The 144,179-nt window shown below is 40.8% G+C and overlaps 1 protein-coding gene and 1 non-coding gene across 2 annotated transcripts; both read left to right on the top strand.

Moving 5' to 3' along the window:
* The first annotated feature begins 47,349 nt into the window (after positions 1 to 47,349).
* RAB8B (RAB8B, member RAS oncogene family) lies at positions 47,350 to 134,753 on the top strand. Its single transcript, XM_049773046.1, has 8 exons — positions 47,350 to 47,611; positions 107,942 to 108,002; positions 117,531 to 117,591; positions 125,766 to 125,843; positions 126,878 to 126,967; positions 129,043 to 129,108; positions 133,361 to 133,411; positions 134,507 to 134,753. Exons 1-8 carry the CDS (start codon positions 47,488 to 47,490, stop codon positions 134,597 to 134,599), a joined length of 624 nt encoding a protein of 207 aa, XP_049629003.1. The 5' UTR covers positions 47,350 to 47,487; the 3' UTR covers positions 134,600 to 134,753.
* LOC126010248 (small nucleolar RNA SNORA11) lies at positions 96,791 to 96,913 on the top strand. The gene has a single exon (XR_007496350.1). It is a non-coding gene; the product is annotated as a small nucleolar RNA SNORA11 (small nucleolar RNA).
* Positions 134,754 to 144,179: the final 9,426 nt, after the last annotated feature.

Genomic DNA, 144,179 nt, shown 5'->3' with positions numbered 1-144,179 from the left:
TTTGATCTGGTGATTATTAATGTAATTCCTTGTTTCTCAGTTCTATTAATGAAGTCTATTTAAGACCATGAAACTGAACTCAACACTTAAATACTGTATGCTGATTTCACTGAACTCAGAAATGGTCAGACCAAACAAATTGCAGTTATTGCAACCCACTTGTACCTCTTCCAGTAAGAATACATGGAATTCACAATTCCCCGAAGATTAGAAGCAAATTGCAAATCTTAATGAAAGGCCTACGAATATGGCTCAGAGAGAGAGAGCACATACCTCATATTTCACACATGTGGATTTGATCCTTAATTGCAAACAAGCAAACAACAAAGAAATCTCAAAACTCAACCAATATTATGGACTTCCAAGTCTGTAAATACTACTATAGAAAACTATATAAGCAATTATATTTTTATTAGTAGGCAAAAGTGAAAGTAAAATTAGTTGGCTGTGATTTTTGTAGTCACACCCGGAAGTACTCAGAACTGACTCCTGGCTCTGCATTCTAAGTAATGTATACCTCAGTGCTTTGGGGACCAGGGATTGAACCAGGAACAGTTAGGCAAATAAGGCATGTGCTTTACCCCTAGTACTATCTCTTCAGGTCCCTAAAACTATATTTTTATACTAACATTTGTTTTACATTAAATATATATTAATCATTAAGTATAGTTAATGATGAGTAAGGCTACTCTGCTAGATCATCCCCCGTATAAACAGACTCTGAGACCTAGGAAGGCATTTAGTTTGTAAAGGCCCTAACAACCGAGTGAGTATCTTTTCAAAGCTGCCTGTACTCACAGAGAGCATTTGAAAAAGCAGCACCTGTAAGAAAGGAAGCTTGGAGAATAACCTGTACTCAAAGGCATTAGGGCTCTAAAAACCTTGGTTGCCGTCCATGAGGCATTCAGGACAAAAGAGGATGTAGCACAAAAATTGAGACATAACTTCAGCTGACATTTTAAAGATTACCCAGATTTAATATTTACATGGATTCATATATTCTTTAATAATTATTATTCACTTTTCTTAGAGCCTCTCAAAGATTACTCAGATATATAAACACACCTTATGAGGAACATTTGTGTAGATTCAAGTATTTTTTATTTAGTCTTACAGAGTAATTATTCACTCTCAAACCTAGCTCTGCTGTTAGCTTAACATGCATTTGTATTAAGGGTTAACATTTCAGTCCCAGTTCAGAATGTATAAACTAGAATAAGACCAAAATAATATTAGTCACTGGGACACTAGCTAGCCAGGAACCTCAGATGAACAAAAAGCAGTTTCAAAAAAAAAAAAAAAACAACTGTTGGGGCAGGAGATAGCACAGTGGTAGGGCGTTTACCTTGCACACGGCTGACCCAGAACAGACCTGGGTTCAATTCCCGGCGTCCCATACAGTCCCCCACGAGCCTGTCACGCAGAGCCAGGAGTAACTCCTGAGTGCCGCCAGGAGTTTGGTTTTTGGCCCCAAAACAAAACAAAATTGAAACTGCTCTGTGTCAGAAATAGTCCTTGAACAATTTGACCCTGCGCCTTTTTTGGTATATTAGCTTTGTCTGAAAAATATGACTGTCAAGAAATTGAATATAAATATTCCACCTTTTGTTTTTAATAAATGGAACAGAGCTTGAACCACCTTGTGTCTATCTATGGCTTCTGTCTCCCACAGCCACTCTGTGTACCCACCTTTTAAGGAACCCCAGAAAATACCTTAGTGTCAGGACTAATCAGTCCATGATACTACTCTGCATCCTCTGAGATTTGAATTTATAAACTACTATGTGTTCTTTAGCTAGCAATGATAAAAACTTATGTATCAGATATGAATAAAAAAGAAATTGTGGCATATTTTACCAAAAGAGCATCTAATTTTACTAAGTGTAAATTCGAGGTAATTTTTACAAACTGTCATGGCTGGAAGTCATGTCATATAAGGAAGACTCAGGTGATGAAGTACCTTCTGTAAGTCTGGCCTTCCCTCCTGTGGGCTGGCACAACACTGTGGAACAGCCCACACACAGGACCACTGTCTGAGCATGGCTGAAAACAGTGGTAATCTTGTAGCAACCTGTGGAAAGAGCATATAGAAGTAAGAAGCGGGGGGGAAAAAAAAACTCCCCATTAAACATATGCCTAGTGAAGACCCTGTAAAAGATAAAGGACCTCGGTTCTGCTCCATCCAAGTCACACCTGTAACTCACTTTCCTTGCAGCCACATGTAAAACAGGTTAGAGAAGACATTCATTCTATTTCATAAAACTTGATATCCCCAGAACATCATTTCACCATGAAATCCATCCATCTCTTGTCATACTGCATCTTGTTTAGTGTGTGCTTTGCACGTGAAGGGGCATCTGAATATTTCAGGGGGGCAGGGGCCGTGCCTGTGTAACCCTGCCAGCACATCTGCCTGTGTCAACAACTTCCCAAATGTGCCCAAGCTGCGGCTCCTGGATCTCAATGCTCCCCCGCCCCCTTTGGAATCAAGATCTGTGAGTTTACCTGGACATTTGACATCCATAAAATAGGAGTTTGGACTCTGAACCAGGCGCTTCTTCTTATGTTTCTTCTTCTCCTCCTCTAGGGAGGGATGCAGGAGATCTCGGGCTAGCTGGACAAAAAAAGCAGTGTGGATCAGACCAGGAATAAGAAAACCAAATCAAACGAGGGTGCTGCAGGGGAGCCATGTGGTGCTCCCCAAGTGTCCGCTTCGCACCCGGAGCCCAGGTGGGAAGGGCAGCAAAAAAAACGGATTCTGTCCCAGTTAACATCTGCCAGGAAGCCAAAACTGCACATATTATAGAAGCAGCGACCTGGGACAAGGCTGGGGTAGGCGAGGAGGAACTGGCCTTGGGGTCACTTCTGCCACCCCCATCCCGCACGGGGTCCACCCTTGCTCCTAGAGGCGTGGTGCACTTGTTTACTTTGCCACCAGGCGTCCAGAGAGTGGACACAGACAGGAAGACTGACGCCGTCCCAGGCTAAGCCACGTCAGAGTCACAGAAGCAAAAGTGGGAGAGCAGGGGCCAGAGAAATAGAATGGAGGTAGGGCGTTTGCTTTGCATGCAGGTCATTGGTTCTAATCCAGGCATCCCATATGGTCCCCCAAGCCTGCCAGGAGCGATTTCTGAGCCAGAAAGTAACCCCTGGAGCCAGAAGTAACCCCTGAGCGCTGCTGGGTGTGACCCCAAAACAAAACAAAAACAAAAGTGGGAGAGCAACTTGAGCAGAGGAGACTCAGTCCCACCCTACCCCACACCCGCTCCAACGGTCTGTTCCAACTGGCCAGCCATGTCTACAAGCAGAGGAAACAAGCAGGGCGGCAAGAGAGAGATATAGCACAGCAGTAGGGCGTTTGCCTTGCATGCAACCAACCCAGGACGGGCGGTGGTTTGAATCCCGGCATCCCATATGGTTCCCCCGTGCATACCAGGTGTGATTTCTGAGCGCAGAGCCAGGAGGAACCCCTGAGCACTGCCGGGTGTGACCCAAATAAATAAACAAATTAGTAAACTGGTACTGTAGTGTACTAAGGAATAGAAAAGGGGCCGGAGAGATAGCACAGCAAGAGGGCATTTGCCTTGCATGCTGCTGACCCAGGAAGGACGGTGGTTCGAATCCCATATGGCATTCCATATGGTCCCCCAGGCCTGCCAGGAGTAACTTCTGAGCGCTGCCGGGTGTGACCCCCCAAAAAAGAAAGAAACTGGAGGTGAGGAGCTTTTGGGGCTGGAGAGATAGCATGGAGGTAAGGCGTTTGCCTTGCGTGCAGAAGGACGGTGGTTGGAATCCCGGCATTCCATATGGTCCCCTGAGCCTGCCAGGAGCGATTTCTGAGCATGGAGCCAGGGGCAACCCCTGAGCGCTGCCAGGTGTGACCCAAAAATCAAAAAATAATAAAAATAAAAGAATAATAAAATAGGGGGCCGGAGAGAAAGCATGGAGGTAAGGCGCCTGCCTTTCATGCAGAAGGTTATTGGTTGGAATCCCCGCATCCCATAGGGTCCCCCGAGCCTGCCGGGGGCGATTTCTGAGCCTGGAGCCAGGAGCAACCCCTGAGCGCCGCAGGGTGTGACCCCCAAAACCAACAAATGAAAATGAGAAAAAGGAGGAGCGCAGCAGGACACGCACACGGAAGGCCGAGGAGAGTGAGCCCTGAAGCACGAGCGCTCTCGGGGCCAGGCGGACCAACGCCGGCCCAGTCGGCGCCAGCGAGCGGGGTCGGCGCCCCCCAGGCGGCCGACGGAGCCCCAAGGCCGGGCCGGACACGCCGCGCGGACAAGTCCCGACAAGTCCGCGGTCCGCGCCCTCCGCGCACGGAGCTCTGCGGTCCACGCAAACCCTCCTCTGGCCCCCCATGGACGGAGACGCGACAGGCCGGAAGCCCCCAAAGCAAACGCTCACAGGCATGTCGGTGCTTCGGCGAGCCGACAGTCCGCGGACCTTCGCGACGCCACCGCCACGCGCGCCAGCGCCACTCGCGACACCACTTCCGGGATGGGGCGGCGCGGCGGGGCGGGGCTTCGAGGGGCGGGGCTTGACGGTGCCCCGCCGCTCTAGGCGCTCCTCTCGGTGGTCGGAGGCCGCTCGGGCTTCCAGCTGAAGTTGGAGGGAGGGCCGGAGCGGTGGCGGCACAAGCGGTACCTAGGACGGACCGCGAGCGGTTCGATTCCCCACCCCGCCCCCACCCCGGCGGCCCATAGGAGCCATAGGAGCGATTTCTGAGCGCATAGCCAGGAGTAACCCCGTGTGGCCCCAAAACCAAAAAATGAGAAGGAAGGAAGGAAGGAAGGAAGGAAGGAAGGAAGGAAGGAAGGAAGGAAGGAAGGAAGGAAGGAAGGAAGGAAGGAAGGAAGGAAGGAAGGAAGGAAGGAAAAAGAAAGTAAAAGAAAAGAAGACATAAAGTGAAAGAAAAAGAGAAAGTAAAAGAGAAAAAGAAAGGAAGAGAAAGTAAAAGAAAGAGAAAGGAAAAAGAAAGAGAAAGTAAAAGAAAGGAAGAGAGAAAGTAAAAGAAGGAAAGAGAAAGAAAGGAAGAAACAAGGAAAAGAAAGAAGGAAGGAAAGATGAAAGGAAGAAAAAGAAAGAAGAAAGAAAGAGAAAGAAAGAAGAAAAAGGAAGAAAGAAAGAAAGAAAGAAAGAAAGAAGAAAGAAGAAAGAAAGAAAGAAAGAAAGAAAGAAAGAAAGAAAGAAAGAAAGAAAGAAAGAAAGAAAGAAAGAAAGAAAGAAAGAAAGAAAGAAAAGAAAGAAAGAAAGGACGGACGGAAGGAGGAAGGAGGGAGGGAGGGAGGGAGGGAGGGAGGAGGAAGAAAGAAAGAAAGAAAGAAAGAAAGAAAGAAAGAAAGAAAGAAAGAAAGAAAGAAAGAAAGAAAGAAAGAAAGAAAGAAAGAAAGAAAGAAAGAAAGAAAGAAAGAAAGAAAGAAGAAAGTAACTTGCGTATTCTTGTACACTCAGCTCCCAAAATTCTTAGTCCTCACTGCGGGGGGGTGGGGGGATGATGTATCACCCCGAAAAACGTTTCCAGCAGCACACTGCCCAGTCCTGGCCCACGCCTGTGTCCAGACTTGACACTGTAGGGAGTGGCTGTGCTGAGTCGCCTTGGGGGGGGGAATAGAGTGAAGAGGGCTCAGTAAGCAGTGCTCACAAGAGATAAACACATTCATTGGCTTTGGTTCTGCAGAAAGATGTGTTCTCACCTTTCACTCTGCAAAGAAGTCGTGTAGAGTACACTGTCAGGAAAGATCAGAAACTAGCAGAGAAAAACGTGTAATTTGGTTAATGCCTTCCCATTATGTATTTCCTTGCTTGCAGTTCTGGGTTTGGGTTTGATATCATTCATACCATTTGTACACATGGTACAAAAAGTGCTCAGAAATTATTCCTGGCTCTGCACTCAAAGATTACTTCTGGGGGCTGGAGAGATCGCACAACCTTAGGGTGTTTCGCCTTGCATGCATCCGATTCAGGACAGAAGGTGGTTTGAATTCCGGCATCCCATCCCATATGGTCTCCTGAGCCAGCCAGGAGCTATTGCTGAGAGCAGAGCCAGGAGTAACCCCTGAGCGCTGCTGGCTGTGACCCAAAAACAAACAAACAAACAAAATCACTTCTGGTGGGGGTGTCACAGCGAATGTACAGAAGGTAGGGCTCTTGTCTTGCACACAGGTCAACCTGGCTTCAATTCCCGATACTCCATGAGGTCATCAAAGCCCCCCAGTAGTGATTCCTGAGCAGAGAATAAGGTCTGAGCAATGCCGCTGTGGCGTAAAAACAAAAACCAGAAAAAGAAAAAAGAGTGACTCCGTCCTGGGTTGTCCATGTACAAGGCAAAAGCCCTAACGTTGTGCTATCTCTACGGCCCCCAATTAGGTTGGTTTTTAAGTTGTTGTTTTTTTGTTTTTTTGTTTTTTTGTTTTTTTGTTTTTGTGGTTTTTGGGTCACACCCGGCAGTGCTCAGGGGTTACTCCTGACTCCATGCTCAGAAATTGCTCCTGGCAGGCACGGGGGACCATATGGGACGCCGGGATTCAAAACGATGACCTTCTGCATGAAAGGCAAACGCTTTACCTCCATGCTATCTCTCCAGCCCCTGGTTTTTAAGTTTTATATTTAATATTTATTTTCTAATACATTAATTTGTAGAATACTTTTGAAGGAAGGAGAAAAGCCTTTAAAGACTCCCATGCTGTAATCCCAGGTGCTATTGTTACATGACAAGTGGAATTAAGTGCCTAACAAATGGCTTTAAACTAGGAAAATTATCCTGGATTCTCTAGTTAAGACCATTGCTAAATTAAGTTATGCTTATTTTAAGATTTATAATATAAAATACCAATTATCCTTCAGCAGAAAAGTCAAACCCATTTCATTCCTGATGTAAACATTTGATGAATTTGGGGCTGGAGTAATAGTACAACAGGTAGGTTGTTTACTCTGCACACAACTGACTGAGATCCCATTTGGTTCCCTGAGAACAAGGAGAAATTCTTTGAGCATAGTCAGGAGTAACCCCTGAGCATTGCCAGGTATGGCCCAAAATAAAACAACTACAAATCATTGTAATCACTAACAGAAGAGTCAGTACAAGAGGACAAAGCACCTGCCTTGCACACTTGCAAAACCCAGCTCCAACCCAGGCATTACATATGGCCTCCTAAGCACCACCAGGAGTGTTCCCTGAGCACCCCCCACCTCAACCCCCATCTTTATAGTCATAACAATCCTTAATAGTGCAGGAGTGAAAAAAGAAAAAGATGTGGCCGGAAGAAGGGTCTGAGACATTTTGAACTGCTGGCATTTAAGTGGAAGGAGTCATTCATGCACTAAAGGCCTTCAATAGATAGGGAAAAGGGATCTGCATTAGAGACTCCAGAGGGAACATAAGCTCAGAATATGCTCAGAATACACTGCACTTTTAGCCAAGTGAGTCCGAGGTCAGTCTCCAAACCACAAAAGTGTACAATTGTAATTTTTTTCTAATGTCTTTTTTTTTAAAGATAACTTCTTCCTTCCCCGCCTCCTCCCTTTCCATTCCCTTTGTTGTTGCCATGCCTGAGGTCACATACTTTAGCTGTGGTGCTCATAACCTCACTTGGTTGCATCTCCACCTGAGATGACACTCCTTGTTGTAGGCAAAATGGGCGTGGGCATGTGGGCAGTGCTGAGGCCTGACTATTTGAAGGCTAGCGCTTCACCACTAATCCATATCCCCAGGTCCCTAAGATAGTACATTTGTTCTAATTTAAGCTATTGATTTTATGATAACTTGTGACAGTAGTAGAAATAAGCACAGTAGGGGCCCTGGAGCAATGGTGCAGAGGTAGGGCATTTGTGGCTGAACCAGGACGGACCTCGGTTTGATCCCCATTGTCCCATATGGTCTCCAAAGCAGACGCGATTTCTGAGCGCATAGCCAGGAGTAACCCCTGAGCATCACCAGGTGTGGCTCCCCCCCGAAAAAAAAAGAAATAAGCACAGTGAAGAATCCTGTGTGTATCATTCTATTTTGTCGTTTCATGATACTCAACACTCTCCCCCTCCCCCAATTTTTAACATTAAAACAAATATTCGTGTAAATAAATCTTTGTATATGTTCTTGACTATAAGTTAAATTTCTAAGATGGAATTGCTAAATTAAGTTATGCTTATTTTAAGATTTATAATATAAAATACCAATTATCCTTCAGCAGAAAAGTCAAACTAATTTCATTCCTGATGTAAACATTTGATAAAGCTCCTTTCTTTGCACACATGATGGTCAGACTATAATATTTTCTCCTATCTCAGTATACAAGACCTATCTTGTCATAATAACTTATTTTCCTAATAATATCACTACATTTTCACCATATTTCATTTTATTTTCACTGCACAATCATTGCATATTTTATGTCAATTTTTTGAATATAAAGTGGGGTATACAATCCCAAATCTTAATTACCCATATGTCTAATAGTTTCAAGGACAGAAATGTAGGTTAACAGCAGGTTTCAATAATTTGGTATTTTTGCTTAATTGCTTTAATTTTTTATTGAAACAATTGTGACCTACAGAGTTCTTCATAGTTGATTTTCAGATATACAATTAGTCAGGGCCCTTCCCATTAGTGTCAACCTCCCTCCACTGATGGACCCAGAGTGCATCCTATCCCTGCACTTTCCCTACCTGCCAGTGTAACAGGCCCTTTTGAGGTTAGATTGTTAAAGTTTAAGTCATTTGATTCTATTATTGTTGACTTTGGCTTGGATATTTAGTTCTGTCCTTATTTATTTCCCTGCCAATGCATCTGATACCACTTGGCCACTGGCCCCAGCCTTTTTTATGCCTTTCCTGATAGTTTTATAGAAAAATGTGGAAATATATAGTAAAATAAAGTAAGCTGTTGTCCCAAGGTTCTATGAAAAAGGTGGGAACCCAATTTAAAAGATAAAATAAATAATAATAATAAAAAAAAGGATGTGCATGGCAGGTTATTTTTTTTTGTTTTGTTTTTTTTTTAGTTTTCATAGGCACAGCAAAATATGGAGAAAATAGAAAGGAAGAACTTTGGCCTAAAAACAGGGAAACCTTACCCTGAAGCATCCTGGCATAAGACCAACTAACTACAAGCTCCAGGCATACTAAATTGTCTAACCCCAAAGTCTTTATGGTCTCAGTAAAAGCTCTTCACAATCACAATTGTTGTAATCAGGTTTCTGTAGTTAGAGATCCTGGTTTTTGTTAAGATCCTATGTCAAAGTCAGGGTGACATGGAGAATCTTCTGGTTTCATCTCACTGTTAGGTGGCAATGCAGAGAACCCTGCCCTGAAAGCATGTTGTTGCTGTTACCAAGTCATCAGGGTGTCATATGAACCCACTATGGAGCAAGCTACATCAGGATATCCAGAGGGCCTTCCCTGGTAAAAGACTGATTACAGAGCACTGGGGACACCCTCATCTCTCACCTCAAAAAAGACCAGCTTTTTTTTTATTAACTATGCATTTTTTGGTAATTTCTCAATTATACATAAATTTTAATTTTTATTATACAAATACAATGTAGATCTAATATAGATTCAAGTCTATTGTGGGGTTTTTTTTGTTTTGTTTTTGATTTTGCTTTTTGGGCCACACACCCTGTGACACTCAGGGTTTACTCCTGGCTATGTGCTCAGAAATTATGCCTGGCTTGGGGGACCATGAGATGCCAGGAGGTCCAAAGGCGGTCTGTCCTGGATCAGCCGTGTACAAGGCAAACCCCTACCACTGTGCTATCACTCCGGCCCCATAAAGTATTGGGTTTTATTTCTGTATCATTCTATTTGGATAGGCCTGATTCACCTTAAACCAACTGAAAATTTGCTTCTGCTGTCTTCTGACTTTTGTTGTGATATTTATTCTTCATCTTCAACCTCAAATTTATCTTGGCACTTGATAGAAAGCAGGTCTCAGAACAATTTCTAACAACGTTACCTACAAATTACTTACATTTCTTAACCAATGCTCAGTCTTATAATGTAAGCCCAATAGTTATGGGCACATGTGGTTGTGGGAAAACTAAAATTCGCCAACTAAAGAAGTCTTGTATGCACTTCTCTGCCTCCTCCAAAGTTCAGTTTCTCTGAAATTGTCCTTGCATCTGTTGCAGTTGAACGGTGTAGAATTGTAAGAAGAGAAGTCTCAAAAAGGAGTAAAAGGGAGAAGCCTCAAAAAAAAAAAAAAAAAAAAAAAAAAAAGCTTACTGCTTTTCTCACTATCCAGGTTTGGTCCCTTGAGGACTGAGAATCAGGTCTGATGAAGTCTACCAGGAGCACCAGGGAGTTGCAGACACATGTGTTCACCAGCTCCATTTAGGTCAGAATGAATGAATGAACCTGAGTCCCATTTGATTTACTGTCTGAGGATTAACCCCAACAATCAATTTCACAGGCTGCAGTGAGAAATCACTTTTCTCAGGAAAAAGGAAAATCATCCCTTACTTCTTCTCTTGCAGCAGAGAACTTTTTTTTTGAATCATCTTTATTTAAACACCATGATTACAAATATGATTGTAGTTGTATGATAACAGTCATATAAAGAACACCCCCCTTCACCAGTGCAAGATTCCCACCACCAATTTCCCAGATCTCCCTCCTCCCCACCCACACACCTGTACTCAAGACAGGCTTTCTATTTCCCTCATTTATTCACATTGTTATGATAGTTTTCAGTGTAGTTATTTCTCTAACTGCACTCATATTTCTATGTGTTGAGCTTCATGTCATGAACTGCACCTACATGGGAAGATGGGGGGAAATAAGGGTTGGGACTGAGGCAGTAAAAGATTAGATATGAGCTTTGTAGGCAGTATCAAGGTCACAGTACAAGTTGGATATTATGCATATATAAAGCAGAGAACTTAAGGAGGAGATGACTGAATCCTGAAGTTAAGAAGAGCTATATGGGGCCGCGATGGCACAGCGGTAGGGCATTTACCTTGCATGCGACTGACCTAGCACGGACCTTGGTTTTATTCCTGCTGTCCCACATGGTCCTCAGAGCCAGGAGCGATTTCTGAGTGCATAGCCAGGAGTAACCCCTGAGCGTCACCGGGACCAAAAACAAACAAAAGAGCTGTATGAAGAGAAAGAGACGGATGGTGGTTCGAATTCCGGCATTCCATATGGTCCCCGAGCCTGCCAGGAGCGATTTCTGAGCATAGAGCCAGGAGTGACCTCTGAGCGCTGCCGGGTGTGACTTAAAAAACAAACCAAACCCAAACAAGCAAACAAAAAAACTGAGGATATTTAGACTCTGATTCCAGCACTGGACTAGATAACTTTGGAATCCCTTTCAGAAAGGTGGAGCTCCATAAGAAAAAAGTTGTGCTAGGACATAAAAGTGGACTCTAATATCCAAGAATTATCAAGGGGAAAATCTTGGATATTGGCAGGCGCATGGAACGATATGGGATGCTGGGATGCAAACCACCGTCCTTCTGCATGCGAGGCAAATGCCCTACCTTCATGCTATCTTTCTGGCCCCTACATCCTCAATGTTTATATTTACAAAATAGGTCTGACTTTGAGGCTTTTTTGTTTGTTTTTGCTAATTTAAAGTTAGGCACAGATTGACACACTTTAAATCGCATCTTTGTTTTATTACTTGTACTTTATATGAACTCCTACCTTTTCTGTTGGTCTGCCTCAGATCTCCCTTTCAGTCAGCCTGTTTCAGGTCCTTACACTGATGATAGATAAAGGCTCAAGAAGGTAAATGAGGGGCCAAAAGATAGCATGGAGGTAAGGTGTTTGCCTTGATGCAGGAGGACAGTGGTTCGAATCCCTGCATCCCGTATGGTCCCCAAGCCTGCCAGGAGTGATTTCTGAGAGTAAAGCAAGGAGTAACCCTTAGCGCTGCTGGGTGTGACCCCCACCCCAAAAGAAGGTAAATGCTGGGAGCACTGTGCTACCTGCCTCAGGGATCTTGCATAGAACTAGGAGGAATCAGTCCCATTTTTAGCCTGAGGCTCTTAAACTGTTCTTTTGGGCCAGGTCTGAGAAGGCACAGAAGTAAAATCTCCCTCGGTGTACACTGCTTTCTCCACTTCAGGGGCCTTCAGTCATTTCCACTCCCTTTCTCATTTATCCACAAAAGACCCTGGGACTTATGCTAAAGGTGTTTCCATTAAGCCAAGAACTTAATTCCCAGCTATACATAACCTGGTCTAAATAGGTCAGATCTCTGCTGTCTCTTCCTTGAAATTCTTGAGGTTTGTGCCTCTTTTCCTGTAAGCTCAGAGACCAATGGAATCTTTCTTTTCCTTGTCTCTCCCTTTCCCTCCTCCTCCACCCCCACCCCCTTGCCACACTTGGTGGTGCTCAGGGCTTACTCCTGCATCTGCATTCAGGGCTCACTACTGGAGGGGCTCAAGACCATATATGATGCTGGAGACTGAATCTGGGCTGGCAGAATGTGAAGCATGTGGCAGCAAGTGAAGCAATTCGGCTGGGGAGACAGTATAGCAGGTAAGGCACTTTGTTTGTAAACTTCAGAAGAAGGTTCAATCCCTAGCATCTCATTTGGTCCCCCAAGCACCTTCAGGTGTGATTCCTGAAGGCAGAGCCAGAGTAATCCCTGAGCATTGTCAGGTATGGTCTTTCCAAAACAAAACATAAACATAGTAAGTGAAACATTCTTTCTGCTGTTCTATTTTTCTTTTTTTTTTTTGTTTTTGTTTTTGTTTTTTGGGCCCCACCCAGTGACGCTCAGGGGTTACTCCTGGCTATGCGCTCAGATTTTTCTGACCCCTGTCCTGTGCTTTGATTTCTTGGGCTGGCCTTCTTCTAACCTGTCAGAATCCTATCATGAAGACCTCCCTACCAGTTTTAACCTAGATGGCTTTGTGCATGGGTTCATCTAGTTTATACATAGAACAAATTTATGTTTCTTGGCCATAAATTCAGGTTCTTCCAAGGATGACCATCTCCTGCCTGTGAGACCTTTTAGGTTTGTGGGTTAGAAGTAAGCACAAAATGTTAAAAGAAACAGCCTAGGGTCCTGAGAGATGCACAAGTGGTAGGGCATATGCCTTGCACACGGTGAACCTAGGACTGACCACAGTTCAATCCCCTGGCGTCCCATATGGTCCCCCAAGCCAAGGGCGATTTCTGAATGCATAGCCAGGAATAATCCCTGAGTATCACTGGTGTGGCCCCAAAGCAAAAACAAACAAACAAACAAACAAAAGAAACAGCCTAGAGTTCTTGCCAAGCAGATTTTACAGTTGGTAGACCAATACTATTGGGAATACCTAGGGACTCTAAGAGAATGCAGATTCCCAAATCCCACTTAGAGATAATAAATAAGAATCTACATTTTAACAAGATGCTTGTTGATTTGCATTCATATCCCAGCAGAAGCAGCACTGATCTAAACACACTGTTTGATGATCTCTTTGGAGTCTTCCTACTACCCTGCTTGGCTGCCTGGAAGCCAGATCTTGGATTACTATTGTTCCTGGGTATCAAACCAAGGTCTCTATTTGAGCCGGGGGACTCCAGCTTCCCTGTTACTCCAGGCTAAGTGCCGGAGAGTGCATTATTGACGGTTTGACTGTATGTTGTTTCACCACAATGGCCAGCATCAGAAATCAAACTCATGCCTTATGTTACAAGTACATGCTTTTAGTCACTGAGTGATTCTCTGAATTCCCTGCTAAATACTTCTTTATGCCTTTGGTCTTTTGTTTGCTTCAATTTATAATCAAAAGACCACAACCTTAGGACTGAAGAAATATTATAATGCTTAGGGTACTTGTATGCAACCGACCTAGGTTCAATCACCACCCTGAGCCCTGCGAGGGATAATCCCTGAGCATAGAATGTGTACTGGCAAAATAAATGAAAATAATTCTGTTTCCATTTTCAAGGTTAATTATGGATCAAAGGTCCAAAATAGGAAGATACATAGTTTCCTATTTATTTACATTTAGAAATTTAGTGAACTGTCTGCTATGCACAAAATAGTAAAAAATGTAAACCTTATTTCCTATGCACACAGAAACGTTAATAGCCATTAGATCCTTTGTTTTCCAAATTGAAAATAAAATTTTTTATGTATTTAATAAGATAATATGAAAGTAGAGGGGGTGGGGCAGGAAAAAAAGAAAGTAGAAATTATATAATGCTTTAAAAAAAAGAAATTATATAATGCTTACAAACTTTGAGTTCTAAAAATTATATACTGCAATGTTCATTAAAAGCTGACAGTAGGGGCCGGGCGGTGGCGCTGGAGGTAAGGTGCCTGCCTTGCCTGTGCTAGCCTAGGACGGACCTCGGTTCGATCCCCCGGCGTCCCATATGGTCCCCCAAGAAGCCAGGAGCAACTTCTGAGCGCATAGCCAGGAGTAACCCCTGAGTGTCACAGGGTGTGGCCCAAAAACCAAAAAAAAAAAAAAAAAAAAGCTGACAGTAATTTGTAGAATTTATTGATAATAAAGGGATTTGTTGATTCTGGAAATCTTGGACTAATTGAGATTTTCTCATAATTTACAAAATATAAAGCTTGTAAAATACAGTCTTTATGATAATTCTGCCTCAAGGCAGATTACGTTTATGTTCCACCTGAAGAAACCACTGAAGTCCTCTTTCAGACTTAAGCTGAGGGGTTATTCTTTCCAGAACCAATAGGTGGCACATGGAACCAAGCACGACTAGCCTATACTTAGCTTTATTTTCCTAATTCCAGAGAGCCTTACCTAGGAGATGTCCTCCTTAATCTGCTCCTTGGTCACTCCTTGAGAAGCAGCATATTATCAAGTCTGTAAATACTAGGTATGGTTGTCAGGGGCTTTCCCTCAGGAATAGAGATGGGGCTAGATAGGTCATCCAGAGTGAGCTAGTCTTTCCCAAGTTTTCTCCCCTAAAATTGTTTACTCGCCTGAAACTAGTTAGTAATATTTAAATACATTTACTCCAAATTAATAGCACTGTCTCAAAATACATTTTGTATAGAGACATATAATCCAGAAATTTAGCAGAGGGTCTGCCCTCATTACTGTAACATAGATCTTCCTTGGAAACTGGGAAATGAACTGGGAGGAGAGCTTTATGATAACTCTACCTATGATTGTTTCTGCTAATTTTGGCCAATTTTGAGTCCTAGAAAGTACTAAGTACTATAAAGAAATCATTGGACACAGAATGTGGAAGATCACCGTCTCCTGCCTAGGCAATGCCAATGTCTTCTTTTTGGACTAGTGTAATTATTATGGGAACTGCTTCATGAGATACTCATAATGACACTTTTGGGCTCCCATTCTCTTGTAAACAGGAAGACAGTGAAAAAGATACGGATTAAACTACTAGCTCAATTTGCAAACTGGATGATTGCCCTTGAGTAGGCAAGAGTCATTTTCCCAACCTTTGCACCCTCCTGAGCATGGCCAAGAGTAAACATTATGTAGCATTTTTCTGTCACCCTTGCTAATGAGGTGATGATCTATTAAATCTAGAATTTCAGGTTCCACAAAGACAATCCACTCCAGGTTAGCATCTGCACTGTTCCTCATGCCATGTCAAAATGCTTGGGGCTGGAGTGATAGCACAGCAGATAGGCCGTTTGCCTGGCTGACCAAGGTTCAATTTTCCGACATCCCACATGGTCCCCTGAGCCTGCCAGAATCAATTTCTGAGCGAAGAGCCAGGAGTAACTCCTGAGCACCAACAGGTGTGGCCCCAAAACAAAATAAAACAAAAAAAGTTGAAAGAACCAAAACTGCCTTCATGGACTGAAAGGCAGTGATAGAAGGTATAAGAAGGTGGGGTCAAAAAGATTTATAATGCCTGATGGGGGGGGGAAATGCTTACTTATAACTTTGAGTTAGCTCTTTCTTGTTTGTTTGTTTTGTTTTTGGGCCACACCTGGCAGCACTCAGGGGTTACTCCTGGCTCTCTGCTCAGAAATCGCTCCTGGCAGGCACAGGGGACCATATGGGATGTTGGATTTCGAACCACCGTTGGTCCTGAGTTGGCTGCTTGCAAAGCAAACGCCCTACCACTATGCTATCTCTCCGGCTCCCTTGAGTTAGCCCTTGAATAAAAAACAGTATGTTAATAATGCCCAAAGACAATAGACATGAGGGCCGGAAGGACCAGCACATGATATGAAACTTAACACAAAAAGTGGTAAGCGCAGTTAAAGAAATAACTACACTAACAACTACCATGACAATGATAGAGAAATACAGTACCTGCTCAGAGACAGACAGGGAATGGGGAAGGAGGAAAATGGGAGACATTGGTGGTGGGAAAGTTGTACTGATGAAGGGGGTGTGTGCATTTATGGCTGAAATCCAATTACAAATATGTTTGTAATCATGATGCTTAAATAAAGAAATTATTTTTTTTTAAAAAACAGTTACCTTTTGAAATTCTGGCTTAGGCAGAAACATAGGAGATGCACTTCCAGCATATTCTGAATGGCAGCCCAGCACTAGTGATGAAGGCCTTTATTAGAAAGCCTCTTAGTGCCACTTCTCCAGAATGAATCCCACAGATTTGAATGGCAATGCAATGAAATCACACTATTTCCATAACTATATATCTGCCTAAAATCCTGGAGGGATTTTTGGGGGGCAGAACAATAGTACAGTGGATAAGGCACTTTCCTTGCACATACTGATTTGGGCTCGATCCCCAGTATACCATATAGTCCTCCAAGCATGGCCAGAATAACCCTTGAGTATAGAGCCAGGAATAAGCTCCTCAGAACTTCTGGGTATGGTCCCAAAACCAAATCCACTCACCAAAATAAGTAAAATCCTGTTTAGTTTTTTTTTTTTTTTTTTTTTTTTTAATTTTGTATTCTATGGCTCTGGGGTGCCAGGTATCAAACATGGGTGGCCTGCATTCAGTGTAGTGCCATCTTCTCAGTATTCTTTTCCTGGCCCTAAAATACTAAACTGTTAAGCATATTCCTAATGAGCTGTTAAAATAGAGGTAGTGTAAGTATATATACAGAAAATAGTAAATATGTGTAGGAAAGATATGTTTTATTATATACTAAACTTTTTTTGGGGGCCACACCCAGTGATGCTCAGGAGTTACTCCTGGCTATGCACTCAGAAATCGCTCCAGGCTTGGGGGACCATATGGGACACAGGGGGATCGAACCGCAGTCTGTCCTAGGTTGTTGTGTGTAAGGCAAGTGCCTTACCGCTTGCACCACCATTCCAGCCCCTATATACTAAACTTTTTGTTTTATTCAATAACTACTTAATACTGCCAGATACAGCTCATATAATTCTTATTTGTATGGTTTGTTTGGGCCCATACTCAGTGGTGCTCAGAGTACACATGCTTGGCAAACACCTTACTCCAGTCTTATATAATTCTTTAAGAGGAATAGGAACATTCTTTTAAATTCTAAAGAAATTAAGAAAATTTGTGCAGCTAGAGAAGCAAGGGTTGGGTCCTCTAGGATTGCCCATACTTATGTCAGGCTCATTCTACCCCACCACTGACCTCTCTGTCACCTCTCTGTGTGATAGACATTGCAATGACAGCTCAGGTGAAGTGAAATGGGGGAGGTTTAAGGCCGGAGAGATAGCACAGGAGTTAAGGTAGTGGTCTTGTACAAAGTCTATGCAGGTTCAGCCCTTGGCACCAGCACTGCAGATGGTTGGTTTATGACACCCAACACTGCTAGGAGTGACCCTGGAAAATTGACCCAAGTGTAACCTCCAATACAGCCCCGAGTACTATGAGGGTTGTTCCCAAAACAAAACTAAACAAAAGGGAGGAGGCCTACAGACAAACTTGACTCCAGAATCACATAAACTCTCAGAGTGGCAATCAGAATGTAGGAAATGTGACACAGTGATGGAGAGATGTTACAGTGAGTGTGTGAGATTGACAGTATAATGCTCAGGAAGGTCTGCATTTCTGGTACCCACCTGGGAAGAATTGATGAAAACAAAAGAGATTGCTAGTTTGAGGAGCCTGGAACACACTCGCAGCAGTACTCAGCCAACTGAGTACTGTTCACTGCTTGGGCCCAGTGATGCTGTGCTTCTCATGCCTAGAAGTATGGAGGGTCACCCCAGTGCTGACTCAAATGCTCAGGGTCCCATGTGGTGCTGGCTATCAAACTCAGGGCTTCCCACGTGTGAGGTGTGTGCCCCTGAGCAATAAACTCTCTCCCAGGACCAGGATTACTAATTTCAATGTTTTGTTTTGATCACACACAGCAACACTAAGGGGCTACTCCAGAACACTGCATGAGCATCACTTCCAGTAGTGCTCAGGAAACCACGCAGTACAGAATTGAACTCAGGTATCCCACTTGCAAAACAAGTTTTTTTTGTCCTGAGCATTATTTTCCCACCTCCTAGTGTGCTGATTATGCAGGGGTTAGGGATTTGATCAGGTTTGAAAGCAGAGGGTGAAAAATGAATAATCAAAAACTTAGATCCTGGCATAAGAGAGAAAGCACAGGGTTTTTGTTTGTTTGGTTGGTTGGTTGGTTGGTTGGTTGGTTTTTTGGGTCACACCTGGCAGTGCTCAAGAGCTCAGAAATCTCTCCTGGCAGGCATCGTGGGATGCCAGGGATTGAAACTAGGTTTGTCCTGGGTTGGCCGTGTGCAAGGAAAATGCCCTACCACTGTGCTATCACTTCAGCCCCAGCTCAGGGTTTTGGAATACATGCTTTAAATAAAGGACACCTAAATTTGATTTCCTGAGCTTTCCTAGGAGTGACTCCTGAGTACTGCATTAAGAGTAGCCCCTGAGGCATTTGCTAATAAGAGCTGATGATGGAGAAAATGAAAACAAACCTCTGATTATTGTAACCCTAAGATCTTTAGTATTGCATATCTCTTTTGTCTTTTGTCTTTCTGAAATTATTATTAGAGCAGAGGAAGTATTGTCTAAGTAAGTATGTGTTGCATTAATCAGGACCTAATCTAATCATAATAGTCCTTAATTGTATACTAAAGTAACAGGGATTTGATTCCTAATATTTGATTTCTAATAATACAATAATTTTGATTCTAATATAGGAGAATTTTCATGACCATTTTATTTGATACAATGAAATTTGGCTATTTATTTAATTCTGCGATAGCTATTTGGCTAGACACTGAATCTCTATACATTACTAAGTGTGCAGTGTTTAGCTTATCTAGTTAAGACAAAAGGAAAAGGGTAATTTTCTGAGAAATTAATAAACTAATAGATAATAGGAATAAAGCATGTAAGTCCTTACAACAAAGATATTTCTTTAACCCAAATATATATGTGATTTGGTTACTTCCATTCTTTTAAAATTGAAGAGAAAGGTCTGAATTATAGGGTGATTATGAAAACTGCAATAAAATGTTATTGTGGATGTTATCTTTTCCTTGAGCTAAGCATATAAGAAAATAACCCGTGTGCATTGTTTTAAGCCATGATTTAAATTCACACATTTTATAAAAGCTGAATGGTTCCTCTGGCAAAGATACTTGTTTGCAAGTTTCAGAAAATAAAAAAAAAACATGGGGTGGGGCCACACCCGGTAATGCTCAAAGGTTACTCCTGGCTATGTGCTCAGAAATTGCTCCTGGCTTGGGGGGCCTTATGGGATGCCGGGGGATCGAACTGCAGTTCGTCCTGGGTTAGCCACAAGTAAGGTCTTACCATTGCACTATCGCTCTGGCCCCAGAAAATAAAAAATTTTGGGCCCGTAGAGATAGCACAGCGGCGTTTGCCTTGCAAGCAGCCGATCCAGGACCAAAGGTGGTTGGTTCGAGTCCCGGTGTCCCATATGGTCCCCCGTGCCTGCCAGGAGCTATTTCTGAGCAGACAGCCAGGAGTAACCCCTGAGCACCGCCGGGTGTGACCCAAAAAACCAAAAAAAAAAAAAAAAATCAGGTGTTGGGAATTAAAATATAATTCAAGAAGAAATATTGCCCAATAGGAATGAATATAGATGGCTAAATAATTCTTATTCATTGTGATGTATAATGCAACAGAGATCCTTGTAAATTGTTATATGCCAATAAACTGTCCTAAGTGGTAAAATAAAAAAAAAGAGTAGCCCCTGTGCACATTGGGTAATGCCTCCCACCCCCCACCCCCAAATAAACCCCACAAAACTAAACAAAGGGCTCAGGTTCTATAACAGGAAATGTGAACTGAGACTTAATCCAGGATTAAAACAGAAACCAGAGGCCAGAACCAGGGCATCCAAACAGAGCAGAATAAAGCCTAGGGTAATCTAACTGTGCACCCTAAACTATGGAAACAGGTCTCCTTGGAATCTTCAGCTAGAAACTGGATTTGTCCTGAGTCTAGGGCCAAGCCAACACTGTGGGAAGTTTCAAGTGATCGGTCTAAATGTCCCAATGGGGACAGACTAGACTGACACTGGAAGAGGCCAGAGCTTATCTTTTGTGGCCTCATTTTCCTCTGCAGCCTGCATGATCAATGACAGCTGCAGGTATCACCCTACTGTGGAAATATTCAGGACCAGACAAAACTCTGGGTGAGGCATCTGCTCCCCTACTTTAAGCAAGCATTTGCAGAAATGACTAAGAGAGACGGAGATAAGACTGGAGAGTGTGCAATGGGTAGGGTACTTCCGTGCATGCAGCCAATCCCCTGGTAAAATCCCCTGTACTGCATATTGTTCCAAAGCTTTTCCAGGAGAGATCCCTAAGTGCTGCCATAAGAGAGAGAGGGAGGGAGGGAGAGAGAGAGGGAAGGAAGGAGGGAGGGAGGGAGGGAAGGAGGGAGGGAGGGAGGGAGGAAAGAAGGAAATGAGGGAGGGAGGGAGGAAGGAAGGAAGGAAATGAGGGAGGGAGGAAGGAAGGAAGGAAGGAAGGAAGGAAGGAAGGAAGGAAGGAAGGAAGGAAGGAAGGAAGGAAGGAAGGAAAGAAGGAAGGAAGGAAGGAAGGAGGGAGGGAGGGAGGGAGGGAGGGAGGGAGGAAGGAAGGAAGGAAGGAAGGAAGGAGGGAGGGAGGGAGGGAGGGAGGGAGGGAGGGAGGAAGGAAGGAAGGAAGGAAAGAAGGAAGGAAGGAAGGAAGGAAGGAGGGAGGGAGGGAGGGAGGGAGGAAGGAAGGAAGGAAGGAAAGAAGGAAGGAAGGAAGGAAGGAGGGAGGGAGGGAGGGAGGGAGGAAGGAAGGAAGGAAGGAAGGAAGGAAGGAAGGAAGGAGGGAGGGAGGGAGGGAGGGAGGGAGGGAGGAAGGAAGGAAGGAAGGAAGGAGGGAGGAAGGGTTGGGAGGGAGAGAGGAAGGAAGGAGGGAGGGAGTGAGGGAGGGAGAGAGGAAGGAAGGAGGGAGGAAGGGAAGAAGGAAGGAAGGAAGGAAGGAAGGAAGGAAGGAAGGAAGGAAGGAAGCTCATTGATAAAGAACTATGAACCTGTTCCATTTCATTTTAGTGTCAACAAAAATGACCCATATGCATGTTTGCTGTTGGGAATCTAGAATGAGGAACAGTGTGACTACCTGGGTGGGGACCATGAGAAGACCCTTACTGGGGAACCAAATCCTGGCTTCAGTTCTCTCACTGCCAAACCCTTAGCTGTGTTTCTGGGTGTTCACATAATGGAGATTTTCTCCAGCTTGCTTATGTGAAAGTGGAGAGGGTGCTGGATATAGGCCAGAGCAGGAAGGGCAGCTAGGCCTCAAGTCGGTCAGAACAAAACCCCAAGAGGCCATGGTTGTGGGGACAGTTCTTCTCTGGCCATCTCCTTTATTTTACCAGAGGGGTGACCTTGATTCATCCTCTATGTCTCTCTGACTGTTCTGCTTCCCAGAGTGCTTAAGAAAGTGAGCAGACCCAATGACTGCACAGGGGCCTGTGTCCTGCTGACTGCCAGAGCTGGGGAAAAAGTTTAATCTGAGCAGTGGTAGGGAGTGCTTACTCCAGGTCTCTATGGATCCTGGGGCTGAGAGAGCCTCTGGTGTCTCAGCCTGTAGGCAGGTGGTGATGGGAGTATTGGGGAAGAAGCAAGACAAAGCCCTCTCAGGTACCTTCTCCCTCCTCTTGCACCATTGCAACCAGCTCACTGTTGCTCTGCCTTCTCCTTCACTACACATCTACTGGACATATTTTTATCAACTCAAAACTCTTTTCCATAAACTTTAGCAAATGGCTGCTAATTCTTTTTCTTCTTTTTTTTTGGAGGGGGGGCACACCTGGTGATGCTCAGGGGTCACTTCTGGCTATGCACTCAGAAATTGTTCCTGGCTTGGGGGGCCATATGGGACACCAGAGGACCGAACCTCAGTCCATCCTAGTCTAGCTCGGGCAAGGCAGATAGATGCCTTACTGCTTGCGCTGCTACTTCGGCCCCTTTTGTTTATTTGTTTATTTATTTATTTATTCTGTAACAGAAATGGTCTTTTAAGGGCTGGAGGTCTGAAGTACAGTACGTAGGGCACTTACTTTGTATGTGGAAAATCTGGATTCGATCCCTAGTATCCCTCATATGGTCTCCAGAGTCTTCCAGTAGTGATTTGAGTATAGAACTTGGAGTAACTCCTGCTTCGACTGGTATAGCCCCCAAACAAACAAACTCTCTTTCAAAGCATTTGAGTTAGTATATATAATATTTTATTTTTGGTTTGGGGGAACACACCAGGCCATGTTCAGGATTACACCTGGCTCTACACTCAGGAATTGCTGCTGGCGGTAGTCAGAGAACAATATGGGATGCCAGGGATTGAGCCTGTGTTAGTCATGTGCAAGGCAGATCTCCTACCAGCTGTTTTGTTGTTCTGGCCCTGAATTAGTATTGTGGTGTGTGTGTTTTTGGGTGCACATATTGCATATATGTGCATTTTTCAAGGAAAATATTCAGAGCAAGAAAAATAGCAAATGATTAAGAATCTCTCAGGATGGGGACAGATTGATAGCATAGTGGCAGGGTGTTTGCCTTGTACACAGCCAACCCGGCACAGAACCGGTTCAATTCCTGGCATTCCCTATGGTGCCTGAGCTTGCCAGGAGTGAGTTATGAGTGCATAACCAGGAGTAACCCCTGAGTGCCGCTGGGTGTGGCCCAAGAAACCAAAAAAGGAAAAAAAAAGTATCTCTTAGGATTTTCATGGAGCTCAAGATTTATCTATCTATCTATCTATCTATCTATCTATCTATCTATCTATCTATCTATCTATCTCTGTGTATATATATACACACACATATATATACATGCACATTGGGAGTGATTTCTTCAGAGACAGAGATTGCTGAGAGCACACAACAAGGATTGATCACATAGAATAAGCATTCTTTCTTTTCAAGCCATGATTTTATTCACAATCTCTTTTTTGTTGTTGTTTGTTGTTGTTTTGGGGTGCTCATGAGTGCACATTAGTGGTGCTCAGGGGTTACTCCTGGCTCTGCACTCAGAAATTGCTCCTGGCAGGCTCGGGTACCATATGAAATGCCAGGAACCAAGCCTGGATCTGTCCTGGGTTGGCCTCGTTCATGGTAAGGCCCTGCTGCTGTGCTACAGCTCTGACTCTCAATATCAATATTAAGGAGAAGGTAGTACAAGAACGGTTCTAACATGAGCTATGCCATGCTAGAAGCACAAAGTCTCCAGAAGATTAATGGAAGAAGGAATTATGTTAATTAAGAATCTACATTATGATTTGCCATAGTTGAATGCTGTTGCTAGAGGCAGAAGCCCATCAACAGTTTCCAGATTGCATTCTCTGCTGAATTCGTCGTACTTCTGGTAAATCATGTGGTCCAATCTTTGTGTGTATTATGAATAAGATAGCATAAGATCATAAGCTGGAGAGGTAGCACAGTGGTAGGGCATTTGCCTTGCACACAGCTGATCCAGGACAGATGGTGGTTCAAATCCCGGCATCTTATATGGTCTTCCATGCCTGCCAGGAACGATTTCTGAGTGCAGAGCCAGGAGTAAACCCTGAGCACTGCTAATGTGTCCACAAAACAACAACAGCAAACAACAACAACAATAAAAACAATAAAAAACAACAACAACAACAAAAGAGAAATCATGAATAAAATCATGGCTTCAAAAGAAAGAATGCTTATTCTATGTGATCAATTCTTGGATGTTCTCAGCAACCTCTGTCTCTGAAGAAATCACTCCCAATGTGCGTGACCAGCCAGTAAACCAGTGAAGGAAGTTCCTACCTACTGTGACACTTTAGCTCTCAAGAGTCAAAAATTGTTTTTTTCAGGTCACACCTGTTTGATGCTCAGGGGTCACTCCTGGCTAAGCGCTCAGAAATCGCCCCTGGCTTGGGGAGACCATATGGGACGCCGGGGAATCGAACCGCGGTCCTTCCTTGGCTAGCGCTTGCAAGGCAGATACCTTACCTCTAGCACCACCTCGCCGGCCCCCAAAAATTGTTTTTTAACTGCTGGTCTATAAATGCACCTGAGGCAGGTGCCTATCAGACACTGATAGCTGGGAAAACACTCATCTCAAGGGCTCTTCTTTCTAGAACACTGCCAGAATTCAATGCAAGTTCCTGCTCTTTGGACTCTGCACATAGATTACATCCTAAATTACCAGTGGACACCACTTCTGTGCTGCCTGCTAGTGAGAAACAAAAATGTGCACTGACTACTTTGCTCCCCATCACCACACTAGATGCTCTGTGCAGATCAGTGAACCCAGCTGGGCTTTTCTGCATCCTCAAAATCCACAACAGGCTATGACCAGGACTAAGACTTTCCTGTGGCTCTGGAAAGTAGGACACTTGTCACACTTCAGATAAAACAACTCTCCTGCTCCTTTTCATTTATATGAATCACAGTTGCCACTAATGAAACTTGCCTGTAGTTGCCCTGTGAAGTAGGGTTGAATTAACCTGCTCATTTTATAGCTGACAAAACAGACAGAAAGGCTGAGGGATTTGCTGAAGCGAAGTGTTCAATCAAGGAGGCTGGTCCAATACCCTTTCTAGTTTATTTGCCTGGAAGAGGCCTTCAAAGTGCCCAGCTCAGAGTAGTGTTAGGAAGTCAATGGGGAAGCATGGCTTATCAGAGAAAACAGCAGCATGTTAGCACACACACACACACACACACCATACATAATACCACACACATTACACACATACAAATATTTATATATCACAACATATATACATACATACATATATACTGGCACCACAAAACTATATTTACTCACAACATGCACACCCACAGCCCTATCAGATAGATAGGTACAAACAACAGTCATATATGTGAATCCATGAACATCCTCATGTTGTATATCCCCTATGTACATGCACACAACACAAATACATACACTACACAAATATTGACATACACATACCACTTGCAGACATAGATACCATTCATAAAGAGCCTTCATACATACACACAGCACATATTCATATACATGCAATGTATAGACATGCATGTTCCTACCACCTATATACATACCACAGTTATGTAGACATAAACATAAATATACCACATAAGTACACAGTCACACATACAATAGACAACATATATGCAAATACTACACATACACATCACTTGCTGTACACAAGCTACATGCATATACATGTTCCACACACACGATACATCCATGTAGACACACTTTCTTTTGTAAGGCCAAAGATCAAAACTAGAACTTCAGGACATGTTTGTAGCTGTGTTGCATTTGACCTGATGGAAACATACCACCAACAACCCACACATCAACATTTACCACATCCTTTCTGGTCACAATCGAATAACTCAGAAATCAAGCTTATTTCCAGAGTAGACCTAGACTCCTCTGTAAGCCCTAGGAAAAGTAAGAATGAAGGCTCACATACCTCAGATGAAGGCCTACAAACGAACAAATTCTAGTTGAAACTAACAGGCTAATTTCCTGTCTTCACAGATGTATGGAACATTAGGTTGAATTTAGACTATTCTTTCTCCAAGCACCATACTGGAACACATTGGTTCAAGTGAAGTAATCTTGGCCTGAACCTGTGCCTGTCTCTTTAAGACACTGGCCTAACCCCGTATCAATCTATAAACAAACAATTAAGGGGACACACACAGGCTTGTGCACATGCACGTACACAAGCAACCAGGAGCTGTTCTTTCTAGCCACTCCCTGAGCATGTGGTGCTACGTCATGGCACTGTCCACTTTCGGCAGGATGAAGAGGTTGAGACTCACAGTAAGGCCTATAAGAGGAAAGTCTAAGGCCTGGGAACCTGGGGTGTGGTCAAAGGGAAAATAGACTCTAAGTGAACAGATCTGTGAATGCCTTGACCTGGACAAGAGTCATTAGAATAGGACAAAGGTATACAGGAATCTCTTGAGAACAGCCCCTGGGGAAGGGACCCAATTGCCAAGTCTAAAGAGAAAACAATATCTGGTCAAATAATAAGTTAGCCAAATATGTGTCACTGCTATTTTTGCAGAAACATGGATAGCATCAGTCATTTTGAGTTCTATGATAATATGCAGAGGGATGAGATACACCAAGAATTTCAGCCACTGCTTCATACAAATAACTTATTGTTCTAAGCAGCTTGCCTGTTTCTGTTTGGTATATGAGCTAGAAATGAAGCAAATAAAGTTTGTAGTTATGTTTCACAGGAGAGGTAAAAAACAGATATTGGGGACTGGAAGACAATTCATCAGGTAGGGCACTAGCCTTGCACACAGCCAACTTGGGTTCAATCCTTAGCATCTCATATGTCCTATGAGGCTTTCCAAGAGTAATTCCTGAGTGTACAGGTAATTCTTGAATTACCCCTGAGCATCATCAGCTTTATCCCCCAAACCAAACCAAACCAAACCAAACGAAAACAAAACACAGATATTGGAGCCAGGAGGTAGTTCAAAGGATTGGAGCACATGCTTTAGGTGCAGAAAGTCCAGGTTTGATACTCAGCACCAAATGGTATCCATATCATCATAGGGAATGACCCATTCCAACGTGGTTCCAAAAGACAAAAACCAATCTAAATAGCAAAGCTCTACATAAAGGGTGGGAAGCTATTATTTAATAAGGGTCATTTGATTTTTTTAGAGCATCATTTCCAGGCCATACAATCATTGCTGGTTGGTCACAGGCAGTCAATGATAAGCATACAGGTTCATTAAGCCTAGACCATGTGGTTGGCTCAATGAGCCCCAACTCTGATCTAGATAGTACTCCTAGATTGGGTACTCATATTCTTGCTGCCTGTTGTCAACCAAGAAGAAAGAAGACTAATTCTTTTTTTTTAAGCCAGTCAAATTGAGCAGTGTGTGTGTGTGTGGGTTATATACCAACTTTTGTGATACTAATGATAATAAGTTCTGATAAACCACTGCCATCGGACCAGCCAAAAGAAGACTAATTCTTGGTCACAGATGGCACAGTCTTGTTCTTTATAGAAAGGTTCTTGGAATTGCCTCTCTGTCCAGGAACTATGTAACATAAAGACTCCTCTGTCCACATCAGTTCCCTCAGAATCAGAATCATGGGCCAGAGAGAGAGTACAATGTGTAAGGCACTTGCCTTGCAAGAGGCATACCTGGGTTTATAGAGCTGCCACTCCAGAAGTTTCCCTAAACATTTCCAGGAGTGATCCTGAGCACAGAGCCAGGAGTAAGCCTTAAGCACCTGTGGATGTGTCCCCCAAACAAATTTAATAAAAATCAGTTATAATTCCAATTTTGGCTCCAAGAAAGAGAAGTTAAAATGATGAGCTTCCTCAGGAATTCATTTCTCAATTTTATTTAAATAAATAGTTTATATAACTTTATTTGAAGGGAACTGTCTACCTATAGACATGACTTCTACAAACAAATTCTCAAGGCAAATGGTGGGCCAAAGTGAAGTTATCAGATGCATAACTAGATGTTGATTTGCTATAGTGTAGTAAGGCTACTAACTAACCTTCATTTACATATATTTAATGTTTCTTTGATAGGAGATAAGACTATAGTCCAAATCTGAACAAAAGAGTTGATTCACATCAGGTCCATAATGATAGTACAGTACTTGTCTTGCATGCAGTCAACTCAGGTTTGATCCCCAATGTAGCTCTCCTGAATAGATCTACCTAAAACTATCCCTGTGTACTTCCCTGAACCCACCAGGAGTGATTCCTGAACATTGAATCAGAAGCACAAATCAAGAGTTGATGCACATCATCATCCCAAAGGCTGGTGACTTCTAGGCTAAATACAAATATAGGCTTTCTTCTGCTCACATAGATTTCTTCTTTCCATAGATATACTATATTCTTTGACAGCTACCTGAGAGAGCCAGGGATGGTTTACGTGCCAATGCTAACCCTATGTCTCTTGTCACTTCACAGTCAATCATAGTTTTGCTGCTCACAGAAATTTACAGTTTCTTGAAAGCCTGCTTACAGCCTCCATACCCCAGTCTAGGTTCTTTTATCCTTGTGAATGCTATGTCTCAAGTAAGGGACTTTGTGCTAGTCCATCAGAAGCTGGGGTGGGGGGTGGCCTGTGCTATGGAATGAAAGGTAAGGCTCTTATATGACAAAGAAGACTGCCTGGAAACACTTCTGGACTGATAGAGAATAACAGGACCTTCCATGGGACCAGGATAACTGGAACCCAGGATGCTATCACACCAATAGACTTTGATAGAGAAATATTTTGAAAGAAAATACATGACGTTAACTGCACCACTAGCATGTCTCAGTTTATCTCATTATAATTAATTTATGTCTACCACCTCTCCTGAAAAACCTGTAAGTTAGTCTATATCAGTTCTTCCTTTATTAACCTAGTAGATACAGTTCTCTGTATCATAGGTGCTACCATTTTTGTTTGTTTTAGGAACACATCCCACTGCACTCAGGGCTTAATTCTGACTGCACTCAGATATAACTCTTAGTAGACTCAGGAGACCATAGAGGTGCTAGGGATTGAACCCTGCTTGGCTAGCTGCATGAAAGGAAAACACCTTTTCAGCTGTATAAAATGAAAATAAAATTCCATGAGTTGGTGAGACAACCCCACATGCTGTGTTTCTAACCCCTAAGGTGGATGGGTCTGATGCAGCAGGATAGCGGTAGAGAAATCATACATCAAGCAGTTAGGATAAGATTGATCAGAGCCAGCCTGCTTTTTGCTTCATGGCCTCTCTGCATGTGCTCTCTCTCTCTAGAGCCCAAAGCCAGCACTCCTTTCTTAATCAAACCAACTTCCAAATCCAGCAGGGTATGGTCAAGTCAGATACAAAAATGGGCTTTTACATCTCAAAGCTTGAAAAGGTTACTGGGAAGAGAAGTTGGGGGAACACCTTTGCTTTTGCTTTTACATAGGTTTACTTTTCTCTGCTGTACTATATTGCTCTGGTCCTGAAGGATAAGGGAGACATAAACTTTGTTTTGTTTTCGGACCACATCCGGTGGTGATCAGGGCTTACTCCTTGCTCTGATTTCAGGGATTATTCCTGGTGAACTTGTGGGAGTACCACATGGGGTGTGAGAGATCAAATCTGAGTCACTGCCTGCAAGGCAAACACCCTACCCACTTTACTAGCTCTTCAGCCCTTTACTAACATTTTTTTACATGAATTGAATGAAAACATAGAACACAGACTATAATATAAACTAAAATATAGAACACAGACTTTGTCAGGGACCCAGAAGACCCTCCAGGATCAGACATTTCTTCAGGGTAGTTTTTGTGTGTTATTTTTAGGATGTTTAGCACAGGCCCAGTGGCTGAAAGGGGAATTCTACATTAACTGGAAGATAGGACTGAATCTACTGACTCATTCCAATTCTAAGACTATGTATATGTGTTTAAAATCAAATAAAGAAGTGAACCCATTTATTATGACCTAAAATAAATGCCATGCTACAGCACAATTATTTGTGAAAATAGAACACTGAATAAAGAGTAGTAACTAATTTCTGTGTATAAGCCTTAGCCAGGTCAAGGAATTTATCTCTGATATTTTGGAAAGGTAGGATGTCATTAGTACCATTAGTGTATTATTATCATCATTTAATTTTATTAAGGCCCAATCATCAGATTATAACTTACTAGTTATTACAAACAGACTTAGTATTATGTGCCTAAGACATGGCAAGTCCTATTTTAGTCATTATGAAAATAATATAAATATAACTCAGACCCTCCAGAAATTTAACTAATTCATCTTTAAGTGCAGGGTTTTTTTGTTTTGTTTTGTTTTGGGGCCACACCCAGTGACACTCAGAGGTTACATCTGGCTATGCGCTCAGAAATCGCCCCTGGCTGGGGGAACAAATGGGACATTGAGGGATTGAACTGTGTGGTCCATGCCAGGATAGCACATGCAAAGCAAATGCCCTACCACTTGCCCAACTGCTCCGGCTCCCTAAGTAATTCAACTTTAATAAAACTTTATTATGCAGGGCCAGAGAGATAGTACAGCTGGTAAGGTGCTTGACTTGAATGCAGCTGCCCAGGTTCTATCTCCAGCATCCTATATGATTCTCCAAACATCACCAGTAGTAATTCTTGAGCAAAGAGCCAGTTAATCTCTGAGGATCACAGTGTGACCCCAAAACAAGCATGCAAAAAATTAATAAAAAAAAACCCTCTTTATTGTGTAGAACATTTTACAAGACTTTAGACATCAGTGCAGGAAATAAATATAGAGGAGATGAGATCTTCTAACATATTTTGTTACTTAAAATACAGAACAATATAAAAATATAGTAACATAGAATATAATATAAAACACAGAAAACCCACAAATGTCAGCTAAATTACATGACATAATCTTTCTGACAACAACAACAACAAAGAACACAGCATATAGATTGCTCATTTAAGAATCTAGTTCTTGGGGCCGGAGAGATAGCATGGAGGTAAGGTGTTTGCCTTGCATGCAGAAGATCGGTGGTTCGAATCCTGGTGTCCCATATGGTCCCCTGAGCCTTCCAGGAGCGATTTCTGAGCATAGAGCCAGGAGTAATCCCTGAGCACTGCCGGGTGTGACCCCCCCCCCAAAATAAGAATCTAGTTCTTGGGGTCAGAGTGAAAGTGCAATGGGTAAGACTCTTGCCTTGCATGTAGGGTGCCCAGGTTAGAACCCTGGAATCTCAGATGGTCTCCTGAGCATCACTAGGAGTGATTCCTGAGTGCAGAGCCATGAGTAAAGCACCACTGATTGTGGCCCCCAAACAAACCAAAACAAAAAATTTAGTTCTTTCACTTTCAGAATTCTGGGTAAATTTGCTTTTGCGCAGAAGGGAATTTTCACGTCACTTCAGTAATGTCTGGCAGGCTTCCCAAGAAGGAAGGAAACAGCTCTGCCCTAGGCTGATCTTTCCATGGGTATGACAGTGACAGCAGCTTGAAGAGCCCTGCCCTGGGGTTCTGAAGAAACAGGTGTTCTCAGTCCTGTTGGTCCAGAACTCTTCGGCTCCTGTCCAGACAGCTTCCTGTAAACATGCTGATTCCCACTGAGACAGATCGTCTTTAACTGAGATCCTCTGATCTAAAACTGGAATTAGATACAATCAACACCTTCCAATGTTCATTCTTTAAAACACCCAGGGCCCTTAAGCTGTGCCAATCCCAAGTGACCAAGGGAAAAGTTCAGGGTCAGCTGGATGCCCAGTTATGGAGGTTCATAAAGCTTATTAGAGGTTCTGTGAGGGTAGGCCACCAAAATCCTTATTCAAAGGCTGAGCATACAGCCTTCTTCTGGTCCCTGGCATCTGCTGATTTGCTTAGACTTCTGAAGTCTAAACTCAGAAAACTTCGGAATGAATTATATTGATTCTCCCTGGTTTTCAAGCAGCTAAAAGCAGAATATGGTCTTTTTTTTTTTGTTGTTTTTTTTGTTTTTTTGTTTTTTGGGCCACACCCGGCAATGCTCAGGGGTTACTCCTGGCTGTCTGCTCAGAAATAGCTTAGCTCCTGGCAGGCACAGGGGACCATATGGGACACCGGGATTCGAACCAACCACCTTTGGTCCTGGATCGGCTGCTTGCGAGGCAAACGCCACTGTGCTATCTCTCCGGGCCCAGAATATGGTCTTTGAAATCAGAGGTTTGGGTCTAAGAATCAGTACAGTGAGTAGGTGCTTGCCTTGCACACTGTTGGCCAGGAACTTTATAAAGTTCTCAGGGCTCCACCAGAATTAAACCATGAGTATAAAGACAGAGTTAGGGTCTGGAGAGATAACACAATATTAAGGCATTTGCCTTGCATGCAGTTGACCCGGGACGGACCCGGTTCGAATCCTGACATCCCATATGGTCCCCGAACTTGCCAGGAGGGATTTTTGAACACAGAGCCAGGAGTAACCCCTCAGCATTGTCAGGTGTGGCCCCAAACCCAATCAATTAATAAATAAATAAACCTTAAAAAATAAAAGACAGAGTGAGCCTTGAGCACAGCTGAGTGTGGCTCCCCATAAAAGCAAAAATAAAAAAAAAAAATCAGTGGAAGTGAGGGCCTTTAGTCAATAACCAAAGGACAGTCCAGAGGCTGGAGCGATGGTGCAAGCAGTAGGGTGTTTGCCTTGCATGCACTAACCTAGGATGGACCATGGTTTGATCCTCTGGCATCCCATATGATCCCCCAAGCCAGGAGTAATTTCTGAGCACATTGCCAGGAATAACCCCTGAGCGTCACCAGTGTGGCCCAAAAAACCAAAACCAAAAAACAAACAAAGGACAATTCATTCAACTGTCACTTCTCAGGTTCTATGTGCTAGTAACCCCAATAAGTTTTTTTTTTTTATATAGTCAGTTGCCTGAAGTTACTCATGGAATCCTGGTTGATCCTTTTTTTTTTTTTTTTTTTTTGGTTTTTGGGCCACACCTGGTGACGCTCAGGGGTTACTCCTGGCTATGAGCTTAGAAGTCACTCCTGGCTTGGGGGACCATATGGGACACCGGGGGATTGAACCGCGGTCCGTCCAAGGCTAGCACAGGCAAGGCAGGAACCTTACCTCTAGCGCCACCGCCCTGCCCCTGGTTGATCCTTAATACCAGATGTCCCTTGGGCATCACTGTGTACAGCCTGGAAGGCCTTAGAATATTGTAAGCTCTAACCTGGGAATTGCCTGAACAGTTTTGTGTGGCTTGAGTAATCCCTGGCACAACAGCAATCTGGCCCTCATCAAACTGCCAGGTCCAGTTGGCTAAGAATTTCCAGGAGAATCCTGGATCTTCTGAGCATTCCTAAGAGGCCCTGTAATAAATTAACAAGAAAAAAAATTAAATTAAATTAAATTAATGGTTCATGTTAATAGAGATGGTACAGAACAGAATAAACCACAGTTTAAGAAGCTAAAGCGAAGAGGGGAAGATAAAAAAAGTGGCAGAGTCCAAGGCCCAAGTCATTTGCTCCTAGACACCTAAGAGCAAATTGCCTTACAAAGACAGTCTTTTTAATTTGTTAACCATTTTTTGTGAGGGGGCCACACATGGCATCATTCAGAGATTACTTCTGACTCTGCACTCAGAAATTACTCCTGGGGGGAGTCTAGCAGGAGGAGGTTTGGCAGGCCCCCGCCATGCCGGAGGCCTGCTTGGCCAGGCCTGGGGGGGTTCGGGACTTGGGTAACCCCAGCACCCCTCTGCCACCTTGCTCCAGATCTCCAGGGCTTCCCCGGGCCACACGCCTGGGCAAGCCGGTGAGTTGGGTCCCTTGGTGGAGCTTGAAGGTACCCTAGGCCTTCCCCCACACTCCATGTGGCTCCTTAGGGAGGGTCTGGGTGGGGCCCTGAACTTCTGGTCTCCCAGCTTCTTGAAGGATCTCTCCTTCCTGGGAGCCGGGAGTCTAGCAGGAGGAGGTTTGGCTGGCACTGGTAATCTCTGTCCAGTCTGCATTTTCAAATGCAAGAAACATTAATAGTACTCTCACAAGAAACATTATTCCTACTCTCACAAGAAACATTAATAGTACTCTCACAAGAAACATTAATAGTACTCACTATCATTGAATTATGTTTTTATGTATGCAGAATGTCCATTTTGTACTCTGCCCTTTTGCATACCCCTTCATAAGTTCATATTTCTCTTTAACTTCTTTAACTCCTATCATCATTACTCCTTTTTTACCCTTTCTAACTTAAGTACTGTTGAGTCCTAAGTCACAGACCAAAGTGGTGCCCTAGAGTTAACACCCACCCAACTTTTTTAAAAGGCATAAAAAGGACACATATCTTTTCAACATTTTATGGGTGTTTTCTTTTACGGCTATAACTTTTGCTAAATACTTTCTTATACATTGATGATCCCCCCCCCATGTTTTTTATCTTCTCTTTGTGAACTGCTCAATATGGAATTTGGTGTGAAAGAATTCCTCAGTTTAATACTTATGTTTGAACCAAGTCATGGATCTTGTTGGAAATGTTCTTATGCCCCCATATATCTGATAGCACCACGTGGCTTTTTATCTTGTTTGCGTAGGCACACTAACATGGGAAAATACTATACATACCAATAAGTTCTTATCTAATAGAAATGGGAACACACAAATCTTTTAGTGCAATGAGACCTTACACCCTGAACATTGACATAAAGACCTGGCACAGGCCTCAGAAGAATGGGCATTCTCCAGCTACCCCTTGATCTACAGAAGACATTTACAAAACATCCAAGGTTGTATATAACATCACCCGGAGGCATTCCTGTACCAGGGACGACCCTACAGCTGCTCTGACATCGATCTACTCAAAAGAGACACCCCTTAACACTGAGAAGACAACAAGAACAATGACCTGCTTACTGGATAGGGCTTGCTGTATTGCCCCTTTAGCGTGAGGTTTGTCTATAATATCACCTGGAAGCAATCCTCTACCACGGAAGACCCTACCACTGCTCAGACATCGTCCTGCTCAAAAGAGACTTCCCTTAACACTGAGAAGACTTAACAACAACAACCTGCTTACAGGACAGGGCTTCCTGCATTGCCCTTTCATGGTGAGGTGAAACGAGAAGGCACTCCACATCATGACTTCAATGTAGGACATGCAGATTCCAGAATCTTTAATACAGAAACATGATACCAACAACAGAGACTGTGTGATAAGTGTGTTGGTGCTACGGACAATGTCTTGGAGCGAACGATAACTTTCCTGAGGCCTAGAGCTGGTCTTATGCCAGGAAACTTCAGGGGTAGGATCTCTTTGTATTTAGGCCAAGGTTATTCCTTTCCATGCCTCTCATATTTTAGTGGGCCTATGCAAACCACAATTGCCACTCTAACACCGTTTTTACTGTGCTCCTTTGACTCTAATCCTTAAAACGCACCCACTTAAAATTTGAGGTTAACTTAAGCTAATATGCTTGTACATGGAAATGTAAAAAATACTATGCCTCTAATGTTTAAGGAGTTACGTAAGTTTGATGGCTTTAGATTGCCTTGTGTGCTGTTAAGAAATATTATAATGTGCTACAATCTGGGGACTTGAGGGACAAAGTAATTGCACATGGATTCTGTTTTATTTATCTTAACTTTCTTTGGTGAAATTTCAAAGTTAAGATATCAGCAAGGGGACTTCTTCTGATAATTATGTTATGGGTGATTGTCCTTCCACTGTAACTTTACCTTATCCTCTTTCTTTGCATCTTTTGTTCTCATAATTCAAAATAAAAAATTATTAAAAAAAAAAAAGAAATTACTCCTGGAAGGCTCAGGGATCATATAGGATACTGGGGATCCAACCCGTGTCAGCCACATGCAAGGCACATGTCTGATCACTCTGGCTGTGTGTGTGTGTGTGTGTGTGTGTGTGTGTTTAAAGTATTGGGTCATAGATACTGTTGGTTTTAGGACTAAGAAGGAGAGAAGTTTGCTATGCAGACCTTGAACTTTACAACATTCTCACTAGTGTCTCCTTGATGCATAATTGAGCATTTATAATGCTTCACAATGGTCTTTGCCTATGTTGAAAAAGACAAATATAAATTCAATCATCAACTTTTTTCAGGTTTTTTTGCTCATAAGGAATTATTTAACTTGGTGGCAAAATAAGCAACAGTGGTCTGCTAGCAGTAAATTAGCTACCCTCCTGCCCCAACTATAACATAGCTTAACCCCTAAGTAAAAAAACCAAGCAATTTGCATTCGTTTCTCTAAAACGACTCTTGAGTAGCAGATGGCAAACACACATGTTTTACTCTAGAAGCATATGGGAACCTCTGCTTCGTAAAAGCCTCAATAAATATTAAATGCCAAATGATACCATTCACTGCAGAAATAAGATGTGCTAATCTTTGAAACAGGCCTAATTAGGTCATAAAGTTCCTTAGATTTCAGAAACTAAAAGGTGGAAATTACTTTGTGATTGAGATTTCATTAGCACTTTTTCTTAATCTGAATATTCATCCTGCCCAAAGAATTGCCTATTCAGCTTTATTTCTTCAGTGGTCCATTAGGCTATTGTCATCATTTATAAGTGAAAATCTTAAAAATGAGTAATCAAATAACTCTGCTTGATTTCACATTAACTCTTTGGTTCTGTCTGAGCTATAAGAACAAGAAATTTCAAGAGATGCTTTTTTTTTTTTTTTTGATCATAGGTTCAGAAGCATCTAACTTGCTTTGGTTACATCTGTTTATAAATCCTTCTGTTGTTAAGTCAGTGGGAAGAGAACGATGTTTAAAGTTATTTAGAAATGTTTATTCATATTAAGTAGGAATTTGAGGCAGCAGTCTCATTGGATTTGGCTCAAAGTACAAAGTAGATTTCTCTCTTTCTCTTACCCGAATAAATTGTTGTTGCCCTCCCAGAGAAACTTTGCACTCCTTGGAAAGAGAGAAGTACTGATAACTGAGTCATAGGGTGAATCTAATGCTCTTTAGAACAAGGAACTAGGTACCTTGAGCTCCTTTCCCAGCACCACATTCTGCCTAGCTTAGCCTCCAGTGGATGAGCTAAGCACCCAGACCTGATAAATCCCCTTTGATGCCCGGTGTAGACCTCAAGTGGTCTGTTGAAGGAGTTTAGACTCAAGAGCCAAAGGACTTTATAAATCGGAAGGCCTATTCTAATCCCCTCATCTTACAACTGAGAAAACTGAGGCACACAAAAAGTGTTGTTAGGTCTTTTTTCCCCTTCTTTAGGGTCACTCAATAGATCTGGTCACTAACTATATAGACCACAGGCCAACCGAGGCTTGGGCTGAACCTCTTTTCATTACAAAAATTCCAGGACATACTTGGTAGAACCCAACAGAGATCTCAGAAAGTTCTAGGCTTCCAAAGTGTTTAACCTTATCTTTAGTTGATTGTCCAAACAGGGTAGGTGTGGGACAGGGGTCTTCATAGCTATTACATTTATCCTAGATCTAACTACTCATCTCCGTTCAAGGAAGTAATATTTCCTTTTTACCTCTTCCTAATAGTTCAGCATGAGTCTGTTTGTGTAAGAGAAAAACAAGAAATTAGAATATTCCATGACTTCTTTAGAAATTCCAACATCACCAACCTGTTAGCATCCCTGAGACACATGCCAATGTGCACTTGACACTGAAACAGATGTTAGTGTTTGTGTGCTGCCTCCACAGCAGTACCTCCTTCTGTCTTCTCTATTTTTAGCAGAACCCTGTGATAGGGGAAAAGACTGACCCTACATTTAGCTCCAAGGGCTTGGCCTGGATGGTCCAGCTCATTCTCTTGGATCTGTGATTAGCTCACAGAGGGAAACCATGAAATTCAATTCCAGAGCACTAATTAGAACTCTTATCTCCATACTTTCTGCTTGGTTATAATCTGGAAGTAAGGATCTCCAAATGGTTTCAGGAAGAAGTTTTGAAACCACTACGGGGTCAGCCTGTTAAAATAAATGCTATTTTGAGGAAGCATAACTAAGAAACCGAGAGACAGAAAAGGTCCCAGTCATGCCATCTGAGCAGCTGGATTAAGCCTCATTTTTTTGACAGGTTTTAATCGGATTCTCTAACACGAGATTAAATACATTTTTATACTTAAAACATCTAATGTTCTTTTTTTTTTTTTCTTTCTTTTTTACATCTAATGTTTTGTTATATACTACGTTAGTTGCTCACACACCTGCTATAATCATCATTGCTCCTTGGCTTTGCTGTTGGATCAGAGTGAATTGTATTATTTATTTGTGTTTGGTTTGGGGTCTACACCCAGCAATGCTCAGGTTTTCTTTAATCACTCAAGCATGCAAGAAATTCTACCTAAATGCACATGTCTTATTTGATACAGACCAGTAGAGCAATATGTGGGTTAGTAAAATGAATGACTTTCACTAGCATATTTTTTAGAAATACATTATTGGAGAAAGAAATGCAAGAGGTATTAGAATCCAAGCCAGCCCATTAATATTCAGGACTTACTTCTGGTTCTGTGCTCAGGGACCACTCCTAGAGTGCCAGTGATTGAACCTGTGTTGGTCATGTGTAAAGCAAACACCCTACTCACTATACTATTACTCCAGCCAGTCTTACAAAATAGTTTTTATTGCCTCCCCTCCTCAACCCCACTTTAGATAACACTTAGTTGGTTCAACCATCAGTAGGGTGCTTGAATGCCAACAGGACTATTCCCAGCAGGGCTCAGAGGTGCCAGTGATCAAACTCATTGTTTTACATGGGGAAACAATATGCTCTACCACTGAAAACTATCTTTCTGGCCCCTGTAGAATGAAATGTTGAATATTCTTTGATAAACCCAGTACTACCACCTCATTCTGTCAGATGAATCCTATCCAAGCAATGGAGTCAGCTATAAAAGCTGCAATTTAGGAAGCTTCTTTATGTCAGGGATTAGGTTCTTACTTCAGGCTTTGAAATTCCCCAAAGCATTTTTGCCTTCTGCTGAGCATGGCCCAGGGCTCTTGCTTACATTCTAGGGGCCATCAAATGGCCTTCTAGCCACTCTCCAGGTCCATGAGTTGCAGAAGTTTCTCCTACTCTTTTACAAGATGGCTATTATAAAAATCTAGATTTGTAAAAATTTTTGGTCAACCTGTTATTGTATTTTATGTACAAAATATTTATGTACTATCATTTTTTTTAACTGAACTTTTCTTTGCTCCTTTTTATATTTTGCTAGTGTGGAAGTTTGAACTAGGGTCTCACTATGCAAAATGCTCTACTGTTGGGGTTCCCTGTTCCTTTTTTTTTTTTTTTTGGGTTTTGCGTCACACCCGGCGTTGCTCAGGGTTATTTCTGGCTTTGCACTCAGAAGTAGCTCCTGGCAGGTATGGGGGACCATATGGGATGCTGGGATTTGAACCACCACTGTCCATCCTGGATCTGCTGCTTGCAAGGTAAACACCCTACCGTATGCTATCTCTCTGGCCCCTGTTCCTTTTATTAAACCTTTGCATTTAGTCATGCTAGAAACACCATTGAACAGTTTTGAACAGTTTAGCATAAGAATTTGACCAGTCAGATTGGAGGCCTGATCAATCAGGATGACATCTAATTAATCAAAGTGAATAACTGACAACTAGAGTGGATGTGAGATCAATCCTAAATAAAGGATAAAATAGCAGGTGATTCAGCAGAATAAAGACAATATGTACTTCAGATCTGCCATTTCTCAGAGAACCTTTCACTTGTGGTTTCTCCCCCTCAATTACCTGGGAAGTAAATCGAGGGCAGGGACCACATGACAGAATCTTTTCATTCTCCAGGTGACCTTGCAGAGCTGGTTTCATAGTGTGGATTTAATGAATATTTGCTTGAGTCACAATTATTCACCCATGATCACTCAGGAAACATCAGTGGGTGGAAAGAGTACAGTTTGTCCCTCTCAGATAAAGATAATTATAGAATTAGCCCACTGGAACACCACTAAACAAATAGCATGCCTTTTGTTTTTTTGGATGACACATAGGTGATTAGAGAAATTGGTATTTTTAGGGCTTATCATTCAATGTGATCTTGACAAGCTACATAATTAATATATAATCACACTGATTTCTTAAACACAATAATAAATAGTGTGCTGACATAATGAAATAAATAAAAATTAAGGTACACACAGAAAGGTATTAGGGAAGCCTAAACACTTAAGTCTTAGAATAAATGATAAACACAAAGTGGCTCCAGTGTTTCTAAAGTACCCAGGCAACTTTCATACGAGAGAGATGCTGTTCATTTTACTAAGCAAGTGGAGCACACAACAAGAAATGAGCAATATTTTGTTGTACAAAGCACTCAAGTTTTGTTTTTTTTTTTTTTTGTTTGATTTTCGGTTTGAGGATATATCCAGTTGTACTCAGGGCTTACTCCTGGCTTTGTGCTCACTCCTTAGGTGATTCCTGATGGTTAGGGGACTTTATGGGGGACAGAGCCTTACAGCTGCACTATCTATCTCTCTGGCCCCCACAGAGCTCAAATGAGAAAACACAGATTATGACAAAAATTAGAAAACAAAATCACCATGGAGTTCATTCATCTTTGTAGACCATCTGGATGTCATGTCTGTATTCAACAAATGACATAGAACGAGCCCAAGAGTGGTTGGACACAAGTGCAGAAGGGTGCTGACTACTGCCATGAAGCTATTTTCCATGTAAGCACCCAGATTCTTCTAAGATACTATTAATGAGGGGGAAAAGTCCCAATAATGACTGATAACAGTTTTGTCAGGTTGTCAAATCTAATTAATTTGGCTAATAAAAATGGTGCCAATTCTTCTCAAATGAACTAAAAATATTGCTTGAATTGATTTGAAAATTTTCCCAGAGTACATGTACCCTCAAGAATTTATTCACAAAAAGACAAAAAATAATACATTCATAGGGCCCAGAGCGATAGCAGTATAGGGTATTTGCCTTGCACAAGCCAACCTGGCTTCAATCTCTGGCATCCTATATGGTTCTCTGAGTCTGCCAGGAGTGATTTTTTAGCACAGAGCCAGGAGTCACCTGAGTGCTGCCAAGTGTAGCCCTCAAAAACAAACAAGAAAAGATTACATTCCTAGATTCTTTTGTTTGTAATGTTTGTTTGGGTCACACCTGGCAATACTCAGGGATTACTCCTGGCTCTATGTTCAAAAATCACTCCTGGTGGTGCTTGGGGGACCATATTGGATGCTGGGGATTGAATCTGGGTCACCCATATGCAAGGTGATGTCCTACTACAGTGCTATCTCTCTGGCCCCCTGTTTATAGATTCTTACAAGGACTCTTCACCCTCCAAGGTAGACAAACTACTCTAAGAGGTGAATAATAGACCTTGGAAGAGTGCATCATAGTAGGCCTAATTTTAGCCTACATGAGAGAAAGGAAATTTAGAAAGCAGCATAGCAACAAAAGTACACAGGGGACTGAAAAAATAGTATAATAGTATAATAGGTAAGTGCTTACCTTGCATGAGGCTAATTTAGGTTTGATCCCTGGTACCTAAACAGTCCCCTAGGCCAGCCAGTGGTGATTCTAAAGTACAGAGTCAGGAGTAAGCCCTGAGCACTACTAGGTATTGCCCCAAAACTAAAAAAAAAAAAAAAAAAAAAAAGAGAGAGAGAGAGAGAACACAGAAGAACGAGCTAAAAGCCTGACCAAAAACAAAACAAAACAAAACAAAAACAAACAAACAAACCAAAAACCAAAAACCAAAAAAAACAACCATAAAATAAAAAACCAGCCTGAAGCTCACCAGACAGGCCTCTGTTTTAGATCACCTTATTAGAAAGATCACAGGGAAGACCTGAGAGACAGATACTCAGCTTGGTCATATGCGCAAAAAGGGTAAAACTCCATGAATCACAGTAGGGTGGGAGCAGGACTGGGGTTTGGGTGCTGCTTCCCCAAAGCAGAAATAACGTGCTGGCCTGAAAAAACCATAGAGGCACTCTTCTTCCACAACTGGACAGTCTAGGATCAAACTTCTTTGTGTGTCAACCTGATAGAAGGTTACAGCCAACATTTACAAAATCAAGCCAAATGCTCATCTGCCTCTTGTTCTGCAATGATATAGCATTTCTAGGGCAGGTTTGGGGATTCTGAGAACAGAGGTCTCGATGTGGTTGCACAATTACACATTTTCAGAAAGTCATCCACTGAGGTCAATTGGAGAATGTGGCAACCTTTTACCTGGAATTCCCCATCTCTATCTACCTAGTAATTCACTCGCAGTTACTAGCAGTCAAATCATATTCCCTCCTGGGTCAGTTCCTGCCTTGCATGTGCTGAGCACAGTCCAGGCACATCTACTGTTTGGGACAGTGCTGTTGTCTGTGCTGCCTGAACCCACAAGTGGTCTCCTGCTGCACCAGAGCAGGTGTGTGTAAGTGTAACTAAAGATCCCACCATCTCCAGAAACGGAAACCAGTGCTTGTGGATGAACACTATGACTAGCTCATGTTCGAGCATCACAGCTTGATAGAACAGCCCCTGTGGAGCACTGCAGTGTTATGTTCTCAAACACTACAGCCAAGCTCCTGTCTTCACAACAGCCACAGAGGAAAGGGGAATCAAAAATAAAACTGAACAACTCAAATGGTATCACTAAGTAACACAATATTGTAAAAAAAAAGTATGACCATTAATAGTGCATGGAAGGAAAATATGGAGTCATGGTAAAATATGTGCTTTACATGTTTGAGGCTGGGTTTCATTGTAGTAAGAAAGAAAGAAAGAAAGAAAGAAAGAAAGAAAGAAAGAAAGAAAGAAAGAAAGAAAGAAAGAAAGAAAGAAAGAAAGAAAGAAAGAAAGAAAGAAAGAAAGAAAGAAAGAAAGAAAGAAAGAAAGAAAGAAAGAAAGAAAGAAAGAAAGAAAGAAAGAAAGAAGAAAGAAAGAAAGAAAGAGAGAGAAAGAAAGAAGAGAGAAAGAAAGAGAGAAAGGAAGAAAAAAGAAGAGGAGCTGGCTAAATGGGTTTGAATCTTGATACCACATATAGTATATCCTCAGCACTGCTAGGAGTAATCCCTGAGCACAGTCAGGAGTCAATCCTGAGCACCACTCAAAACCTCTCCCTACCCAAATAAAAAATAAAAAGAAGAAAAACTAGATTCTTCTTGCCATAGTGTCATTCATCAGAATGAATAATGTAGCACTGGTACACAGACTTAGAAACTAGAAAGTCCCAATATTCTATATGTACAATGTATGTTTGGTAGTAGGGAGAAAACAGGAAAGAGAGAAGAAGACCAAATTCTATTTTTCCTTTCCTACCAATTATTAAAATCCCCCCAAGGAAATTTAGGGAATTTAACATTCCTACTCTTAAACTCCCAGCACACAGCCTGTGCCAATAAGCCTGAGCTGTGAATGACCATCACTGTTCCATGACTAAGGAGACCACCTCAGACCACCAAACCAGTGGTTGGTAACATCCCATACCACTAAGTCACATTTCCAGGGACTTCCCTAGACCTACTGGTACTCAGTTCCTCTCCTGTCTCCCCAGTCTGACACTCATTTCATTTTCTGCCATAGCAGTGACCTGGGCTTCAGAACACCTCAGATGCCTCAGTTTGGCATTCTGGACTCATCTCATCCTCTCTATCTTGTCTGTGTGTTCCTGTGACTTTCTCATAGCAGTGCACTGTGAACTGCCTGACTTTCTGTAACCCCTTTCTGTGGGCCACCACCTTTTCCCTTCACCTGCTGTGCTGAGCCCAGAGCACCATGGCACAAGGGAAGACTTGGCAGCGAGCTTTGCAAGGTGCTGTGTGTTTTTTTGGGGAAAGGGCTCAGAATCTCCAAGGAAGATAGAGGCACACCAGCACCAAGCCACCAGTACAACTCCAGGGGATTTTGCCCTCTAACTCCACTTGGCTCAAGCTACTAACCCCATGTCCATCCACCAGGCCACTGCCATTCTGTACACTTAATTTGCTCTTTGGTGATGCTCAGGGGGTCCTCTTGACTTTGTGCTCAGGAATCACTCCTGGCAGGTCTTGGGGACCATAAAGGATGCCAGGATCAAACCTGGGTTGGCAGCATGCAAGGCAAATGCCCTACCCACTGTACTATCACTCTGGCTCCAGTTTACTTTTCTGATATGTCATGACTCCCACTCAAATCCTCCATAAGCTAAGTGACAGATGCATCAAAAAAAAAAAAAAAAAACCCAGGAATCCTATATGGTTTTGGGCAACTCAAAGACTCTGTATCCAACTCAATTTTCCCAATTATAAAATAGGGCCTGACATCCTGTACTGCCGCACCCATGGGACTGTGAGAGTCTCTTATGGGGACAGTGTGGGGAGAAGCAGTCGTAGCACATTCATCAATAGAGTCCCTCAGCCACAATTTTTTCTGCCTTCTCTTTAATCTTAATTGTGTGTGAGTGTGTGTGTGTGTGTGTGTGTGTGTGTGTGCGTGCATAGATCTGTAGAGACTGCCTGCTTGAAACTGAGAGAGAAAGAGAGAAATTGAAACCGAGTATACTTTTTATTCCTCCTAGAGTCTGAAGCCTGCTGCAGCTGCCTGAGGATTTCTGAGAGAGAGGGAGAGATAGATGAAAACCCACCTGCCAGAGGTGGCTGGGGGAGGCCTGGGTTAATAAAAGAAAGAAAAAGGGATAGCTACAAAGCAGGCAGCATTTTACTGATGTTTTATCTCTGTCCCCCCCCCCCCCATGAGCCAGCAGACACTGCTCTGGTCACTATTCTGGGCTCCCTTCCAACTGGCCAAGTTTTTCCTTTTATACCAGGCAAGACAAGGGGGCGTGTCCAAGGGCATGTCCAGGTTCAACTGTCATTACAGTGGGGTTGTCCAAGGGGCAAGTCCAAGTACAACTGTTATACGTCAAGACTCCTCAGTATGTTCAGGATCCCTAAGGTGCAGGGCATTGAACATAGTGACCTGCAAGCAACATATATTCTAGTTGGCTGCTAAACTTTAATTCTTTTTTTTTTTTTTTTGGTTTTTGGGCCACACCCTGTGCCGCTCAGGGGTTACTCCTGGCTATGCGCTCAGAAGTTGCTCCTGGCTTCTTGGGGGACCATATGGGACACCGGGGGATCGAACCGCGGTCCGTCCTAGGCTAGCGCAGGCAAGGCAGGCACCTTATCTCCAGCGCCACCGCCCGGCCCTAAACTTTAATTCTTTACTACACCTATATGTGCTTTTGGGTGGTGATAAGGATTGGACTCAGAGCCTCAATTTGAGTTCTGCCACCAACATCCCACCCTATGGCAGTGAGCTCTTACTCACACACAGAGCACATGCCAATCATTTTGTGCATTCAGTAGGGTGACTGAAAGTTATTTTAATAAGAATATATTTTTGAAGCAAGGCATTCCACCTATTTTGAAAGAAGAGTTTTTTTTACTTTCCAGAATAAAGATTCAAATATAGAATTGAGCTGTCTCTACTTGCTCAGCCTTGGTTAAAGCCAATTTCACAGACGGATTCAAGGAGAAGTTTAAAGCCAGGGGGGTGGACAGGATTTGCCCTCATTCTAAGGGTAGGAATGAACTTGTGCTTTTCTTACACCTTTGTTCTCAACAATGCCTATTTGACAGTAGACTTGCAGCAACTCTTCACGTATTCTATACTCAATAAACATGAATTCATGACTATTCCATTGTCTATCTACTTTGATGATAAAGACCAATACTGGGGCCAACCAAATCTTTTGCAATAACACCAAGATCATTGGCAGTGCACAAGGCACTTAACAGTGTGTGGTATAGCACTTGTCTCACATGTATTAGGCACTGCATTTGATCACTGCAAGAGAAAAAAGGGTCTTGTTCAATTGACAAGTTTTGTCCATTCCACTGATAGTCAGTGTCCACTAGTTTCCTTAATAACTTCCTATAGCCTTGTAGAAGGGGTAAAAGGATAGTCTATTGAATATCAAATTGGGGGTTTCATGACCCCTGGTGACTGAGAACTCTAAAAAGCCTTTGCTCATGTTAGTCTTATCTGATGGTATTAGGAGAAAAAAGATTGAGCAGAAAGAAGAAATGAAGCTTCATCTGGACAAAGTTTCTTTTTGTCTGCTGAGAGCCTCACTGTGCCCTTTGCCTTTCCTTGAGCCAGTGAGCACCTGGACTCACCCAAGAGCTTGATCTTGTTTAGTTTCTGCCAATAGGGAGTGGATGAGGTCTGCACAAATTAATCCACGAAACAATTCTAGAATCATTTAAGAGGGTCGAAGATAGCTAGAACACACGTTGAGTCCAGGGTTCAATTCCTCACACCACTTGTAGGGAATAACCTCTGAGCCCCACAGGGTGAGGCCTGCAAATAAACAGGCTAGATTGTCAGAGAACTATCTAAAATCAAACGGAGTATAACCTAAGTTTTGCCTTTTCATTTGCCATTGATTAAATGAGAGCATGCTAAGGACTGAAGAAAGTAACCAGCACCACTAATATCTCTACAATGCCACAAGCATCTTAAAAAATCTTTTCACCCACTGTATTACATGTCCTTTTCAATACAATCCTATGGGACACGATGTTTTACACTTTTTTTTTTTTTTACAGATGAGAAAACTGAGGCAGTAAGCAGTCTGTGTAGATAAGCTCAGAATCGAGATAAAAAAAAAAAATCTAAAGTACTGAATTCCCAGAGTTGTGATTCCTGCTAAGTATGCTTGCAACGTTTTGGTGTACAGACCTGTAGCAAAAGCTACATTGGGGGGGGAGGGGGGAAGCTTTCCTTTCCAGACTTTTTCTTTCATCTGTCCTCTGGGGGAAGGAGAGTGATGAGAGAGGAGTAGGGGAGAGTTTCAGCATAGCTTAACCTCTAAAACCCATTGTATCTGGCTCTGAAAAAGGAGAAAGCGGGTGAGTAAGTCAGCACCGCACTCGAGGGGCAGCGTTCTGGAGCCCGGGAGGGGCCTCTAGTTAAGAGGCGTTGTTGGGAAGGAAGGAGCACCCAGATAAAGCACCATAGTATCTTTAGAGGAAGAAAGGATCTGTATTTCCAGACCCTGGAGGAAGAGAGCTGCAGAAGGGGATTCCAGGGGGAATCCTTGAGGATGCCTTACCCCATGGGTACAGTCCCACGGGCTGAGTTCAAAACCCTGCTTCCCCCTAGCCATATGAGTTGGAAATGACCAGTCTTTTTTTTTTTTTTTTTTTTGGTTTTTGGGTCACACCCGACAGCGCTCAGGGGATCCTCCTGGCGCTCTGTGCTCAAAAATCGCTCCTGGCAAGCTCGGGGGACCCTATGAGATACCGGGATTCGAACCACTTTCCTTTTGCATGCAAGGCAAACGCCCTAGCTCCATGCTATCTCTCCGGCCCTGACCAGCACACCCCGCCTAAAAAAAGAGAAAGAGCTAGGATCTGCTGCTGCGCGCGGGGAGGGGCGGGAGGGAGAGAGGGAGGGAGGAGGGAGTGTTCGCCCTGACAGCGCCGGGCACGCCCGAAACTTCGCGAAGCAACTACAAATCCCATGAACCCCCGGCAAGACACGCCGGCGCGTGATGATGACGGATAGGCGCTGATTGGCTGGGGCGCGCAGGATGACGTGAAGGGGCGGGGCGAGCGGCGGCAGCAGCAGCTGCGGCGGCAGCCGGAGCAGCAGCAGCCTCAGCAGCAGCAGCTTGGCGTGCCACGCCCCTCCTCGCCCGCGTCCTCCCCTTCCCTCCCTCCCTCCCGCTCGCCGTCCCTCCCTCCCTCCCTCCCCGCTCCGGGTCAGAGGGGCCGGAGCTTCTGGAGAAGATGGCGAAGACGTACGATTATCTCTTCAAGCTGCTGCTCATCGGCGACTCCGGGGTGGGCAAGACCTGCCTCCTGTTCCGCTTCTCGGAGGACGCTTTCAACACCACCTTCATCTCCACCATCGGTGAGGGCGGGCGGCGAGGCGAGAGGAGGCGAGACCTGGGGCGGCGGGTGGGTGGTGCGCGGGGACCCCCCTGGACGTCGGGGCGTTGGCGGGGGACCCCGGCAGGCAGGCGAGAGGCAGGGTGGGGTGGGCCGGGCCGGTGGCTCACTCCCGCTGCAGGCCGAGGAGGGGAGGGGACTCGGGGGCGGAGGAAGCGGGACACTGGGTGGGGGGCCGAGAGGTGCGGCCGGGCGGGAGGGAAAGAGGGGGTGCGTGCAGGCAATCAGATTGGGAGCTGGGGTGGGGGAGCCCCAGGGTCTGCTGTGTGTGTGTGTGTGTGTGTGTGTGTGTGTGTGTGTGTGTCTGTGTGTGTGTCTGTGTGTGTGAGGAGCCCAGGGTGGACGGGGAAAGAGGAAGGAAGGAAGGAAGCGAGAAGGGGAACGTGAAGTCCCGAGCCGCCCAGGCGGGCCAGGGCCGGCCACTCACTCACTAGGGCGGTCAGGCGGGGGGGACTCCCATCCTTCGGGCAGCTGCGATCTGTGGCCGCCCCCTTCCTGTACCCCCCAACCCCAATCTCGTATGACGCCCAGGGTGCATGCAGAGTGTCCTCCGAGCGGCCTCCCGAGCCCCCCTCTAAGACGCATTGGGGTGGCTGGGGCTAAAGAAAAGTTCAGCCCTTGTTGGAGATTCTTGCACTTGATGGATGGTGCAGTTCACCCCTGATGCTCTCGGGATGTTGGGTTTTGTTTTGGATTCTTGTTGGCAAATCTGAAGCACAACGTGCCTAGACACCCAACCCATCCCCATCCCCACCAAGAACTTTTCTATTGATTTCTGAGGGTTTCCAACTCCCCATGATCAAGGGCTGGGAGCTGTCCTACTTTTGTACTGAAAGATTTTTCTGTGTGCTCTGGTGGTAACAGGATCTATCTCTTTCCGCACAACTAAGAAGCACCTCAGAGCTGGCTTTTTGATAAGCTGCCCGTGCCGAGTGACTGGAACATCATCATCACTTCCTTGGCTAAGCGGTTACAGCTCATCAAACTCTTTAAGAATCCTATCTTGGTTGCAAGATTGATGTGTGTGGCTCCTGAGGGTCCCTCCTGTTAGTATCTTTCAATAGTTCTTGCAGTGTGTCTCACCATGGATTTAGGACCTGAGACATTTTAGGGGTTAGTGGTATGTCATTAGGATGTTGATCTGTTTGTATGTTGGAAAGACAGTCTGTCTACCTCGTTTAGGAAAGAATATACTGGCAGTTGGTGTATAATACTTTGAAATGAAGGCTTTTTTTTTTCTTTCTTTCTGTCCTGGCCTTTTTCAAATGGATTCTGTGGCCTGAATTCTCCCAGGCACCCTGATGCTCTGTACATATGGACTTTCAGAGTTGCAAGTTCTTGACCAGTCTTGAATTGGGCTTTTTATTTTCTGAGGAAACAGGTTGTAAATGTCAGGTTCCAAGTATAGGCATAAGAAATTTGGTGGTGGACCTATAGATCAGCTGCAGGGCATCACTTTCTGATGAATGTACTAACTTCAAAATCCAAGCAGAGCCTTTATAAGTTTGCATATAGCAAAGGACAGTGCCTGTCTTTGGTTTTTGGGCCACACTGTGTGTACATGGCTTACTCCTGACTGCTAAGGGATCATTTCTGGCAGGACTTGTATGTAGTGCTGAGGATTCAACTAGGGCTGGTTGCATGCAAACAAGCAATCCTACTCACTGTAGTATCTCTCCAGCCCTAAAGGTCAGTTTCTAAGGGACTAGGTGGGGAGCATTGTCCTCTCTCAATGACCTCCTGGAAACATAATCCCGTTTTTGTTTTTTATTTTATTTTATTTATTTTCTTGGGGGGGGCTGGCCCGGGCGATGCTCAGGGTTTAATTTTGGCTTTGCATTCAGGGATCACTGGCAAGGCAAGCATTCTGCCCACTGTACTTATTCCTCTGGCCTACATGCTCTTGTTTTGACTCAGAAAATCTTGAATCTCGCTCATGCTGTTTACATGAAGTGCCACTCTGGATGACTTTTGCTTGTTTTTTAATGATTATATTGGGAAATTACACCTGGTGGTGTTCAGGGGCTACTCTTGACCTGAGTTGAGGGTGGGTGATTTTTTTGTTTTTGGGTCACACCCGGCAGTGCTCAGGGGTTACTCCTGGCTTTCTGCTCAGAAATAGCTCCTGGCAGGCACGGGACCATATGGGACATCGGGATTTGAACCATCCACCTTTTGTCCTGGATCTGCTGCTTGCAAGGCAAACGCCGCTGTGCTATCTCTCTGGGCCCGAGGGTGGGTGTTTTATCTCAGGTGTACTCTTGGGCTTTGAATCTGGGTCTCCTGAATGCCAAACCTGTGAGACATCTTGGCTTTTGGAAAGGACTTTTCTTTCTAAAGGATTAGACTTCTCCTTGGATTTTATTTTTTTACATGAGTAAAATTTGGTTTTGTGAAGGGTTGAGCTATGAAGACATGAAAACGAATGTCCTTGAAATGGTTTAGAATGGGAAGCAGACACTAACTGGGGTGACTCTCATATGTGATCTTGATCTTTTGGTGGATGTGGTAAGAAGAGGCAGTCGTGAGTTGTTGAGTTGAGTTGACTTGGAGGAGGGGAAATCCCATGCTTCTTGAGCCCTCAGAGCTCCAACAGGAAGTGGTAGCACTGTCTTCTGACACCAGAATTTATATACCTGAAACTTAATGCTTTGCAGTTGAAATTGTGCTAGGGAAATAAAATGAATCTAATAATATCAAAGTGAAAAGCATTCTTATTCTTTCCAAATCTTGTCCGGATCCCTAGCAGCTTTGCTGACCCCGTCCCTCACACTTCCCTGAAATTGTTGGCCTAATTGTTGGGGTGGCCTGAATCCGTAATTACTTTCTAAGTACCTAGGTGGATTAGTTTCTGGGCTTTTCTGACTGTGTTTTGAGAAAATTGAACAGAGCATTGCTGTCAAAAGTTGATAAGGTCTTGTCAGAGAAGAGTACCATTTCTTAACTCCCTGTGTGTGGGGCAGATAGATATGTATGTGTGCCAATTTCTTACTAGAGAATTACATTTCATGGCTTAATTTGGCTTTGCCAAAGTTTAAGAAGTTTTCAAAAAGGATATTTGTCATCTTGAGAAGTCGTTTTGATCATGGTTCTGCCATCCTGAATGGAAAGAGTCAATCAGTCATTTTGATTGTAGACACAGTTGTATTTCAGATACTTTCTACTTTTCTGGGGTTCTGTTATCTTTGCAGATATCCAGGTGCTGATATCCTTTCTGCCCTGAACAACTCATTTATTGGAAGTTAGAAGTACTATTGAGTGTCTTATCCATTTGATATAATAGCCCCAGTTGCCTAGAATCAATTAGCCTTGGCTAAAAAAAAACTTATTTGATTGGTTCCTCCAAGACCTTTGTACGATCATAATTAATGTTTAATTAAAAGTATATAAAATATGTCTTTAAGATAAGTAGAATATGGTGATAGTTTGCTGTTGTATTTTCTTTCTTTTTTTGTTTTGTTTTGTTTTTTTTTGGGCCACATTTGGTGGAGCTCAGGGTTTACTCCTGGCTATCTGCTCAGAAATAGCCCCTGGCAGGCACGGGGGACCATATGGGACGCCTGGATTCAAACCAACCACCTTAGGTCCTGGATTGGCTGCTTAAAAGGCAAACACCGCTGTGCTATCTCTCCGGCCCCAATTTGCTATTGCATTTCCTGTGGGCTATGAGTGTGCTTGTCAATACTAATATGAGGCCATTTTATTGTCTTGGAATGGTCTGTACTGAGCAAGGTGCTGGTAGAACAAAAAGAAAATCCAGCCTTGTCCCATAGGGCAATCTAAGCTTCTTCCATTTGCTGTCTCTCCCCACCCTACCCCCACTTCTTCCTGTTAGGGTATTTCCTGAGTGGTTTCATTATTAAGTATGGTCATAGTTTGACAGCTTAATGCCTGTGAGCCAAATTTAAATGAGAAAATGAAGGTTAATACAGACAAGATCACCTTGTTGGTTTTAGCAGAGCCACTGATAGTGAAACACCAGATTCTGTCATGTTTCCCAGTGATTAGTAAGATCATCTCTGTGAATTCAAGTCAACACCATTACCTAGGATAAGTTAGATGTCACTTATGCATCTATGTGAATAAAGTGAAGATGTTTCTACTTTGAGCACTATGATGCATTCAGTAAATTAATATGGCTAATACAGTAAGTCAGTATAGTAGTTTAGACTAGGATAGCTCAGCATTTTATAACTGTCCTTTGCCCTCTTTTTGTTGGTAGTTTCTGGTTAGAAGATCAAAGTGCATCCTGTCATTATCATTATTTGTATGTGTAAAATAGCTAATGTAATCATATTAATAGTGTCAGGGGGTAATTGTTGTAGCCTAATTTCAGCAGAAAAAAAAAAAAGGAAGAGAGAGGAGAGGTATGTGTTCAGTGGAGAACACAGGCTTGAAAGTGCAAGACAGGAGCCCGAGAGATAGCACAGCGGAAGGACATTATTAGCCTTACATATGGCTGACCCGGGACAGACCTGGGCTCAATTCCCAGCATCCCATATGGTTCCCCTGAGGCTGCCAGGAGTGGTTTCTGAGCGTAGAGCCAGGACTAACCTCTTAAGTACTGCCTGGTGTGGCCCAAAGGGAAAAAAAAAAAAAAAAAGTGCAAGACAGCAGAAGTTTTTTCAACAGCTTATTCTGTAACTTTGTGCATTTTTCTTGGGTTCTGCTTTCTTTAAAATTAGGAGTTGGCAAAATTGTGGTTCACAGGTCAGTTGTGGTTTGCAGCTTTGTTTTTACATTTTTAAAGTTTGGAAAAGAAAACCCAGCAAAAATTTGCAACAGAGACCTATGTGTGACTCAAAATTTTAAAATATTTACTAATTTATCCTTATTGAGAAAGTTTGCTGACCCCAGTTTAAAATCAAATGCTGTTTTTGGTTGGTAACAAGACAAAATTTATATTAAGACTTATTGACTGAAAAATAAACTGTTACATTTACATTTTTTTGGTTTTGTTTTTGGGCCACACTCCTTTGATGCTCAGGGGTTACTCCTGGCTATGCGCTCAGAAATCGCCCCTGGCTTGGGGGGACCATATGGGATGCCAGGGGATCAAACCGCGGTCCGTCCTAGCGCTTTCAAGGCAGATACCTTACCTCTAGCGCCACTTTCCCGGCCCCTTATATTCACATTTTTATCCAAGATGATGTCAACATTTAGCTGAGCAGAATCCAGATATATTGGATAAGCTGATTTCAATTTCCTAGTTGTTTTCTTTAATTTGACCTTTTAAATAAAAATAATTCAGTGGACATGCAAGTTCATGTTGACCATTTTCTTTTGTTTTGTGTTTGGGTCTCACCTGGTGGTGCTCAGGGGTTCTCCTGGCTCTACATTCAGAAATTGCTCCTGGTAGGCTTGGGGGACCATATGGGAGGATAGAAATTGAACCCGGGTCTTTCCTGGGTTGGCCACGTGCAAGGCAAACACCCTATTGCTGTGATATTGCTCTGGTCCCTGAACCCTGAACATTTTCTATATAGATCCTAATTTTTTTTATTATTTTTTTATCAATAGGGATTAGAATTTGAGAGATAGCATGGAGGTAGGGCATTTGCCTTGCATGCAGAAGGGTGGTGGTTTGAATTCCTGCATCCCATATGGTCCCCCGAGCCTGCTAGGAGTGATTTCTGAGTGTAGAGCCAGAAGTAACCCCTGAGCACTGCTGGATGTGACCCAAAAATAAAAACAAAAACAAAAAAAAATAGGGGTTAGAATTTAATGACTCTAGAGATTAATACAATGGTCTCACTAAAAGATTTACCATGGATTATAGATACAAGATAATAAAAGTTTAGAGGGGCTGGAGAGATAGCATGGAGGTAAGGCATTTACCTTGCATGCAGAAGGACGGTGGTTTGAATCCCGGCATCCATATGGTTCCCGAGCCTGCCAGGACCGATTTCTGAGTGTAGAGCCAGGAGTAACCCCTGAGCACTGCTGGGTGTGACCCCCCCCTAAAAAAAACGTTTAGAGCTCTGTTCAGCACAAGTTATAATTATATGATACATGCACACCTTAGAATTTTTTTTTTTTTGGTTTTTGGGCCACACCCGGTAATGCACAGGGGTTACTCCTGGCTATGTGCTCAGAAGTTGCTCCTGGCTTGGGGGACCATATGGGATGCCGGGGGATCGAACCGCGGTCCGTCCAAGGCTAGCGCAGGCAAGGCAGGCACCTTACCTTTAGCGCCACCGCCCGGACCCCACCTTAGAAATTTTATACGTTTTTTTGTTTTATCCTTTTTTTAAATAATTTTTATTGAGACTCATGCGAATTACAGTTTTATTGAAGGTAGATCCTTATTTTGGCATTACATTCTCTTTCTGAGTTATTAATTTTATCTTTGATTAAACACATTTTGTTAGCACTATTAGAAAAATTGGAATATAAAAGTGATAATAAAGGGTTAAAACTTACTTCGATTAGTAGTCTAGTGTGTGAAAAAAAAACCTCTCAGCCCATTAAGGATGACTATGTGGAAACTGAGTCTTGAGTACAGATACAGATATGTCTTTAAAATAACTGTTTAATAAAGCTTTTTAATAAAGAGCTTTGATAGCTGTACTACCTGTCAGCACATCGGGAGGGGTAAAGTTATCTTGCTTCAAATTGCTTGGCTCCACTAAGAAAAGTTGGAGGGAGATGGATTCAATAACCGCTCTGGAACACACTGTGGAACTCTTAGAAGCAGGGTGCAGGGAGTTGCTGCAGGGTCCAAGGCTGGCTTGAATGTAGGCCTGCCTACCTCCATGCACACAGGCAGTTTTGGGATGATCTCTCTTGGGTCTGTTAGAATTACTCTTTAGGAATGTGTTACAAGAAAGAGTTTGGCAGGTGCAAGACTACTAAGTAGTAGGCTAGCTACAGAGGGGACCACATATTCTAGCAGCCCTGGGGGTGAGGGAAGAGGATATGGGAGGTAGGATAAAAACGGAGGTGTAGGGAGGACAAACTGGTGATGGGAATCCCCCCTGATTTTATGTAAATATGTACCTAAAATATTATTGTCAACAATATGTAAGCCACTATGATCAAAATAAAAATTATATTTAAAAAAAAAAGAAAGAGTTTGGAATTTGGAGTGAGGATTGTTGGATTGGAGTGGGGATGAGGGTTGGAATTGAGTATGGGTAAACTGTGAAATGGATTGGTTCACCTTTGATATCGAGGTACTCTGGGGAATTAAGAAAATGGGCTCTCTGGGGCTGGAGAGACAGAATGGAGGTAGGGCATTTTGCCTTGCATGCAGAAGGACATGGTGGTTCAAATCCTGGCATCCTATATGGTCCCCCGAGCCTGCTAGGAGCGATTTCTGAGCACAGAGCCAGGAGCGCTGCTGGGTGTGACCAAAAATGGAAAAAAAAAAAAAAAAGGCTCTGTGCTTATGTTTTGGATTTTGCTGCCCCTAGTTTTCTGGCCTCTGAATCAATTATTCTTCTAGGGCCTTAGTTTACCATAGCAATAACACCATAGTAACTTCTCAGGGTGAGTTCCCTAGACAGAAATTTAAGTCATATTCATCTTTTAAATGTTCAAGGTCGATATTAAATGATTACTCAACTGGATCAATGAAGGCTACATGAACTGTGGACACACTATCTGAGCTTTCTAAAGCCTTGTGTGAATTTTAGTTATTATCTTTTATAATATTATAAATAGTTGGTGACATCTAAGATGAGATTCAAAATGCTTAATTGAAGGATGGTACCCCAGTATATAACTCTGTGTGTCTTTTCTGTAATCAGTTTTAAAGGGACCCTTTAAAATATGAAAGATATTTCATAGACCTCATAATACACCATTTAACGTCCTGCTCCCAACCCCCCACTAACATAAATGCCAAATAGAAATTGAGTGAAATCACTGGGTTTGCTTTCGAAGAGCCATTTCAGCTTTGTCTCTGCTCATTAGTTTCAAACAATGCAACAGATGCCTGTTAACTGTTTCCTGCCCAGTTTTAATTAGCAGATGGAGCTGTGTATGTGTCTATCTGTGTTCTGGTTTAAGTGGCTTAGTTTTAGTTTTCACCAATTTAGTGGGTAGATTGGAACTGGGCAAGGTATTTGGAGCAAACAAAAAAAAAAGTCCTATTTTGATTTTTTTTTTTTTTTTTGGTTTTTCGGGTCACACCCGTTTGATGTTCAGGTGTTATTTCTGGCTACATGCTCAGAAATTGCCCCTGGCTTGGGCGGACCATATGGGACACCGGGGGATCGAACCGTGGTCCTTTCCTTGGCTAGCGCTTACAAGGCAGACACCTTGCCTCTAGCGCCACCTCGCCGGCCCCCTATTTTGATTTATTTATTTTCCTTACCAATTCTGTAGTTTAAAAAGATCACTTTGAAGAACAAAAAAGGATGACAGAGAATACTTATACCATAGAGGCACCTGTTTTACTAGAACAGCATGTCTGGACTAAAAGTAATGTTTGCTGGTAGCCATTGTTTACTGCTCTTATCACAGGGGGAAAAGTTACCATTTTATGGCCTGCATGAAGACTTTACTGTAGTCTTGAAACTCATGAAACAGTTTTATTTGAAAGAATCTTGACACTGTGCTCTTCGGGCCTAGTGTTGAGAAAGAAACATGCAGAGATAGAATAAAGTAGACTTAAGCGTGAGTGTCAGTACTGGTGTGCTGTGCTGAGGTCTGAGGCCCTATCTGAACTCAGCAAGACCAAGCGCTGGCATAGATTCCTGGGTCTGCTGTGGCAATGGAGCATGAGAGGAGCACTGGCCTACACTTGTTGTCTATTTTCTCCATTGGCTCTTTACTCTCCAGCTGGTGGTGACTTAGTTTTAATATTAAAAAATGCAGTTGGGGAACCTGGGAGATAGGGTGCTTGCTTTGCATGTGGCTGAACCAGGTTAGATCCCCGGTACCACATATGGTCTCCTGAGCACTGCCAGGAGTAGTAACCTCTGAGCACAGAACCAGGAGTAAGTCCTGAACTCTGCCAGGTTTACAACACCTCCACCCCTACTCTATTGCAGTAGATGAATATGAATACTGATACTTTCTGGAATTGTGTCTTTTACCTGTGTTCAGAGTTGTGTTTTTTTTGTTTTGTTTTGTTTTTGTTTTTGTTTTTGAGTTTCTTAGTTTACCTAAGTCTTCCTTTGGGAAGCCAAAGAAAGTTTGGAAAGTTTGGAAGGTCTTCTCTGCAGCAACTCTTATTTTCTTGCTGTCCTACTTATAGCTTTCTTTTTTTTTTTTTTTTTTTGTTTTTGGGTCACACCCAGCAGCACTCAGGGGACCATATGGGATGCCGGGATTCGAACCACCGTCCTTCTGCGTGCAAGGCAAACACCCTACCTCTATGTTATCTCTCTGGCCCCCTACTTGTAGCTTTCAACATCAGTTTAATTAGGCTTTTTGGTATTTACCTGTTGCTGAACTTTTGGACATTTTTCAAGGAGTTTTCATCTTCCAAGGCCCAAAATTTAGATTCTCAGCTCCGAGGGAAAAATTGACTAAGGCTTATGTTAATCAGATTTAGATACAAAGTGAATGACAGTGCTATTTGGAGGGCCATGACCATATTAAGGGGTTTCAAAACTGTCTGTCAGAGCTGAGTTAGGTAGCAAGTCTCACCTCATTATGATAAAACCAACCGCCAAGCGGCTGCGCAATCTGTAATGCTGCACAACTTTGTACTGGCAGAATTAGGACTGGCAGGATTTCCTTCCATTGCTATCTAATTGTGTATATTTTGGCAAAGTACTTGACAGTAATTACTTTAATAACACATATATATTTTCTTGATGTGTAAAGTAGGACAGTTTCTAAAGTAATTAAATTTTGACATGATATATTTAAAGTTGAATTAGAGAACCTTATTTTTTATGACCCTATATAATATTTATTGATGCAGAATAGATATTATAAAATAGTCTAATATGTAAATGCTCAAATTCAGTACAAAATTTTACATTTTATTTCAAGTTATCAGTAACTAACTTCTGTAAATTGTTTTTTAATTTGTGTTTTGATAATGTGTGCTGTGATAATGATGATGATTATCTTTTTTTTTTTTTGTGGTTTTTGGGCCACACCCATTTGATGCTCAGGAGTTACTCCTGGCTATGCGCTCAGAAATCGCTCCTGGCTTGGGGGGACCATATGGGATGAGGTCCGTCCTACGCTAGAGCGCTTGCAAGGCAGACACCTTACCTCTAGCACCACCTTCCTGGCCCTTGATTGTCATTATTTTAAAAGATCTCTGAATAAATATCTTCAGAAGATATGGAAGACAAATTCTTTACTGATAATTAAGACTATATTTTTTGATATTTCAAATTCACCTTTTCATTGTACTTTATACCTTATCCATGCTTGGATTTGAGGAGAGAAAACTGAATTAGGAAAGAGAAAGGTGAAATCAATATTTTTCCCAGTTTTTTTGGCTGCCTAGTCAGTTTCTATTACCCATGCTCAAAGTTAAACTATTTGATTTAGAGGAATTAGAAATTCTCTACCTACAGTAGTTTGAGAATCAATAGGGATTGTTGACTGTATCAATGATGTAGTCTACTGTTTAGAAATAAATTTACTAAATAATAAAACAAAAACAGGTGCATCTCAGCCAGAGCCAATAATGAAAACAAGTCACATACAGATCAGGGTGTCAACCATAAACCAAATGATTTGAGTGAGTACATATTTTACCTATTTAAAAAATGTTTAGTCTTATAATAGCATAAAAATTCATGGAATAAGCTCAATAATTTGAGGGGCACACCCACCAATGCTCAGGTGTTACTTCCTGTTTCTACAGTATTCAGGAATCACTTCTGGCAGACTTGGGCACCATGTGGGACTCTGGAGATAGAACTTGGATTATTCATGTATTAGGTTAATAATCCTAAACCAAATAATTGTTGCACTTTTAATAATTACATTAAGACATGCACATAATAGGGACCGGAGTGGTGGCACAAGCAGTAAGGCATCTGCCTTGCCCACACTAGCCTAGGATGGACCGCAGTTCTATCCCCTGGCGATCCATATGGTCCCCCAAGCCAAGAGTGATTTCTGGGCACATAGCCAGGAGTGTCACCAGGTGTGGCCCAAAAACCAAAAGAAAAACCACGTATATAATAAAAGTGTTCTGTCTGCCTTTAACTTTGATAAAACACCATTACATTTAAAATTTATTTTATTTTATTGAAACCATTGTGATTTACAGATTCATACAATGAATCAAGGCCAATCCTACCACCAGTGTCGACCTCCGTTAACCCCATACCATCACCCCTTGTCCCCAGTTTATCAGTATAACAGGCCCTTTTAAGTATAAATTGTTAAAGTTTGGGTCTCTTGGTTCCATTGTTGTTAACACTTGCTTGGATATTTAGTTTGTTCTTTTTTTTAACTTCACCAGTGTACCTGAGACCACTTGGCCTCTGGCTCCCATCCTTTCATATTGTTTTTCTCCTTCTCCACTCAGTTTCTTTCCTCTCTGGGGCAAAGGGTGTTCAAGACAACTCCCATTTAGACCATTGCGTTTTTTTTCATGTAGTTATTCAAATGTAAGTGATAACATTCTATATTTTTCTTCTGGCTTACTTCATTTAACATAACATCTTTCAGTACCATCCATGTTGCAAAAAATTGCATGATTCATCCTTCCTTATGACTATGTTGTATTCCATTATATATATGTACCACATATTTATGTATATATAATATATATTATATATATATACCACTCATCTGTTTTTGGAAATCAGGGGTGAATGGAGAATGCCCATTCTTCTGAGGCCTGTACCAGGTCTTTATGTCAATGTTCAGGGTGTAAGGTCCCATTGCACTACAAGATTTGTGTGTTCCCATCTCTATTAGATAAGAACTTATTTGTATGTATAGTATTTTCCCGTTTTAGTGTGCCTAAGCAAACAAGAAATAAAGCCACGTGGCATTATCAGAGTATATGGGGGCGTAAAAACACGTCCAACAATACCCATGACTTGGTTCAAACATAAGCATTAAACTGAGGGATTCTTTCACACCAAATTGAGCAGTTCACAAAGAGAAGATAAAAAAAAGGGGGGGGGATCGTCACTGTATAAGAAAATATTCAGCAAAACTTATAGCCGTCAAAGAAAACACTCATAAAATGTTGAAAAGACATACGTGTCCTTTTTATGCCTTTTGGAATAGTTGGGTGGGTGTTAACTCCAGGCCACCAGTTTGGTCTGTGACTTAGGACTCTACAGTACTTAAGTTAAAAAGGGTAAATGAGGAGTAATGATGATAGGGGTTAAGAGAGTTAAAGAGAAAAATGATCTTTTGTAGGGGTGTGCAAAAGGGCAGAGTACAAAATGGACATTCTGCATACATAAAAACATAATTCAATGATAGTGAGTACTATTAATGTTTCTTGTGTGCCCTTGCACGATTTTGAAAATATAGACTGGAAAGAGATTACCAGTGACTGCTCAGGACGCTGGGAGACCTAAGGAGCCGAATGGATAATGGGGGAAAGCCTAGGGTACCTTCAAGCTCCGCCAAGGGACCCAACTCGCTGGTTTGCCCAGGCATGTGGCCCAGGGAAGCCCTGGAGATCTGGAGCAAGGCAGTAGAGGGGTGCTGGGATTACTCAAGACCCGTACCTCCCTCCCCCTTGCCTGGTTAAGAAGGCCTCTGGCATGGCCGAGGCCTGCCGAACCCCATGCTGCTAGACTCCCGGCTCCCAGGAAGGAAAGAGACCCTTCAAGAGCTGGGAGGCCGAAGTTCAGAGCCCCACCCAGATCCTCCCTTATTCTAGTATTATTTCAGTCTACCATTATTCCAGTATAATAATGCATTACTCCATGCAGTTTTGATTATTATAGCTTTGTAATAAAGTTTGGAAATGCATTGTCTACCATTTTTTCCCTTAGGATCGCTTTGGCTATTCATGAGTTTTACAGCTCAATACAAATTTTTAGTAGAGTGTGTTCTTTGAAAAATGCATTTGGAATTTTAATGGGTATTGTATTGAATCTGTAGAATAATGGGTATGGCAATCATTTTGACAATGCCAATTCTTTTATACATGAATAGATTTTGGGGAGGAGATGAATAGGAAATGTCTTTTTTTTCCTTCTTAGCAGTAATTTACAATTTTTACTGTGTAAGTCTTTCACCTCCCCTTAAATGGTTTTTTTTTTGTTTGTTTGTTTTTTTAATTTCACCTCTTGTTAAGTTAATACCTAAGTATTTCATGTTTTGCAGCACTATTTTCTTTTTTTTTTTTTTTTTATTAATTATTTTTTTTATTATTTTAATTATGACAACAAAGATGCAAAGAAAGAGGACAGGGTAAAGTTACAGTGGAAGCCCAATCACCCATAAACAGGATTCTCAGTAGTTCCATCGATGATATCCCAGCCTTGAACTTTCAGCCAAAGAACATTAAGAAAAACAAAACTGAACCCATGTACAATACAATTACTTTGTCCCTCAAATCCCCAGTTGTAGTACATATTGTTTCTTAGCAGCACACCATATAATCTAAAGATATTAGACTTATGTAACTCTTTAAACATTGAGGGCAAAGTACATTTATCTAGTTCCATGCACATGCTTACTAGTTTAAGTTAACCTCAAAAGTTTTAATGGGTTGTTTTTCTTAAGGATTGGAGTCAAGAGAACATAGTAAAAAACGATATTAAAGTGGCATTTGTTTGCATAGGCCCACCAAAACATAAGGGACATGGAAAGACAAATTATGGTCTAAATACATGGAGACCCTACCCCTGAAGTTACCTGGCACAGGACTGACTCTAGGCTCCAGGCAAACTAGTTTGTCCAATTCAAGTCATAGTCTGTAGTGGCAATACACCTCCATTCCTCACATAGTTTCTGTTGTTGGTATCATTCTTCTGTATTAAAGATCCTGGAGTCTGCATATCCCATATTGCATTCAGGATGGTGCAGAGCATCCTCTCGTTTCACCTCACACTTAAGGGGCAATAGAGAGAACCATGTCCTGTAGAGCAGGTCATCGTTGTTGTCATGTCTTCTCGCAGGTCATTGTTGTTGTCACGTCTTCTCAGTGTAAACGGAAGTGTCTTATTAGGAGGTAGATGTCACACCCTTGGTAGTGTCTTTCCTGGTAGAGGACTGCTTCCAACTGTTGCTATAAAAGACCTTGGATGTTTCGTAGATAGCTTGCCTGGTTCCAGCGTGAATGGAGAATGCCCATTCAACTGAGGCCTATGCCAGGTCATTATATCAATATTCAGGGTGTAAGGTACATTGTAATGAGATTTATTAGATAATAACTAATCTGTATGTATAGTGTTTTCCCATTTTAATGTGTCTATGCAAACAAGGATCAATGCCACGAAGCGTTATTGGTGCATCTGGAGGCAATAGGAACAAGACCAGCAATTTCCATGACATAGTTCAATCATAGGCATCAAACTGAGGGATAGTTCCACCACAATCCTTACTGAACAGCTTACAAAGAAAAGACAAGATGAAAAGTGGATAGAAACATCATGGTAGAAGAATATATAGAGAGTTACAGCAGTTAAAGAAAATAACCATAAAATATTCAAAAAATATATGTGTTCAATATGTGTTCGATTTGTGTCCTTCTAAATAGTTCTGGAATTTGTAAGATCTACTGTATGTCTTTGGTCAGAGATTGAAGCTGTGTGTTACTGAAGTTAAGAAGGGTAAATCTGGGGTACTGATGGTTGGGAGGAGCATATGATCGCGCGGGGGCTAGCGCCCCCGCGCGGTTTCAAAATGTAGACTGGTATGAAATTGCCAGTGACAGCCTGAGTATAGCTGAGAAATTATTTGCCTCCCCCCATATCAAACTACACCCCCTGATCCACCCTCTAGAGCCGGCCTGGGAGTGGGGAAAACCCAGGGTGCCCCATGAGCTCCTCCCAGAAACCCACCTGGAGATCCGGAGGAAAGGGGGAGAGGGGGTTCGGGTGACCCAGGTCCGGGCCCCCCACCCTAGGCCAGGCCACAAGGCCGCTGGCACATACGGAGGTCTGCCAGCTGCCCGCCCGTGCTGCTAAAAATCCAGCTCCAGGAAGGGAGAGAGACCCTCCCAAGCCCGAAGGACAGGGATTTAAGCCCAACCTAGGCCGGTCCCCAGACCCGGCCTGGGAGTGGGGAAATCCCAGGGTGCCCCATGAGCTCCTCCCAGAAACCCACCTGGAGATCCGGAGGAAAGGGGGAGAGGGGGTTCGGGTGACCCAGGTCCGGGCCCCCCACCCTAGGCCAGGCCACAGGGCCGCTGGCACATACGGAGGTCTGCCAGCTGCCCGCCCGTGCTGCTAAAAATCCAGCTCCAGGAAGGGAGAGAGACCCTCCCAAGCCCGAAGGACAGGGATTTAAGCCCAACCTAGGCCGGTCCCCAGACCCGGCCTGGGAGTGGGGAAAACCCAGGGTGCCCCATGAGCTCCTCCCAGAAACCCACCTGGAGATCCGGAGGAAAGGGGGAGAGGGGGTTCGGGTGACCCAGGTCCGGGCCCCCCACCCTAGGCCAGGCCAAAAGGCCGCTGGCACATACGGAGGTCTGCCAGCTGCCCGCCCGTGCTGCTAAAAATCCAGCTCCAGGAAGGGAGAGAGACCCTCCCAAGCCCGAAGGACAGGGATTTAAGCCCAACCTAGGCCGGTCCCCAGACCCGGCCTGGGAGTGGGGAAAACCCAGGGTGCCCCATGAGCTCCTCCCAGAAACCCACCTGGAGATCCGGAGGAAAGGGGGAGAGGGGGTTCGGGTGACCCAGGTCCGGGCCCCCCACCCTAGGCCAGGCCAAAAGGCTGCTGGCACATACGGAGGTCTGCCAGCTGCCCGCCCGTGCTGCTAAAAATCCAGCTCCAGGAAGGGAGAGAGACCCTCCCAAGCCCGAAGGACAGGGATTTAAGCCCAACCTAGGCCGGTCCCCAGACCAGGCCTGGGAGTGGGGAAAACCCAGGGTGCCCCATGAGCTCCTCCCAGAAACCCACCTGGAGATCCGGAGGAAAGGGGGAGAGGGGGTTCGGGTGACCCAGGTCCGGGCCCCCCACCCTAGGCCAGGCCAAAAGGCCGCTGGCACATATGGAGGTCTGCCAGCTGCCCGCCTGTGCTGCTAAAAATCCAGCTCCAGGAAGGGAGAGAGACCCTCCCAAGCCCGAAGGACAGGGATTTAAGCCCAACCTAGGCCGGTCCCCAGACCCGGCCTGGGAGTGGGGAAAACCCAGGGTGCCCCATGAGCTCCTCCCAGAAACCCACCTGGAGATCCGGAGGAAAGGGGGAGAGGGGGTTCGGGTGACCCAGGTCCGGGCCCCCCACCCTAGGCCAGGCCACAAGGCCGCTGGCACATACGGAGGTCTGCCAGCTGCCCGCCCGTGCTGCTAAAAATCCAGCTCCAGGAAGGGAGAGAGACCCTCCCAAGCCCGAAGGACAGGGATTTAAGCCCAACCTAGGCCGGTCCCCAGACCCGGCCTGGGAGTGGGGAAAACCCAGGGTGCCCCATGAGCTCCTCCCAGAAACCCACCTGGAGATCCGGAGGAAAGGGGGAGAGGGGGTTCGGGTGACCCAGGTCCGGGCCCCCCAACCTAGGCCAGGCCACAAGGCCGCTGGCACATACGGAGGTCTGCCAGCTGCCCGCCCAGCACTATTTTCATGTGGGCAGATTGTAAAGGACTTTTAAACTTGTTCAGTTGTCTGAGTTTTACCTTGGGGATTGTATGTAGGTAATTCAGTTAGATTTGAAGACAGTTTTCAGTTGGTCTTTAGCTTTAGTTGTAATTTTACTAGTAGTTTCATGTATAGTAGTTTATTTCAATTCCTCTGTAGTTTTATCAATACAGAGATTCCTGGGGGTTGGGAGTTTGGATCATACCCAGCTGTGCCTATCACTACTCCTGGCTCTTCGGTAATTTCCAGTGGTGTTCAGGGGAGCACCTATGGTGCCAGTATGAAACCTGTATCTGTCACGGCAGAACAAGCTTCTTACCCCTGCACTATGTTGCAAATCCTTAAGGGAGTTTCTTACCTCCTCCACATTCTAGGCCATGGGCCTGAGAAGTTCTGAGAGGATGATTGACATAAACTATTAAGTGATTGGGTAGAATCAAGACTTGAGGTTTAGACTTAAGTCAGAACCACCCTTTCTCCACAAAACTTGATTCTTTGGAAAAAAAAGTCCTGGAGTTGAGTTTTTATTTGGGACTTAATGTGCTGAGACTTAGCTTGGAGCAGTGGTCACTTTTAGTACCTTGTAAGAACTGTGTAAACTGACAATGCTTCAAAATATGTTGAATGGAAAGATGAAATCAACCTCTCCCAGGACAAGCCTGAGTAACAGCAGATGCAGATATGTATTGTGTTGCCTGCGGCCAATCAGGAGAGCAATAGATTTGTGGTTTGCACTGGCTCTTTGCCTCTGACCCAGTCTCTTAGTATAAAATCAGATATGCCCACAGCAGAGTTGGAGCAGGAGGGGACAGAGTTGAATCACAAATCCAACTCTTTTTCTGGAAAGGAAACTTTAGATTGAAAATCTTGAACTATTCTCTTCACAGGGCCATTGGTCTATTAAGCTTTAGTAATGTTGGCCTTAAATTATAATGGTTTTGCTTTAATTGAGTATGTATATATGTGTAACATAGTTTTGTTTATTTTTACAAATACTTATTGCGGTCATATGGTTACAATAGTGTTAGTTTATGATCTGAGTATACAAAGTTGCAGTCTTTTTACCATTACTTATGTGCCAAAGCACCTCCAAATACTCACTGTTCTTAGGTCATTATTAGTCTGCCCCATTTCTTCTCCTCCGCCTTGTCCCACCTTCCCTCAATAGCCATTTAATTGTGGGCTTCCAGGGGCCAGAGAGATAGCACAGTGGTAGGGCGTTTGCCTTGCACGCGCCTTGCACACAGCTTCCTGGGATGGACTAGGGTTCGATCTCTGGCATTCCATATGGTCCTCTGAACCTGCCAGGAGTGATTTCTGAGTGCAGAGCCCGGAGTAACTCCTGAGTGCCGCCGGTGTGGCCCAGAAACAAAATAAAAAACTGTGGGCTTACTTCCTTTGACAAATTAAGTTTGTCAAAACTTTGGCACATATTTCCTCAGAATCATGATGTGACATCATCTGTAGACCAGACTCCTAATTTGTTACTGTTGAATCTCCAGAAAGCTGCTGTAAACCAGAAAGCAGAGACTCCCAGACAGTTAAACTTGGTTTACCAAAATGCATTTCCTGAAATTTATGAACTTATCTCATTGGGGAGCTCCTCATCTTCACTTATCCTTTGCTTTCTTGATTTGTACAGTGATCATTGGCTTCTCTCTGTCACCAAAAGATTAGAAGCAGAACTGCAGGCATATGAGAGGCAGGTCATGGGCATCCTAAAGAAAGGGGAATAGGGTAGGGATTTCATTGTATGACTTCGTGCAAATCACTGGTAAACCTCCTGGGCTTTTATTTCTTCATGTACAAAAAGGGAATTCTGAGCTAGGTATGTTTCAGAGTCTTTTCAAAATGGTTATCCAAAGTGATAATGTATGGAATCCTCTATAAAAAGGAAGTAATAGACATGAAGCTGACAATAACATGGTGTGGATAAAAGAACATACTGCTAAGACAGTAGTTCTCTTTGGAGTTGAGGGATCAAAGGAGTTCTCCCTATTGGTGCTTGGAGGCTGCCAGGGCTACACTTAGCAGTGCTGAGTGGCCCACATTATGTTGGGGATCAAACTTAGTATCTTGTGCATTCCAGACATGTTCTTCAGCCCTTTGAACTAGCTCACTTAGGCTGAGATAGATTTTGTTTAGTTTAATGCCTGATTTTTTGTTTGATATTTTTACTTTTCTTGTGGGGAAGGGCATTCATACTTCATTTTTTAGGATTTACTCCTGGTTCTGTGCTTAGTGTTTCACTCCTGGCTCTACGTGGTATTGGGATTAAACCCAGGTTTAATGTTGCATGTATGGCAAGTGCTTTCACTACTGCTCTATTCTCTAATTCCTCTTTGAGATTCTAGGACAAATTGTTTAACCATATTTTTTTGATTGGTAAAGGAATGGTAGTAATATCCTCAGAATAAGTGTTTTTTTAGACATCATAATTTGCAAAGTTATTTATAGTAGGGTTATAGGAGGCATTCAGTGCTCTCATCTCTAATTTTTTGCATCACTTCCTTACTCCATCTCTCCCACATTAACCTTTGGATTCTTCCCATCTGTTTTGTTTTATTTCGAAGATGAAATTTATATGTATTACTGTCTTCATCACATGAGAGACTCTTGCAAAAAGTATGTATGTGTGGGGCCGGAGAGATCACATGGAAGTAGGGCATTTGCCTTGCATGCAGAAGAACGGTGGTTTGAACCCCAGCATCCCATATGGTCCCTCAAGCCTACAAGGAGTGATTTCTGAGCTTAGAGCCAGGAGTAACCCCTGAGCGCTGCCGGGTGTGACTCCAAAACAACAAAAAACTAACAACAAAAAAGTATATCCCCTCAAGTTAATTTTTTTTTTCTTTTGGTTTTTGGGTCACACCCGGCAGTACTCAGGGGTTACTCCTGGCTCTAAGCTCAGAAATCACTGCTGGCAGGCTCGGGGAACCATATGGGATGCCGGGATTCGAACCACCGTCCTTCTGCATGCGAGGCAAACACCCTACCTCCACACTATCTCTCTGTCCTCCCAAGTTAATTCTTTTTTTTTGTTTTTGTTTTTGGGTCACACCCAGTGCTCAGGAGTTACTCCTGGCTCTACGCTCAGGAATTACTCCTGGCAAGCTTGGAGGACCATATGGGGTGCCGGGATTCGAACCACTGACCTTCTGTAGGCAAGGCAAACAAATACCTTACCTCAATGCTATCTCTCCAGTCCCCCAAGTTAATTCTTTTTCTTTCTTTCTTTTTTTTTTGTTTTTCGGGCCACACCTGTTTGATGCTCAGGGTTATTCCTGGCTAAGTGCTCAGAAATTATTTTTTTAAATTACCATATGGGACGCCGGGGGATCAAACCATGGTCCTTCCTTGGCTAGCGTTTGCAAGGCAGACACCTTACCTCTAGCGCCACCTCACCGGCCCCCCAAGTTAATTCTTAAAGCAACCTCAAATACTGTCTGTTATTTCTAGTTTTCCAAATGTGATCATTGAGACACAGAATGGCTAAATAGCCTCTCAGAGTCACATAGCTATTAAGTGGTGGGCTCAACTCAAATTTGAATCTAGACTATGGTTCCAAATTATTATTTATTTATTTATTTATTTATTTATTTATTTATTTATTTATTTTTTGGTTTTTGGGCCACACCCAGCGGTGCTCAGGGGTTACTCCTGGCTATCTGCTCAGAAATAGCTCCTGGCAGGCATGGGGGACCATATGGGACACTGGGATTCGAACCAACCACCTTAGGTTCTGGATCGGCTGCTTGCAAGGCAAACACCGCTGTGCTATCTCTCTGGGCCCAAATTATTATTTTTTTAAATTACCTATAGCATTCTGCACCTGGAGTAACTCAGGAGAAGAATGGGGGGCATTCCCACCTCCAGCAATTCTTAGGGACCCAATTCTTAGGAACCTCTCCTGTGGTAGCCAGAGGGCCATGCTGGGGATGGAATCCCAGTCTTCTGCATATATGCACTCAAACCCTTTGAGCTATCTCTGAGGCTCCAGAAATAGGATATTTTCTCTTCAATATTGTTATTTTTGAGGAGGTGATGTAATTCAAGATGAATGTGATGCCACTTCCTATCTGGGTAACATAATTAAGCCCTTTAACCTATTTTGTCCTAGTACCCTCTCCTGCAGAGGGTTATGAGCTGGTTTACTGATGTAATATATAATAAAGCACTTGGCTCTAGGCATAGCACTAGCAACAGGTTGGTCCTGGTAAATAGTGAAGGGTTTCAAACCGTTGGTCATATTAAATGCTGAGGGTATTTTTCCCTAGGTAATTTAAAGAAACAATTGTTAGAATTAATTCCATAAAGTAATTAATGAGTGGAGAGGCATGGGATGTAGCTCAGAGGTAGAGCATTTGCCTTGTATGTGTGAGACCCTGAATTTTATCCCTAGTACCACTGAAGAAAGAAAGAATGAATGAATGAATGAGAAAAATTTGGTTACTTAATTTATGTGTTTTTTTTTCTAGAAAATTAATCATTAAATTAGGACCAAATGCAGTTTAGACAACAAAAGTTATAAATAGTTGCCTTTAAACTAATTCCCAGAGTGATTGTCCCTGATCTCAGCTGGCAGAAGGAGACCAACCTTTGGCCTTGGGTGCAGCTTATCAGTTTAAAGGAACAAGTTCAGGGCATGTTCTTCCTAGCCTTACAGCTGCTGCAAACTCTTAGGGGCTCTTGAATTCCTCCTTTGGGTGAAAAACACTAAACCAAAAATCTGTGAGAATGCCCTACCTACAAGGAGCAAATGTTTTAATTTATACATTTCGTTGGGACTGTAGAGAGAATATAGCCCTTAAGGTTCTCGTATGCAGCTGACCCTGTTCCATCCTCCACACCACTTAAAGCCCGCTGAACTTTGTGCACTGAGCCAAGAGTTAGCCCTGAGTAATGCTGGATGTAGTCTCCAACCCTCTACCCTCCAAAAAAGAAAAATCTAGCTCAATGTCTGCTGTTAGGACTGTGATTTGAATGAAGCTTAGTGATTTCTTTGTGCATTTTAATGTTTGTTGAGATACATGAATATGAACAGTATATTAACTGATAAACCTGGTAGCTGATTTTAATAGAGTAAATGAACCAAGTCAAAGTTATTTACTTAATAGTCAAGATGACTACACTTTAATCTCTAAAAAGTCAATTGTAATTTTGTATTATTAACGCATTCTAGTAAAATTTTTTAGCCATTACATTGTCGCATCAGGAGAATTAGAAAAATGATCATTATGAGTTTAAAGTATGATTCCCCCCTTCTTTTTATAATGATATTTAGCATTTAAGAACATTTGTACATGATAGACATAAAGCCAGAATTGCCTTTGGTTATGTATAGTAGTTTCTTTGAACCAATTAAGTGAATTGCTCTTTATTAGTAAGTGAGATGTTTTTTTTTACTAGTGTAAAGGTGTTCTTAAACATTTGAAGTTGGTAAGGGGGGAACCAAGTCATGATGGACTTGAAGGCCATTGTAAAGACTTAGATTTTATTTGTAACTATAGTTGAAAGGACATGTTTAGAATTATACATGGCTAAGTGACATATTTGATCTTTTATTTTTGTTAAAAAATTTTTTTTACTTTATTTAAAGAAAAAGCATCACATATGGACATAATACATTTGTTTCCAGATAAGTGAAAGCAAATTCTTGAAAACAAATAGAAAGAAAAAGAAAAACAAAAAAGGAAGAGAAGAAAGTTAAAAAATTTATTGTTTCTCCAATGAAGTCATTAATACAGTGGCATAAAGTTTAGTAAGCTCTTGTTAGCTGTCCATTCTGTTAAATTGATGTGTTCTTATAGGGATGACAGCATCAAACAAATGAAGTTGTCCAGAAATTCAAATCACTATTACAGTTACTGTGACTTTTAGAGTTGTGTACACAGCTGTCAGGCCTCATGGAAGAAGGAAGATATTGGAGAGGGTAGGATGTCTGTACTCACTCTAAAAAGCCCTGGTATCAGCCCCCAAACCAGTGTACCTGAAGTTTTGTCAGATTGGTGTCCTCAAAAGAAATCATAAAAGAGTGATGAGGCAGGGCCAACAGGAAAATGGGGATTGTGGGAGATGGAGGCAGCAGGTATGGCTTCAGCAGGGCAGGGCCTCGGCCTGTGCTTTCCTCCTGAGAAGGCTAGCTTTCTACTGCATGGGCCAGTATACTATGATCTTTTGAAGCTTGGTTTACATATTGTTTTTTAAATTTTTTTTTGGGGGGGGCCACACCCGGTGACACTTAGGGGTTACTCCTGGCTATGAACTCATGGGACGTTGGGTGATTGAACCACTATCTGTCCTAGGTTAGCGCATGCAGAGCAAATGCCCTACTGCCTGCACCACTGCTCTGGCCCCTGGTTTACTTTTGTTTTGTTTTGTTTTGTTTTGTGTTTTGGCCACACCTGGTGATGCTCAGGGGTTACTCCTGGCTATGCACTCAGAAATTGCTCCTGGCTTGGGGGACCATATGGGACACCAGGGGATCGAACTGCAGTTCATCCTAGGCTAGCGCTGGTAAGGCGACGCGTTTCCACTCTGTGCCACTGCTCCGGCCTCCCTGGTTTATGTTTTGTTTGAGAAAAGAGTGAGCTTAGTGGCCCAGTTTGAACATGGTGACTGCATTTGTGTGTATATTACGGCCGCCAGGCTTCCAGGAAGAAGGAAGAAACGCGTGTGTGTGTGTGTGTGTGTGTGTGTGTGTGTGTGTGTGCGCGCGCGCGCGCCCTGTGTGTGTGCCCTGCATTCAACGTGTGTGTGCATGTGTACGTGCGCCCTGTGTGTGTGCCCTGCATTCACTCCCAAAAGCCCTGGTGTCTGTGTGTGCCCTGCATTCACTCCCAAAAGCCCTGGCGTACCTCAAGTTTGGTCAATCAGATTGGTGTCCCTGAAGGGTATCATGGAGGGGTTATGAGGTGAGACCATTGGTAAAATGGTAATTCTGGGTGATGGAGGTAGTAGGTGAGGCTTTGGCAGGGCAGTGATCTCTCATTTTAAAAGCAGCATTGGTTTTTAGAAAGTTTTAGGGTTTAATGTCACTAATAAGACCATGGCATGAAGCAGTGTGGATCATTCCATTCCCTAAACCTGTTATATCCAGAAAAGCTCTTGTTCAAAATACTAAGATGACCAGAGCTTTACTTTCTAAAGAAGCACATAGGTTGTGAAGATGGGGTTAGTTCATATCCCAACCAATGATGTGTTCTCCAGTGGTTGATATCATATACTGATTGCCCAACAGAGGACAGGAATCATGACTTGCCTCTTGAGTGCTTATCTGATTCTCAGACCCACAGTATCTGTTTGTTTAATGTACGCACACAATATATTTCCTTCTGAGTAATGGATTTTGGGCATTGTAATGATGATATAATCTATTAGCACATACATAAGCTTCAAAGAATGTGTAATTATCACCTGTTAGTGCTTACTGGTCTTTTTCTAGATGTGACAGGGATAAAATCATCCTCTTTTTTTTTTTTTTTCTTTTACAGTGAATATTTATCTATAGTAACAGGCCTAGTAACTTCACTTGTGACCAGGCAAATGCTGTTATTGGCCCATGGAAGGCCTGCAGTTGTCAGTCTTTGTTAGTCTCCTCAAGGCCAAGTGTTCATGTCTCATACAAATTGTAACTAATGCCTAGAAACACCCTAGAACCTCATAACAAGAGCTTCACCAACATCCAGTCTTATATTAATGAATTTCTGGCTATTTGTACTTTCCCTTGTTTATTTCCTACTTTCTCCAAGGATCCAGTGCTATCAAGCTGTTGGTTGATGATCTTGGTAAAACTAGCCATTCTGGGATTTGCTTTGCCAGTTATCCATCCTCTCCTGTCTAGAGTCCTCTCTTTCTCTCCTGGCCCCACCTCTCTCTTTCCGGTCATCCTTCCCTTCTTCTCTCCCTCCTTTTTTTTTCTCCCTCCCCCACCCCCCCACAGAGTTCCTGCTTCTCTCCATCATTGTCTCCATCCTCAACCACATCTTCCTGTCATGGTAAGCCTCATTCTGTGAACCATATTTCAGGTTTTATTGCCTTGGGCTTTTTATTATTTGCTTTTAATACAGTTCAAATCATCTTCATTCTAATATGGAGATCCCTGAAAGGTGCTGCTTCCAGGCTACTCTTCTACCCATTTCCAGTCCATTATTCAACTTTTGAAAGAAAAGTTATATCATCTATACTTTTCCTTTGTCTCCTCATTCATGAATTTTTGTTTGTTTTATTATTTTTTGTTTGGGGGCCATACCTAGCTGTGCTCAGGGGTTACTCCTGGCTTTGCACTCAGGAATCACTCCTAGCAGATTGGGAGGACCATATGGGATGCCAAGAATTGAGCCTGAATCTGCTGTGTGAAAGGCAAACTCCCTACCTGCTGTGCTATATATCTTTTAGCCCCCACTTAAAAATCTTTGAGATCCTGCAGCACCTCCTTTAACACTGCCCAGTTGGCATGTCCACCACATTGAAGAGGTCAGTGGCCTCTTTTCAGTCTGCCTTGCTCTTGACATTGCAGCAATTTTGAGGACTGTTACTTACTTGCTCAGTGAAACTAATTCCTCATTAAGCTTCTTGGAATTGTCCAATTGTTTTCAGTACACCTATGCCTTTGGTTTCCATTGGTAGTTTTATTTTGCTTTGTAACTTAAAACACTTCCTCATTGTTCTCTTCTTGTATTTTTATTCCCCTTTTGGGAGTTTGACTTTTGTTTGTTTGTTTGTTTATGGTTTGGGGCCACACCTGGCAGTGCTCTGGACTTATTCCTGGCTCTTACTCAAGGATCACTCCTGGTGGGGCTTGGAGGGCCATATGGATGCTGAGGATCAAACTCAGGTCAGCAAGGGTCCAAGGCAAATGTTTTTACCCATTGTACTATCTCTCTAATCCTGGGAATGACACATTTAATACAATTTGTAGTCACACTCATCTGTGTGATCATTGTCTGTCTCTCTAGTGAGATTAGCACTAAAATCAGGTACCAGATTTGTTGTTCTTCATTTATCCCAGCATTGAGGACAATGTCTAGCAGATAGTAATCCCCCCATAATGAAGGAGGAAGGGAACAGGCTATTTTCCAAGCCTTATGTGATTGATTTCCTCACTTTCTGTCTTGTTACATACCTAGACCTTTTCAGATTTCTACTCTGCATATTCTTTTTTTTTTTTTTTTTGTTTTTTGTTTTTTGGGTCACAACCGGCAGTGCTCAGGGGTTACTCCTGACTCCATGCTCAGAAATTGCTCCTGGCAGGCACGGGGGACCATATGGGACGCCAGGATTCGAACCGATGACCTTCTGCATGAAAGGCAAATGCCTTACCTCCATGCTATCTCTCCGGCCCCTACTCTGCATATTCTACCGAAAATGGATTGAATATGAATTTTCATATCTGTTTATACTTAAAATACTATCAAAGCTCAAAGCTTGGATGTTCTCTCATTAGCCCTTTCTCTTTCCTCATTTTACAGATAATTGTCAAGTTCTTATCATTGTTACTTCTTCTACCCTGATTAGAATTAGTCTGCTGTACTTACTAAAATATGTGAGAAGGATGACCTATTCATCTGTTTATTGTTTTGATTTTGGGCCACACCCAGCAGAGCTTAGGGATTTCTCTGGGCTCTACACTCAGGGATCACTCCTGGTGGGTTCAGGCACCATAGGGGGTGCTGGGGATCAAACACAGGTCAGCTGTGTAGAAGGCAAGTGCCCTATTCACTTTAAGAATAAATGGGCCAGGGGCTGGAAAGTAGCACAGTGGTAGGGCATTTGCCTTGCACGCAGCTGATCCAGGGCTAACAGTGGTTTGAATCCTGGCATCCCATATGGTCCTCCATGTCTGCTAGGAGCGATTTCTGAGCATAGAGCCAGGAATAACCCCTGAATGCTGCCAGGTGTGACTCAAAAACAAAAAAAAAACAACAAAAACAAAACAAAAAAAAGAATAAATGGGCTAGGTAAGAGATAATTCAGAGGTTAGGCATGGGTTTGATCCCTGGCACCCCATATTGTCTCCTAGACTACCAGGAGTGATCTGTGAGCTCAGAACCATGTAGAATATAAGCCCTCGGCTCCTTAGGGTGTGACCCTAAAACAAAACAAAAACCCACCCCAGAACAACAAAAGACCACTAAAACCAAACCAAAAACCCAGTTTTGAACTGCATTTTAGATACTTCAGTTTGGGATTTAACTTACTGTACTAGTTTAATTGGGAAATTTACATATTTTTGACTTTGTTGAAAAGTTGATTTGTTTCCTCCTGATAGAAGCGGCTTTGAGGTCTGCCTTTCTCCAGATACTAGGCTATAGCTTCTCAGTTTCTGGCCTTCTCTGCAGTGGTCAACATCTGGGTACCTGATCTAGATCCCGAGGCTTCTTTTGTGTTAAGAAATCCATTTGAAAGACCTGTCACTTTGATTCTCATCAAAGAGATAATTAATAAATTTGTTTTTCTCTTTTTCTTTGTTCACCTCTATTCTTAAATCATATATACCCAGGCTTCTTTGGCCTATAACCTCCCCTTTTAGGGAAAAAAGTACACTTCCCCCAACCCCAAGAAAAATTCATTTTAACAAACTGAAAGGACTCTCTAGATGTACTGTAGGCTACCTCTGTCCTGGATGGATATTGCACCCTTTCACTCTTCCTCCTCCACCTCCAGGGGGCCAGGAAAGCCTACTCTGAGTACCGCAGAATGGCAATCTTCAGTGTAATCAAAGATCTTTTGCATTGGGGTACCTCTCCCTGTAGTCCAGTTTTTCACTTTGTCCTTTGAAACCCCTGAAGATGGCTGGTTTCTAACTTGGGAGACCGGAGAAGGAGAAGGAAGTATGCCACTTCTGCCCTGTTTTTCCCTTAGAAAACAGCCTGTTTAGTGGGGAAGGACTGTTATGATGGCAGCAGTCATGACTGTAGCCCTGGCTATTTCTTGGCCTTTCTCATAATGTAGGCTGATTTTGTGTTAAGAGTGACTAGTATGTAAATAAAAGATGAGAAATGGAATTAAGAGAAAAACTTAGCATCATACCACTGGCATTTTCTAGCAGAATAGCAAGACTGGTGTGATTCTGATGAGCTTTGAAGAGCCTGGCTTAACTCCACTTATTATAGAAAGTTCTTTTCTACACACAGTGGAATGCATTAGAGTTCTTGCTAAATCAAAGTGATAAGCAGGAAAGAGTTGGGAGGAGAATTCTGTGGTTGATTTGAGAGGTGTGTGTCTCCTCTGCAAAAGCTTAAGTATTTTGCATTGAAATATTCTTTGGTTGTTACCACCTCTGTTGATCTGAAGTATAAAAATTACTGAGATGATGGTAAATGTTTCACAGATGTTGTTGAAGCAATAGCCAAATTGAGAGAATTTTTGCTTCTAGGGAGATTATTGTCTCACTGGTATATTATCATTGCTCTACTTCAGGCAGTATTCACTCACTATATCACATTGACAGTAAATTTAACCCAATTATATCCTTAAGTCATTTGAGCTGAAACAATGCTTTAAGTCTGTAGAGAAATCTAATTTGAAGTTGCATTATAAAACTTCTTGGCACTGCACTTAGTGAATATTTCTGCTAAATATATCCTGTTCATAGTAAAAGTGACGTACTAAGACATATGGCTTAATGTGGCTTGCCTTGAGTATGTGTGTGAGGCTGAGAGTTTGATGCCTGGCACCACTCTCTGCCTCCAAGAGTGACCCTCATGCCACAACAAAGAGTGAAATTTCCAGAGAGCACACAACCAAGTGTGTGATTACTGCAACTGAGTGCCTCTCCTGAACAAAAGTGGGTTGTACAAATATATTTTTTTCCTGAGGGAAACTTTCCTGAGGGAAAGCAGGCTATACAAATAAAGAACATGTTAAAAAATTTAAGAATATGGTAGAAGTCTTCTCCAATTAATTCCTGCTGTGATTTTGTAGACTTTTTGGCCAAGTACCATGTTTTCCCTAAGAAAAATTTCCCCTAGGAATTATCCTTAATAGTCAGTATATTCTTCTATGTTCTTTCTGAGGGTAAAATTTTCCTAGATGGTTGTTCAACATCATTATGAACCCTGTCTTTTGAGCCCTATACAGTGTACTTTTGCCCTCTGGGTTGGCTTAGAAGCAGCTTTTGTGCAAAACAAGCACAGCACTAGGTCATAGCACAAACCAAAGAGCAACCAAAATATAATATGCTGGTTGTTGTTAGTTATGTTTCTGTTTATTGCTTCAGCATCTGGGGTTCTGATACAAAGTTTTAAGGGACGGGTAAAACCAGCACATTTTCTTGTTGCAGTTTATGTTCAGCGTGACTCGTATTTATTCTAGTGTAATTACATTTTACTCGGGAATTTTTTTTGTAGGAGAAAATGTCACTTTCAACCAGGGAGGGAAAATTTTGATTGGAGATCAGAAGAGTTAAGTTACTGTAATAATAATTTGCCTCCCTTTTTATTCAAGGGAAACAGAATTCTTTAAAGAAACTGTTATCAAGTATAAAATGCTTCTTATAAATAGAAGGGGGAAAATGACATTGAAGGGGGGGGGGTGACCAGGTAAATTGTTATACATTTTTTTTTAAATGTAGGATAGTATGTTGTCTTTAGATTTTCCCAAATGTTTCTCTACCCACTAAAACAACTCCAGTGAATTACCTCACAATTAGTATGTGAGTAAAAGGAAAGGCACTTGAACTTTTAAACTTGATCTTGAATGGCTCATCCTCACATGTAATCATCCACAGATGTCTGTATGTGATTATGTATTCCCATAGTGAGGGATGATAAATGTAAATGAGAACCATGTTAGAATTTTGCCGTGCTTTCACATTTTCAGAATATAATTAAAAGCACATGCCTCTGTCAGTATTTAACTGTGAGTTTTGTGCTAGGGTTTTGTAAGACCTTGGCAGAAGCCTAAAGCATGTTTCAAAGTCTGAGCCTTCATTTTCCTCCCTATTTGCATCCATCTCTTTCTCTTTTCACTTTGGGATCAAGAGGGGAAGTACTTGAGATACTGACTGTTCTTTTTTTCAGAAGTTAGTGACAATTTTAATCATTAAGAAATCACTGGTGAAGGGGGTGTTCTATTTAAGATCGAAACCCAACTACAATCACGCTTGTAATCATGGTGCTTAAATAAAGATTTAAAAAAAGAAAAAAAATAAATCAGTTTTTGTTTTTATCTTCCTAGCTGATACCTGAAATGATTTACACTAGATAATTGTTTTTTGACTTGTTTCTTCAAATAAAACTAATGAGGAACCTACTTTTTCTAAGTTTTCTTTTACTGTCCAAACAGGTTGATATGTATGATGTGAAAGGGGAGGCAGTAGTTGATGCTTATTATGTCTTGGTCCTCCAAGTAGTGCTTAATGCCTAGAAAAGCCTCTGTATAGTATAAAGACATTTTTGTTCATTTAGTAACTCTGCTTGTACTTTATTTATTTATTTTTTTTGTTGGGTCATACCCAGCACCACTAAGGGATTACTCCTGGCTTTGTGCTCAGAAATTGCTCCTGGCAGGCTTGGGGGACCATATGGGGTGCTGGGATTCGAACCACCATTAGACCTGGTTTGGCTGTGTGCAAGGCAAACACCCTATCACTGTGTTCTCTCTCTCCGGTCTCTCTGTATTTTTTGTTTGTTTGTTTGTTTGTTTTTTGGGTCACACCTGGCAGTGCTCAGGGGTTACTCCTGGCTCCACGCTCAGAAATTGCTCCTGGTAGTTTCTGGGGACCATTGGGGATGCCGTCATTTGAACCAATGACCTGCATGCAAGGCAAACGCCTTACCTCCATGCTATCTCTTCGGCCCCTACTTGATCCATTCTTAAAATAGAATTAATTTAAAAATATTTGAACCTGGAAAAAAATTCTAGCTATCTTCCTATGGCTTTGGGAAATTCTTGAATTTTTTTTTTTTTTTTTGGGGGAGGGGGCCACACCCGGCGGTGCTCAGGGGTTACTCCTGGCTGTCTGCTCAGAAATAGCTCCTGGCAGGCACGGGGGACCATATGGAACACCGGGATTCAAACCAACCAGCTTTGGTCCTGGATCAGCTGCTTGCAAGGCAAACACCACTGTGCTATCTCTCCGGACCCGATTCTTGAATTCTTTCCAACAACTTTTGTTGATAAGTAATAAAACATAAAACGAGTAATATTTTACATTTTCTGCTTATTCCTATCTTTGATATATACACTCAAGAACAAGCAAAACTGACTTCTCTTTCTTCAATTTTCTGAATTTTGGAAATTCCCAGTGTTTGGATTTAAAAGCAGTCATTCCTTTGGAGATGTGAGCGTGGGAGTTAAATGTGTAATGCATTTATCCAAGAGCTTAATTTCAGTTAGAGAAAGAATTCTGCAATGGAATTTCTATCCCTTTTCAAAGCTTGTGCATCTGACTGTGAATGTGACCAAAGTGGAGCAGCCTTTTTTAGTGGCAGCAGCAGTTTTTTTCTCTTTTGTTTGGTGCGGTGAATTGGGCCACACCCAGTCATGCTCAAGACTTACTCTGGCCCTGGGAGTAATCATCTGTGGTCCTGGAGAATTAGCTGGACTTGGCTGCATGCAGTAAAGTGCATTAACCCCTCTACTAGCTCTCAGGCCCTGTTACTCTTTTTTTTCTTTTTTTATGGAATCCTAGAGTTTTTTCTCTGCATTTATAAGTTTATGTTTCTGCTATTTGCTTCCTAAATAAAAAAATGCATATATGGTCCTAGAGAAAGCACGTTTTCTGTGGACTACATATTATTTTATTGGTGTGTGTACTTTATGGTTTTCAGAATTGAATAAGGCTTGAAAATATCAGCTCTGTTGTCTTCATGCTTTCTTCATTGTTAAGAGATTCAGGTTTCTGCAGTTTTTATAAGAGCCTATTCTCCATCTCAAACAGAGCAGATACCTACTATTTAAGTTTTTGACAAATTCCGTGTTTTTCTTAAGCCTCCAAATAAAGCTGCTGGAGACTGCCATGTGCAGACTGATTTCTGAATAGTTCAATGCCAAGGCCCTTCCTCACACCCATTCCTCATTTTCCATTGTTACTTTCAGATTTAGACTTCTGCTTATTTCTGTCTGATTGTATTTTTACTTCATGATATGAGTATTGGGGTGAAAAAATGTCTCAGCAGGTAAAGTGCTTGTTTTGCACATGACTGACTCATTCAGTAGAACCAGCACCATGTATGGTTCCCTGAGCACTGTCAAGAGTGTCCCCTTTGCATATAACTAGGAGTAACTCCTGAGTATTGCTGGATATGGCATATAAACAAATAAGATATTTGTGCATTTTAGTGTTAGGTCCTATTCAACGATGCATATATTTAATGTACAATTACCTGTATTCTTGTTACTTATTCAAGCATTTAAAAGTTGTGTTGCAATTTTATTTGACTAAACTGCTTACTATTTAGAAAAACTAGATCAAAAAATGCCTTTTGGTTTATGTTGAGTGTAAAGAAAGAATGGGGAAAATGTTTTTACTTTTCTATAAAATTTAACAATCTAAGATTGTGTCTTTGTTATTCAGTTGGTAGTTTTCTAAGGAATTGAAAATTTGATATGGTGAATTTTGTCAGTTGTAAAATTGACTTTCACAGGAAGAGTGTTTTTGAGTTTATTTTTTTTAAAGCCTTAGATTTTTTTTGTTTGTTTGTTTGTTTTTGGGTCACACCCGGCAGCGCTCAGAGGTTACTCCTGGCTCTACGCTCAGAAATCGTTCCTGTCGGGTTTAGGGGACCGTATGGGATGCCAGGATTCGAACCATTGTCCTGCATGCAAGGCAAACACCTTACCTCCATGCTATCTCTCTGGCCTCAAAAGTCTTAGATTCTCACATTTTTTTTTTTGTTAGCTGGTTTTAGAATTTTGTTGTTTTATTTTAATCTTATGGTTCTTTCTGCTTCAAGTTGGAAATAGAAAACATCAAATCAAACTAGCCAATTGACTCAGTAAAAATTGAATTGGGGGCTGGAGATATATCATGGAGGTAGGGCATTTGCTTTGCATGCAGAAGGACAGTGGTTCGAATCCCGCCATTCCATATGGTCCCCTGAACCTGCCAGGAATGATTTCTGAGTGTAGAGCCAGGAGGAAATCCTGAGCACTGCTGGGTGTGACCGCCCACCCCCCCAAACAAAACAAAAATTGAATTGGTCTCAATCCAGTTTTAAGTATTGAATCTCTGATGTAAAAATCTGAATGGGTAATGCCTCTTTAGTTATAAAATAATATCAAAGTAGTTAGCTCTACTATTGTTACATGGGGAACTTGTTCATGGTTCAGGTTGAACTTTAACTGGTTGCACATAGTTGGTTCATCTATGTTTTTGTAGTTCCTCTTAATGATTTCATTTCATTATTTGAAGTAGAAAGTGTGTCTTGAAGACAGACAAGAGGTGAGGGAGGAGGGAGATGGGGGTATTGGTGTTGGGAAGGTTGCCCTGGTGAAGGGGGGTATACTTTTTTATGACCTAAATTCAACTACAAACATGTTTATAACCATGGTTTCAAACTTAAGTAAAGATATTAATTAAAAAACAAATAAAAAGAAATTAAATACTGTGATTTTCCATTGGAATTTATTTTAGAAGAATGTGCTTCAGCACACAGAGGTTAGGGGCCACTTAAAGTGTGGAGGAGCAGAATTGACAGTCTGGTGGTTGGACCTGGCAAAGCTGTGTTGCTTGGTCCTAACTGTGCTGGGTTAACCAGGGTTATACCTGATGGTAGCTCCTAGGGGAGGGCATACAATTGTGGGGAATCTTCACTCAGATCTTTGTGCATGCAAGTCATGCTTTCCCCACTTTACTTTATCTCCTCAGTTTCCTCCACTTAAATTTTCAGACTTATGGGCCTGGAGAGATAGTACAGCGGCGTTTGTCTTGCAAGCAGCCGATCCAGGTGAATGAGATTGCCTTAAAGAATGTGTTAGTGGTAGAAGATCTTTTTGTAAAAGTTGAAAAAAAGAGGGCTATTATTTGGTAGTTCCCTGTGTAACAGTTCCATTCCTTGACTAAATTTGGACCTTGCCTACTTGTGCTCAGGGTCACTCCTGGCTCTGTGCTCAGAAATTACTCTTGACAGATTGGAGGGACCATATGGGATGCCAGGGATTGAGCCTGAGCCAGCTGCATGCAAGACAAATGCTCTTCCCACCATGTTATTGCTCCAACTCTTAAAAATTATTTTTTAATTATTTCCTTTATTTGGAGAGCCTTCTCAGTGGTGGTTGAGAGCCCAAGGGCCAGACCTGGTGATACTTGGCTTAGCAGTTTGTGCATGCTTATTTTGACACTCAGTTCTAGCAGTACCAAGTTGTTCCTGCCTGGCAGTAATGCAGGTTCCAAAGTCATACCTGGCCATTCTTGAGGGACTATGTGGTACTGGGGATTAGGCCCATGGTCTCATGCATATGAGGCATGTACACTAGCCCTTTGAGCTATCTCCTCATCCCTTAACAAGTATTTTTTGACTGTGACTTAAGATAGCTAGAAATCCATTGCTCTGGTTATATTTGCTATCAAAGACTAAAAAAAAAACTAGTACCAAGTCTCTGGAGGCTGTATTTAACTGGACAATTATAAAGAAAGAACCTAGGCCTTTTGGTGTTGTGTGTGTTAATATTTCTGTTTTCGCTAAGTGAGCCCAGAAGCCATTTTAGTGTTTTAGCAATGACAGAAATTTCACTGCTTTAGAAATAATTTTAGTATAGGGTTTTGTGACAATGTTTAAGAAAATTGTGCAGGTTTTGTTTTGTTTTTGGGCCACATCTTATGGGGCTTAAGAATTACTTTTGGTTCTGCACTCAGAAATTACTCTGGTGGGCTTGGGACACCATATGGGATACTGGGGTTGGAACCTGGATTGGCTGTGACAAAGCAAGCACCTTACTCACTATACTATCACTTTGGATGACACTTGAAAATTGTGATTTCTGAAGAAAGTAAAACTTTCCAAAATAGTCCCCCCCTTTTTTTCCTGCCTGATGTGATAGAATTTATATTGATCCTTCTGATATAATTATAGCTTTTGTACTTATTTTATTGTGTGATGAAAATTTTAAAATCATACAAGTATATCGAATCAAGAAGCTTTTACATAGCAAATGAGACAAAGCAAACAAATTCTCCTGAGAGGAAAAACTATTTATGTATCATACATCAGATATCTAATATCTAAGATACAGATATCACTCAAAAAAACTCAACAAACCAATAACCCCATCCAAACAAATGGGGAGGGGAGATAAACAGGCACTTCCACAGAGGTCGTACAGACTGCTGGTAGATTTATGAACGTTTTATCACTTATTATTAGGGAAATGCAAATAAAAATGACAGTGAGATAACCTCTCACACCAATAAGAATGACATATATCAAAAAGTTTGGAAACAACCAGTGTTGGTGAAATGGTGAAAAAGGGAACCCTTATTCACTGTTGTCTGGGAATGTTGACTGGTTCAAGCTCTATAGAAAACAGGGTGGAGATCTGTCAAAAAAGAAAGAATAGAGCTTTCACATGAACCAATGATTCTATTTCTTGGCATATAATCCCCAAACACAAATAAATGTTAATTTCAGAGGATATATGTACACTGTGTTTATGATGACTGGTTAGTCTAAATAGGATTTGGAAACAATGCATATGTTTAACACAGATGAATGGGTCGAGAAATTGTGGATGGTTGGAGATATAGCATAGTGGGTAGAGTGTTTGCCTTGCATTCAACCAAATCAGGTTGGATCTCTGGCTTCCTATCCCTGAGCATTACCAGGAGTAATTTCTAAAGCGCAGAGTCAATAATAAGCCCTTACCGTCACCTGGTGTGACCTCAAAACTTTTTTTTATTGGTTTTTGAGCACACCTCTTGGGCTCAGTGGTTACTCCTAACTCTGTGCTCAGAAATTATTCCTGAAGACTTGGGGGACTATACGGATGCCAGGGATCAAACCCAAGTCAGTCACATACAAGGCAAATGCCCTACCTGCTGTGCTGTCATTCCAGCCCCAACCCAAAAATTAAAAAAAAAAAAAAAAAAAGAGGTTGTGGTATATAGACAGTATAGCAGTTATAAGAAAAGATGAACATTTTTTTTCTTTCGGTTTTTTTATACTGCATCTGGAGATGTTTAGGGCTTATCCCTGGTTGTGTTCAGGGGACTGACTATATCTGGTCTAAGGATTGAACTATGGTTGGCCATGTGCCTTATTCCCTGTATTATATTTCTCCAGCCCCTAGTAAAGGTGCAATGATGCAGTGTTGCAAGTTGGATGGAACCACATTAAGCTAAATAAGAAAGAGGGAGAAGGACAAACATTAGATAATCTTACTCTCTCATCTTCTGGTATATAGAAAAATAAGATAAGGGAATAGATGGTATCTAATGGTGATAAACCCTTTGCCTTAGAATGTAAAACTGAAATTTGAGTGGGGGGGGTGGTCCACACCTGACCATACTCGGGTTACTCCTGGCTCTGCACTCAGAAATGATTACTGGCAGGCTTGGGGATCCTGGGGGTCAAACCTGAGTCAGCTTTGTGCAAGGTAAACACCTTACCTGCTGTGCTACTCTGGCCCTAAAACTGAAATTTTTCGGGGGAAGTGGAGCCGTGGTTAGGTAAGTGGAGCATTGATTAGGGCTCACTCCTGGCTCTGCATTTACAGAATCATTCCTTATGGGACGGGGGTACTATATTGGGTACTGATACTCGAACTCAGATTTGGCTGTGTATAATGTAAGGGCCTACCTATTGTACTATTGCTCTGGCCCTTAAATCGAGCTTTTCTGGGGAGAGGTTATGGATGGATAGTGGAATGAAGAGAACTCAGATGCAGCATGAGGATGCTGATGAATGACATTTCGATGGCAATATGCAGAAACTGTGCACTAAAACCACAACATTAGCATTATTGTAGACATGTCTAAACTATAATAATGATGATGACGATATATTAAAAATCAGAAGTTAAAAATACACAAACTATATTTTGGGGGGGGGCACACCTGATTGTGCATTCAGGAATCACTTCTGGTAGGTTCAGAGAACCATTTGGGATGCTGGGAATTGAACCTGGGTTGGCCCTATGCAAGTCAAGTGCCCTACTCACTGTATTATCACTCCAGCCCCAATATCCAGACTCTTGACATGGGAATTTAGACATTAGAGTATTATTAAAACTGAGAGAATGATACAAAACCTTTGATTCTGTTCCTTTCTTTCCTTCTTTGATTTGTTGAAAAACTGCCAGATATGTCTTGATAGTGCTTGGGGCTTACTTCTGAATCTGTGCTCAGGTGTTACTCCTGGCAGGGTTCAGGGTAGCATATGGGGTGTCAGGGATCTTACCTGGGTCAGCCCAGTGTCAGTGTACAAGGCAAGAGCCCTTCCTACTTGTAGCATCTCTCTGGTTCCACTGTTCATTTCTTTCTTAAAGATTGCATTGTCTTCCATCCATTCTAAACTGAAAAACCTATTTTATGTATGCTTGGTTCTATCTTTTGGGTTTTTTTTTCCTTAATAATTGAAAAATTCTAGTGTTTATATTATAGGTTCTTTGTTATGTTTACCACCTAGAGCTATCCAGATATGAAACTTAATTTGCCATGATGATGCTTTCTAATAGGATCAGTTTGGAAATAGTGATCTTGAGTGTAATCAGAGGTAATTAATCAATGTCAGTTTTGAGTACTTACGCTATGCATAGGAAATAGGAGGGAGGTTTTAAAAGAAGTGCTGTAAGTAACAGATGAGGCTCCTCCTAAAAAGACTTATCTTTAATTCATTCCTATAAACAAGTATTGAACTGCTCAATCAGTTTTGTACTGTGTTAAATTATTTTCCTAAGACTAATTGGGAAGGCAAAACTTCTGTGACACAAGAATAATTAAATGCCACCTTTAATAATATTTATTTTCAATTATGAAAGGACAAAGAAAGTGGTGTTACAGATTTTTCTTACACTGCCAGGAGTTAAAAATGCTTCAACAAGGGCCGGGCGGTGGCGCTGGAGGTAAGGTGCCTGCCTTACCTGCGCTAGCCTAGGAGACGGACCTCGGTTCGATCCCCCGGCGTCCCATATGGTCCCCCAAGCCAGGAGCGACTTCTGAGCGCATAGCCAGGAGTAACCCCTGAGCGTTACCGGGTGTGGCCCAAAAACCAAAAAAAAAAAAAAAAAAAATGCTTCAACAAGGGGCTGGAGAGATAGCATAGCAGTAGGGCGTTTGCCTTGCATTCGGCCAATCCAGGATGGACCTGGGTTCAATTCTGGACATCCCATATGGTCCCCTGGGCCTGTCAGGAGCGATTTCTGAGCACAGCCAGGAGTAACCCCTAAGCGCTGTTGGGTGTGGCCCCAAAATCAAAACCAACCAACCAAACAAAGTTTAAACAAGGAATATCTGAGTGAATCATGGTGGAAGCATTTCTGAGGGTATTGAGGACTTGTGAAGAGCAGAGTTGGATATGTGGATGAGACAATGCTTTATTATATGGGTAATTGTAGGCTTCTCATAAGCTCAAAAGGTATCCCACATCCTGTGGTACTCACAGTCTCCCTTGAGTTAGGAGGGATTATAAATAACTAAGGAAGCTGCACTGTATGTGATCGAAGCTGGCACATGAGATGAGCAGAAAGGTTGGAGTCACTGTCAGTAGCTGAAGCTATATAGTTCTTCATGGCTTGACACCATCTGTGACTCACTGACGAACTTTTTTTTTTGGAAATTCTGGCTCCTAACTTGCCAGCGTATGACACTCCCAGTTCAGCTGGTCGTCCTGCCCTGAATTGCCGAGTAGACTGCGAAGATAATAAGGCCAGAATTGCTGGTCAGCTCCAGCTGGGCATCCTGCTGCATTCCTAGATAAGTTGCCAAATGTGTAGTTCCCTTCAGGATCAGGACATAGTGAGTAGAGGGTGGGGGGTGGGGGTGTCCTATACAGGTACTTGCTCTCTCCTCCAGGATCCCAAGTTCATGGTAGAAATGTTTTCTTCAAAGAATTCATTGGAAACAATTCATATTATTGTACACTTGATTCTTGGTTTATCTCAACCGCTGTCAGCTCATCTACTGATTTGATGGGCTGTAGCAGTATCTATTGGTTATAAACCAATAAACCCCAGATCTGAGTGCTTTACACTACTCTTGCAGCTAAGGGCTAATATAATGGTAACCAAGGTCAGTTTTTCCCCTCACAGCTTTTCCTTTCTTTTTCCCTGCCTAGGATTCTGGGCTAGCTAATTACAGACAGAATTCAGCCAGTCAGAGGCTTTGGCAGATTGGAGGGTGGAGAAATGATGAAACTAGAGTATCCCTTCTCCTTTTCTGTCTCAGCTGGTTTCTCCAGCAGAAATAACCTTTTTCTTTTTCTTTTTAAAATAATTATTTAAGCACTGTGGTTCCAAAATTGTTCATGATTTTCTGTCATAGAATTTATACTACCCTTCAGTGCACTTTTCCCACCACCAATGTCTTCAATTTCCCTCCTTCCTCCCACCCTTGTTTATCTCTGGGGCAGGCATTTTGCCTCTCTCTCTCTCTCTCTCTCTCTCTCTCTCTCTCTCTCTCTCTCTCTCTCTCTCTCTCTCTCTCTCTCTCTCTCCTTTTTTTCACACTGTGGTTTGCACTATTGTTAATGAAGGGGTACTATGCACAAAAAAAACCTTTTTCTGTGCACCTGCCCCACTAGATAGACCCACTGTCTTTCTTCTCTTGTCAGGCATCTCAGCCTTTAGTTAGTAATATTAGCTCCTGCCAAAGGGGTGGTAGTGGTTTCCTGCTATTGCTACACCTAAAGTTTATCTCGTTTGTCTCTTAGCAGTTTCATAACAATATATAAGCAGTTCCTTGTATTAAAGTCTTTCTCTTATGAATACCGGAAATGGTTATATTTTCCTGACTGATATACACTGATTTAAAAAAGAGGGTGGGGCTTAGTGTTTATTCCCTGTTTGCAAGCCCAGAAGCAGCTCTCAAACGGTCTATTCTTATTCAACAACATGTCTTTTAATGAAACTGTGGAACAATAAAGAGAACTCAGTGTTTGAAACCTCAGTAATGTCACAAAATAGTCTCATAGGTGGGTCAGATTTTAACATTTTTTTGTTTGGTTTTGGGCCACACTGGTGATGTTTAGGGTTTACTCCTGGCTCTGTGCTCAGGAATCACTCCTGGTGGTGCTAGGGGACCATATGAGATGCTGGGGATTGAACTCAGGTTGGCCGTGTGCAAAACAAATATTCCACCTGCTGTACTATTGCTCTAGTCCCATATTTTAATATTTTATGATCATTTTTAATGATTTCCACTGTAGTTTATTTAGATTCTTTTTGAACTGAACTACAGTCAGAGAAAAGTTTTATAAAGCCTTCATCTCTGGTTGGAAAAAATTCGCATACCTTTCCTTCCTTCCTTCCTTCCTTCCTTCCTTCCTTCCTTCCTTCCTTCCTTCCTTCCTTCCTTCCTCCTTCCTTCCTTCCTTCCTTCCTTCCTTCCTTCCTTCCTTCCTTCCTTCCTTCCTTCCTTCTTCTTCTTCCTTCCTTTCTTCCTTTCTTCCTTCCTTTCTTTCTTTCTTCCTTTTTCTGTCTTTTTCCCTCCCTCCCTCCCTCCCTCCCTCCCTCCCTCCCTCCCTCCCTCCCTCCCTCCCTCCTCCCTCCCCCTCCCTCCCTCCCTCCCTTCCTTCCTTCCTTCCTTCCTGTCATACCCAGCAGTGCTCAGGGGTTTCTTCTGGCTCTACACTCAGAAATTGCTCCTGGCAAGCTCAGGGGACCATATGGGATGCCAGGATTTGAACCACCGACCTTCTTCATGCAAGGCAAATGCCTTACCTCCATGCCATCTCTCCGGCCCCGTTTTTTTTTTTTTTTCAGGCTATACCAGCTCAGGGCTTACCCCTCATTCTGCTCAAGGTGTCACTCCTGAGTAGTGCTTCAGGGACCTTGTGGAATGCTGGAGATTGAACCTGGGTTGGTTGTCCCTACTCACTGTACTATATGTCTAGCCCCAGATATTAAGTATTAAAATAAATTAATTTTAAAACATTAAAATATGGGCCTAGATAAATAATACAGCAGGTAGAATATTTGTTTTGTACATGGCCCAGAAATTTACATGCATTTTAAAGATATCCTTCAAATGGCCAAGAAGTGCATCTTCCCACTGATAGTACTTCAGATGATCATAAAGAGCCTTGGTTCCATCTTGATTTTCTGTAGAATCAATATATTTCCTGAGGCCACATTTCTGTCACAGTCTGTATCTTGCAGTGGAGAAGATGTTCAATTTTGATGACACAGGATTGGCTTCACTCTTAGTAGCAAGCAGTTGCCTCTTGCACCTCTCCCCAGAATTCATATACTCATCAGTCATTACTTTTAACAAAGGGAAAGGGATATGTATATTTTCTTTGTATCTTGTTTAAGTGTAATTCTTTAACATGTATATTCTTCATTGTATATTTTACTAAGTAATTATAGCTTTTTCTTTTTATTTAGATTACCTAGTAAGAATTGCTTAGACATTAGTATAGATAGTACCCTTGGAGATTCTTTTGTGTTACTTATATAATTAGTTTGGAATTGTTTGGTGTGTTGTTATTTTTCCTCTTAGGCCCCAGTAGTATTCTGTGGCACAATTATTTTTGCCTGGGTACATTAAAATCAGGAAATAATAGATTTTAAGAGGAAGTATTATTCATTAGGGATGAAAACTCAGTAATTTCTGGTTATAGGGGGCACTCCACTCTGAGCAGTTGCCATAATGATTTGACTTATGCTTTAATCGTTCTTAGCTTCAAGAAAATTATGGTGTCTTTTGGGGAGAGACTTACTCCTACAGGACACTACTAGAAATGATGAGAAGTTTAAAGCCATTTTCTGGCTCATCGCACTTGAATTTGCCGGCATTCCTGATGTGATAAGGAAACCATAAATATGTACTGGCCTAGAAATTTGGGGGGCCTCTAGAATGAGTTGCTTCACTTCAAAATGGTGAAATGTAACCAAGAGATGTTTCAGAATATCATGAGTTCATTAAGTGCTTCATCAACATCTTTAAGTACTGTAACCTGAAAATGAAGACTGTGTTTTTGGGGGGAGAGGATCAGTTTGTTTGTTTATTTGTTTGTTTATTGGGTTTTTTGGCCATACCCAGTGACACTCAGGCGTTATTCCTGGCTATCCGCTTGCTCTTCTGGCTTGGGGGAACCATCCTAGGTCAGCCGTGTGCAAGGCAACACTCTACCACTCTTCCATTTCTCTGGACCCCAGTTTTGATATAAAATAGACTGGCAACGATGGAGGCTTTTTAGATTCAACAAATGTCAGGATGGTTATCTGTATTTCAGATTAGTCTAGAAAAAAGATTCTTGTGGAATGTCTATACCAAACATACCTAATATTTAGATATACCTAGAATGCATCCACATATGACTTACTGCTCTATTCAACTTTTAGTGCTATTCCTGGAAACTGGTTCATCCAAATCTTTTGTGCTTGGAATTAGTTCCCTCCAGGATGCACCCCTAATATTGCCACTTGAATCACAGAATTTCATTTGTGGCATAGGTGATAGTTTAATGAAGAGAGCTTAAATCTTAGGTCCTTAAAACATGGAAAAGTACTCCCACTCCACTACTAACTAACTCTATTACTTGCTTCCTTAACAAATTACTTCTCTGAGCCTCTGTTCTTCTTTTTACTTTGTTGTTAATGTATGCATATTTGGTTGGATGTCTGAATACTCAGTATTACATACTTTGGTTATTTTTTCAATAATGTATTTAAACACTGATTACAAACATGATTGTAGTTGGGTATTAGTCATACAAAGAATACCTCCCTTCACCAGTGCAACATTCCCACCACCAATGCCCCCTATCTTCCTCCTCTCCCTCCCCCTGCCTGTGTTTGAGACAGGCATTCTACTTCTCTCACTCATTAACGTTGTCATGGTAGTTATTAGTGTAGTTATTTTTCTAACTGCACTCACCACTCTTTGTGGTGAGCTTCAAATCATGAGCCGGTCCTTCTGGCCCTCATCTCTGGGCATTATTACAATAGTCTTTTATTTTTTTAACCTCATATATCAGTGAGATTATTATTCTCTCTCTTCCTCTCTCTCTCTCACTCTCTCTTTCTCTTTTTTTTTCTCCCCACCTCTTACCCCCTTTCTGCTTATTTCACTCAGCATAATAGTTTCCATGTATAGGAAAATTTTATGACTTCATCTCTCCTGATGGCTGCATAATATTCCATTGTGTATATATACCACAGTTTCTTTAGCTATTCTTCTGTTGAAGGGCATCTTGATTGTTTCCAGAGTCTGGCTATTGTAAATAGTGCTGCAATGAATATAGGTGTGAGAAAGGGATTTTTTAATTGTGTTTTTGTGTTCCTAGGGTATATTCCTAGGAGTGTTATAGCTGGATCATATGGAAGCTCAATTTCCAGTTTTTTAAGGAATCTTCTTATTGGTTTTTTTTTTTTTTTTTATAAAGGCTGGACTAGATGGCATTCCCACCAGCAATGAATGAGAGTTTCTTTCTCCCCACATCCCCACCCGCATTGATTGTTCTTTGTGATGTGTGCCAGTCTCTGTAGCATGAGATGGTACCTCGTGGTTGTTTTAATTTGCATTTCCCTGATGATTAGTGATATGGAGCATTTTTTCATGTGCCATTTATATTTCTTCTTTGAGGAAGTGTCTGTTCATTTCTTCTCCCCATTTTTTAATGGGGCTAGATTTTGTTGTTGTTGTTGTTATTGTTGTTGTAAAGTTCTGTCAGTACCCTGTATATCTTAGATATTAGCCCCTTATCTGATGGTTATTCGGTGAATAGTTTGATGTTTCCTCCTTAAAGATGTCTTTAATCTCAATGTTGTGTTTACCTAGTGTTGTTCTATATACCTTATGGTTTTGGGTCTGATGTCATGGTCTTTAATCTATTTAGATTTGACCTTTGTGCCTGGTGTTAGATGGAGGTCTGAGTTCACTTTTTTGCAAGTGGCTGACCAACTGTGCCAACACCACTTGTTGAAGAGTTTTCCTTGCTCCATTTTGCAGTTCTTGCTCCTTTATTAAAGATTAATTGATTATATGTCTGGGGAACATTCTCTGAATACTCAAGTCTATTCCACTGATCTGAGGGTCTGTCTTTATTTTATAGCCATGCTGTTTAAGTGACTATAGTTGTTTTTTTTTTTTTTTTTTTTTTTTTTGGGCCACACCCGGTAACGCTCAGGGCTTACTCCTGGCTATGTGCTCAGAAGTTGCTCCTGGCTTGGGGGACCATATGGGACACTGGGGGATCGGACCACGGTCCGTCCAAGGCTAGCGCAGGCAAGGCAGGCACCTTACCTTTAGCGCCACCGCCCGGCCCCGTGACTATAGTTTTTTAATACAATTTAAAGTTGGGGAAATTGATGCCCCATATTCCTTTTCCCTAGGGTTGTTCTAGCTATTTGCAGGTGTTTATTGTTACAAATGAATTTCAGGAGTGTTTGATCTACTTCTTTGAAGAATGTCATGGGTATGCTTAGAGGGATCACATTAAATCTGTACAATGCTTTGGGGACTATTGACATTTTAATGATGTTAATCCTCCCAATCCATGAGCAGGGTATGTGTCTCCATTTTCTTGTGTCCTCTTTTATTTCTGGAAGCAAGGTTTTGTAGTTTTCTTTGTATAGGACCTTCACATCTTTAGTTAAGTTGACTCCAAGATATTTGAGTTTTTGTGACGCTAATGTGAATGGAATTGTTTTTTTTTTTGTTTGTTTGTTTTTTTTTTTTTTTGGGCCACACCCGTTTGACGCTCAGGGGTTATTCCTGGCTATGTGCTCAGAAATCGCCCCTGGCTTGGGGGGACCATATGGGACGCCAGGGATCGAACCGCGGTCCGTTCCTTGGCTAGCGCTTGTAAGGCAGACACCTTACCTCTAGCGCCACCTTCCCGGCCCCGGAATTGTTTTTTTTTTAATGTCCCATTTTTTAAATCATTATTAGTGTATAAAAAGGCCATTGATTTTTGTGTGTTAATTTTGTAGCCTGCCACTTTGTTATATGAATCTATTGTTCCTAGAAGCTTTTTGGTATAGAGTCTTTATGATTTTCTAATTATAGTGTCATCTGCAAAAAGTGAGAGCTTGACTTCTTCCTATCCTATCTGGATGCCCTTGATGCACTTTGCTTATAATGTTCACTGGGGTTGACACATCTGCTTGCTGTGTCAGAATCCTTTCATATGTTGATCTCTAGAGCAACTTTAATTCTGGTGCTTTACCACTGGTACCAGATGTCCACTTACTTTGTTATGGCTTTGGGGATTGCAAGTGTCAGTGCCACCTATGTCCTGGATGGGACATATCATGTGGGATCTAGCTTATGGCCTCATACCTGCAAGGCAGTTTCTCTTTCACCAAGCTAGTCCTAGCCTCAGAGTTTTATCAGTGAAATGTTTTGGCGCTAATATATGTGGCAAATAGTAGGTATGTGACACTCAATGATAGCCTTTTGGTAGAAATTCATTATCTTATTACACATAATGATTAGGAGCCAAGGACCCATGACTACATACAACTGAGCTAAAGAGGTTTGTAGAGTATTTCTTCATCTCTGCTAATATAACTTAATAATGAATGAAAATTATTGTTATTCTGTCTAAATATGGTGTTGTGTTTAGATAATTAGCTAGTCATCGGAGATCTTCAGACAGAATTTATAATCTGACTAAAACTATTTAATATACTGGAGTGGTGGGAAGAAAATTAAAGTGAGCACCTATATACTTGAGTATAATCTGACTCGAATATAAGCCAATCTAAGTATAATCTGAACCCCCAATTTTACTCTAAAAACTGGGAAAAATTTAGTGACTTGAGTATAAGCCAAGGTGGAAAATGCATCAGCCACTGGTAAATTTCAAAAATAAAAATATATACTCAAAACAGTTACGATTGAGGAATCAGTGGGTTAGTTTTTCAATATTCATTGCTAAAGAAAAACTGTAAAATAGCAACAATAACTTTAAAAGTTTAAATGCAGTGCAGAAAACTGTAGTGTTTTTTTTTTTTTTTTTTTAGTTTTTGGGCCACACCCGGCGGTGCTCAGGGGTTACTCCTGGCTGTCTGCTCAGAAATAGCTCCTGGCAGGCACGGGGGACCATATGGGACACCGGGATTCGAACCAACCATCTTTGGTGCTGGATTGGCTGCTTGCAAGGCAAACGCCGCTGTGCTATCTCTCTGGGCCCAGAAAACTGTAGCTTAATAGGTAATCAAGCTAAATCACAAAGGTTAAAATCCTTCAAAACTGGATTCCTCCTTCTCATCTCTGTTCAAACAGTTTCAGCTGTATCCGATGTGAGGTTATCAGCGTAGATATTGTCATCATCACTGAGTTCGCAGATATCATCAGCACTGCTCTTGGTCTTATACAAAGCGCAGAATATTGTGGGTTAAATAGTTCAGTGGCATGCACTTCAATTTAGCTGAGACTTATGGACTTGAGCTGAAGCACCAACCCCACCAGCAGACAGCAGAAGACGACTGGAGACTATGTGCATTTGATTTGGTGTGCGGATCATAACCTGTATGACCCGAGTATAAATCTTGTGTCTGAAAAACTTGGCTTGCACTCAAGTATAAAAACTTTTAGGGGCCACGCCCAGTGATGCTCAGAGGTAATTCTTGCCTCTGTGGTCAGGGGTCATTCCTGGCAGTGCTCAGGGGGCCATATGTGGTGCCAAGCATTGAACTGGAGTTGGCCACATGCAAAACAAATGACTCACCTCCCCTGTACTATCTCAGGCCTCTGCCATTCCTAAATATTAAGCCAAATTTGTTTCTAAAAAGTGAAGAATTACTTTTTACCATTTTTGCTGTTTGTGACAGATGAGTGCCACTTGTTTGCTCTCAGCCACAGGGGCAATGATAACAATATGCTTGCTGTGGAAATTTCAAGCAGGCAGTTTTATAAGACTGTCTTAGGAAATCATTTTTTTTTTTTTTGGCTCATCTGGTATGAGTTTGTACTCCTGAGTTACAAACCATAGAGTATTATCTTTATTGGATACATAATGAGATATCCACAGAGATCTTATAATGAGATCTCCATAGTTTCAGAACTTTTATCTCAGTGCCTTACATACTGTCAGGCTCAGTGTTCTTATAAACTAAGTATTAAAAAGTTCCCCTCATCAGTCAATTTCATCTTTTTAAATTAAATTTATATTTGACTAAGATGAACATATATATATATGGCTGAACACTCTGGTCATATCTTTTGTTTCCAGAGTGAAGCTGTTTCAGTCTTTTTTTTTTTTTGTTGTTGTTCTATAGTTGAGTAATGGACTATATTCACACATAGGCTGAGGATTTGGTTGCAAAGTCTGAAAAGTGTTCAATTCTGTAGTTGAGACTCTTTCTATCTTTGATATCATAATCTACAATTGAACTTCAACCTAGAGTCCAACAAAGGGTTATCTGAGGTAGATGGAATGACAGTTTTTCTGGATGCGTGTTTTTTTCCTGCTTTCTGCTGTCATTGGCAGATGTATATGCCAATTCTTGCAGTCCAGACTGGGGTGTGGCAGGAGTGGTAGAGCACATTCCTTCCATCTGTGAGGTCTGGACCCTGACCCTTGTACTCCCCACATCACTGGGTGTGACCCCACAGCAATTCAAAAAGAACTGTAGCTGTCCAGTGGTTGGGCTCTCCTCCTGGCCTTTAGTGGCTAATTTCATGTTCCTAATTTTACTGATAGATTTTAAGGGGTTAAACATACACAGTCACAGTATATCTTGTATTTGAACTTATTTTTACATCACCATCATAAGCATTTTCCTGCCCACATGACTGCCCAAACCAAACTGCTAGCATGAATAATACTGGAATAGCCAAATGTGGAAATCCTGCTCTAGGCTTGCCCGAGGACAGTGAATCAGTCAAATGATCATGTGATTGGTTATTTCTGTTGTTGTTTTTATATTAGTAACTGAAGATTATAGCTAAATGCTACCAGTGTACATTGGAATCAATCAGAAACTGAGAAAGAATTTGACATTGTAAATTTCCACCATTTCAATTGCAGAGGTATTTTCAGCTTGTTGACTATGATTTTTTTTTCTATTTACTGCTTACTGTATATATGTGTATATATCTATACATATATAAAACATATATAATATATGAAAATATATACATATATTTAAAACTACACATTGCTCCGTCTACTTCTAAGAGTCAAGAATTCCCTACCCTCTGTTTCCCTGCATTTACCTTAGAACTAATTTGTAGTTATTACTGTTTCTTTTTTTAAACTCCATTGTGTTATGGGTCCTTAATAATGTAATAGGAAGTTTAGTCAAAAATTCTGGACAAACAGTACAGGGATTATGGCTCTTGCCTTGCATGGAACCAACTCTGGCTCATTCTTGACAATAACTACTGTCTGTTGGAGTGTGTCCCTTCCCCTCCAACCCCCCACTGCCAAGAGTGATCCCTGAGCACTGCTGGGATCAAACAAGATTGACTAAGCAAAGGCAGGAGAGACAATGCAGGAGGTAGGCATATTTACCTTGCATGTGGGGGTAGGGATTGTAGCCCTGCTATAAAGCTCCTTTACACCACATCTAGTCTGCTAAAAGTGGGTGAGAAGGGTGATGGGAAAATTCAGAGAGGTGTAGAAGCCTCAGGTGATATTGGTGGGTACTTTTTGTTTGTTTCCTTAAAGAAGGCAGATTTCCATGGGCCCAGAGAGATAGCACAGCCGTAGGGCATTTGCCTTTCAAGTAGCGGACCCAGGACCAATAGCGTTTTGAATCCTGGCATCCCATATGGTTCCCCATGTCTGCCAGGAGCAATTTCTGAGCACAGAGCCAGGAGTAACCCCTTGCAACTGCCAGGTATAGCCCAAAAACCAAAAAAAAAAAAGAGGGGGCAGATTTCCAGAGAAACACTTTGAAGCATTGCTTATGGGACAGAGAGATAACCCAGTGAATTTAGTACATGCTTTTTTTTGTCTTTGTTTTTTGGGTCACAGCTGGCAGCGCAAAGGGGTTACTCCTGGCTCTATGCTCAGATATTGCTCCTGCCAGGCTCAGGGGACCATATGGGATGCCGGGATTGGAACCACCGTCCTTCTGCATGCAAGGCAAATGCCTTACCTCCATGCTATCTCTCAGGCCCCAGTACATGCTTTATAATGGGAGGCCTGAGTTCTATTTCCAGTACTACATAGGGTTACTACCAGGAGCAGTCCCAAGCATAGGGCTTCGAATAGGTTCTAAGAGCACACAGGGTGTGGCCTCAAAACTAAAGTGAATAAGTGAATAAGCATTTAAAAAAATGAAAATTGTTGCTTAGTCCAGAGAGTAAGGCTCTTTTATGGGGAGCCTTGTATATGGCTTTATTGGTTACAACTTTGGATCAAATCCTTTGCACCCATCATATGTAGTCCTCTGAATATTGCTAGGTTTGACTTTGCCCAATCCACATTCACCAAAATATTGCTTGAGATTTGCTTAGAGCAGAGTGCTTGAAGAAATGGCTCCTCTGTTCATACCATACCCAACAGAAATCTGGGTCCATGAATAAAGGGCACAAAGCTTGCCTCTAATGAAAAATATCTCACATGTCTCACATGAATAAAAGAACCAGTCAATACATTTCTTAGTTAAAAAGAATACTTGGGGCTGGAGTGATAGCACAGTGGTAGGGCCTTTGCCTTGCACGTCTAGGACAGACCTTGGTTTGACACACACACCCTCACCCCGCATGTCCCATATGGCCAGGGAGTAACCCCTGAGCGTCACAGGGTGTGGCCCATAAAGCAAACAAAACAAAAAGACAAAAAACAAAAAAACAAAAACCTCACTTGTCACTGTGGTGTAGGTTTTCTACTTCCCTACACCTCAAATCCTCCAACTAGGATTTGGAAGTAGGGATAATTATCATCAAGTATTTGATGATACATTCACTGTAGCATTCTGACCAACCTGTATAGTATATTTAGGCTTTGAATATTGTTCTTACTTGTTTGTTATGTGTTTGATGTTTAAGGTGACAATTACCTGTGGCCAAGAAAAAAGAAACTAGTGTGAAGTGTTCTAATTCTTTGTTCCAGACAGCATCTGTAGTTCTAAGAGTGAAAGTGGTTTAGAGCAACCCAGGTATACCATTGTATTCTGTCTTAAATGCCAAGTCAAGAAAGTGGTAGAAAGCAGAGTTCATTTATTTATTGGAGGATGTCCTAAGTATTTATTGGAGGATTGTTATATATAAAGCTGTGCATAACTGGTTTATAGAAGTGTTGGAAGAGTCTAGAGTTGTCAACTTGTAAACAGTTGTCTTTACATGTCAGGATGATATGAACATCAATAAAATTTGTTTTCCCTTGAATTTTGGGCCACACTGGCTATACTTGGAGGTTTATTCCTGGTTCTGCATTCATCGGTCAATCACCACTGGAAGACTTGGAATCATATGGAATGTTGGGGATCAAACCCTGGTCAGCCATGTGCAAGGCAACTACTCTTACCAATTGTACAATCTCTCTGGCCCAGTTTTTTACTTTTGACTGGGAAAAAATTATTTTGGTGACATTTTTGTTGATTTTTACCTCAATTTTTGACTTGCATATACTCCATCTATTTGTTTAAGCCGTACTCATTAGCAGGAACTCACATTATCCATCTATCCCTCTACAGCAGTGAACAGTAAATACTCCTTATTTTTACTAGACTCTTGTAGTATTAATGTGTGTTAATGTTGGTTTTGATGAAGAAAAGATTTGTGATAATGAAATTAAGAGGACTGTGAGTTTGAAGTTACGTTTGCTCGTTTTATTTTTTTCTTTTGTGGAACCATTTTTGGGTTTGCTTGAGGCTGAAGTTACTCATTGCCATACATGATAGTGCTCTCAGGATACAGAGCATGTTCTGACAGGCTCCAGTTAGGGCTAGACACATCAAAAGCCTGTGCTCTATCACTTGAGCTGCCTCTCTGGCCCTACATTTAAGTTTCCCTGATCACTTTCCTTTTAGCTATATATGATGTTGCCCCCTGGGGGCACTGAAGCAATACAGGAGAGTGGGAACAGCATTGGGTGCACTAAGGAGGGAACTTGGGTCATTTGCATGAAGGAGAGAGATTTATAGAGAAACCCTGAGTTGTTATTTTCATTTTTCTTTTTTTGCTTGGCTTAAGAATCACTCCTAATGGGCATGGGGGACCAAATAGGATACCGGGATCAAACCCAGGCCAGCCACATACAAGACAAACACCCTACCTGCTATGCTATCGCTCTGGTCCTCTGTTGTTTTGTTTTCTGAAAAGTGGATGTTAGAAGAAACAAGTTTGGGAACCTCTGATCTAGAGAAAAATAAATGATAGATGAGGAAAGGGTAAGATAGAAATTGAGGAAAGAGGAAACTATGACTTTAGTAATTTGGCATATAGAATAATACTCTATACATTTGTTCGTTTTTGTTAATTTTGGGACCATACCTGGCTGTCCTCTCAGCTTTCTACTCCTTACTCTGCATCTGAACTCAGGGATCCATCCAAGAGAGGGTTAGGAACCTTATGGGATTAAACTTGAGTCAGCTGCTTGCAAGGCAAGCACTCAGTACTGTTGCTCCAGCTTTCCATAAAATATTTTTATTCATATTAATTGCAAGGAAAACAGATAAATTTTACATTTTACTATAAGCTGAACTCCTTACTGATAAAATTTACATTGTACTATAAGCTGAAATATGAAACAAGTGACTTAGAATTTTTCTTAGAAAATAATTAAAGTAGCAAAATATAATTTCAGTCTAGTTACTCTCTGGTAGTTTACATAGATAATTTTTTGGGGCAGGGGACTATTTTAAGAACTCTTTCTCTAAGGAAAATTATATCACTTGTTTTTAGTTAATTGTACTATATGTAGTGTTGCTTTTTTTTTTTTTTCCTTTGTAGCTTTCACTTATCTCCAGATGAATGGAAAATCTGATACATGGTCAATACTTGGAAAGACTAAACAATTAGTTTCACTGTACTTTTTATGCAACATCATTGGAATGTAGTTGTAATTTTTTCCACTTATAATTCCAGTGATTTAGCCATATGTTTTCCCATAGCAATAGTGTATAAAATTAGGGGTTTTCATCCACCCCAATCTTATGAATAGCTCCAATATTCCCTTTACCCTAAAACAGGTAAAGCTGTACAACCATCAGCAGCAAGTGGTAATATGCATCACTGTTTACTTACACCATAAATAAGTATAATTTACCCTTTGTTGTCAGAGTGCAAAGAAAGAATGTCCAGGTTCAGAAAGTGATAGTAATTTTTGTAGGAGGGTTTGCTGACCATAAGACATGTTTGAAACAGTAGATTAAACAGATTCAGCAGGTTTCATTATGGAGCAGTTTTGTTCTTTGGGTTATCATATTTATAGTGAGGATTCTGGGCTTTATATTTAAGGAAATTGAATTCATAAATTAGGTCTTGGTGCAGAGAAGATAAAACTGCTCATAGAAAACATCGAAACTCCACATTTTGGCAACTCAAGCTACATTGCAACTTCCAGATTGAGTAGCACTTACAACATTTCCTTTTGGAAGTGCAAGATTTGCAGAAAGACTTGTCATACATTTATTTGGCTATTCTCAAACGGTAAACTGAATGCTGGGTAATTTCTGTGACACCTTAATCAGATTTAATGTTCTAGTTTCTTTCTGGGTATTTCTGCATACTTGAGTTATCGTAGTGTTATTACACTTCATTTGCCAGTTCTTTTTTCCTCTCGGCATTGTGGTAACTCCAGTATTTAGAAACCTTGGTATATATAGTGATTTGTTACTTTTTCCTTTTAATTCCCTAAGATATTTTAAGGGTTAATCAGATCTGAGTGTCTTAATCTATAGAATCTTGAGATACTCAAATAAGGGCATTATTTAAAGGTCCTCTATTTTTGTATCTGTCACATATGTTTCATGGCTGAAAAAATGAATAGATCCTGATTTCTAAACTTAGTATGTGGATTTGTTGTATTTTGTTGGTTGTGGTTAGATTTTATGGGTACAGCTGTCTTACGAAGACTGCCAAGAATTGAGTTCAATTCAGTAACAAGTCTAAAACAGTGTAAAGCTGTACAACCTTCAGCAAGAAGTGTTAATATGCGTCCCTGTTTACTTACACATAAATGAGGTTAGTTTACCTTTTCATATTCATAGAAAGGAGAACAAAGAAGTCTGAAAGCTTCTGGTTTGTTTTTAGTATAAAAGATTCTCTTTTTAGGGCCCGGAGAGATAGCACAGTGGCGTTTGCCTTGCAAGCAGCCAATCTAGGACCAAAGGTGGTTGGTTCGAATCCTGGTGTCCCATATGGTCCCCTGTGCCTGCCAGGAGCTATTTCTGAGCAGACAGCCAGGAGTAACCCCTGAGCACCGCCGGGTGTGGCCCAAAAACAAAAAAAAAAAACAAAACAAAAAAAAAAAAAAGATTCTCTTTTTAAGGTTAAATTATATTTAGAGAACACTTATTAATCCACTTTTGTTAAGAAAAACGACCTTTTTTGTTCTGTTGGATTAAATAATTCTGACATGTTTGATGCCAAGTGATCATTGCAAATAATTAGAATTGAATTAATTCCATTTTAGTGATAGCCCAGTGCGCAGGACATTTGCCTTGCATGCGGCTGACCTGGGTTCGATCCCTGCCTTTTTTTAAATATAATTTTTATTTTAATCATAGTGGCCTACATATCATTGACAATAATATTTTAGGTACATATTAACATAAAATCAGGGGAATTCCCATCACCAAATTGCCCTTTTTCCACCTCCGTTCCCGTCCTACCTCCCATATCCTTCTCCCTCACCCCCGGGGCTGTCAGAATAAGTGGTCCCCTCTGAGCCTAGCTAACTACTTAGTGGTCCTACACCTGTTTGGCCTTGGTATCTCCCTTATTTCCCGCTCTAGTTGGGAGGCGGGACTAGATAGTTCCAGTTATGTGGTTTTGTTTGAAGAAGAGAGAAGTAATAAACTGGAGGAAAAATCAAATATGCTGAAAATGGGCAGAGTCCTTCTGGAAGCTCTCATCCTATTTTTGAGAGATGATGGGGGTAAAGGAGGTGGAACACCACAACAGTACAAAAAGAAGTGCCAAATAAAACATCCAGTGATAAAGATAAGCACCACATAAAGGCCATAGTCTTGATAAAAAAAACATGGCAGATCACATAAAGGAAGAAAAGAAAAGAAGAAAAATAAATAAATATGAACGGAGACAACAACTTCAATAACCACACCAAAACAATAAATCGGCAAAAACTAGATAAATAAATAATTAGAAATAAACAAATAATTAGAATTGAATTAATTTCATTTTAGTGATAGATACCCCAGTGCTCAGGACGTTTGCCTTGCATGCGGCTGTCCTGGGTTTGATCCCTGCCTTTTTTTTTTTTTGTGCATTCCCCTGTGGTTGGAAGAATGACACAGGTCCAGGATGGCCCTTAATTATTTTTTTTTTTGTTTGTTTGTTTTGTTTTGTTTTGGGGACTATGTGGTAGTGCTTAGGACCTGTCTCTGCACTTAGGGATTACTCCTGGTGGAGTTCAGGGGATCATATTGGTGTCAGGGATCAAATTCGGGTCAGCCATATGCAAAACATGCACCTTATGGAGTGCACTATCTCTGTGGTCCCTAGATGAAAAAAAAACAAAAAACCATAATAACTGCCTGTGACAGTGACTGGTTTCAAAATTAGGTTTAGTCAGAACCCAACATTCTTGTCATTATAATCCAGAAACAAGAGGTGATAGGAAGATCACTGGAGATTTGGAGGAAATACTTCTGTTTCAAGGAAGAAACACAGGAAGATGATCTCTTTCTTTTTTTTTTTTTCCTTTCTCTCTCTCTCTTTTTTTTTTGTTTTTGTTTTTGTGGTCAGGAATTGCAATCAGAGGATGAAATTGATATTCCCAGGAGGCCAAAACTAAGAGGTGGTTCAGAGAAAAGAGCCAGAACAACAGGATTGAGCTGTCCTTGAACACCAACGCAGCATTGTGCTTGCTATGAGTCAACACATTACCTTAAGCTAGTTTGATTTGGAGTTTCTGTTATTTGTAGCAGAAAGCATCCTAATTGATAAAATTCTATTATTATTTTATGGCTGGATTTTCTTTTACTCCCAGAGTAACCACAGGAAGCTAGTTTCCCTTGGAATTTTATTGCTTTTATTTCTACTCCTCTTTTGTTATTGTTGGGATGATGGAAAAGTGTCCCACTTGTCCTCCCTGGGGGTCAGTCACACTTGCTGGATGTGGACTTGCCTCTTTTATTAGTTGCAGATTGATAGAATTTATACCTTCAGTAAGGCTGGCTCTGTTGGCCAAGAATTCCCTGCAGTGCTGAGTCTCACAGCAGAGTGGACAAGTTCCTGCCCAATGTATATAGGTACCCAAAAGCTTGAACTCAAGACCATGTGCATGCAAAGCCTGCTTTCTCAGTCACTAAACTCTTCTCTCAGGTCCTTCCTTTACAGTTAAAAGTAATCGTAATTTTTAGTCCATTTTATTGATCTAATCACAGCTGATTTTAAAGATCTTTATTTTCTCAATGTAATGTGATTTTTCAGTATTTTTATTTTTAATTATGGAGACAGCATAGATCTCCCAGGATTCTTGGTTCTTGCCACATTTGGTAGATTTTAACCTTTACTGATTTGACAAAGACTAGAACTTTTTCTTTCATATCTGCTTTCATTGTAATTGCACTAGCACTGAGAAGATGAAACCCTTGCTTGCTATGAAAGTGGTTTAGAGCAGTGTTTTTCCCCAGGGGGGCACATAGTTCCTTGAAGCCTCTAGGATATCCCAAAGGGGACTGGTGAAAAGTGGGTAAAAAATAGGGTGCCATGGGGACTATTGGTAAGATAGGGATGGATCACAGGAAGTTCCACAGTTGGAAAAAGGTTTAGAAACCCTGGCTTAGAGTAAGAAGATGAAAAATTTTGTAACAGAGGTTTTACTTGTGGTGCACAAGCCAAACCTGAGGGTGGGCTGGACATGGCTGAGTGGAGAGACTGTAAAGGAAGTGACACCTTCAGACACCCTTACCCCATGAGGTGTGATGCTGGGGGAACAGGAACAGAAGAAAGAGGATGTTGGACAAAAAAGCTTGGGGGACTGTCAGAAAGGCTCTGGGGTTTTCTATGTGCTGAGGGTGGGGCATCTAGTGGGCATGAAGATTGTGTGACCCAACCAGGGAGGCTGGATTCATGGCTTCTGGGGCAGTGTGGTGGGAAAAGTCATTTTCTCAGAGGCTAGCAGGAAGAGAAGGAAGTACTGCATTCTAGGAAGCTGTTCCCATGTGTGAAACAAGCAAGCTAATTGAATCTGAATGCATACTACTTTACATTAGAGTGGAATTCCCAAAACACACTCAGACTTGTCATCTAATTTATCGGATTAGATCCCCTCAACTTTTTTTTAAAAAAGGATGAAGATACAAAGGTTCAGAGCCATTAAGCAATCTTCTCAAAGTTATTGACTTTCCAACCTAGTGCTTTTCAATGATAAACAATATTTTCCATATTTGGTAAAATTCAAGTTGTACTAATTTGATCGTGTTTTACAGCATTTTCTAGTAACTGGCTCTTGACAGCAATATAAACAAAAGTGAAATACCACAGTCCACAACTTCATAAACACAGAACTTTTAAATAGTGAGATGGATTAGTATCACAGATAATGGATGAGTCCTCTCAAATGACAAAAAGGGGGGCCGGAGAGATAGCATGGAGGTAAGGCATTTGCCTTTCATGCAGGAGGTCATCGGTTCGAATCCCGGTGCCCCATATGGTCCCCCGTGCCTGCCAGGAGCAATTTCTGAGCCTGGAGCCAGAAATAACCCCTGAGCACTGCCGGGTGTGACCACAAAACACACACACACACACACACACACACACACACACACACACACTCAAATGACAAAAAGGTACTTCTTTTAACAAACAAAACCCAAGACAAGGTCAGTGCAAGGTTTCTAAATGTGTTAAAGCATGGGGAGTAACAGACTTGAAGGAAACCACCGAATGACTTTGTTGAATAAGTTGTTCCCAACTGTAGAAAGAAACAACCTTGAAAGATCTAGACTTCTATCTTCAGAAGAGAAAATCATTTATTTGAGTAACATTTTGTTTGACTGCATCTCTTATTTAAAATGTGTATGAACTATGGTTGTGGAATAACTCAAAAGGGCTGCATCCATTCCCTGTATGTGCAAAACCCTGAAATCAGTTATCAACACTGTAGGCTTCTATTTGGTACAGTCAAGTGTGGCCTTAGGGTTCTGAGCACAAATCATTTGGGCTCTATAACCAGGGCAGGTATTGCTGGGAGTGCCCCTTGAGCCCCTAAGCTCTGATGGGGATCCTCCCTCACCTTAAAAGTGAGTGAAATATTAAACAATGCAATCTTGGTTATTTCACTTCCTATTTTCAAAATTAGTTTCCAGGTAGTTGGAGTTTTGAAACTCAACACTCTTTGTTGACTGTGTCTTTTTTTTCTTAAGTAGGAGCCACACTTTAATACTGGGGTTTAGATAGAGGGGGATCTCTGGGGCTGCTTTTAGAAGGAATGTCCAGGATTGAATAACACAAGGCCTTGTACACATGCTAAACATGTGCTCTACCACTTGAGCTTTTTCCTTTTAGTAGAAACCACCTAACATACAGTGATCATTTAAATACTTTGTGTGTACAGTTTATTAAGTGTAATCACATAAACAAAACTCCAAAATGTTTAGATATGAGACATATGAAACTCTACCCCAAAATTGTGGGGAAAAACGATAACTTTGGGGAAATGTTTTATGAGTGCCTGTCTGGTATTAGGTTTTTATTTTATTTTATTTTTGTTTTGTTTTTGGGCCACACCTGGTAGTACTCAAGGTTTACTTCTGCCTCTGTACTCCTTGTGGTGTTCAAGGGATTAAATCCAAGTTAACGGCATTTAAGGTGAGCTTGCTACCTTCTATACTATATCTCCAGCCCTAGAGATAGTTCTTGATGCCAGGATCAGAAAGAGATAAAAGTTAGTGAAAATTCCTGGTTTGGAGGTGCTATAAAATGCTAAATTACAATTAGAATCAATGTCTGTTAAGTCAAATGACTGATGACAAGAATAAATTCTGTGTGTTCTCACACTGTTTCTGTTGTGTTGCTAAGTTTTGCTTCTGCCAACCTCCAACAATGAATTGCTGAGTTGGCTTTGTGGAGGAAATATAAGTCAGGGGTATTGTGTGTTCACTTGCATTTATGAACAAATGCATTAGGGAGGAGGAAGAATGATTGAAAAGCCTTCTTGCAGAATCAGCTTAGGTGTGATTGCTGTCTGTTTCAATATTCACACGAATACCTACAAAGGTTCCCTGTGGAGAATGGCCATACCGGAGGAGGGTATTCAGTTTGGTTTATGCATGGATTATATGATGCTGGAGCTGGCAAGCTGCCTATTTGAGTGGTTTCAGTGTTTTTAAATGTATAGAAGTCGGGGCCGGATAGATAGCATGGAGGTAAGGCATTTGCCTTCCATGCAGAAGGTTGGTGGTTCGAATCTCGGCTTCCCATATAGTCCCCTGAGCCTGCCAGGAGCGATTTCTGAGCATAGAGCCAGGAGTAACCCCTGAGTGCTGTTGGGTGTGACCCCCCCCCCCAAATAAAAGAGAAAAAAATGTATAGAAGTCACTTGTAACATAGCCGTTGAAGATTTCTTCTCTGCCCCTGTCTCCCCACCTCAATACCTGTAATTATTAAGTTAAGCCTATTTAGAGCCTATTTAATTTAATTTGCCTGTTTTCTTGAGATGTCCTACAAACCATTTCAAGTGGTTTTTTATAGAACATAAAGGAAGTAGAAAATCTAAAACAAAGCCATGAAGCAGAAGAGGTTAGAGTTAGCAAATAACAGCCAGTTGTATTCCCTGACAGGGCCTTGTCATGGGTGCTGTGGTCCTTGTAGTCAAAATTACTTAGTGTTTTTTGGGTGGGGGCACACCCGGTGAAACTCAGGATTACTCCTGGCTATGCGCTCAGAAATCACTCCTGGCTTGGGGGACCGTATGGGACGCCGGGGGATTGAACCGCAGTTCATCCAAGGCTAGTGTAGGCAAGATGCCCCACCGCTCTGTACCACCACTCCAGCCCCCAAATTACTTACTTTTAAGCTGCTATGGTGGGAGGAAGTAGAGGAAGGGTAGTAGCCAAGCCCCAAAAGATTTCCATGCAGTCAGTCTCAAGCCCTGTTTAGTGCTTCTACACATTAGAATCATCTGGCAGGGAGGGTTGTGATGATGGAATGACTAGTCCTCAAACCCCATCCTAGATCTTTTTGTTTTCATTTCTTTGGGACCACACCCCCATGGTACCCCTGTGTTTCTCCTGCCTCAGTGCTCAGGTATTGCTCTTGGTGGTGCTTGGAGGATCAGGCAGTGCTAGAGATAGAACCTGGGCTTCCTGTGTACTGAGTATGCACTCCAGCTTTTGAGCTCTCTCTCTCTCTCTCTCTCTCTCTCTCTCTCTCTCTCTCTCTCTCTCTCTCTCTCTTCTCTCCCTTTCCCTCTCTTTCTCTGGCACACAAATTTTCTCTCTCTCTTTTTCTTTCTCCCTCTCCCTCTCCTTTTCCCTCCTCTCTCTCTCTTTCTCTTCCTCCCTCTTCCATTCCCTCTTTCTCTGGCACACACATTTTCTCTCTTTTTCTTTCTCCCTCTCTCTCTCCTTCTCCCTCTCCCTCTCCCTCCCCCCCTCCATTGACAAAGTCAGAATTTTAGAATTTTGGAAAGGGAACAGTTAGTGGCATGACTTTTTTTTTTTAATTTTTTGGTTTTTGGACCACATCCACAGCTCTCGGGGCTTCCTTCTGAGCTCTCTGCTCAGAAATCGCTCCTGGCTGGGACAGGGGACCATATGGGATGCCGGGATTCGAACTACCGTTGGTCCTGGGTCGACCGCTTGCAAGGTGAATGTGGCATGACTTTTTAAAAATTTTCAGGTAATGCTAAAGTTCAACTAGGACCTAAAACTGTTTCAACATTGGCTGTTTCATTTCAGTAGCCAGGATATTAAGATGCAAGGAACAGTTATTAAAATGTACACAAAAGACATGCTAGCTTTATAAATATGTGGAATTTCCTGCCTTCAAATAAGGCATTTGTTTTCTTTGCTTTGGCCAATTTCAGAGTCTAAAGAAACAGATGGAAGGAGATAGAGGAGGGAATTATTCTGAGGTCTCTGGTGTTTCTTGGGATTGTAGGGCTTTAGGATTGTAGGGTTAGTTAGGAAGCATTGTTTATCTGCATTGCAGGAAGTAGAGAACATACCATCCTTAGCCTATCTAATTGATGCAACTTTGAGTGATGTGATCCATTTGTATCAAAATAAGGAGGCATATCATCCTTTGCTTGTAACTTGTGTGGCAATTCTTTGTAGAATGATTAGCTTTCTTTTCTGCAGTCTGCTTTCAAAGGAAACATACTATTCACATTCTCTCTGGGTTCACATTTTCTACTGCATTGGAGAACTTTATTCTTCCCCTCTAAAAATCTTTGTCCTTTGCTTAATAAGACCTGGGTTATAGTTAAAGAAATTTAGTATGTCTTTTTTCTTTTTCAGGAATTGATTTTAAAATCAGAACAATAGAACTGGATGGAAAGAAAATAAAACTTCAGATATGGTAAGTAAAAAAAAATTTATCTATATATATATATAAAATCTATATGTATATCTGTATATCTAAAGTTATACACAGCTTCTGCTATAATTGAAAACTGAAAGTGGGGATTAAAATATTAATTATGATAAGTCCTTGGAATCCTTGCCCCAAACCTATCTAAAATATTTTTAAATTTATGTCATATTGGTTAATTTGCAATAAAGTAACTTGAAAAGCTGCCAGTGTGAGAATGACAGTGACCTCTGTGTGCAGGAACCAAATCTCCCAGAGAAAAGGCTCCCTATCTGCATCAGAAGATAAAGTTCCAGTTTTAGCCTACTTAATAAACTCTGTTTATTCCTCACAAAATTTGTGTCATTACAGTGAAGTTTCATTGCCTTGTCAGTTTGTCCCAAATGTGTTGTTTCTTGGGTTAATAAAGTTTATTGCTTTTTTCATTTTATAGACCCGTATCATAGGTCTCTTTAATGGAAAAAATGTCTTAATTTTGTTTAGTTAATCTACCATTTGTGAATTTAATTAATGTACCACCCATGAGAACCAAGAACGGTAATGGGAAATTTTCTTTTTCCTTAAAACTTGTGAGTACATCTGAATTGAGGACTTGAGATCAGGTACATCCCTTAACTGTTCTTCACTTATTAATTGACTGGACTGGTTGCTGATGATATCTTTGTTCTGATCCAGTCATTTATTTGCATATTTATTTTCATAAAATAAAATAGAATTAAAAATGGGAACATTGTATGAGAAAATAATAGGGTAGCAGTGAGAAAAAGTAATGCTTTTATCTCTCATGTTGTAGTACTTAAGATAAAGATCTTATAGTTGTAGTAGTCAAGACAAAGATCCATCTCTAATAAAATAAAATATAGTAAAAAAATAATTTGTCTAGCAACAGTAGAAAAACATGGTCTCTATATTACCAGGTTTTATATTTTTTTTTGCCTAGAAATTCTAGAAGTTACAGGAATTCTTCATAGAATGTTTGACCACCTTTAAGGTCCCTTAATTTCTTTCATAAGGGGGCCTTCAGATGGCAGGATGAGTCAGTTTTTTCCTTTGGCTTTATGTCTTTTTGGACTCTCAGAACCAAAACAATCTAGAACATTATATTGAATTTACTACACTTTTACAAAGGAAAATAGGATTTAAAGTGGTTAAGCTCTTTCAGAAGTCTTGTGTTAGTGGAATGACTACCTAAGCCTACTGGAACTTTGCATCATCTCCAGTTCTTCTTAGACATTTTAGACAGAGTGGTTCCAGGGTGACTTCATTGAAAAACATTATCTCAGGTGACCAATTTGACCCATTTTATTTATTTATTTATTTATTTATTTATTTATTTATTTATTTATTAAGAAGCTAATTTAGAGACCTTAAAATTATTTTTAAAGATTATTTTTAAGTTATCTAACATTTTCAAGACAATTCTGACTTTCTACTAATTAATCCTATTAATCAGTAAAGAGTGTACCTGGGGACTTGTTGGTGACTAACTAATACAAGTAAATATATTATGGTCTGACACTGTTTATCAGTGATCTTAGCAGCAAACAGGTTAGCATTTAACCTTCACAGTGTACATATGTGTGGTGAAGTCTCTCCTCCCTGTAAAAAATGTTGATTCTCAACCTAGTACATGCCAGTTAGAGGCACAGACCCTGCCCACGCAAAATCTGAGTATGATTTATTTCCTACATAGAACACATATTTGGCATCTGTGGGTTTTGCCAACTACCTGATATCTACAGGATGGGCAGATAAAGACAGTTTGCATGTAAGTGAAGATGAGCAGCTCAAACCCACATTGTTCAAGAGAGAACTAGAAAATGTTAGAACCAAGAAAATTTGGTTAATCTGCTCAAGTATGCTTGGCCTCTGTTATTCACATGATTTGTACCAGGATAGAGCTCTGTGTTGTACCCAGCCCTGTTCAAAGAGAAAATGGCCAGGTAAGAGTGTGGGTATGGCCTGATCCTGTACCATTGGCCGAGACAGACTTCAGTCTTATTTTAAGGTATGAGCTATTTAGTAGCAGATCTGAAATAATACTGTACCCCAGCCTGTTTCCTCTTTTTGAGTAAGCTAATTATTAGACTCACCACAAGAACTGTGATGGGCACCAGGTTAGCACATGAGCAAGTCCCTGGTCATGTATAAGACTGGAAAAACGATCGTAAAGGACTTGTTAATGTGTTTAATTTCCTCTACATCCCTTACATTGTCATCTCCTGCTTGTGGTTGTTACACATTAGATTTCCAGTATATTTCCACAAATGCCTCTTTCTACTTACAATAAAATTGTACAATTTACTTGTCCTAATGTAGCATAGGCAGCAAATTAGTTTCTTGGACATAATGACAAATTTAGAAATATTTTCATTTCCTAATCATCAAGAAAAGTTGACTTCCTTTCTTGATTAAATACAAATTAATATTAAATATAATTAAATATAATTAGACATTTTTTCATGTTTAAGAATTTTATTTTAAGCTCTCCTAAAATGGTGGATCCTTCTTTGTGAGTTTCTATTCACCTGAGATCCAAGCTCACCAGTGACTTCTATATCCAGCAACTCTGACCTCATCATTGACTTCTATAATCTGGGATCTGACATTACTACTTTAGTCACAGTCATCCTCTATATTAAATTAATTCTGGATCCTCGCTACATGCTTTTCAGTATTGCAGTCCAAACTGTGGCTGCTGGTATTGGGAACAACCCTGCCTAGAGAAGACTGAAGAAGCCATGTCACCATGGTGAGTTGACCAAGTCCACAAAGGGTAGAGACTGTTCCCTACCACATGCTTTCCAAGGCAGCTGCCATCCAAAATCCATGGCTGCCAGTGCTGGGACCAATCCTGCTCCATGGCCATCATGCATGGTCCCCAGCATAACTCACAGAAAACATCACACTGCAAGCATGATAATGGGGAAATAATGCAGGCCAACACCATGCTTAGAAAATGAAGATGGCAGCTCTGATGAGCCAACCACTTATTTAGCCTCTTAGATAAGGAGTTTAGAGAAGAAATATGGAGGATGTTCATAGAACTCAAAGAAAGCATGGATGAAACTGAAGGAGCCACAAATAAGAGGAGGATATGAAAGTAAAAATGAGAAAATTTCAAACTGAAATGAGAGGACTGAAAAACTTGGTAGGAGAAATGAAAACCTCACTGGAAAAACCTCTCCAACAGAGTAACAAAAGCTGAGGACCAAATCAGTGAGCTGGAAGATGAGAAGCATAACAACTTCATACAATAGAAGAGATAGGGAAAGGAGTTAAAGCAAATTATCAGACATTGGAAAAATCTTCAAAGAATTGGAACAGATAAAAATAGAAGTCTTGATAGCTCAACAGAAACAACACAAGAATCATTTGAGTCCCAGAGACCCAGGAAGAAAATCCCCATGAAGAATCAGTAGTCAAGGACATCATTTCAGAGAAACTTCAGAAGCTAAAGAGTGCTTGAAACCAAATCCTGCATGCCTAAGGAGTACCAGCTATAAGAGATCCAAAATAAATTACCCCAAGACACATCTTAGTCACAATGATGAATCCCACAGATAGGAATAGAATACTGAAAGTAGCAAGATCAAAAGCAGAAGTTATATCTAAAGGAGTATTTTATAAGATTTATAGCAGTTCTGTTACAAGAGACCCTCAAAGCTGAAGGTAGTGGTGGGATATAATGACAAAATTCAACAAAAAGAATGCTTTACCTAGAATACTTCATTCAGCCAGACTCACTTGAAGGAAGCTTCATGAACAAACAACAGCTCAGAAACTTTACAGACTCAAAATCAGCCTTAGAAGAAAAAATGAAAGGTCTACTTTAAGACAAGACAGACCAACAGACACAACAAACTCCTACACAAAGATGAAACTAAATCTCATGACAATTACCTCTCTCAATTTCAGTGTACTAAATGTACCAGTTAAGGGACAGAGAGTGGCAAAATGAATCAAAAAGCTGAATCCAGCATTCTGCTGCCTAAAAAACACATCTGAATATTCAGAACAAAAATTGACTCAAAATCAAAGATTGGAGGTCAATCATCCAAGCAAAAACTCCCTTAAAAAAGCTGGAGTGGCTATATTAAAATCAGATTACACAAACTTTAGACTAAGAAAAGATATTAGGGACAAAGCTGGACGTTTCCTAATTATCAAGGGATATGTACAACAGGAAGAAATCACTCCTAAACATATGCACCCAGTCAGAGACCAGGAAATTATTTAATACACTTGTTGACAAATCTGAAAGAAGACATCAATAGCAACACCATAATAGTGGGAGACCTCAACACCACAAGTCACCTTTTGATAGGTCAACTAGGATGAAAACTAACAATAATATACAAGCTCCGAAAGGAGAAATGGAACAAAATGGCTTAGCGCATACATAGGCCTCTCCACTGCTAAAAAACTGGGTACACGTCATTCTCCAGTGCACATGAATCATTCTTCAGGATAGACCACATGCTGGCCAATAAAACATAACCTCTATAAAATCAAAAGGACAGAAATCGTACAAACGTCATTCTCCAGAGCACATGAATTATTCTTCAGGATAGATCACATGCTGGCCAATAAAACATACCTCTATAAAATCAAGAGGACAGAAATCGTGCAAACTACCTTCTCAGATCACAAAGTACAATCAAAAGTAATCTACAAAGGGACACAGATGAAAAACTTTAGCACATGGAAATTAAACAGTTCACTACCAGACAACCAGTGTGTCAGAGAGGAAATCAAAAGATTTGAAAATGATCAACAGGGATGGAGAGATAGCACAGTGGTAGGGCGTTTGCCTTGCAAGCAGCCAATTCAGGACTGATAGCGGTTCTAATCTCAGCATCCCATATGATCCCCTGCCAGGAACGATTTCTGAGCACAGAGTCAGGAGTAACCCCTGAGTGCTGCTGGGTGTGACCCCAAACCAAAAAACAAACGGTCAACAAAATGAACCAAAAATAGGTAGGCAGAAGTAAATTACAAAGCTTAGAGCAGAAATCTGGGGCCAGGCGGTGGTGCTAGAGGTAAGGTGCTGCCTTGCCTGCGCTAGCCTTGGAAGGACTGCGGTTCGATCCTCCAGTGTCCCATATGGTCCCCCAAGCCAGGAAGGACTTCTGAGTGCATAGCCAGGAGTAACCCCTGAGCGTCACCGGATGTGGCCCAAAAACAAACAAACAAACAAACAAACAAAAAAAGCTTAGAGCAGAAATCAATGAAGTGAAAATCCAAAGAACAATTAAAAAAAATCAATGAAAGCAAATGTTGGTTCTTTGGAAAAAATCAACAAGATCAATAAATCACTAGCAAAACTCACAAAGAAAGGGAGAGAGAATTTAATAAACCGAATTAGAAATGAAAACATGAAATCACTACAGATACTATAGAGATTCAAAGGGTAATCAGAGACTATTTTGAGATACTGGGCCACAAAGCAAGAGAACCTGGAAGAAATGGATAAATTCTTGGACTCCTATAATCTTCCATGGTTGATGAACCAGGATGATCGAGTCTATATAAACAGACCCATCACTATTGAAGGAATTAAAATGGTAATTAAAAGTGTTCCCCAAAACAAAAGCCCCGGCCCAGATGGATTCACTAATGAATTCTTTCAAATCTTTCTAGAGGACCTATCACCAATCCTTTTCAGGCTCTTTTAGAAAATTGAAGAAACAGAAACACTCCCAAATAGTTTTCTGAAGCTAACATCACTCTGATACCAAAAGCAGACAGAGATTCTGCAAAAAAAAAAAAAACAAAAACAAAAACAAAAACAAAAACCAACTAAACAAAAAACAAGAAGAAAACAAACTACAGACCAATATTCCTGATGAAGATAGATGCAGAGATCTACAAAAAAATCCTAGCACATCGAATCCAATGCCTTATCAAGAAGGCTATACAACATGGTCAAGTAGATTTCATTTCAGAAATGCAAGGATGTTTTAACATATGCAAATCAATCAACATAATACACCATATCAACAAAATAAAAAACATAGATCATATCAATAGATACAGAGAAATCATTAATCAGGTCCAACACCCGTTCATGATAAAAACTCTCAACAAGATGGAAATGGAAGGGACTTTTCTCAGTATACCCAAGGGCATTTACCACAAGCCAATAGCAAATATTATTCTAAATGGAGATAAACTAAAAGCCTTTCTTCTAAAATCTGGTACAGGATAAGGCCGCCCCCTTTTACCACTCCTCTTTAACATAGTACTGGAAATACTTGCCATAGCAATTAGGCAAGAAAAAGACATCAAGAGCATCCAGATAGGAAATAAAAAAGTCAAGCTGTCACTGTTTGCAGATGACATGATACTATATTTAGAAAACCCTAAAGACTACCAAAAACCTTCTAGAAACAACAGATTCATATATAGCAAAGTGACAGGCTACAAAATTAACACACAAATCAATGGCCTTCTTATACATCAATACTGATAGAGAATAAATGGACATTAAAAAACCAATCCCATTCACATTAGTGCCACACAAACTCAAATACCTTGGAATAAACTTAACTAGAGTAAAGGGTCTATACAAAGAAAACTACAAAACATTACTTCAAAAAATAAAAGAGGATACAAGAAAATGGATTCATGGATTGCATTCAATTTTGCATCGCAAAATGGATTCATTGCATTCAAATGGCAATACTCTGCAAAGTACTGTATAGATTTAATGCAATTTCTCTAAGCATACCCATAACATTCTTCAAAGAAGTGGATCTGACACTTCTGAAATTTATTTGAAATGATAAATACCCATGAATAGCAAAAGCAACCCTTGGAAAAATAAGATAGGAGGTATTACTTTGGCTAACTTTATATTGTACTACAAAGCAATAGTTATTAAAACAGCATGGTTATGTAGTAAAGACAAACCCACCCTCAGATAAGTGGAATAGACTTGATTCAGAGAATGTTCCCCAGACATGTAATCAATTAATCTTAGAAAAAGGGGCAAGAAATGCAAAATGGAGCAAGGAAAGCCTCTTAAACAGTGGTGTTGGGACAACTTGTCAGTCACATGCAAAAAAAAAAAAAAATGAACTCGGAACTCCATCTAACACCATGCACAAATGCCAAATCCAAGTGGACTAATGACCTTGATATTAGACCTGGAACCATAAGGTTTATAGGATAACACATAGGTAAAACTCTCCATGATATTGAGACTGAAGGCATCTTCAAGGAGGAAACAACACTGTCCAAACAAGTGGAAGCAGTGATAAATAAATGGGACTATATTAACCTGAGAAGCTTCTGCACCTTAAGGGAAATAGTTCCTAATAAACAAAGGCCACCCACATAAAAGGAAGAAACTGTTTACCAATGCCCATCAGATAGGTGCTGGTTGATATTATCTAAGATATACAAGGTACTGACAGAACTTAACAAGAAAAAAACATCCAACTTCATCAAAAATTGGTGAGATGAAATGAACTGACATTTCCTTAAAGAAGAAATTCCATGTGGCCAAAAGGCACATGAAAAAATGGTCCATATCACTAATCATCAGGGAGATGCAAATCAGAATAACAATGAGGTACCATCTTACACCATAGAGACTGGTACACATCACAAAAAAAAACAAGAACATTCGGTGCTCATGGGGATGTGGGGAGAAAGGAACTCTCATTCTATGCTGATGTGAATGCTGTCTAGTCCAGCCTTTATAGAAAACAAAATGGAGATTCTTCAAAAACCTGGATATTGAGCTCCCAAATTATCCAGCTATATCACTCCTAGGGATATATTTTAGAAACACAAAAATGCAATAGAAAAATGCCTCTGCACACCTATGTTCATTGCAGCTCTATTTATCATAGTCAGAATCTGTAAACAACTCAGATGCTTGACAACAGATGATTGGCTAAAGAAGCTGTGGTACATATATACAAAAGAATACTATGCAGCCATCAGGAAAATTGAAATAATGAAATTTTCCTATATATAAATGGACATTAAAACTATTATGCTAAAAAAAAAAACAAAATTATTATGCTGAGTTAGAGGGAGAGAGGTAAACATAGAATAGTCTCACACATTTGTTGGATTTAAAAATAAAAGACAGTATGTTAATAATACCCAGAGATGGGGATGGAACAGTAGTGCAGGGCGTAAGGAATCTGCCTTGCAAGCACTAGCATAGTTCATACGTAGTTTGATCCCCCGGTGTCCTATATGGTCCCCCAAGCCAGGAGCAATTTCTGAGCGCATAGGTAGGAGTAATCCCTTAGCATCACCAGCTATGGTCCAAAAACCAAAAACAAAAACAAAAAATAAAAACAACCCAGAGACAATTGATATTAGGCCTGGAAGGACAGTTCTGTGATATGAAGCTTACCACAAAGAGTGATGAGTGCAGTTAGAGAAATAACTACACTAACAACTATCATGACAATGATAGCGAGTGAGAGAAATATAATGCCTATCTTGAACATAGGCAGGGGGTGGGGGAAAAGGGTAATGGGGGGCCATTTGTGGTTGGAATGTTGCACTGATGAAGGGTGTGTGTGTGTGTTTTTTTATAACTGAAACTCAACTACAAACATGTTTGTAATCATGGTGTTTAAATAAAGATATTTTTCAAAAAGAATAAATTAATTCTCCACCTTAAAAAAAAAAAAGAATTCGGGCCGTAGCAATGGCGTAAAGCGGTAGGGAATTTGGTGCAAGCGGTAGGGTATTTGCCTTGCTTGCACTAATCTAGATCGGACTACAGATCTATCCCCTGGCATTATATTTCTCTCACTCGCTACAGGTCCCGCAAGCCAGGAACGATTTCTGAGCGCATAGCTAGGAGTAAACTCTGAGTGTTTCTGGGTGTGGCCCAAAAACAAAACAAAAAAAAATTTTTTATGCCATTAGTTAGTAGGCATTAATGTATGAAAGTTTCAAATTGTTCATCTTTCAAAATTTAAGAATATTGCCCCAAATCATGTTTTCAATTCCATGTTCCTGTTTAATCATGAGCTCTGTAGTTGAAGAAATTCTTGCAGATTTCCATTTTATTTTGCTCTGTTGAGCAGAATTTACACAGCAGTCACCTCCAGCCCAGTTGATTGCTTTGTGCAGAAAATCAGACTTCCAGTCAAGAGAGCAAAATGCCTTCATTATTAGGCATTTATAGAAAGGATTATAATCGTCTCTAGAGTCCTTGACTGTAGAACTGTTTTTTCCTTTTCTACTTGCTTGATTAACCTGACATGCTGATTCCTAGCAGGATCTATGCATATTTTTGTTGCTTTTTCTGTTAGTGAGGCCCTGGTTCTTCATTGGAATATTAGTGAACTCCCAACAGGCTTCTGCAGTTCACCTCCTCTTGCTTCTCTATGCCAGCTGGCCTCTTTGTCTCTCTCTCCCTTTCCCCATGAAAACACTGCATTTGAATTCTGTCTCCTACCAGTTAGGGACTTTTTTTTTTTATATAAGATAGATGATGACTATTGAAAAATTACTCCTCTATGTTTCAAATTTTAGGGACACAGCGGGTCAGGAAAGATTTCGGACCATCACCACAGCATACTATAGAGGAGCCATGGTGAGTATATTTCAGGGTTTTGTAACTCTTCCAATGATAGAAAAACTTGAATATTCATTTTTCAAACTTATAGGACTCAAGCTGGAGTTTAGTACAATGGTTGGGAGTAGGTTGGGGAGAGGGGAATGGATTTTTGATGTGAAACAGGTCATTTAAAATATTTAAAAATCGGGCTGGAGCAATATACAGTGGGTAGGGCATTTGCATGTGGCCAACTGGGTTTAGATCACTAGCATCCCATTTGGTCCCCCCAGCCTTCCAGGAATAATTTCTGAGTCCACAGCCAGGAATAATCCCTGTGTGGCCCAAATCCCTCCCACAAAATTTTTTTTAAAACTATTTTTGGTAATTATATTTAGCCACTGATGTTCATAATATTATTAATCATGTGATTTTAGTTGTTTAGAACTCTTCTATACATTCCAAATGAAATGTTTGGCGATACTTTTTTGGGTATATCTTTACAAGCCACAAGCTTTGTGAGTTCGTATGGATTTCTTGAACCCTCATCTCCTTTTTCTTTCTTGGTTACTCACCAGATCCACAGTGCTGCTATGTAAGGCACAGCCCTCCAGAGTTTTGCCACCAGTGGGCTAGAAATAACTGATAATTGACTCTTAGAGTTTATAGTATGGTGGATCTGGATGGTAGCTCTTCTTAACTATATTCTAGACTTATTCTTTTTATCATAACTTTGTCTTTTACTTATTTTTATATGAAGATTCTTTATCTATGCAAACTATTTTAGATGCCTGCTGCCTTGTAGCATATCCTGTAGGAGCTGAGAGGACAGTGTTTAATCCATCAGTTTATAAGCAGGTCTGTACTAAACCCTGCCTTGAACAACAAGGTCCAGGTCAGGCCTTTTAGACCTAACCCCCACATATTTGGAACTTTGAATTTTTGAAACAGTATATTCAAAGAATATTGGAAGTTTGAGTAATCATGATTAGTTCCAACCTAGGAGTCATTTATCATATTCGCGTATAAGATGGTTGTGTGGGCTACGGAGATGGTAGAGAAGTTAGACACTACCTCTTCCCAGTTTGACCCCCCCCACACACCACATATTCCACCTTCTTAGCCCCAGCTTCATTAGGTATCCTTCTGGAAGCCCCCAAGAATCATCTGGAGTGCTCCCTAGACCCCCTGAACATCCGCTTGGAGCCACCCTAATTTCCCATCTCTCTGTGCCGTCATTTTCGCTGCCCCCAACCTTTAACAAACACGTTTATGCTCTGGAGAGGTAGCAGGTAGTCCTTTTGCCTTTAGGAAATGTGATCTGAATCTATAGCTCCTGCTTTTTTGCTACTGTCCTTCCTTCTCAATGATTATCGGGTTCTATTACCTGGGACCCAATAACTCATTTCCATAGAGGACTGGGATTTCTTTTCATAGCTGTATCTTATGTTCTATTTACATTTCTCTGTACTTCTACCCTATAATATTTTAAAGATTAAAGGGGCATCATTTTAAGGACAGTTGTTAGCAGTTTGCTATTTTGCTTAGATTGGAAACAAAGGACAGCAATTATATCAGGAAGTAATTTGTTTGTGTCCCTCTGGAAGGATTTTTTTTATTAATATCTATTTAACCTTGATTACAAATATGATTGTAGTTGGATTTCAGTCATGTAAAGAGCACCCCCCTTGACCAGTGCAACATTCCCATCACTAATGTCCCAAATCCCTTTCCTCCTCACCTTACCCTGCCTGTACTCTAGACAGGCTTTCTACTTCCCTCATTCATTCACGTTATTATGATAGTTCTCAATGTAGTTATTTCTCTAATTGCACTCATCACTCTTTGTGGTAAGCTTCATGTCATGAGCTGGACCTTACAGCCCTCCTCTCTTTTGTCTCTGAGAATTATTGCAAAAATGTCTTTTATTTTTCTTAAAACCCATAAATGAGTGAGACTATTCTGTGTCTATCTCTCTCTCCCTCTGACTTATTTCAATCAGCATAATAGATTCCAGGTACATCCATGTATAGGAAAATGTCATGACTTCATCTCTCCTGACAGTTGCATAATATTCCATTGAGTATATGTACCACAGTTTCTTTAGCCATTCCTCTGTTGAAGTGCATCTTGGTTGTTTCCAGAGTCTGGCTATTATAAACAGCGCTGCAGTGAATATAGGTGTGAGGAAGGGATTTTGTATTTTTATGTTCCTAGGGTATATCCCTAGGAATGATATACCTGGATCGTATGGGAGCTCAATTTCCGTTTTTGGAGGAATCTCCATATCGCTTTCTATAAAGGCTTGACTAGATGGCATTCCCACCAGCAGTGAATAATAGTTCCTTTCTCTCCACATCTCTGACTGCACTGCTTGTTCTCATTCTTTGTGATGTGAACCAATCTCAGTGGCATGATTTGGTGGTACCTCATAGTTGTTTTGATTTGCATCTCCCTGATGATTACTGACGTGGAACATTTTTTCATGTCCCTTTTGGCCATTTGTATTTCTTCCTTGTCAAAGTGTCTGTCCATTTCTTCTTCCCATTTTTTGATGGGATTAGATTTTTTTTTTTTTTTTTGGTTTTTGGGCCACACCCGTTTTGACACTCAGGGGTTACTCCTGGCTATGTGCTCAGAAATCGCCCCTGGCTTGGGGGGACCATATGGGACGCCGGGGGATCGAACCGCGGTCCTTCCTTGGCTAGCACTTGCAAGGCAGACACCTTACCTTCAGCGCCACCTACCCGGCCCCGGGATTAGATTTTTTTTCTTGTAAAGTTCTGTCAGTGCCTTGTATTTCTTGGATATTAGCCCCTTATCTGTTGGGTATTGGGTGAATAGTTTCTTCCACTCAGTGGGTGGCTCTTGTATCATGGAGACACAAACTATCAAAACCTATGGGACACAGCAAAAATGGTACTGAGAGGAAAATTTGTAGCTTTGCAAGCATACATCAGGAAGGAAGAAGGGACATACCTGAATATCAAATGATGTAGCTTATATAATTAGAAAATGATCAACAAAAGGAATAAAAAATAGGGAGACAGAAGGAAATATCACTTAGAGCAGAAATCAATGAAGTGGAAATCCAAAATACAACCCGAAAGATCAACGAAAGCAGAAATTGTTTTTTTGAAAAAATAAACAAGATTGATAGACCATTGGCAAAACTCATGAAGAGAGAGAAAATTGATAACCTGTATTAGAAATGAAATGGGGGAGATCACTACAGATATTGCAGAGATTCAAAGGGTAATCAGAGACTACTTTGAGAAACTCAATGCCACTAAACATGAGAACCTGGAAGAAATGGATAAATTCTTGGACTCCTATAACCTTCATGGTTGAATAAGGATGATGTAGCATATCTAAACACCTCCTCACTATTGAGGAAATTAAAACAGTAATCAATTGTTTGCCCCAAACCTAAAGCCCAGGCCCAGATGGATTCACTAATGAATTCTCTGAAAGGATTTTTTAAGAGACAAACAAGAATGTCTTCTTTGCATAGTGAAGGGGATAGGGACATATCAGCAGTGCTCCTAGGCTAGACCTGACTTTGCTTACAAATAACTCTCAAAGGTGCTGGGGGGACCATGCCAGGGATAGAACCAATGTTGACCACACATGCAAGATGAGTTTGTTAAACCTGTGCTATCTCTCTAGCTCTAGATAAGAACCTTTTAGCAGGAATGATTTTAAATGATTTGTGGGTAATTTTTAATGTGAAACATCTTAAAACAAGTTAATTATTGGGCCCAGAGTACTAGTACAGCATGTAAGGTGCTTACTTTGCATATAGTCAACCCAAATTCAATCCCTGGCATCCTAGATGGTATCTCAAGCACCGCCAGGAATAATTCCTGAGTGCAAAGTCAGAAGTAACTTCTGAGAGTCTCTGATTATGGCCCAAAACTAAACAAAAATCCCAAAAACCCAACTCCCTCCTTCCAGAAAACAAAACCAAACCCCATCAGCCTTTCTTTTTATTCCCAGGAGTGATACCTGAATACCACTTGCAAAATTATTTTCACTAGAGATTAAGAAACAGATTTGTGAACTAATCTTTAACTTGGATGTTTAACTTTGTAATGTGAAGAAAGAGGTCACTGAAATGTGTTACTAATATAGAGGGCGGTATTGTTTGTCTTTTCCATTTCTCCACTGTCTATTCTTTTTTCACATTACTTCCAATAATTAGAAGCTATTGCTTTTCTAAGATAGTTTTTGTCTTTTTCACTTTGAAGTAGGGGTTTAATGCCTTTTGATCAGCTCTGATGTTAGTGCCTGACAAACAGTAGCTGCTCAATAAGTATTTCCGGGGCCGGAGAGCGAGCATGGAGGTAAGGCGTTTGCCTTGCATACAGAAGGACGGTAATTCGAATCCCAGCATCTCATATGGTCCCTGGAGCCTGCCACGGGCGATTTCTGAGCGTAGAGCCAGGAATAACCCCTGAGCGCTGCCGGGTATAACCCAAAAACCAAAAACCAAAAAAAAAAAAAAAAAAAAAAAAAAAAAAAGTACTTCCTGAAAAGTTGAATCAGTGGAAAATTTTAGACCAAGAAACTATCTTAAATACTGCTCAGGAGATTTTCATATATATGAACTGTGGGTCTCTTGGATCATCTTTTTTAATGGGTTGTGGGGTCATCATGTTTTCATTTTTTGAAAGGAATTGTACTGTAAAGGTTGGTTCAGCTGTTTCAGGTTTACAGATCATTTATAAGCACTGTACTGGAAGCTGCCACCATGGCAGCATCCTTGGATCTATTCCAAACTGTTCAAATTTTTAGACTTAGTAGACCTTGATGAATTGTCAAACTTCTGGAGGAATAAACACCATTATTGTGGCATTATCATTTCTCATAGATCAGTGTCCAGCTTATGAACTCTTAAGGAAGGTATTGTTATCATATTTGTATTTGTATCATAACTATATACCTATATCTATATCTATAGAGAGAATGTGCTTTACTGGGAAGCTTGAGTTTTTTATTTCCAACTGGTCACAAAGTATAACTTATAAACAGATACAGGAAATAGTCAATGTTTCCTACTCTTGAACCAAAGAAACAGATTAATAATGGCTTCTGTTTATTGAGTCCAAGCTGTTCCTATGTTCTAAGTTAAGTTCATTATGTCTTTCTTAGTAGATATTCAAAAGAATCCAATGTGGATGATGTAGTGTCATCATTTTACAAACAAGGAGATAGAGACGAAGAGGGATAAAATAACGTCTTCAGAACTCACTGTAGAACATAGTGGAGCTCAGCTTTGTTGTCTCTGACTGCCTTTCCTCTTCTTCAACTAACCAGCCAGAGGGCCACTTGATAGACAAATGGAAACTTGATCAAGGTCATTTAGATAGCCAAAAGTGTAATAAACCTATGACAATTATTTGGTTAACTTTAATATAGCAGTATCTGAAGACTTTGTGCTCATTCAGATTTTACTTTAGAATCCAGGAAGAAAGCCTAGAGGGCTAGTATACTTGGTTTGCATCTTGTGATTGAGAATAAATGCCATTATATGCTCAGTCCCTAGCATCACAGGGTTTCCCATATACTGCCAGGAGCAGCTTGCCAGGGATAGCTCCTGAGTCCTGCTGGGTATGGCTCAAAAGCAAGCCAAAAAATGTACTCATTTCATTTTGATTGTTTCATTGTAGTAAAACATACATATATGAAATTTGCTGTTTTCCCTTGTCTAATTTATAACTTTGCTTTTTCTTAAAAAATAAAATTATTTTAAGGATGGAGAAATAATTAGTACAGTGAGAAGGACACTTGCCTTGGATTCAGCCAACTTGGTTTTGATTCCTAGCACCCCATAAGTCCCCTTAAACTCATCTGGAGTGACCCTGAGCAGAGTCAGGAGTAAGCCCTGAGCACTGCTGGGTATCCTCCCCCCCCCAAAAAAAAAAGTAAAATACAGTTATTTTATTTGGCTTTGTAAAATCTTTTTTATAGTATAACCAGAGTGAAATACTGAATTTGAACCTAGGTGGAGTAAGGATAGAGGATATTGTTTATCAGTTAAACAATAGTGTTTGTCTTTCTGGTTGTCACAAGGGTACAATACCTTAGAAAATTATGAACTGGAATTCATCTGAAATGTAATTAGCTGGAAAGATAGCTCCTGTTAACATTTAATAATATTCCCTGAAACCTTCGGTCCATTATTCTCTGGGATTGTCGGTATATATATATATGTGTGTTTTATGTAATTTATAGTTATTTACATGTGTTTCTTTACAAAGCTTGAAGCTAGTTTCAGAAGCTTTTGTCTACTAGACTCAGCATTTAAAGCTGAATTTTGCTGGCTGTGTAGTGGTCCTGAGGAAGTGAAGCACTGCTAGGAGAATGCAGACACCCTTCTGGAGCTTGGATTAGAGGAAGTGAAAACTGTTAACAGGGAGGAGGCCAATGAAAGACTAAGGCTTACTCTAAGTAAAAAATAGATAAGGCTGTGAATAAGAACATGGGTGGGGATTGTGGGAAAGAGGTTGTCGATTTTGGAAATTCTGAGATGGTTGGATTACTTAGGGTTTTATTACTGACTCTGGAGAAAATTACTCCCACACTCTGACTGGTGAACTTTTATTGTACTTTATAAAAATGAAAAAGCAGATAGCCATAGAATTTGGAGGGAACAAAGACAACTTCATTATTTGGTAACCACAGTGGACAGTGTGAAACAATGGCCCAAAGTTTTTTTCTGTTCCCTTTCACATTGAACCAGTATATTCTTGCCAGGCTGCTTTCATTTCATCCAATGTTTGGGGCTTTCCTATTCTACAATGTAATTTATAACAGTATTTGAGGGCTTCGAGCTCTTCTCTTCATCAGCCTCAGTTCAAGTCTACCTAGTTCTTAAGCTATGTCTTTAGTCAGTTTTTCAAAAAAGACTTCTCACTACCAGCCACATTGCCACATAGCCAGAGAACATTTGTATTCAGAACTTCCCATATTTCTATAGAGCATTTCATAAAATTATAATTAGTTGTAAATTACTGGTTTGTTTGTCAGTTTTCTTTTTCTGGGTTTTGGTTTTTGGACCACATTCAGATGTGTTCAGGGTTTACTCCTTGCTCTAAATTCAGGGATCATTCCTGGTAGTGCTCAGGGTACCAAAGATCGAATCTGGGTTGGCTGTGTGCAAGACATGCACCCTATCGACTGTACTATCTATCTGGTATTTTGTCAGTTTTTGTTGTAGTAAGCTTTAAGAGGATGAGTATTCTCTTATTTGCTGTGGATAGAATTTATACTAGTATCAGTGATATAGTAAGTACTCATGAAATAATTGTTGGTAGTAGAAAGGTGGGTGGTTTTGTATTTAGTATAGTCTGGTGACAATGTATTTTTGAAGAGTTAGCATACAGGTATCATTTGAAACAGATGTCAGAGATGGGGGTCTTCATTATTTTTGTAATGGTCGGGGCCTTCCAAGATTGCCAAATGGTATTCAGACATCCCGGAGGTATTGTTAGCAATTATTGGTCAATTGGGCCAGTGGTTCAATGAAGGGCCTGAAAATGTGATGCTGTACTAGGGTTACTTGGCCCACCCCAGAGGTGCTCAGGGTTTTCAGGGCTGCAACTGATGGTGTTCAGAGGACCATGTAATGCTAAACATTGTACCCAACTCCTAGTTTATACTATATCTTAGCTGCCAGACATAGGGCTTATATATACACACATATATGTGTGTGTATGTATATATGTATGTATATGATAGCATACCTTTCATCAAACCTTTAGAATAAATGCATTGTATTTTAAGTTTCTGTGAGTTACTCAGTGACATTTAGATTTTTCAAATAAAAAAGCAATTATTTTAAAATAGTGTGATTATAGGTTAAATATAAGAATAAGAAGGAACAGTTTCAGCTTAGAATAAGTAAGTACACAACTGCAGTGACTTTTTCTCAGTGTTATCTCCATTTCAACATTAATTGTAGTTAATATAATTCTTATCTGTGAATTTACATAGTGGGTGCAATTACCTTTACCATAATCACTAATTTATTAAAGGTTAACAGTAAAAATGTTAAAAAGTATTGATATTTACTTTTGCTTTTCTACGTTTAAAATTTATTGTGAATCTCCTTTACTAAAGTTTTTTTTTTTTTAAAGAGAAACCAATGATTTGTAGAGTTGTGGAGTACCTACATGATATATAAAGATCTTTTTCTTTTTATCTTGTAGGGAATTATGCTGGTCTATGACATCACAAATGAAAAATCATTTGACAATATTAAAAACTGGATCAGAAACATTGAAGAGGTATGTTTGGCTAGAGATGGTGAAACTGGAGATCATCAGTGTGATGATACTAAGGTGATCATCAGGTTGATACTGCTGGGAGCTTGGACCTGGCTCCTGTCTCTCAAAGAGGCAACTGAGCTGCAAGGACAGGGCTGGCCTATCCAAGGGATGCTATGGAGGACAAATGTAGAAAGATAAGCATTTTCAAGAAGTTTTAGCCTAGTACTAAGATCTTGGAAGTAGTTTAATCCAAATCCTCATTTTTTAAAATATACATAAGGAAACAGGCCAGAAAGATATGATTTGTTCTTGCTCATAGAGTTAAGAATGAGAACTAGCATTTAACATCAAATTCTGTTCTGTGTTTTCCTCCTGGCATTTTGACTAGCAAAAAATATCCTTTTGTTTTGTTTTGTTTTGGTGCCACACCCGGTGCTGCTTAGGGGTTACTCCTGGTATATGCGCTTAGAAAACCCTCCTGGCTTGGAGGACCATATGGGACACCGGGAATCGAACCAAGGTCCTTCCTGGGTCAGCCACATGCAGGGCAAATGCCCTACTGCTGCGCTATCTCTCCGGCCTTCCAAAATATCTTTATTCCCTCAGACAACTTACTGTTTAATTACAGATTGATAAGAAAAAGTTTTTATTATGTCCCTGACATTCCAGGAAGAAATATGATTCTGAAATAATTTTGTAAACATATATATTTCACTTACTTAGATTAATTTGATATATACTTATAAACTCCTGCAATAACAAAATTGTGTTCTTCTTTAACTCAAACTAATATTTGAAAACTGTCACTAAATAAGTTCTGTTTCTTCATCTGCAAACAAGACATAAAAGCTACTTTTAGGAAAAAGTTGTATATATTCTTATGCTGCAGCTTTCCCCTTATTTCATCTTTTCAATTTTCAGTCAGGTCTTATGTCGAGTGTAAGTTTATGTTAGGCTGTTAAATAATCCATGGCTCTATTTATGCCATGTTAGGATTTGTTTATTGAAGAATTCTTTCTCAGGCTGTCTTACAGCATTTTTTTTCCCTACAGCATGCCTCTTCGGATGTTGAAAGAATGATCCTGGGTAACAAATGTGATATGAATGACAAAAGACAAGTGTCCAAAGAAAGAGGAGAGAAGGTAAATGTGAATTGAATGCATAAAGTTTGGTATCTCCTTACATCAGGCATTTATTTTCTTAGCAAAATTTTATTACAGGCTTACGTTTTCCAAATATCTATAATTTAGTTCTTTACAAATCAAAAAACGATTTGATCTGTACTTGAGAAGTGAGGATTTGTATTTAAGATTCAACTGCATTAAAAAAAAGAATAGATTCAACTGCATATACTGTGTAGTCATGACTCATTCTTAAAGAATTTGCTGTTTTCTGAAAGAAACAAATTGGTCCTTTTTCAGATTCCTGCTGCTTTAGAGTTCAAGCTACTTCTTCCATATCCATGTGAAAATGCTCAGTTTTGAAAGTTTCTCTAATTCTTTCTTTCTGGGAGACAAGGAAATATACTAGGAGAAGTTTCAGCAGTAATCATGCTCATAATTTTTCCCTGAGTATTTTGCTATACATTAGATTTATTTACTCCTTGTAACTCATCAAGCTATATATTTATAAATATTTCTTTATATTTGTTATGTTGTGTTCAATAAAGCAGATGTTTATTTTACAATCACATTTATGTGTAAAATTTCCTTTCCTCTTTTTATTGGCGGGGAGGGAAGGTAGCCTATACTCAGTGATGCTCAGGAGTTACTTCTGGCTCTGTGCTCAGGAATTACTTTTGTTAGACACACCAGACTATACAGGGTGCTAGGGTTAGAACATGGATTGACTAGATGTAAGGCAAGTGCCCTACCTACTATACTATTTCTCTAGCCCTGTGTTTGAGATGCAGCAGGATTTTTAAATTTTTACTCACCATATCCAGTGGTACTGTGGGCTTACTCTTGCTTTGAGCTCATGGATTACTCTTGGTAGGCTCTGGGATCCTATGGTATCTTGGTTAAACTAGTGCAAGGCAAGCACCCTACCCGTTCTGTACTATCTTTCTGGCCTCGGGACTTCAATTTTTAAGTCTTTTATTTGACTTCTTGTATATTTTTTCCTCTAGTGATATATCCAGTTTGCTTTTTTTTTCCTCTACTAAACTTAAGTTTTCCCCTCCTTTCCTTCTTATGTCAATATTAACTATGCTGACAGTGGATCATACTATGCTTAGTTGTGGGACTTGCCAGGGCTGGACATGAGTTACACTCTTCCGGCTATACTGTTCACTGGAGTCAGGCTTTTTAGTCGCAGTTCTTGCACATTTGTTCCCTGGTAACCACTCTTGAGGCATATTTGATTGTAGAGCTCACTGTGGTGCTCTCCTTGCCACAGTGTTTGTGCTTATTTTCCCCCCAAGTTATAGTACTCTACAAGAATGTGGCATGCATTGTTTGTGGCTTTACCTGCTTTTTGAACACATGACCTCACATTTTCAGGGCAGGCACTTTGGCCACTGAACCATCTCCCAGTTACCACAAAATGCAGTAATTTTAAATTTGTTAATTTTAAAATTAACAAAATGTTAATGCATTTTGTGTTTGAATCTGACTGTATCACCCTCCCCCCACTAAAACCAACAAAACTCATTCTAATTGAATTATGGAAGAACTTTAAACTTTTCTTATTCCACACACCAATTATTGAAAGTGATTAAAAATCAGAATAATAAATGTTGAACTCCCTTTATTGGTCCCTTTAACCCCTGATAAAGGCAGGGAAGGGTGAATGTATTGTAAGTTAATAATAGGGATGAATGTCAGCCTGATAGTTTTCTTGTAAGAATATCAGAAAACAAAAAATACAGGGACTAGAATACTTAAATTTTCTTTGAATTGAAGCTATGCCATTTCACTTTCAATGATTAAATTAGAAACTGAAATTTTAAGTACAGTAGAAGAAAGTAAAAAAAAGAAGTCTGGGGGCCGGGCGGTGGCGCTAGAGGTAAGGTGCCTGCCTTGCCTGCGCTAGCCTGGGATGGACCACGGTTCGATCCCCCGGTGTCCCATATGGTCCCCCAAGCCAGGAGCGACTTCTGAGCGCATAGCCAGGAGTAACCCCTGAGCGTCACCGGGTGTGGCCCAAAAACCAAAAAAAAAAAAAAAAAAAGAATTCTGAGACCTTAACTCACTGAATGTAAATGTTTGTTTTTCAGTTAGCAATTGACTATGGGATTAAATTCTTGGAGACAAGTGCAAAATCCAGTACAAATGTAGAAGAGGTAAGACAACATTTGGTTACTTGTTATATGAGCACCATTGCTTGTGGGCCTCTGCTCTACTGTCTGTCAGAATCTACTTTGTTTCTGAATTAGTGATTTGATTGCACTTAATTTTATGAACTTTGGACTCTGAGTTTTGCATTGTTGAATTTCTAGCACTAACCCTTCACATAGTGCAGTGCTTCTCAGTTATTTTCTGTCATGCCCACCTAGGAAGAAGAAAACTTTTTTGTGCCTCCCCCCCCCCGGCAACTATAAATAGTATCTTTATTAAAAAAAAAACTTTAACCTGCAAAACAAAAATATATAAAATAATTTGAGCTTAATTTATTATTAATTTATTATTTAATCAGAGGTGATGTCTGGATTAATGGCTACAATGAGCACGTTTTTTTCTAAGCGGGGTTTGAAGAAGGACACAGCAACTCTCAGCTCCAGAGACATACAGAGAATAAACCCGGGGCTTAAGTTGTTATGACAGTGTTTGCCGAGGTCAAATGCACACCCTTGGGGGGCGCGCCCCACTATTTGAGAACCACTGACATAGTGTTAGATTGCTTAATTAAGATTCACTGAACATAAGAATTATAAATAAGAATTTAAGTACAGTTTTGACTTTCATCTGGGAAGCTGCAAGTTCCATTCTGCCCAGCCAGGCAGAGAATCCTCTTTCTATTCACATCTCATTGTCTTTGCCATCCTCTAGTGAATAGCCTGGAGCAGGAGAATCTTAATTACTTTCATGCCTGTACTCTCCGGAGAGAAGGAAATAAGATGATTGAGGAGAGTCTCTTGTGTATTTATTTGGAGTAGATTTATTCATGATACACTGTCGCACGATGACATTTACTAGAAATTTTAAAAAGTGTCTTTAGCAGAGAATGAGCACCTTTAGTAATCTTTTAATAACTTAATCATAAAGAAAACCAAATTATCTAAAGTCTTCTAAGAATAGATTTTTCTCTTTATCAGGGCAGAATTGTTGATATTTTCTTTATTTTCTTCTTTTAAATATAGGCATCATAACTAGTGAGAGAGAGAGAGGGAGAGAGAGAAAGGGGGAGAGAGAGAGAGAGAAAGGGAGAGCAAGAGAGAGAGGGAGAGAGGGAGGGAGAGCAAAAGAGAGGGAGAGAGAGAGGGAAAGAGAGAACCTGTGTTTGCCAACTCTTTACAATATGGGAGAGAGAGGAGAGAGAGAGATAAGAGAGAGAGAACCTGTGTGTGCCAACTCCTTATAATATTTGGATCTAGCATTGACCGTATGTGTATGTGTGTGCGCGTGTGCACGCCAACTTTTTACAATATTTGGACCTGGCATTGGAGGGAGGGAGAGAGAGAGAGAGGAGAGAGAGAAGTGTCCCAACTCCTTACAGTAATTTGGGGAGAGAGAGAGAGAGAGGAGATAGGGAGGAGAGAGAGAGTGAAGTGTCCCAACTCCTTACAATAATTTGGGCCTGGCACTGACTGTGTGTTGTGAGACTGAATGCAGTACCTTATAAATGCTAGTGTGTGTTTTTTCAGTTGAACTATCTTCCTAGCACAATAGTTTTTGATTTAGAAACATTTGTAAGGTATTGGATAGATAGCACAGTGGGTAAATCACTTGACTGATCTCTGAGCACAGACTTAGGAGTCATCACTGAGTTACTGAGTTACAGCAGAGTGTGGTTGGTTCAAACACCCCCAGTTAAAAAAAAAGCAGATAATAAAAAAAATATATGTAATGTATATTACATGATATATGTAATATGCATACTAAATTTAACAATAATACTATTTATGAATGTTTGATTTCTTTGGTTGCTTACTATTCACTATTGAATCTAAGCGAGAATACTTTATTGACTCATAGACCCTGATCAGGACTATTTTGTTTGTTTGTTTTTGGGTCACACCCAGCCGCTTTTAGGAATTACTCTTGACTCTGCACTTAGAAATTACTCCCGGAAGGCTTGGGGGGCCATATGAGATTCCAGGGCTCAAACCCAGGTTAGCTACATGCAAGGCAAATACCCTTCCCACTGTGCTATTGCTCTGGCCCCGGTACTTTTTGATTTGCTTTAAATAACACTCATTTTTTTTTTCAGGTTGGGTAACTGATATAAGGAAATAGTAATTAGTAATCTAATAGTAATTAGTAATAAAATAGTAATCTCTTCTCTAGAGATTTATATACATGAGCCTAGATAAGCAGAAAAATGCTTTTTTTCTGCTTGCCACAAAAGTCTTTCTTTGAGTGAAAAAAAATAGAGCTTTTAAGTCAATGGAGATAGATGAAAAACTTGCTTATTGAGATGGCCTACAGAGAACATTCCTATTATAAGAACTTATTGCTTAGCATAGGTCTCTTATACCTGTGTTCTGGTCACAGCATTTATTCATAGTATTGAGTTATGGAACTATATATTATGAGATCTACATACGCTTGACCATATATTCTGCAGAAGTTAGCAATTTTCTCACAGCTTTCACTTGGTATGTACTTAGCCTCATAAAGACTGGGATATGTTTCTTTAGAAACTTACATTCATGGGCCCGGAGAGATAGCACAGCGGCGTTTGCCTTTCAAACAGCTGATCCAGGACCAAAGGTGGTTGGTTCGAATCCCGGTGTCCCATATGTTCCCCCGTGCCCGCCAGGAGCTATTTCTGAGCAGACAGCCAGGAGTAACCCCTGAGCACCGCCGGGTGTGGCCCAAAAACCAAAAACCAAAAAAAAAAAAAAAAAAAAAAGAAAGAAAAAAGAAACTTACATTCATATATGGCCAGTTACAATGTAATTGTGACAATGGTTGTTACCATATTTTTTCTCTTTGACTTGATTAGAAATATTTTGGGAGGCTGAGAGGCATGGAGATAACATAAGGAGCTTTAGGAGTCTTGGCTCTATAGAAACAAAGAGGCCAAAGATATATTTGAAAAATGTTGGGGCTGGGTGGGGTTAGAGCAATAGTACAGTGGGCAAGAATCTTACCTTGGCATGTGGCCCACCTTCGATCTATCCCTGACATCCAATATGGTTCTCTGAGCACTGCCAGGAGTTATTCCTGCATTCAGCAGAGCCAGGAGAAATCCCTGAGCCTCGCCAGGTGTGACCCAAAAACTAAAAATACAATAAACTAAAAGAATTGTAAAACGTTTGAGTCAGGAGATGAGGAATAGGAGGTTTGAGATGAATATGAGTTGTCTGGTTCCATTTGAACTAATTCCTAAATGGAATCTGTTGGGTTTTAGGATCTGTTGGGATTTGTGAGTGCAGACTTAGGATCATATATTCTCCCAGTGTAAGAATGAAACCAATTTTAGAAAGGTAAGTGGGAAAATAAATTAGAGATTTTTATGAAGACAGATATGAGCTGTAGAACAATATATTCACTCAATATTTTCAACAATATCTTCACTCAGTTTTCACTTAGTTCCTCAATATATTCAATCAGTAGAGAACTATTCAGCATCTAGACTAGGCTCTGAGCCCAACTTTGAGGAAATGAGGGTGCTTTGACAAAGTTGCTGCCTTCTGAACTGTTCTTGCCACAAAAGGCTTTCTTTGAGTGAAAAAGTAAGAGATATCCACTTTTTTTTTTATTTTTTATTTTGGGCCACTCCCTGGTGACATTCAGGGGTTACTCCTGACTATGTGCTCAGAAATTGCTTCTGGTTTAGGGGAACCATATGGGACCATATGGGACATCAGAGGCTTGAACTGTGGTTCGTCCTTGGTCAGCTGCATGCAAGGCAAATGCCCTATCGCTGCACCATTACATCGGCCCCAGATATCCACTTCTTCTTTTTAGATATCCACTTCTTAACAAGTGTTATATTAGGAACTTGTACTAGATACTATGTTCAGAATATATATTTTTTTTCTTTTGTACATTCCCACCACCAATTTCCCAGATCTCCCTCCTCCCCACCCCCCTACACCTGTACTCGAGACAGGCTTTCTACTTCCCTCATTCATTCACATTGTTATGATAGTTTTCAGTGTAGTCATCTCTGCAACTGCACTCATCACTCTATGTGATGAGCTGCATGTCCTGAGCTGCATACATTTAATGCATGAATGAATGAGTTTGATACTTTTGGATGTTGATATGATTGAAGATATAAAACTCATGTGTATACTATCATTGCAACATAAATTTCTCAATTAAAATATTTAAAGAACTGTATTTCTGTTTTATCATTACTCATAAAAATACTACATTTCTAAATTTGAATATAAGTATATGACATTTTTCTTTAACTTTCAGGCTTTTTTTACACTTGCACGAGATATTATGACAAAACTCAACAGAAAAATGGTTTGTATTATAATTTTTATTTTTTACTATATTAAAACTTGTTTTATATGTCCTTTATTTATTCAAAAGATTGGGCTGATTATAATTATATTCATTTTAAATTTGTATTTCATGGCTCATATATTCACCTGGTTGACTATTTTGTGTTTCTGATTTCTAAAGCGTATCTGTTTTATTTCTTTTACCTGACACTTAAAGTGTCTTTGATTAGATTTGAATAGGTTACTAAATGAAATAATAATAATAATAATATAACTAGAATTTTTTCATAAAATTACCTACTTTGGTTTTTATATGGTATATTTTACCTGCATATAATTGTAAACTTGAAGTTGCTATGGTTTGCCTAGATTTGACACTGTCTCAGCCCTGTTTCATTAGGATTACCTTACAAATTTGTTTCTTCTAAATCCTGAATGAAATTATATATGCCTTAAAGTTACCAATTCTTCTTCCATTTAACATGATTATTTCTAGCATTATTTTAACATGATTTCCATCAATACTCTTGAAAAGTTCTGTGAACTGATTATAGAGGAGTTTCCTACTCAATGTGTTAGTTATTAATATCAAAAATATTATTATTATTACTTTTGGTTTTTGGGTCATACCCGGTAGTGCTCAGGGGTTAGTTACTCCTGGCTCTGCGCTCAGAAATCACTCCTGGCAGGCATGAGGGACCATGTGGGATGCCAGGATTTGAACCACCATCCGTCCTGAATTGGCTGCATGCAAGGCAAACACCGTACTGCTGTGCTATCTCTCTGGTCCCCCAAAGATATTATTATAAAGCTACTTTTTCGTATTAATCCTTGAATTTCCGACAACAGTAGAGTTTACTTTATTAGTTCCCTTTCTAATAAAATACTGGGTACACATACATGATATGTTTGAATTCAGATTTTTATATGCTGAAGCTGTAACAAATTCAGTGCCTACCCCACATGTAGACTCTAGGCTGTAGGATCAGTATCCTTTCAGGATCAGGGCCTCAGGGATAAACATGGTTATAGACACTAAGGAAGAATATTTTTATATGATTGGGATTTAACTATGAAACATATTTCCTTGGTAACTTTGTCTTTTATTTTCCAGAATGACAGCAATTCAACAGGGGCAGGTGGGCCAGTGAAAATAACAGAAAACCGATCAAAGAAGACCAGTTTCTTTCGTTGTTCGCTACTTTGATAAACTCTTTCTGAGAGACTGCAGCACACCTAGAGACCCTTTCCTGCTTCTCTGAAAGCACAGGTCACCCAGCCTCAGAATTCCACCACCCGGCTGCTGCTGAGAGCACCACTGAACCTTGATCTCTGGACACAGATGCCAAGCAGATTAAAGCCTCATGGCCTAACAAGATAAAAGGCTCCTTTTTTTTCTAGCTGGAAAACAGTGAAGTGGAGACACATCCAGAACTTACCTTGTTTTTTCTTTGTTTTGTTACCTGTTGCAGAAGCTGCTTTCTTTTTCACTTTGCACATCATTGTTAACCTTTCCTTACAACAGAGTCTTAGACTCATTTGCATACTCTTATCTCACAAAATTCTAGGCAAATTTTTGTCTTTGGGGATGTTGTAAAAAAAAAAGTGGAACATTAAAGCAAAGGTTAACGTGCTAAAAGACATTTGGTCTGATTTATATGGCCAAATGTATTGATAGCATCTATGTAAAGGCTCTGACTTATGGTTTCTAAAATAAGAGTCATTAGATTCTGATAATTTTCTCTCAAAATTTATAAAAATATCCATCATAGGCCACAAATTCTTAATTTTGTCAGGTTTGTCCTAGTTCTTTTTTTTTTTTTTTTTTTTTTGCCAGTCTGGGTAGCTAAATAAATTACTTTTCAATTTTAATTGATCATCTCTACCGAATTTTTAGAAATGCATTTGGAAATAATCTTGATCTCATTTATCTGTGGTTTGTATTTGCTGTTCTCTCTTACATTTGCTATTGTAATGATTCTCTGACTAAAAACATAAGATATTTGATGACACATTTGGACATACAGTCTAATTGAGAACTTCTGAGTGGAAATTTGACATATGCAGAGAGACGGGCCTGTTATAATTTTAGCTTAGAGTCTATAATTGTGATTTCCTAAAATCAGCACACATGAAATTATTTTTTTCTTAAGCTAATGTTTTAATTTGCTGGTTTAGATGTAATCACTAATTCCTATCCTGATACCTGCATGTAAGTGCTAACGAGAGTTAGAATTTAATTTTTAGAAAGCTTACCAAGAGGGAGAAAGATGCACTTGTTGATTTAGCTTTCTTAGAGATAGATCTTGGTGAAAATAGGCCTTTTTCTTACTAGATTAAAAAAAAAATTAGTGGACAGAGAGATAGTACAGCAGGTAAGATGCTGCCTGTTGCCAGCCATACATGCAGTTCAGCCCACCTGGGTACATTCCATTGTATCACTTGTGGTCTCCAGAACCACCCCCTCCAGGCACAGCCAGGGGTAAGCCTTAAGCACTGCCAAATGTGGCCCCAAAACAAAACCTTTTTTTTTTTTTTTTTTTTTTTTAAGAGAAATATGATCAAGGTTTCAGTTTTGAAACAGTTGTTGAATGTGTAGATTCTAGTTTCATCTGTTCAGGTTCGTTGTTATAGAACTAGGTCCAGTCCTTGGACCAAAGCCAACCAAAAGCTTAGCTGCCTTTCTCATTGGTACTGGTTTACCTTTTATAGATGATACTGCCTCCTAAGGGAATAAACTATTTAGTACTGACATGTGCCAAATTCAGATGATCATGTCATAGCTGTTATTTTTCCTCTAAGAGGTGATTCAAGAAATGAATTATTTCAGTAGCAATTCCACCTATATTGCATAATTTGTCTCCTAAAAATTATCGTTTTGCTAGATAGTTAAGAATGGAGATGAGGGGCTGGTGAGGTGGCGCTAGAGGTAAGGTGTCTCTGCCTTGCAAGCGCTAGCCAAGGAAGGACTGCGGTTCGATCCCCCGGCATCCCATATGGTCCCCCCAAGCAAGGGCCAATTTCTGAGCACTTAGCCAGGAGTAACCCCTGAGCATCAAATGGGTGTGCCCCCCCCACAGAAAAAAAGAATGGAGATGAAAGCAGAAATGAATTACTTGTTACCTAGCAGAATTCTGCCTCAGATTAAAATGTATTGTTAGAATGCTTGGACCAATCAACCTTTACTGTTGTTTGGACACTTCTATACAGTTTAGTAGCAGCAACTATACCAGAGCTACTTTTGATGGACACACTAAACTTACTGTTGAAAAATTTCAGCTTCCTTGTTTTTTTTTTTTTTATTTACCTATAGGTTAAAAAGCACTAGTTTCCCAGTATAATCAGTAGTTCCTTGATTGAAAGAGATAATGGATCTACCATCTTAAAATTAGACAGATTTTTTTGAAAGACAACATAATTCTCCGAAACATCTTTTATTCAACAGTTTGGGGGCAGGGCAGCAGTCTAAATAGTTAAGTTTTGGGATGGTAAAAAATTACTTTCAAAAAGGCAAGTGCTATGACACCACTTGAATGTAATTCTTAGTAATTTACCTCTGACTATTTGGTGTCTTAACACTTTGGTTTATATCTCAGGGTTTGTCTGCAAACCAAAACTGACATATTTTGCGGTTAGCTTTTTCTTCTTCATTTTTTTAACAAGGCTTTGTTTTTGTTTTATTCATTATTCTTTACTCTTATATAGGTTACTGACTAGTCTCCGTAAACTTCCCTTTGAAAGAGCCTGTAAAAGTTAGACGAGGCTAAAAGTGCTTTTTGAAGTAGCAGCAAATTGGGGGTATATACTCTGTTATATAGAAATAAATTGTCTTTGCTATTTTCTTACATTTTAGCTTTGCTAAATTGTACATGATTTGAACTAAGATAATAGGAAATTCCCTTTCTGCATGGTAAAATGACCCAATAAAATAATCCATTTTGCTTATAATGTACATATAGTGCATTTTTTTCTATTTGTAGATGAATTTAGTGACAGATTATTATTGGTTGTTTCCTGAATGAAACTGAAGACATTCAGTTTGGTGTGAACCTTTTTTATGATCTTATAGGAAAGGTACAAGAAATATTTGCAGCTGCATTTTATTATTAATGCTCCCATTTTTCACAATGATTAAACTTGGGACATTTTTAAATAGAGTCTGAGGGGATAAAACGGCGAAAATATGCTATAGCTAAGTGACATGTAAATTGTTGATTGTAAAATGTTTCACCAGGAACAGGAACTTATTTTACTCCAGACAAATTATGAGAAAATTGCCCATCTGTGCATCAATTAGGGGGTGTCACAGGGTTTCTTACTCTTTACAGGAACATTTGGGGGTAGTCTTTATTACAGATTTTCAGAAGAGTTTACTTTTTACTTTGAAGGACTATTTTTAAATTATACCTCATTTAGCTAACTTGTTTTCTTAATACTTAGTAGAAAAACAGCCAACTTTTAATAATCCAGTACAGTTAGAATTTTATTTTATGAAGACATCATCGGTAAAAGTAGGAGGTAGTTTTAGTTTAGAATAGAGCATACATGTTATACCCAACAGTGCAAAAATTGTGTCCCTGTTTATTAAATTTAGCCATGCAATATAAATTTTGGCAGAAATATGTAAAGAGATTATAATTCCATTTTACAGATTCTGAATGCCAAGAATCTGCCTGTATAAATATTTACCAAGTTTTTCCTGTGATCATTTGTGTTAGGTGTAATCAGACTTTTTTTATAGCTCATGACTTAGAAATTTTGTTAATAAATTTAGTCATTAACTCTTTAAAATTAAGCTTCTGAGCTCAAATTTTATAAATGGTGTTTCATTATGTTGGGTACTTATCTCAGATTTCTGCTGTCAGCTATTTCTCTCTCTTTTTTTCTTTTTAGAGTTTTTCTTTAGACAGAAATGACATTCCGTATTCTTTCTTGTTACATCCAAAGAAAAGGGGGAAGAGGGAGATGTCTAAAAATGAAATTCCTTGTCCTAAAGGGACAGATCATGCTAATAAAATTTCAAATGTTAGCACAACTTTACAGTAGAATATGTCTTTTTAACAGTAATACAGTTAATGGTGTCATGTTCACTATGAGAAATATCTAATTGAAATATATAGAAATGAAAATTAACAAGCTATTTTAGGGATGTTTTCAAATTTTACTTTGTCTTTAAAAATGCTTGTGCCATATACAACAATATTTCTTATTGCCAAGAACTAATAGATCTTCTTGTTTATTTTCTTACCTTTTTAAATGTGAATTTAATGATTATAGTTTCTCATTTCTATAACTTAGTAGTTTGTTTGCAACTGACACTGCAGTTTCTTTTATGCAGCATAACCATAAACTATGACTAAAATTATATACCTGGTGGAAAATATTTACTCTTTTTCAGAGAATTCTATGTTTTAGCATATATTATTTTTGCTCCAATGACTTAATGTGAAAAGCTCCTGCAGATTATTAGACCTGTCATGTGGTTAATCTTGTTTTAGCCAATTTATTAACTATGTACTGATACTGATGCTGTTTTTTTTTTAAAGAAAGGATTTTATTCGGGGTGACAATTTTTTTTTACAATAATGTTCATCTCAAATAAAAACTAAATAATGAAAATAGTCATGACTCTGAGTTGGATTGGACATCTTAAAAATGTTTCTTTGGATGTGTTAGGGGTGTGACTCGTACAGGGAATGTAAGTCTTGTTATATTTTAGTAAACTTTACAACTGAAATATCATTGTTTAACTATTTAAAGAAATGGCCAGATCTGTAGCTCATATTAATTCAGAGTACACAGAGATCATTCTCTTACAGAGATGGTAAATTTATTTTCCTGCCCTTTTAAGTTCTTGCAAGTTTATTCCTGATCTTTTATTTTATTTTTTTCCATGTCTGAACTCTTTGCTTGTGCACCTCTGTGCACCTTCCTCTCTCCCTCACCACCCTTTCAAACCTTTACTATTCTTCCTAGGTTTCCTTTTTCATCTTTCACTTTTGAAATACCAGTCTTTGACTCTGCCTCAAAAAGAAAAGTATAGAAACATAGAAACCACTTTTACTTGTCTCTTCTGTCCTAATCTATAGCTTCTCATCTTGACTTTCTTTTTCTTAGAGCAAAGGAATTCTTCCTATTCCGGGTTTTTCTCTCTGCCTCTAATTTACCTTCCCACTACTTTGCTGTTTCTCAAGGATCTCATAGCTTTTCTCTTACATCATCCAAGTGTGTTGAGCTTTCTTACCTCTCCCCCAGAATCTAAGCATCCTTTTTTTACCTTTCTGTTTCCTTGCACAGCCATTTCACCTTCTGCTTATTTCCCTCTACTGTGTCACAATGACGTTTCTTCAGAGTTGTTTGTACTTATCATCTTTCCTTTTTCATTAGTCCACTTGTCCTGCAACTTTGACCAAGTATGACTTCCACCCTATCTTTTCATTGACTTTATGCTTACACAATCTAGTTGTTAAAATAGCTAACTCTTCCAGTCCTCTTGGTTAGTTTTTCTTTTTTTGTTTTTTGTTTTTTTTTTGGGGGGGGGCAGGGGCCAAACTCGGTGACTCTCAAGGGTTACTCCTGGCTATTCGCTCAGAAATCGCTCCTGGGGCTGGAGAGAGAGCATGGAGGTAAGGTGTTTGCCTTTCATGCAGAGGTCATCGGTTCGAATACCCCCGGCGTCCCATATGGTCCCCCGTGCCTGCCAGGAACAATTTCTTAGCATGGAGCCAGGAATAACCCCTGAGCACTGCCGGGTGTGACCCAAAAACCACACACAAAAAAATTGCTCCTGGCTTGGGGGACCATAAGGGACGCCAGGGGATCAAACCGCTGTCCGTCCTCGGTTAGCACATGCAAACGCCCGACCGCTTGTGCCACTGCTCTGGCCCCAGTCTTGGTTAATTTTTGGGCAGCATTTGACCAGTATATTTTTCTCTTCTAGAAATGTAGTTTTTTGTTTGTTTGTTTGTTTGGGGGCTTCACATGGCAGTACACAGGGCTTAATTCTGGCTCTGCTCTCAGGAATCACTTCTGGTGGGATTGGGGTACCATATTGGGGTTCTGGGGATCGAACCCAGAACAGTTGACAGTTCGCAAGGCAAGTGCCCTACCCATTCTATTAATACTGTGGCCCTAGAAATGTTTTTTTTTTTCCTGAGCTTCTGTGAAAATATTCTTTCCATTCCCACTTTTTATTTTTTCTAAATAATCTCACTCTTCTCATAGAGCTTAGTTGTTCATAACTTGTATGGTAGGCTGACTAATGGCCACTTGAGTATGTCTCCATGTTCTAGTTATCTGATGACAGAAGGGACATTGCAGATGTGATCAACACAAAGGTCTTGTATGGGAGATAGTTTTGGACTGCCCAGGTGGTTCTTGTGTAACCCCAAACGATTTTGTGAGGGAAACTCAGACATCACAGTAGGAAACAGCAATGAGATGAAATAGAGAAAAGATGATGCGATGCAGGGGTAAGAGCCAACGAATTTAGGTAACCTCCAAGTTTTGGGTATTTGGAGGGAGGATATCCCCCTAAAGTGTCCTGCAGAAATTAGCCCAGATCCTATACCATGGCTATTGCCTCTTAGTTTTTTTTTTTATTCTGATCTCCATAACTATAAGAGAATAAATCTTTGTTGGGTTAAACTACCAAGTTTTTTTTTTTGTTGTTGTTTTTCCCCCTAAACCACCAAGTTTTGATTTTAATTTTTTTGTTGTTGTGGTTTTTGGGCCACACCTGGCGGTGCTCAGGGGTTACTCCTGGCTGTCTGTTCAGAAATAGCTCCTGGCAGGCACGGGGGACCATATGGGACGCCGGAATTCGAACCAACCACCTTAGGTCCTGGATCGGCTGCTTGCAAGACAAATGCCGCTGTTCTGTTTCTCTGGCCTCTGATTTTAATTTTTTTTTTAATGTCAACTGTAGAAAACTAATACAGCCTTCAAGTTTAACTCCAGTCCTAGTTTTTTCTTCTAGCAGGCCCCACACAAAGCTGAGTGGTCTGTTACTTGTCTGAAATTCCATCATCATCTAAACCAACCCACCAAACAACTAATCTTGGAAGGAGAAACCGGTTCTTTATCTTCATTCTCTCTCTCTCTCTCTCTCCCCTCTCCCTTTCCCTCTCCCTCTCCCTCTCCCTTCCTCCCTCCCTCCCTCTCATTAGAAAGCACTAGTGTCTGCTTAAATCCACAAAGAATCCACCTTCAATTCTAATTTTTTTATTGGGAGGGGTGCGTCAGTCCTGGCAGACTCAGGACCATATGGGATGCCGGAGATCAAGCCAAGACCTGCCACATGCATGGCAAATATACCCACTATACTTATCCAGTGCTCTATTTCTTAATCTTTAAACTATCCATTTATATTTGTTTCTGTCTTTGACAGGTCCCTGCACCATTCTTCAGGTCTCTAAGTATCCTCCAATCCCTTTTGGCAGTTGTCAATTTTTTTAAATGGATTTAAGTGGATTTTACGTTATTGCCAGACAATCCTTTGGTGATATCTTGAACCTTGCTTGGTAGTTAAACTGTTCAGATTGGCAAACAAATTCCTTGGCCATTCTCTTCTCCCTTTGTTTAGACAGATCTTATTCCACCTGAGCTCATTCTGTGCTCCAAATCTTAGAGGTAAAATCTCAGCCTCCTGAATACCACATGTCCTCATTCAAGCCTTTGTGTTGCACCTTCTGTTGTTCTACCACTTTTTGCTTTCAGAAACAGGAAGAGCTTTACTGGATTTTAGGTCATAGCAACATCTTATCCCTGTACCAAAAATGTAGCTCACCTGTTCACTTTCTTAACTAGATTCAAGTTCCCAGGAGGTCAGTGACCATGTTTTCAATCTTTGTGACTACAATATCCAGTAAGAAGCCTGACATGTCTGAAAGTACTAATTATTAAATGTGTTTAATAAAATAGGTGTTTAATAAATGTTGAATTCGTGAATTTAAGTCATCATCAGAATTAACACTGCTGAAGCTGTGTAATTTATAAGTTGTTCTCTATTTTAATTTTTATTATTTGGTTTGGAGATGATAAAAGCAAATATGTGGGGTAAAATGGAGTCACTGTTTTCAAACATTTCTGTACAGAATTTCATTTAGTAACTGATTTAGGATCGAACCCAAAAAATCTCCATAATAGTTCATTTACTTAGAACTGCTATTTTGACTCATTTCACCAGGAGTTGTTTCAGTCCACTCAAAATGGCAATTGCTATAAATATGAACACATAAGGACACTTTCCCATAAGAACTGAATATTTGTATTATTTAAAGGTTCATATTTAGAGATGCTGCAAATCATTGTCAAGTCCTAATATATATCAGTATATGTCTTACATATATTAAAGAACAATTAAGGAGCTTTATAGCTCAACAGGTTGAGCATATGCTTTGCATGCAAGAGGTTTAGTTCTAGCTACCTACCACTACATGGTTCCCCAAGCACCACTGAGTGTGACCTAAAGAAATAGGAACTAGTGGTGTGATGAGCGATGTGACTCAGCAATAGAGCACTTTTCTGCCGAAAGGGACTTGAAATTGGATCCTGGCAACACATACACAAAAGCAATAAACCACAAAAGGTCATGGTTAACAATACTCCTATTTATTATAAGAGGCACAATACTCAACAAACCACGCATTTACATGGAGATCAAAAAAGATGGTCAACCACATTTTGTTTTTGTCTTTTTGTTTTGTTTTGGGGCCACACCCAGCAGTGCTCAGGGATTACTGGCTCTGCATTTGGGATGCCAAGGATTGAACTGGGCAGGCCGCGTGCAAGGTAAACGCCCTACCAGCTGTGCTACCATAGCTCACACCCTCAACTTAAAAAAAATAAACTTTCTCAGAAATCGATTTATAAAAAAATAGCAAATATCAGTTTTATTTTTACAATTATCTCATTCATTTTAGGATCTATCCTAGTGAAAACCTCTTTATGCTGTGGGTGGAACAACAGAAAATTAAAGCCCCTAGGAGGGTGCCTTGATATCTACTGTGGGTGAGTTGAATGATCACATAAGAACTGAGCATTGAGCTGTCACTGTAGTCAATAGAGAATACCTGGGAGGACCACTTGTACTTTGCATATTTAGGAAGGGTAAAGAGAAAAATCAAACCAGCTACCAAAACAACCTTGGTTGCAGCCTTTTGCCCTGAGATACCGTCTGGGTTACCACTCCAGTGTGTGTTTTTCCTGAAACAATACAAAAGGGCAAAATGTCCTCTATTTCCATCATTTACTTGGAATCTTTCCTTAGGCCTCTAAGGACTTCCCCAGCCTCTTCGTCAGCACCAGCGAACCGAAGGAGAGGGTAGGACAGAGCCCGCGGCTAAGCTCCGCCCTAAAGCCCCCAGCAAAAGCTCAGTCACGACAAATCCTGCGGCAAAGGGCGGACCGTTAAGTCTAGTGGGACTCCGACGCCCGTTCCGCTTTCTCCCCTCCCGCGCTGACCTCACCCCTTTAAGGGCTCCTCCCCTAATGCCGCCTACGCTCTCCCGCCTCCGTTTCTGGTTCTCACCACTTTGCCCCGCCCCTTTCCTTTGCCCCGCCTCTTCCCCCGCCCACCTGCTTTGCGTCCTACTCGGCCCGCCCTCTCCCTCCGCTCTTCCTCATTTCTCAGTCCCGCCTCGTCTCCGCCCTTTTGCTCTTACACCCAATCGCCTGTCCGCACTCATTTGCCCCGCCCCCTGGTCCCGCCTCTCCCCATTCGTCAACAGCCCTTTGTCCCGCCCCTTCCCTCCCCCTGTGCGTCTTCCGCCTGCATCTTCGCCTCC

Source organism: Suncus etruscus, chromosome 5 (genome assembly GCF_024139225.1).
Source record: "Suncus etruscus isolate mSunEtr1 chromosome 5, mSunEtr1.pri.cur, whole genome shotgun sequence".
Lineage (NCBI taxonomy): Eukaryota > Metazoa > Chordata > Mammalia > Eulipotyphla > Soricidae > Suncus > Suncus etruscus.
This window is presented reverse-complemented; position numbering and strand designations above follow the sequence as displayed.

Excerpts from the sequence above, each read along its gene's own strand:
- RAB8B (XM_049773046.1), top strand. The coding sequence starts at position 47,488 with ATGGCGAAGACGTACGATTATCTCTTCAAGCTGCTGCTCATCGGCGAC. Across the intron at positions 117,592-125,765 it reads CATACTATAGAGGAGCCATG|GGAATTATGCTGGTCTATGA; the intron begins GTGAGTATATTT and ends TTTATCTTGTAG. Across the intron at positions 129,109-133,360 it reads CCAGTACAAATGTAGAAGAG|GCTTTTTTTACACTTGCACG; the intron begins GTAAGACAACAT and ends TTTAACTTTCAG.